Here is a 143328-nt window from a genome sequence, read left to right as displayed (position 1 = left end):
TAAATGCCATTTTTATATATAATATAAAATTTATAAAAACGTGTACTATTTATAAGGGAAAAACAAGACACGTTGAAAATGTCTCTAGAGCCATCAATTCGGACTCCCTTTGGATTCCCTTGGGAATGACATTATGTTCAATTTATTTCAATTGAAACATATTTTTCTTTTTTCGAACACAAGTAAATTATCTTTTCTAAAGCACTGAAAGTAAATAGTAAACCTCCCTTAATTAAATTGTTTCACACCCAAGATATGAGATTTGAATCCTAATCTCTTGTTTAAGTAACAGCCCTTAACACTTATGTCAACTGTAGTTACTTACCTAGAAGACAAAAATGTGAACTCCACCCTAAAAATAATATGATATATAATTTAGTTGTCAACTTGTTATTATAATTTAAAAAAATTAATCATTTGATCTTTATAGTTTTGATTTGATTGTAATTTAATTTTTTAATTTTGACTCGTTATAACTTAGTCCTTAAAATTTTGACTCGATTCTTAAACTTTACCTCTTACAACTTAGTCGTTAGAGTTTCAATATCTTAAATATTGGTTCTTATATTTTTAAAAATAAAATTATAAAGATTAAAAATATTTTAAAATTTATTACTAATATTTTAAATTATTAAACCTTTTTAATTTTTATAAATATTATAAGTTTAAAATATTTTTAATTTTTATAATTTTATTTTTAAAATATAGAAACCAATATTTAAGATGTTGAAACTCCAGGGACTAAATTATAAGAGAAAAAGTTCAAGAACTGATTTATAACTGAGTCAAAACTTTAGAGGTTGAATTATAACGAGTCAAATGATTAATTTTCCTATAATTTATCTCCCTGGTAAAGTAAAGGAAATGAAGTGACAATAAAAAATACAATATATATATAATTTCACCCTAAAAATAGTGATATATAATTTTAACATTTACCGCTCAAATTTTTATATTTATTCTCATTTTACATTAATATTTTAATAGCGTACATTATTATTATTATTATTATTTTTTGCCACAAGGTACTACATCAGTATTCCTTTTGGCAAAATGTACACTAGTGCTCAGTGGCAAATACTCTTAAAAACGTGAATTGAGAAAAATGCATTGTTCGAAGCTTCTTTAATACAGGCCCATTAAACTACAGCCCAAAAGACTATCAGAATAAATGGGCTCAAAGCTAGACAGCCCACAGGTCCAAAAAAGCTAATAAGCCTAGCAGCGGATAGTCGGCTCCCCACAACTCGCCTCTTGCTCATCAATCAATCCCTTGGACCTTATTGTCAAAAAAAAAAAAAAAAAACCCTTCGACCTCCTCAAGCTCAATGACAATGAGAATGATTCTGATTTCTGAACCAGGCCAGGTTTAGTTAGTGATCCTTGCTTCTATGTCAATTAAGAAATTCTCCTTTTTTGCCAGTTACTCCGTGTCTTTGTGGTTTACTTGAGTGTTTCTAAACTGCAGCACACGAGTTCGAACTGGCATCTTCCCAAAAAAAAAAAGAAATTTGTTTTTTTCTGTTTATCCTTTGGGATTGTTGTGGGTGGGCGATGAGTGATGCTCCATTTGACTCCAGGTCATGAACGCAAGCCACATTTGCCTTTCACCTATCATTTGTGACTTGTGAATTAGGTTCTGTTTGATATTACCATAGGGAAGAAAGTAGTTGAACTAGCAAGTTTCAATATCTTGGTTTATACTGTCTCACTGCCTTTATTTTCATCGGAGAGTAATTTTCATAATCTGTTTCAATTGGTTTATACTGTCTCACTCCTTATGTCAGTGGAGTTTACTTGTGCTAAAAAAAAAATTGTTTCAATTGAAATCAAACATATCACTAGCCTTTGATGCTGCGAAAATGTTAGGCGTTTATATTTAGAATCTGAAGCAATTATATCATAGTAACTGATTTTTGTTAGTTGTAAGGCTTATATGAATGTTTGCTCAGATGAAGTAGTTATTTCAGTTGGTATGATATGAGTTTTCGTCTTTTTTCTGTACTCTTCCATTTCGGTTTCCCTTATCCGAGATAAACACGAAAAAAATCTAACCTGGCTTTGGCTTTGGGAAAGATATCCGAAACAACTCATCAAGGAGGTGTTTGTTCTGGAATTTATTTGAATCCTGAAAATGAGCGGAGAAGAATATGAGAGTAGTCATCAAGCTTTTGGCAATTATAGGCAAATCTGACGGGTGACGCTTGGACCCTATAATCTTGGAAGACTGATCTTGTCCTGCCACCCTACCATTTTGATGGTTCTTTATATCTATGGAATGTTTGGGAACAGAGGATGAACGTAATATCTTTAGATAAAAATCATTCTTATTTATAAGATTGATACTATTGGCCTCCTTTTTCTTTTCTACGCCATCTGCCCAGCCCCATATGAGTGGATGGTTTCTGTATTTATAGTATTGATACTATTGGCCTCAGATGATAATCTCACTTAGTTTGTTAAATTTTTTCAATTATGTATCTGTCTCGTTTCCCAGGACAAAATATTTTGTTTGATGAGGAAATTGTTTTGCGGTCAAGAAGGGGAAAAAGGAGTAAAAATGCCTAAAAAACATATGTAGTTGCCAATTTCACGGCGCAAAACCTTCAATACCTATATTTAATTGGTCTGCCCTTGTTTGTCATTTGATATTTGCGATGAATATTTTAAAACATTGTCAGTTTCTCTTGATACTAATTAGAGGTGCTTGCTATGATGCTCTGTCCTTGAAATTTACCTTATATTTTTTATTTGACACGACATCCAACGTCGTAAATGTTGAACTCTTTTTACTGTCTTGTACTGCACTCTCCTTATGCACACAAATTTACCTGAGATTTTATTTGAGATATACAGTGGAATTTTAAACTGTAGAACACTCCTAGCCTTAAGTATTAGTCACATATTTGTCTTTAGCATTTTGATGCAATGTCCAATTCTTTATGTTTCTGTTAGAATCCCTGAGTGAAAGATATGATGTTGTTAAATTGGAATTGGGGCAGTGGGCTTACGGATTGGTAGAAGAATTTGGAAGTCCCAGAATCTCCAAGGCTAGAAACATTTTTCTTCCTCTTTTCTTTTGATTGCTGTTGGAATGCCCTGTTTTCCTATAACTGTAAATCCCTGTAGTTCACTGTTAGGACAGTAGTTTCTTAAAGTTTCATTTGTTATTGTAAACTGTTATAGAGCTCAGGCCTGATTGATTTCATTAGTTGGGGAATATATCCTATGTTTGCCCATGCTTCTTCTCATTGGTACTATTTTTGGTTCAATGGATCTTGTCAGTCTGTTTTGAGCATGGCTTAATAACAACCTGTCAAAATCCTTAATTGAAGAAAAAGGAACAGAAAACATAAGAGGGTTAATTGGAGGAGTGGAAAATGTGATATAGCGACTTGGTTTGGCAAGTTATGGTTCTAATATCTACTGTGGCGGCTTGCTGTGTGTGGCTTAAATTACTGCAAAAAAAGATTTCTATGTCATAGAAGAAGAATATACTTGAACTATGGTTATATGCCGCAAATGATTATCATAGGTAATAGAGATGTTGATAAAGGCACTATTGTAGGGATTTGGGAATAGAGACGAGGCCCTTAATACCACAAGTTTTGAAGATCTCAAGTTTCAAGTAATCTGGAATTGGGTTATTTCAAGCTTTTCTTGAGCAAATTTTAACAAAACTGAAAGAAAAAGGGGAACATTGATAATAAATTCACTAAGGGTGCTACAATAACAAGATAAGAGGTAAGGAGGAACAGGCATCAAACAACATTTATATTTTTAGGATGCTGACTATAATAGAAAAAGAGTTAATGGAAGATGCTGTTGCGTAAACCTGTAGTATTCTGCATAAGCAATGAACCTTTAACCTTGTAATGAAAGTGGAGAGTTATCAAATTAATTATGGATTGAATAATATACTACTGATTCTTTAAAGTTTGATAACTGCAGCAAACATTCGGCACATGGGAGTCATCAGTTACATGGCTGAAAATTAAAATTATAAAAGTGCAAAAAGTTTGTCATAGGTGTGCGTATGTATTGTGAAAATATGTTGAAGAACAGACATTTCTCTTGTCTTCATTCTGGTGTTGCTCGGCTGATCCTGCATTCTTCAACCAATCAACAACTTCTCTCATGCTTGGTCTCTTGAAAGGATTCTGGCTGACACACATGCAGGCGACATCAAGCACCTTCAGCAACTCCTCTTCAAAGCCCTTTCCTCTTAGAAGTGGGTCAAAGACTTGATCTTGTTTTCCATCACTCCTCATTTGTTGCGTCCAAAGAACCAGTCCCATTGACATTTTTGTCTTGCACATGTCAAGAGGCCTCTTCCCAGTGAGCAACTCAAGCATGAAAACCCCAAAGCTATACACATCTCCCTGAAGAGTGGCCCCAGATGCTTGTCCATACTCAGGTGGAATATAACCTAATGTACCTAAAAGTTCAGTTGTAACATGAGTGTGATAAGGAAGTATCAACCGGGATAACCCAAAATCAGCAATGATTGCTTCAAAATTTTCATTAAGGAGGATATTGCTTGACTTTATATTGCCATGTACGATGTGTGGCACACATGTGTGATGCATGTAAGCCAACCCACAACTCACACCCCGTGCTATCTTCACTCGAGTAGGCCAATCAAGTTGAAATGTAGTGTCAGCCTTCTCATGCAACCAATAATCTAGGCTTCCATTTTCCATGTAAGTATACATGAGAAGCCGAAAGCTATCATGCACACAATAACCTTGCAAAGCAACCAGATTCTTGTGTTGGGCTGTTGACAAAGCCTCTACCTCTGCTTTAAATTCCTTTCCCGTAAGCCCCAATTCTCCTATAAGTTTCTTAATGGCTAGTTTATTTCCATCTGGTAAGATCGCTCTATAAACTAAACCAAAATGCTCAGATCCTATAATGTTGGCTAGACTGAAATTTTCAGTGGCTTTCAAGATCTCAGATATAGTAAGATCTTTGATTTCATTTGTTTTATTGGGGAACAATACCACTGGGCTAGCGTTCTTGTCTATTTTAGGATGAAAACCATTGTTATAGTCCGCAAAAGTTGATTCTTGTTCAATCTTATCAGTATCTCCTCTTGGATTGACCCTCCTCTTGAAAAGTATCCAGATTGTGAACACAATGATGATACTAATGGCAGCAAAGCTAACTGCAATGACAATTCCAATTACTTTACCTTTGTTCAAGGTTCTCTTTTTGTTCAAGGTTGTGCTATCACCTGGTGGACTGTGACAAGAGCGTTGAATAGGTGAACCACATAATTTTGGGTTTCCTGCAAAGCTGGAAGGAGGGAAAGTATCAAATTGGCCACCTATTGGTATCTCTCCTTGAAGATCGTTTCTTGCCACAGTGAAAAATGACAAGAAATGAAGGCTTTTGAGTGAAGCAGGAATTTCACCAGATAGTCGGTTCCCTGAGAGGTCTAACTTCTCTAAATTAGTCAGGTTAGAAATTTGAACTGGAATACTGCCAGAGAAGTTGTTATTGCCCAGATCCAGCTGATGCAAGACTTTCATTAGGCCAATCTCCATGGGAATATTCCCGCGGAGACTATTGTTTCTCAGATATATTGCTGGTGGTAGGTTGGAAAGCCGATTATACTGCAGCTGGGAAGCACTCTTTGGCACAATGAAGACAGGTAACTCCATGTAAGACCTTACTATTCTATCATTTGCCTCTTGTGATGTTAATGCTGGAATTCCTGTGAGTTCCCTGGGAAATATTCCTGTAAGGTGGTTATGCGACAAGTCTATGTAGAATAGCTGCGGAAGTGTGCTCAACCAAGGAGGAATTGAACCAGTGATGAGATTATAGGACAGATCAATGACCTCGAGCGTCCTAAGCCTTGCAAGCCAGCCCGGTATTTGACCTGTGAAATTACAACCACCCAAGGCTAGAACTTGGAGTTTTTGAAATTCATCTCGGCCGACTAAGTTCTCATCATATGGGATGGTTTCATTATAAAAATTTTTTGCAAGGACAAGGCTACTAAGGTTCTTGAGGCCGGTGAGTATCTTCATAGCTCCTGTGAAATTTCTTAGGTAGTTGGTAGATATTGATAGGAAAGACAGAGACTCAAGTCCAAGGATGTCTGGGGTGATCTGTCCCGCAAGCTGATTAGATGCCAGCCTTAATGCAGCAAGTGATTTGCATGCATAAAGGGTTGTTGGTAAATTGCCTGTAAAATTATTGTTGCCAAGATCAAGAGTAGTAAGCCGCTGGAATCCTGAGAAATTAAAGTCTGCAAGATTCCCCTCCAAGAGGTTGACCCTTAAATTTAACTGGACAAGATTGACACAGTTCGCCAGAGATGGGGGTAAAGTACCTGTCAAATTATTTGTCTGAAGCAGTAGCTTTTCCAGCTTGGATAGCTTACCAATATCTCGTGGTATGGATCCTCTGAAGTCATTGGAGTAGAGCTCCAGGACTGTGAGGTTAGTAAGGCTACCAATTCCATCATCAATATTTCCAGAGAGTTTATTGAGGGGAAAGGAAATCTTTCTGAGGGAAACAGCATCAAAAAGATCACAAGGAAGAGGCCCAGTGAGAAAATTGAAACCCGCTCGGAAAATCTCGAGTTTGGAACATGCTCCCCAGCCAGATTGAATTGAACCGTTGAAATCATTGTAGGAAAGGTCCAAGAATCTGAGGCTTTCATTAACGCAAAGTTGAGAAGTGGGAATTTGACCTGTGAAGCTATTGTTACTAACATTAAAAGATGTCAAGGTCCCTGCTGCAGCTGCAGCTTCAAGGTACTGAAGGAAAGAAGAAGGGAGTGTTCCTTGAAATAGATTGCTAGACAAATCAAGCTCCTGGATAATACTACTGGTTTTGTTATTATTAAGATCAGATGCTGGCAATTCATCGGAAAGACGATTGTAGCTCAAATCAAGAATCTGCAGGTGATTAAGGAGTGTGAAGAATTGGGTTGGGAGATTACTAGAAAGTCGATTGTGGGAGAGATTGAGCTGAGACAGGCCAGTGAGGTTAGTGAGAGCAGGGGATATAGAACCGGCGAGACCTCTGGATGGAAGCAATAAGCCAATTACTCGCTGATCCCCATTATCCTTATCTCCCTTGTCACAAAGAATGCCTTCCCAAGAGCAGCAATCAACGGAAGCAGACCAATTAAGTGGAGGGTGAGAGGAAAGCGTGGATATATTACTGGAGAAGGCCAAGAGAGACTCGTTATCCAATTGGGTACAGGAGGAGGAGACACTGACAACGAGGCAAGACAGAACTAACGGTACGATGAGAAAGGCCACTAATCTCAGAACCATAATTATGGAAGATGAAAGGGAGGCAGAGAGTCTTCTTGTTGATGATGTTGATGGGGGTGGCATTTGTCTGGGATATCTGTGTGTCATCAGGATAGATTATGTCATGGGGATCTTTTTGCCTTGAAAACGCTGATGAAGGTGATGGGGCAGATAAAGATGGAAAGAATGGGGGATATATGGGGACTGCTATTGATCAGTCTGGTAAGAGCAGTTTGGGGTGTTGGGGACTGTTGCATCGGAGCGCTCCATCCATTGGCCCTGAAACAGGAAGCTAAGCGGGAGAATGGTGGTATCGACTCGACTCGACTCAGAATTCAGTGGATTTCACTTTTTGGTGGGACTTTATGTACGTCTATGGAATTCTTTGTTTTATTTTCTTCTTTTGCTCGAAATTCTATGTTTTATTTTCAAGTCATTTCATGTAATTATGACTCTTGTTTGAACTTGCAACAAGCTGGATAATATAATTTTGCTGCTCGAAAGCAAGCCGTGACCATAGGTGAAACGATTAAAATTTAATTTTGATCGTGTATATATGGTGCATTTTCTATTTTTTATTTTCACCTTGCCTTTCATATAATCAATAACAATGTATCATGTGAAATACAATTACTCAATATATAAAGTGTTTTTAATCAAAATTTACATACTAATAAAAGTTTGTTATTTAATTAAAATTACATTAATTTACAATAATTTTTTAATTTTTTTAATAATTTGAATTAATATTATGGCAGCAACGGGTAAAGTATATAATTAATATCTCTTTTATTTTTTTTAAAACAAAGATAAAATTACTTAATTACTTAAAAATATCATGGCATTTCTTATATTTAGGGGTAAAATAAGTTTTTAAAAAATGCTTTATATATAAAAATTGATGGAGTATTTTTTTACAATTTATTTATTTTTATTGATTATTAATTTGATATTAATAATTTAATATACAATCAAGATATATATATATTTCCGGTAATTTATTAGTCATTGAAGTATTGAATGCATGGATATATATATATATATATTTTTCAGGTCATGTCTGTTTTTCTTTAAAAATTTGAATATTCTCATATAATGTATGAGGAACATTTCTAGTTAATCCTTTAATTTGATCTTATAAGCTGGTTTGTTGATTAGGATAATTACAGTTAGGTTTTAAACATGACAATTAAATACCATTAGGTCTATTAACAATTGAATATAGCAACATGAATAAGTTGTCATCTTTGTATATTCCATTGTGAATAAATCTTGTAATATTTAATTTTATTGTGTAGAACTGGTAAAATTTTCTCAAATTGATCTAAGGAGCTGGTGGTTGAATTCTCCACATCACGTAGTAGAAGCCTTCTTTATTTTTTATTTTTTTTTAAGATTTGGTCATTAGTTTTCTATGTTTTTTTATTACTCACATGTTTTTTATTGAAAACAATTCCACTTAAAATAGAGTTGAATATTAAATATAAATATTTTTTAATAGATATTTTAATTTTGATTCATCACATAGTAAAAAAAATTAAATCTAATCTTTTTGGCTAAACTCAATTTCGTTAATTTCTTACTATATTTATAATATAAATAATTAACTTCGGCCTCAAATTCTTACTTGATACTGCCAATAGGGTGGACTAGGCAAGAAAGTGGGTCCATAGATTCGGTTATCCAACAGGATTGCGCTGTACCTTCAATGAATGTTACTACTATATTTCAATCGCCTCCGGTCTTACGTTGACTTTTAGTTATTCTTCGAACGAGTAGATTAAAAAAATAAAAAAAATGTAATTCCATGAAAAGGGAAGATCCCTGGAAACTGTCCTGAGCGAGTCAAAAATGAATTTTCTGTAAGCATTCTAATATAGTAAAGTAAACAAATGTGATAGAATTTTAGCATTGGCAGACCCGGTAAAAAGGGGACTAGTTAAGCAAGAAAAGGACCCAAAAAAAAAAAAAATCAAAGGCTCAAGATTTGGATACATCAATTTTAAAAGGGAATCAGTTACCTACAGTTCTCCTTGAAAAGTTTTTTTTTTTGGCCGAAAAATATATATTAGAATGCTACCCTATAGTTTTGCCTACTTTTATTTTGCAAGAATTATACATTCCTACTCCATAGATTTTATACTTTGAAATGAGTAATACAAAGAAATGAAATAAAAATATAATAACAAGCGAATTAAAATATGAATTTTTATAATTATTTTATGAAAATAATAATAAAACTCACTAATTACATATTGAAGAATGAAAAATATTTTTAATTTTTAGATATTTAATTTTAAAAAATATTTTATATTTTTTAATGGAGAGAGTTACCTGCTGCATATGCTTTGGAAGGATCACGGATACTTGAGAATAGAAGCAAATGACAGAAGGTCCAACGATGATGATTAGGCCGAAGGCCCTCAATTAAAAGTAGGCGTAAATCTTTAGGCCCAAAACCAGTGGGCCTAACGATTGCGGCCCAAAATAAAGTGGGCCTAAAAAGTGTAGTCCATCAGGTCCAAGGAAATAAAACTAGGCCTTCTGCGCAATTCTGCATGATGCCACTTGCTCTTGGAACGACGAAGCGATGGTCGGTGATGAGAGGGGTTTAACTGAGCTGCAGGAATTCGCCTGCAAGAGGTTGCCTTTGATTGTCCATTCGATAGAGAAAAGCATCGGTTTGTTTCCCCCTCCTATATCGGATACCTAGATTCACTTAGGAGACAGAAAACGATGTCAGCTAGGTTGATTAAGAGGGTCCTGAATGAACAACACCGTCCCCTTGAAGTGAAGGAAGAGGAAGAAGAGAATCAGCTCCAAGGAGAAGATTCGGTGTCCCCAGAATCCGTATCTCGTTCTTCAATCAATCCCTTCGACCTCCTCAATGACGATGATTCTGAACCAGACCAGGTTCACTTATTGAATACTAGCTAGCTTGATGTCAATTGCAAGAGTATTTTGTTTATCTGTTAGGGTTGTGGGGGTAATGATAAGTTCGATTCAAATCCTTGGATGTCTGCAACATTAGTTTATGTAATATCATGTCTGGATTGGATTCTCTTTAATATTATTGGTAAGCAGAAAGTAGTTGGATTAGCAAGTTTCAATATCTTGTGTTTATTTTCTAATTTTCTTCATTTTCAGCTCGAATAGTTTTCACATTCTATTAAACCATATAATCGCACTTCTTTGCCCAGAGAAAAATAAGAAAAATTCTAACTTGGCCTTGGTGTTCTTAAATATGCCGGAAATCACCCGTTAAGGTGATGATTGTTCTATAATTTATTTTCATATCTGACTTAAAGTTTGTTTAACTGGGAGCACTTTGTTGAAGGTAGGGAATGTTCTCATTAGACATCTGAAATCTTTTTCTTCCATCAATTAAATGGTGTTCTTTTCTGCAGGAAAGCGAGCCGACAACTTCCAATGAAAGATTGAGGCGATCTGATGATAAACAGGAGTTGCCTTCATTGAAATATACAGCTGTAGCTTCAACGTCTAATCTAAAATCAAAGAAGAAGAAAAAGAAGAAAAACAAGGATAATTCTTCGTCAAATAAAGGTAGAGGTGAAAAAGAATTGGACCATATTCTGGAGAGTTTATCAATAGATGTCAACTCTTCTACTAAGCAACATGTCTCTACAAAAGACAGAATAGCGAACAGCAAACACCAATATAAAACTGTTAAGCAGCAGTCATTCTCCATATTACAAGTGGATCCTAAATATTTGAATGCTGAAAATGAGCTGAGAAGAATATTTGGTTCCAAGGTAGTAAAATCATTCGAGGGTAGTAATCAAGCTGGCAGTTCTAGGCCAATTCGAGGGGTGAGGCGTGGACACTATAATCTTAGGAAGACTGTTCTCGTCCATCCAGCTGACCATTGGCCCCGGTGGGATGGTTCTTTGTCCATGGAATTTTTGGAAACAAAGGATGGATATAGCTACTTTAGGTAAGGATTATTCTTATTTAGTTTATTGCTGATATTGACCTCCCCTTCATTTTTCTGCACCATCTGCTGGGCAGATCCTGCCCTTCCCGTTTCAGTATATGCCCATGTATGTTTAAGGACTTAATAGAAGCACCCTATAAAATTAACCAATCAAAATGTTGGCTGAACGACTCTAAATTTCTTGTTATTATTTTATTTTATTTTATTTTTGGCTCCCTTTTGTGGGGAATTTTTTCCCTGACAACCCTCTTTGGAAATAGGAGTGGAGGGTGGAATTTAGGTCTAGTTTGTGATTGTGTTCTTTATGTATGCCAGAGTTCCTTTAATCTTTGTAGGTTGATTTCTTGTTCAGTACCTTATTATTAAATTAATGTGTTCGTTCATAAACTACGACAACAATGATAGTCATTTGTCTCTATAGCCCCTCTTAATTTCTATTCAATTTTCTCAATTGTGGTTTGTTCTGTGACGTAGATATGAACACACGTCATCCTATTCTCAAGCTCAGAAGGCATTTGAAGCTGCCAAAGCAATTAATGACTTAAATGGTTTAGCTAGCATATTACTGTACCATCCTTATCATCTAGATTCACTTTTAACAATGGCGGAGTATTTCAAGGTTGTGGGTGAGCAACAGATGTCTGCAGATGCTACTGCCAAGTGTCTATATGCCCTTGAGTGCGCATGGCATCCCATATTCACTCCACTGCAGGGCAATTGTCAATTGAAATTCAGCCATGAAACTAACAAACCGATGTTCACAGCTCTTTTTACTCACATGAAGAATTTGGACAGGCGTGGCTGTCATAGATCTGCTTTAGAGGTCTGTAAGTTGCTGCTTTCACTAGATTCTGATGATCCCATGGGGGCAATTTTCTGCATTGACTACTTTGCTTTGAGAGCTGAGGAGTATGCATGGCTGGAAAAATTTTCCGAAGATTATAAAAGCGATAACTCCATTTGGTTGCTCCCAAATTTCTCTTATTCCCTTGCTGTTTGCCGGTTTTACCTTGAGCAAGAGGCGTTAGAAGATGGTTGTAGGGATGCTAAAAAGGCTTCTTCAACTGATCTCATGAAACAAGCATTGATGCTTCATCCTTCTGTTATAAAGAAGCTAGTGGCAAAAGTACCTTTGAAAGATCGTGTGTGGACAAATGTTCTCAAGCATGCCTTTTTCCGATCAGACCAAATAGGAATTCCATCTCAAGATCACTTGATAAATATATATGTAGAAAGAAATTATCTTATATGGAGGCTTCCAAAACTGCAGAAGTTGCTCAGTGATGCTGCACAACTAGTGCTTGAAACTACAGAAAATAATAGAAGTGAGGTAAAGGATTGGGCTTGTGTCAGAAAAGAAGCATTCTCATCTGAGAAAAATGAGTAAGTGAATTTCGTTTTCTTTGGTAAATTTTCGTGTTTATCTAAAAATTAAAAAAGCGTGAGGTTTTCAATTATCTAAAATTAGGTTTTCAATTATGTTTTCTTATGTTCTGAGGTTGGTTTATTTAGAATAATGACGAGATGTTTGATTAATTGTTATTTGTGAACAAGTACTTGCAGCATTTCAAAGGCGCATCTAAGTCTATACACTGCTTGTCTGAAGTGTATTTCTGTTCTCTTTTAGGCAATAGGAGAACCCTGAATGACGCATGTGCTTTGAAATGAATCTAGTTTACTTGAGGTGTTGCATAGTTAATCTTTGAAACCTGTGCATGTGATTTATAAGTGGTGGAAGAAATGACGGAAATAAACTAATATGTGAAACCTCAAGTTTTTCCCCCAAGCAGCTCAATCAACTTATGTGTTTATGCCAGTAGCAGTTTCCCCATCACTTGGTCTCTTATTAAACTGAAGTCTTCTATTTTGCTAGGTATGGACATTTGTTGGTTTCTGATTTTTCTGACTCGGTGGCTTCCATTCCTCAAGAGAATCTGCAAAATTTTATGGGCGCTCCAAGGATGAGAGAGGTTATGCAGAATGAGAATGAAATGGCTAATTTGCATGGAAATGGCCATGTTCATCGTGATGTTACCAACCGGAGTGCATTGGCTGTCTTGTTTGAGTCAATGCTACCATGGGTTACTTATGGGGATGGGGAGGATGGTGGACCTGATGGGCATCAACAAGACAATCAATAATTCTGGATGCAACTCGGCCATCAAGGGTCTGGAAATGGTGCTTTAAAGAAAATAATAACTCAACACCTACTCTTTTTCTTCATGGTGGGTTTGTTGGTTGGGAGGAGGAATATAGTTAAACTCTACGTGAATGATATCTCTCTGCATAGAGCCATGCCGCCAAATCACAAGCCTTGTGCTTTTGCGTTGATATTCTTAAATCAATCTCTATCTGGGATCTCAAGATGCCTAAAGATGGCATGGTCCACAGAGAGTTTTGTGGTGTCTAATTTTTGAAATGTTAAAGCTATACGTTATTGTTAAGGACGTCTGATCTTTGCGTTGCGAGCACAGTAGGGGTACTGATAATTGGGGGCGTTCTACTAGTGGTACTCTGAATTTGTGCTGCTCTCAATTGTTTAGGCATATACATCATCTTGCTAAAATTTCTGTGTAGATGGCTCTTTTCTGTAATGTGTTGCTGGGTATTTTCTCTATTGGTGCGGTGCCCTTGTACTTCAAGCAACGCGTCCTTACATTATCAGAAACAATTGATTCATCATAAGTTAAAATTGAACCAGAATCTAGTAATGTGGTAGCTAATACAAAAGGTTCCTGTATGTGCCAATCTGCTAACGTATAAATTGTCAATTATTAGTCGTTCATCATGATAGAATCATAGAAACAATTGACATCAACTTGAAAAGTCTCCCCAAATAAAAAAGTCTCCGAGGAGGATTGACATTGCCAGTGCTCTACATTATTTCCTTAAATCCCGCTTTCTTCGGATGCTCACAGCATAGGATGCTCACCCTCATCCTCTCTCTCTCTTTTGGGCAGGCTAGTGAAACAGCTTGCTGGTGGCATTGAACGGAGAGTTGCCCTACAAAAACCAAAAGGTGAATATAGCACCAAAGAGTCACAAGGATTTAATGTCTAACGTGTGATAACAAAAAGTCATTGTTAAATCAATTTTATCTTCTTAAATCAGTTGCCCCTAAAAGTTATTATAGTTGGAAAGTGAGGGCATGTTTCAAGTTCATCCCACAGAAATATAGGGGATATCATACTTTTTTTATATTCCTTCGTGAACATTTATGTGCACTGAAGCCAAAGATCCAAGCCAATGGGAGTTTCTTGTATCGCAAGAACCACGACACATTTTTGATATATGTGTGCGTGCGTGCGTGCGTGCGTGTGTAATTGAGATATTTGCATATGGTAATTTCCATCAACAATAGCATCTCCAGATTCTTGCTCCAGATTTTCTCAAAAGTCACAATAACAAGCAGAACGCAACATCTCCAGATAATTACTCTTTAGAACTTTATATACAGTGAACAATAATCAATTTCTTGAAACGTATAATGCTATGATAACAGATTGTGCAAGCTAAATGCAGAAAAAGCGGCAGAACGAGGCTGTCTAAACCTGGAAGAAGATGGCTAAGAAAATACTGTGGGCAGTGCTTTCTGTCATTGGAGGAGCATGCATAATAGTTTAATGATGGTAAGAGCAGAAAACAGAGTGAGCAGCCATTGATGACAACTATGGTCCCTCTCCAACCCAATACTTTCGTTGGACTTACCATTCTTCTTGCTTTCTTCTCTGTCTGCGGATATTGCGGGGATTTCAAAAGCTCCATGGATGTGGGGGACCAAAGCTAAGAGCATAATTGAGTTGTCATGTGAATTGCTTTTAATCGTTATATTATTACCACATGTACACTCCATTATAGGCTGCAAACATCATTACAATACTATCAGCTTTATCGACCTGCTAGATTATCTCTTCCATGGAGGACAAGTTTTAATTTGTGCCAGAAGTTAACTTTTGATCTCCTAACTCTCTAATTTTATATGAGGTTTAAGTTTGGTTTTTTAATTTTTTAACTATAACGCTAATATTAAATGATAATTTTCTGTATTAATTATTGTCATTTTTTTTAAAAAATAACTTCAATATGTTAATATTTGATAATATTTTATCAAGATTTAAAAGTTTAATTTTGGCATTTTTGTCAATGAAATTAATAATATTAGGATTAAAAGATCAAAAAGACATTTAATAGAATAAAGAGACTAAAATAAAATCTTATATAAAGTTAAAAGATCAAAATGTATTTTTACCTTCATGAAAACCAGGCTCACGAAAAAAAAGAAGAAAAAGAGAGATTTTTAATTTATATTTTTTACTTAAATTTAAAGTTAAGCAGCAGCATGATCTTAGATTCCATGATAACCCAATTTCTTCCATATTTGCAGCCTTAGGAGGTGAGAATACACAATACATAAACTTCAACACTAGTATCTTTTAATTTGAAGGGGAAATCTTGCCAGGTCGACGTGGGCGTGTGAGAAGTGGGAACCACAAGCAGAAAGTGATTTCTATGGATGCCTCTCCATTGACACCTATCATTTGGGGGGTTTCAGGTTTTCACCTTTTTCCCCCCTTTCAAGACGCTATAAAAAGGGGAGAACATAACCTTGAACGCACCAAATCATATGAATTTAGAATCAAGCATCAACCATATGGGTAGGAATCTGAAGAACGCTGCAATAGCATTCCTTGTTCCTCTTCCCTCAATACTCTTCTATCTCTCCTTCCACTACCACTATGACTCTACAATACTTGACACTGATGCTAACGTCTGGACATGGTGCTATCACCACCCCCTCTTGCTTCCCAATGCCCTCTTGTTCCTCAACGTCACTGTCCTCTTCTGGGTCATTGGCCTGATCCAGTGCAGCCATTGGGTACGTTTTCACTCATTCACACTCACACACCATAGATTGAGTAGATAGTTTCTGGGTTTGATTTGAAGGTGAGGTTTTTGTGGACTGTGATTGATGATGCAGATGATTGACCTGTATTGGACGATGATTCCTGTGATGCTTGTACATTACTTTGCAAGTCACCCTTTGGGAGAGTGTGATTGGTGGAGGTCAAGGATTGTGATATTGTTGAGCTGGGTTTGGAGTGTTAGGCTGAGCCATAACTACTTGAGGCGAGAGAACTGGCAATGGGGCGCCAGACAGGATTGGAGGTTCACCAATATGAGCCTTTGCTATGGCAAGCGTTGGTGGTGGATTTCATTCTTCACTGTCTACTTCTCTCAGCAGGTTTGTCTTTATACTTTATTTCAAGCGGATCAGTTCCTATGAAAATTTTTACAGACAGGAAAAAAGTGCAACTTTAACTCAATATTTTCAGTTTCTAGTACAAAGGTTCATCAGCCTAATAATCTTCTCATTATCTTCTCATTTTCTTAACCTTTCAAGAAAAAAGTAATAAAAAGATCCTGTTTCAGTCCTTTTTTAAACCTTAATAATATGTCTCACTTTTTGCAGGTGCTTCTGATTGCACTATCTCTTCCATTCTACGCTATTCACTCAGTGAATCAGCCTCTGAACCTCATGGACTTGGTGGCCACTGTAATGTGTTCATCTGGCATTCTCATAGCATACTTTGCTGATGCACAACTTCATAACTTTGTAACAAGAAACAAAAACCTTAAACATGTTGGAAAACCCTTAGTTCCTATTCTAGACAAGGGCCTATGGTATTACTCAAGGCATCCAAACTACTTTGGGGAACAACTATGGTGGTGGGGCCTAGCTTTATATGCTTGGAGCATAGGATATGGATGGAGCTGCATAGGGACAATAGGTAATACCATGTGTTTGGTTTATGTGACTAAGCTTGTGGAAGATAGAATGATGAACCAAAAGTACAGAGCAGAGGCTTATAGGATGTATCAGAAGACAACCTCAATATGGGTTCCTTGGTTTAAGGCTTCTGATCCTTCAGGCGTAAAAAATAAGAATGCTTGATGTTTTTTTTTTTTTTTTCGGTCCCTTCTTAGTGCTGCACTGCTGTGTGGTTTGTTCATTGTTTGTACAATAAGACAGTATATTGTTGGTATTTTTTTACCCTTTGAATATATGGTTCTGTTTTGTTAATTTGGAGGGATTATTGGTCTGCGCTAGCCATGTATAAATTACCATGGTATTGAAATGAAATTCTTCATGCTTATTTGTGATGGATACTTTTTCTTCTTCTTGTATAAAATTGAAACAATATTTTATGAATTTTTTAAGGATTGTTTTATATTAAAGTCTCATGTGATGATATCTGAACTCTCATGACGCTCTGTAAATTCAAATCACTCTCTCTCTCTCTCTCTCTAAATTATAAGACCAAATGTATGAAGGATTAAACAATTACTACATTAGAAGCTACAAATTAATCTATCTTTGGACATCTTAAAAGTCTTAGCAAAAGGGGATGAAAATGAAAAATAAATCTAATGGAAAGTAAATATATTAAAAATAAATTATTTCATGTTAATTAATGTGCGTATAGTATGTATATTTTTTTAGTATAATGAGACGAGATTTTGGAAGGAATAATTTTAATTTTTAATGAATGATGTAGTTTTTTATTTATTTTTTTCAAAATCTCTTGAAGATTTCACAATCTGATAATTGAAATGTCTTTTTTTTTAATTGTGTTTTAGATAAAATTATTATTGTAAATGTTAATTTGGGCTTTTGCCCCGTTGCTTACCAAACAAAATTGTTAATGTTAATTAATAGCAAAAAAAAAATGTTAATTGTTAATTACCCCCCCGGGGGACCCAACCGGTTGACTCAATGGTCTCCGGCGGGCGGGAATATTCTGTGGCACAGACTTGATATAGATAATCATTTCGGGGGAAGTGAAAGTGGTGTTGATCAGTAACGAGAAACCAACGATCAAAACCTGACCTGCGATTTGTAGTTGATTAGCATCCATATTCAAATTCTGCCCCCAGCTGAACTAGCCAAAATTTCACCCAAATTTTCAAAAGCTGTTATGACTTGGAATAATAGAAATTCCTATGGGGGAAAGAGGGTGAGGAGTGGAAAGGGTTTCAACTTCATGGCGGCGATTATACTCTCTCTAGTTTGTTTACTTCCGATTTGCGTCTCCGCAGTGAATTTGCGGTTCGGAAGTAACGGCGAATTTAGGATATTGCAGGTGGCGGACATGCACTACGCAAATGGTAAAAGCACGCATTGTTTGGATGTGCTTCGTTCTCAGTATGCTTCTTGTTCTGACCTGAATACCACCGCTTTCATTCGAAGGATGATCCTTGCTGAGAAACCCGATCTAATTGTATTTACAGGTATTGATGAGTTATCCTATTTCAGTCTAATCTTGAGAGACAATATTACTGACCATCCATTCCAAGATTATATTCAGGAGGCCAGTAACCTAATCCAAAAGTATTGGTCTGTTAGTTTTAATTTTATTTATAGGGAGGCAATGAATGTGCTAATTTTTTGGCTGGAAATTCTCGTGATCTTGTTTCCTTTCGGACTTTTGATCACCCACCACCTTACTGTTATAAGGTGGTGAAAGTGTTCTTTGTGATATTTTGTTCTTGTCTGTTTGTATTCAACTTCTGTTATTAATATAGATTACCCTCTTTATTAAAAAAAAAATTATTTGGGTTCTTTTTTCCTCGTGTTTCATCTGTATTCTGATCTTCACTTCTTACTTCAAATCACTTTATAAACAGCACCCAAGTTTTATAAGGTGATCCATCCCGCTACGACGTGTTAAACAGGCAATTACTTGTACTTGGGATAAAATATAAAGGGGAAAAAGATGGCAATAAAACGATTTTTGGACTTTATTGCACCTCTGGCGGCCAAGTTTGTTTGGTTAAGCTAACTAATTATGCTCGAATTCTGGTATACAGGGGATAATATCTTTGGAAAAGATGCTGACGATTCGGCTAAATCACTGGATGCTGCATTTGCTCCTGCAATTGAATCTAACATACCTTGGGTTGCTGTTTTGGGAAACCATGACCAGGAAGGATCGCTCTCTAGAGAAGGGGTGATGAAACATATTGTTGGGTTGAAAAACACACTGTCTAAAGTCAATCCACCAGACGTAGACTTCATTGATGGTTTTGGGAATTATAACTTGGAGATCCGTGGGGTTGAGAACTCTGAACTTGGCAACAAGTCAGTTCTTAATCTTTACTTTCTTGACAGTGGAGATTACTCCACTGTCCCTTCTTTAATCTCTGGATATGGTTGGATCAAACCCTCACAACAACTTTGGTTCCAAAGAACGTCCGCAAAGCTTGAGGTGCTGTTCTATCTGGTCCATATATTCTATCCATCCTGTTTCTCTTTCGTTAAATAGCTGCTTACAGATGTGAATTTGTGTGGATTTTCATTTTTTATACTAAGAACTTGACTGATTCAGTTTTTTTTTTTTTTTTTTGCTTGATGAAAACCTCTGACTAATTATTATCTTGGTTCTTCAGAGAGCATACAAGGATGAACCTGTGCCTCAGAAAACAGCTGCTCCTGGTCTTGCATACTTTCACATTCCTTTACCAGAATATGCTAGTTTCCACTCATCAAACTTCACAGGTGTGAAACAGGAGAAGATTGGCTCGGCTTCTGTCAATTCTGGCTTCTTCACAACCTTGGTTGAAACAGGAGATGTCAAGGCAGTCTTCACTGGCCATGATCATGTCAATGACTTCTGTGGTAAACTAAAAGGCATACAGCTCTGTTATGGTGGGGGATTTGGATATCATGCTTATGGAAAGGCTGGATGGTCGAGGAGAGCAAGAGTGGTAGTTGTTCGTTTGGATAAAACAGCGAATAGCAGTTGGGGAGATGTCAAGTCCATCAAAACATGGAAATGCCTTGATGATCAATATCTAACTAAAATTGATTCTCAGGTCTTGTGGAGAAAGAACTTTGGTCACAGGTAAGACAACTCAAGAATAACTGTAACTTTCTGGCTTGTTCTTTTTTTGTGATAAAGCTTAATTGGTCCTTAATCTCTGGAGACATTTATGAAGATAGACCTGCTGAACATGAATTTAATGCTCGTCTGTTTATACTTCATTTTTTGCATTTGACTAAATAAATGACACGAGAAGATCAATACCAGAAGAACTGGTGATTTGTATTCCTTAGGATAAGCCAGGTTGCATGGCAAACTCTATAGAACAAATGAGGAAAAAAGTTAATTACAAAAGTAAGGAATATTTGGTACATCAAATTTGAAAGTTATAATGATTTGGTTCAAGACAAGGGGATAAGGAGATGAACGCTACATCAGTTTGACAACTGCCAAGCTTGCTTTCATACTGGAATAACTGCTGAAGCTGGTAACAATTTACTGTCATACCTGGAAATGCTAAACTGAAGTAAATGTGATGTCTGGTGGACATTTCTAGCCAAATTTTAAGGACTAATGTGATGCTAAATATGAAAACATAAAGTCATTCATGGATTAAACAATAAAGGGGATCATATGCTATTGCCAACAGAGAGCAACTGCCGTAGGTTGGTGTCAATAATTGAGAACACTAGTGATCTTCTATGGAATAGTATATTTTATCTGAGTATATTCGTGTCATACTCAAAGAACGGAACTGATTTCCCTTCTGCTTCGTATTAAAATTTTTGGATAAGAAGCGATTACTAGGTTTCTGATTCTAGCGCTGCTGCCCTATCAAGTTAATAATCAATGTCTGCAAACAAGGATCCAAGGTTCTTTGGTGTTCCAATGTGGATACCGCATTGGCCCCGTCATAACATCAAAACTTCTTTTCATTCTCAACCTTAGGATTTGATAGTCTGCTTTCCGTTCTAGATTCCTAGAGTGTACATGTCACGTTGCATTATTTTTCATGCCATGTTCTGGAACTCAATTGTATATCTTGATTTTCGTTATAACAGGTAATCATAGGAGAAAACAAAGGGGCGGTTCATGGTTCTTTAGAATCGAGACGTTATTTTGGAAGTTGAGAGAGCAACAGCACAAGTTCTCTCTGAAAAATAAATGAAAGGAATGAAGTTCATTAAAATGGTGGGAGTGATTGTATTGCATGCTATGTAATTATAACTTTCCATATATACCTCAATGTAGAAATAGTGTATTTTATTTGAACTTTTGACCAATAGCCTTGGTGGAAACACCGCCTTTAGAATTTTGTGCGTGTTGATGCTTTGAGCAGTGCCTTGAGTGTAATACAACATATCATTGATATTTGAGATAAGCATGTAATGCCCCTGTATACTTATAATTTGCGAAATAAATTTTGAATTATTAAAAATGAAGCGTCCAATATCTTTTCATTTATTTTCAACTAATGTCCATTTATTTCTTCTCTCTCCTTCCTTGACCCTCTCTTTCTCTCTCATCTGTTCCTTCCTCTGCCATTCTTCATTTGGTTTCCGCAACAACAAAAGTGCCAAGAGATTATGAGAATTTACAACGCAACAACAAGATGAACCAACACATGAAGGGTCAATAAGAGATTGAACCAAAACTCACATAAAAAATGTTGGAGGACTCACTAATGATGAAGCATCTCCCCAAAACCAAAAAAAGCTTAAAATAGAGAATCAAAATTTTGAAAAGAAGCGAGATAAAGACATATGGAAAAGAAGTCAGAAAATTCTATTGCCGATGAATCGATCATTTTCTACTTTTCTATTTCTCTTCCTATTCACATTCTTCGCTTAGGGGTTTTCTCAATCTCACCATGGCAGAAGACTCAATATTAGTGCCCTAATCTTTATCTTCCTCATCTGCTCCTCTTTGATCTCCTTAGTCAATAAGTTTCAAGACACCTTCACTTGGGTTAAAAGCTTGTCCACCATCGATCTTCCCTAGGTCGCCATCATTGGGAGCCAGGGTAATGGCAAGTCTAGTGTCCTCAAAGATCTTGTCGACCACAACTTCTTGCCCAAGGGTAATGGTTTTTGCACTAGGAGGACTCTGGTGTTGTGGCTCATGCAAACTACAAGGAAGTTCGATGGCACTAAAGAGGAGTATGAGGAGTTCCTCCACTTGCCTGACAAGAGGTTCTATGATTTTTTTGAGATTTAAAGCGGAAGGCACAGAGAGAAGGTCAAGGAGGGAGAAAGAAGATGTAAATGGCCCCACGGTACAAAATAAACGAATGTTAGTTGAAAATAAACGGGAGATACTTGATGTTTTGTTTTGAATAGTTTAGGATTTATTTCACACCCCCTTATAATATAAGGTATCAATGGTTCTCGAAAAATAGTTCATGATTAAATTTACACTTTTATTTTATATATATATATATATATATATCTCAAAATACAAGCTTGTATACTTAAGGAAGAAAAATTTGGCAATTATACTATGCTTAAAATAGTTTCTTCCAATTAAATTGAGGCATGTTCCTTTTCTATCACCTGATTAACCTTTTTAGTTTTTTTAAATTAAAATTCACTTATTCTTGTTTAATGGAAAAGCGTCGTATTAAAAAAAAAAAAAGACGATATCTCCCTGACTCCATTATATTTGAAACCAAATAAATTGAAAATCAGATTTTTTAACACTTAGTGGAATGTCTTTTCAATCACATAAAGAGAAGTGGCTAGAGGATGACTATGATAATGATATCACTTTGATCATTCAACAAGAATAGAGCAGTCCCCCCCCCGGGGCGGGGTAGTGTTTAGAGGATGGTTCATAAATTCAAAAGTCATGTTATGTGATAAGCAACAAATTACTGATTTTGGACAATAGTAGTTTGAGGATGTACCAAAAAAGAAATCACAAACATCACTGAATCATGGTTCATCTACATTTGTTCAAATAAAAACTACCAACAAATTAAGTCTAAAAAAACCTAGTTGTTGTTGTTGTTTTGTAATTAGAAAAAAATAGAAGAATTGAAAGTATATGTGGGTGCATATGATATAACATTGGCATGTCGTTAGAATTGAAAATACCTGGTAAAAAATTAGAGATTTAAATCCTTTGAAGATGAAATCTATAAATTTCTATGAAGTTTTCTTGTTGTAGTATTTTTTTTTATCATTTTATTACTTTTTATAAAATATAAAATATTTAGCTTAGTGCCATGTAACTTTCTTGTGAGTGAAAAGTCGTGGGTTTAATTTATTTGTAATTTCAAGCCGTTAGTGCCTATCCCTTAAATTCAAGAAAAGATTGGATTATGGTTTTTGCAATAACAAAAGCAAAAAAAAAAAAGCATAGGAATAATATAATTTTTTGAATTTTTCAAATTACAAATGATTATTTTTTCCATTTATTTTGTTAAAAATCATATGAAAATATACCAAGTAGCAAGAAAATACGTAGTGTTTATCTTAAAAATGCTTTCATGTCACAGATAGATAAATGTAAAATAATATATATTTTAAGAAAAATTACATTGCAATCCAATTATTGTGAACATATAATTTTATTATATTTTTATTGAAAAGTATATATTTCTTACACGAAAAATTAATATAGTAAATAAACTATATATTCTCTTCGTTTAAAAATATAAAATATTTTTTGAAGGATTATATGTTAAAAAATATAAGTCATTTTTAATCTTTTGAAGCGTAATCACTGCATTTTTTTAAAGTGTCTTATTAAATAAATTATTTTATATTTATTTTAAAGTGAAATGTCCCATTAAATAGATGTAAATATCAAAAAATAAAGTTAGTTTAAAAATAAATAATTACTTTATTAAAATAAATTTTATTAAAATGATTTAAATTTTTAAAGTAATGGAGTATAAAGTTGGAATTGGATTGAAAATAGTAAAATTTATTTAAATTTGATATTTTAAATCGTTTTTTTTCTGGCCAAAAAAGGCACAATCACTGCAGAGTTCCACATATGAAATGAAAATACAATAAGTCCCACCAATGTTAAAATTTATTTAAAGTCTCAAGTCACTTTAATGCAAATATGTTTTATATTCACTTACTACAATACCTTTATAGGCCTGCCACACCCAAATCAGTGGCTCTCACCCTTGAGCCCACCATGAAGAAGATGCCCACAAGGTTTCGAACTCGGCGAGAGGTAAATTCACTTGAAAATTAAAAAAAAAAAAATTGTAATCTTGGACATTGTCTCACTAGAGAATCGCATCCTTAGAAAGAAAAGTCTATTTGTCCCCTCTTTACATCCGTTCAATACCTAGTCTTACGGAAGAAAGCGAGTTAGAAACATCGCAAATTATTCTAAAAATCAGCAAAAGAAAACACAATAAATCATAAGTTCAAGAAAGAACTCCAGCTTATAGACTCTAGGCAACATCACTAGAAATAGAGGCAGAAATTGTGGCAAAAGTCTCTAGAAGTAATTGTTTACATTCTTAATGATTAATTAGAGTGATCATTAGAAACTCATTAACGTAGAAACATAAATACAAGATTGTGCCAAATTGTCATTACAATATTCAAAGGAAAAAAGCGCCAGAATGAATAAGAGAAATGTTTCACACCACATTCATGCTTCCACTATTGATCTCGAGCTCCATTAAAGGCTAAAGCTTCTCAAACATATGTGGACTTCTATACATTGAGCCTAGGGGAGCGTGCTTGTGTACAAAAACAACCCCATTTTTTGTTCATACTAAAAACATCAAATTCAACAAACCCATGTACAACAACATCCTAGAAATATATACAACAAGGGCGCAAATAAAAGCATGCTTGTCATCTAAAAGCTGCCGACATAAGTCAAATATTGCTTGTGGACAAAGGAGTCAGCTTCGGCACCATCATTCAAAGGCATGACAAGGTTGAGAGGAAAGGGAAATCAAGCAAGCTCAGAGACAAAATGTTAGGTTTGCAATGTGCAAACCCAAAATTGGGAGGGATAAAGGCGTTGATGATGATAGAGTTTTTGAAGTTTTGCACTTCTCATAGAGCTTGAAGCCCAGGAGCAATGTCTTCATCAGCAAGGTCAAGGGTGATTATGATTTGGGTGAGATGGGTGATATAGGGGTATTTTAGTGATTGAATACAAAAATATATTTAGGCCCTGTTTGATATCATGGAATTGGCTTATGAAAAATGGAATTAGGCTTTTAGTGATTTGATATGCATCAATTCTAATTCTATATGAAATCTAATTTTACCAAAAAGCCTAGAATCCAATTCCACCATCATGATGATGGAATTGGACAAATTCTGTAAAATTGCCATCACTATCCTCCCTCATTTTCTTCATTATCTGCAAGTCTCAACCCTTCATTGCCATTGCCTATCCATCGTTGATGATGTCTCGGCCTCTAGAATCCTTCTTCTTGCTATCATGGTGACCATGGCCACCATTAATATTCCTTCCACCTTCGCAATCTCAACCACTGTCAGATTTGGGCCCTTAATGTCATTACTTCATCACCTTTTAACCACCAATATCTCCTCCGCAACTTACTTCCTTGTTTTTCAATTTCATCTTCTCACCTTCAATTCCATCATTCATCAGTGATTCAAGGTCTAGTTCCCACTACCGTTTGCGACAAACACAAACCCCCTTCTTTCCTCCTCTCATATTGTATTACATTTGGTTTTCTATTCTTTTTTCATTTTTGGTGGTTTTTAAGAATGGAGTTCCTAGTTTTGTAAAATTGGTTATTTGGACAAGGTAATCTAGATGGTAGCTATGATGATGGAGTGGTTGACGACGACTTGAAAACTGGAAAGGTTTTGGGTTTAACAGGAAATTTTTAAATTTTGTTAGGAGCATTTTTATCTTTTCATATTATAAATACAATTATAAAATAAAAAATTATACAAGATTCCATGTGATACCAAATACTCCCTCTGGTCCTATTTATAAGTCATTTTACCAACCTCATTAATACCAATACAATAAAAATATAAGGAATAAAAGTAAGTAAAATTTTAAATATACCCCTATATAACAAATCTAAAAAGTAACGTCTTGTTATCTTTTCTCTCTCATGAAGGGTAATTTTGAAAATACTTCTCAAATATTATCTAAAAAGACAAACCATGACTTATAAATAGGACCAAATGAACCTTCTAAAATTGGACTTATAAATGGAACCGGAGGGAGTATACTTTTAAAATTTAATTTTTTTGATTTTGATTTTAATTTTAATTCTAATTTTATTAAAAAAAATTTTATCGCACCAAACGAGACCTTATATTTTAGGGATTTGGAATTTTAAAGATATTTTAACATATGATGGGACTTTCTGGTAAATTCATTCCTTATGTGGGACTTTTGTAATAATTCTCCCAAAAAAACTCGGTTTTCCAAAACCCTAACCTGCAAAATGCCAGTCTGCCACTGCGTTGCCCCCCCCCCCCCTTCCTCCTCTAAGGTTGTCTTCTCATTGTCCTCCTTTCATATGAGCAGAGCTCAGCGAATCTGTGTTGAAGTAAAAGGAACTACATTTTTCGTCCTTTTCCGTTTACCTGCCTATTAATGTTTCTTCCGCCAGTCTGATTCCTAATCGTTTTTTCGCTTTAAGATTTGCTCTTTTTCCCTTTCTTGGGTCGGTAGGTTCGGGTCCACTTGACAGCGTTTCTAGAAATTTTGGCTCCCCCTAAATTGGTAGCAATTTCCGCATCCTAGTGATCGATGGGTGGTAAGAGGAAAAAGAACAACGGGGATAGTGGTGAATCGTCCTTGCCTGATGGCGGCGAAGGGGATAAGAGCAACAAGAAAACAAAGATGGAAGTGCTTCCGTCGATGATCAAGAACAAGGAAAAGAGGTCGGCGGTGCACGCGAAGCTTAAGCACCAAAAGAAACTTGAGAAGCGTAAGAAGGCTAAGGTTCGAGAAGCTGCTGAGAAAAGAGCTCTCGAGCTAGGAGAGGAGGTTCCTTATTCTCTCATAAAGTCTTCTTTTTGTTTGCCCCTTTTTGAAGGTGGCGATTCTAGTATGTCTGGTGTGATTTTCGTTGTTGGTAGTGGGTTTTGACCGTTTTGCTTTATTTGGATTTCTACAGCCTCCGGAGAAGAAGGTGCCTCGTACTATTGAGAACACTAGGGAGGCCGATGAGACTGTTTGTAAGCCTGATGATGAAGAGGTCTTCCTTCTCTCTCTTTTTAACCTAGCGTTACTACTCCTTTCGTCTCGTTGTTATTAACTAATTTCTGCATCCTTTTCTAAATGTCTTTGTCTGATTGAAACTTGTAGTTTTTATTCCAAGTGGACATCTAGATTTTTATATCCACATACTTGGGATTAATGTCAAATTTCCTATTTTTACATCTGTACATTAACAAATGTTGAATCATGTTATCTCCTACCAAAGCGGTTTTCCTTGATCACTTTAGGGGCAGTGGCAGGAAGAACGTTGTTTGCTAGAAAATAGAGTTGACACTTTAAGAAAATTGGGCTTTTTTAAAAAGAATGATGATAGATCAACTTAGGTGTCTCGTTGTTTGAATTTCCAGTTCTATTTAATCAGACACTGGTTGAGAGTTAAGGAGAATAGAATTTGGTTGCTAACTGCAAATTCTGCTTTGCAAGGAAATGAGCTGGGCGTCTGGATTTTGGAATTTTTATCAACACAGGAAAATAAGTCCATGTTTTTCCCTTACACATTTTGTGTTAGAATATCATTGGATGCTTTGAATATGAGTATAATATGTGTTTTAATTGAATAAGGCAATAAGCAAGGAGGAATTGTTTCTAGCGTCCAATTTTTTAAGTATAGAATTGCTTCAAAATTTGTATATCTTGGTTTTAGAATATTTTGTTGCCATGTACTCCCTTTGTCCCAAATTACAGGACACTTTTGAAGGAGTTTCTTTGTCTCAAAATGTAAGACATTTTGGGTAGATTAGGATTTCATTAAATGCACTAATTTTAATATTACCTTTTCTCTCTCTATAATTAATTTATATCTCTTTCTTTTTAATATATTAAATGATGGGTGTTTTTGAAAGCTTATATTTTTGTTTTGAATAGATAAAGTTGTTAAGTGTGTTTAAAGAGGTTTATTGGTATGTGAAATTTTGTCTAAAAGTGTCTTATAATTTGGAATGGATAAAGTATAATTTTTCGCATTCTCCATTTCAAACTGGAAAATGCCACTTGTTTGACTCATTTGGTATTACTGTTCATTTGCTTGCAGCTATTTGCTGGAAATGATTGTGATGAATTCAGTACAGTTTTAAAACGACAACAGACTCCCAAGATATTAATCACCACTTGCCGTTTCAATTCTACGGTATGTTTTCTTTATGCCTTTGTTTAGTATATTGACTGCATGCTCAGCATTCAAAGAATGTAAGAATATACATTTCTTCAATATAAACTTATTCTTAAACTTCTAGGAGCAGCATTTATGTAATGAAATTTTGTATGTGATTTCTTTTTTTTCTTTTTTGCTATCATGTTCTTACTTTAATTAGAATATGGTAATCTGCAGAGGGGGCCGGCTTTTATATCGGATTTACTTTCAGTTATACCAAATGCACATTATTACAAGAGAGGAACCTATGATTTAAAGAAGGTGCTGGTCTCAATTTTCATTGCCAATGAGAAACATGGAGCTTTATGCGTTTGAAAGTTTCTTTTTAATTTTACTTTGAATTGCAGATTGTAGAATATGCAAAGAACAAGGACTTCACATCTATTATAGTTGTTCACACAAATCGCCGGGAACCAGGTATTTGACGTCTTTGCTTTTTTTCTTTTTTTTAGGATTTAGTAACACATTTATCATCATTTATACATTTCTGTATTTTATTTTGGTTTTGAGGATCAAATGACCTCAATAGTAATTCTTGTTATTCTCTGTTTATATGAATTGCAGATGCTCTATTAATCATTGGCATACCTGATGGGCCTACCGCACATTTCAAGCTTTCAAGGCTTGCTTTACGCAAAGATATCAAGGTTTGGTATTTGCTGTTTGTTTAGTAACTCGTACAACATTGTGTCTTTGGAATTCTGGATGATGTTGCTTTACATTTTACTTGTAAGTTATATTAATGAAGAGTAATAAAAATACGGGGCTGAGGGCATAGGAAAATACTTTGACTGGTTGGGTGAAAAGATGCGCATAATGAACTTGGGTTATTTATCTATTTTGTTCTGTGACTTATGTTGCCACTATTGGGTGAATTTGGCTTTACTTGGATAGGATTCCAATATTTATTTTCTTCAACTTACATTGGTACCTTTCATGGTTATATAAATTCACATTATATTAACAGCAAAGCTTGGTAGATGAATATGCTTCTCCTTTTGGATTAACTGGATATGTTGATCAAATGAAAATTTAATCTACATTTGTTATTATTCTCTCTATCATCTGTAAATTCTTTTTCATCTGGAAAAAAAAGTTTAAAGTTTATCTTTTGTAGTAAATGAAATTTTCCTATCCATATTTTTTTTACTTGCAGGGTCATGGAAATCCAACCAGTCACAAGCCTGAGCTAGTTCTAAATAACTTTACAACACGTCTAGGGCATCGAATTGGAAGGTTACCATTTTATCTTATTCTGGGCTCCATGGGTTGCTTGATTGACTCTGTTTCATTCGAACATTGTACACTATGGTTATGCCTGATTTAAAGAAAACTTAATGCTAGTTTTGTTTTCTTTTGTAAGGCACATTATAAAGGAGGGAAGAATAACTAGTAGGCTAGTTTTCCTGTTTTACTGATAATTCCATTGCATTTATTCTTGGCTTTTGCTTTTTCTATAATAAATGATGGCATGAACTGGGGCCTTTCTTTCAACTCATAAGTCGTCAATTCTTTTCTTTGATAGGTTAATACAGTCACTTTTCCCCCAAGATCCAGAATTTAAAGGTAGACGAGTAGTCACTTTCCACAACCAGAGAGACTTCATCTTCTTCCGGCATCATCGGTATGCATCCACAAGACTTGTATACTTTTTATTTTTTAGTTTTTTGACCAACACACAAGACTTGTATACTTAATCTATAATTTTATGCTTCTAATGGGCCCCCTATTACTAGAGGACTGAACTATAATTGGAGGAGTAAGAAAGGGATAAAGGGGTGTGCCTGATCCAATCAAAGGAAATGAGATACTAGTCTGCACTGTGCCCTAAAAGGGGGAATGCAGAGTGCAGATTAAGGAGGGGAAGAGGAATTACATGTTGGAATAACTTACTGTGTCATGTGATGATTGTGTAATGGTGTGCTGCCAGGGATAGAAGGTCGGGTGGATAGACCTTGGAGGCTAGAGGAAGGTTGCATTCATTCCGTGAAGGATTTGTGAGAGAGAATCTAAGCCTCTCAAAAGCCAGGGCCTATATTGATGTTTTTTCATTTTCTTTCTTTCTTTTGATATTACTATCTTGAGCTCTGTTTTACTGTTCTGCTTGTTTTCTGATCTGTACTCTTAATTTTACCTGTATACTCATATTGGTTGGTTTGTCTCTGTTATTTTGGTTAGAGTAACGCCAGAAGAGCATAGTTCTTTATTGTATTAATTTTGTACTGTAGGTACATTTTTGAAAAAAAAGAAGTCAAGAAGGCTGACTCCAAGGCCAACAAGACCAAGGATTCCAAGGGGGAGGATGTTCCTCAAACTAAGACAATTGCCCGCCTTCAGGTTGGTTCCAGCTCTATTCTGTGGCTGGTTTTATACCTCAAACGAATCCACGAAAATTGTTATTTTAAGTGTTTTCATACTATGCAGTTAAATGCTTCTCATTGTTTTCTTAACTCACTGAGGACAAAAACAAAAGTTATCATAGGGACTGTGGTTGATCTGTTTGACTTCTCCTTTCTATGTTTGGACCGGGTATCGCGTCCATAACATAAGAATTAAAATGGCTTACATTACATGTCTATCTTACAAACGAGTTTCAGCAAAGGTTCTTTACACCTCGTAACTGAGTGATGAACTCAACTCATTACTGGAGGGGAGTTGAATGGGAAGAGGGAGAGTTTCCATTTCATTGTTTTCAAGTTGAATGAAAAATGGATGGTAACACACTTCCCATTGTTAGGAAGTGAATGAATATTTTAATGATGATGGGCAAACCAGTAAATAGTAATTGAAAATATAATGGGACCTTATAAGGTCCAACTCCTCCCTTCGTCTTATTCATCTAATTTTTGCATCAATTGTACTCCCTCCAGTCCTATTTATAAGGCAGGGAGAGAGATTTTTTTGGCCCTCTTTAGAAGTCATGTTATTAAATTGTTGCACAAGTTTTCTCTTTTATCCTTCATTAAATGTTGGTGAAAGAAAATATGTATATTTAATGGAGGTAAAGTTGAAAAGTTATTAAATTTTTAGATAGAATTAATGAGTTCTAAAGTTTTTCTTAGTTCTAGTAAAACATGTTAAAAGCGACTTATAAATGGAATCATAGAAATATATCATAAGGTCTCTAAACTTGGCAATAATTTGAATTTAAAACTGCAGGAATGTGGTCCTCGTTTCACATTGAAGTTGATGAGCCTGCAGCATGGAACGTTTTGACAGCAAGGGTGGAGAATACGAGTGGGTTCACAAGGTAATGTACTTGTTAGCCAACTTCACAAGGTAATTTATGTGGCATTATCATCTTTCTAACAGCCCATATTTGCTCTGTTTTCTTTCTCTTTAGCCTGAAATGGACACAAGCCGTAGGAGGTTTTTCTTGTAACTGGATTGGAGCACTGCAATTCACTATTCAGACGTCGTTTTTCTGGGAAGAGGTGTCTTTTTGTTCAAGGGAACTGGTTATCGTGCGCATGGTGTTGCAATCTTTAGAAACAAAAGGGCTAATGCTATCTTAATCTGACATTATTTTTTGCATCAGAGTTCAATTTTGACTGCAGAGCATGTCGTGGGGGCATAGAAAAACTAAATTAGCTGAGAAAAATTCATGTTAGTTGTAATCCATAGCCTATTTAAATTCTTTAAGTTACACCCCTTCTCTATGTTCTTTTGTAGTTTTGTTGTAAAATGGATTATTTGCTGTATTTGTTCACCTGCTCTTACATTTACATGACCAGCAAAAAATAAGAAATATAATTTTTTGACAAATAATATGTAATATTTTTTAAAGCAAGCGAAAAATATCTTGAACATTTTATGAATAGGATTGGAGGGAGTGAACCAAAGAGGAACAACATTTTTATTTTGACAAAAAAAAAAAAAAACAGGAGGAACCTAACCTGGAAAAGTATGGAGATATTCTTGAAGTAGCCGTTAAGAAAGCTAGTGGTGGACGTTAAGAAAGCTTGCTTGAAAGGTACATAGCGATGAGACCCACTTTATGCCAAAAAAAACTTAAATTGGTGACGTGCTTCTACAGGCTCATCATTATCCTCTTGTATCCTTCTGTACACCCCATTGATGTCCTGTTCTTTGGACGCCTAGTGTAGCATCGCATCTACGTATTGTACTAAAGTATTGATATCGGGATTGATCATTAGATTAGTTAAAATACTGGTTTAAAAATCAACGGTAAAAAGTTGTCAAATCTGGTCATGAAAAACAAAATGTTATTGAACCACTTATGGAATTGGTTCAATAGTTCAACCAAACAGGTTGGTCTAGATTTCAATATCATGCATCCATATGGTCTAGATTTCAATATCATGCATGACCTTCCCTTTCCTCACCGCTGTGTGTGTGTGTAATTAATTCGTTTCTTCAGATATCTTGATGTCGCCACTTTGGATTCGATATGGATGGGTTAACTGGAGAAGCATTGAAGAATCTTCAACTTTACTCATTGCATGCGTAAAGCTGGTAATTTTTTTTCTTAAAATTAGAGGCTTAAAATATACTCTTTTAATCCTCTTTATAAGTTATTTTTATTAACATTATCAATACCAATACAAAAAAATATAAAGAATAAAAGTGTATAGAATTTTAGATATGCCTTAATATAATAAATTTAAAAAGTAATGTCATGTTATTTTTTTTATTAAAAATTTTTAAAATACTTTGCAATTATTACTTAAAAAGTTGCACCACAAAATGACTAAATGAGAAGAATGTCGGCAAAAAGTAAATGGAGAGATCCCTCTCCCATTTAGGAAATTAGAAAATAGAAATGTGTGAAATATTTTTATAAAAGAAATCTATGAAGTATTTCTCGAGTCTTCTTTATAAGTTATTTTTACAAACCTCATCAATGTCAATGCAAGAAAAGTATAAGAAATAAAAGTGTATAAAATCTTAAATATGTCCCTATATAAAAATCTAAAAAGTGATGTTATATTACTTTTTTGCTTTTATGAAGGGTAATTTTAAAAATAATTTTTAAATATTACCTAAAAAATTGTATCATGACTTATAAATGAGAGCAGAGGGAGTATTTATTTGAAGGAGATAGACAATAAAAAATTATATATTTGTTGGCCTAAAATATAAGTTATATATATTTTCATTTTAAAAAATTTCCTTTAAATAAAACATTTTAATAGTTTCAAATTCTTTTAAATTTACGCTCAAATTTTTTTTCATCGCAGTTTTATAATCATATTTGGGGGTTATTTTTATTCTGTCAAGAGAGATGAACGTAATTGGGGTCATTGTCTAAATACGAGCAATATTTATATCAAAATTCACACTGCTCCATCTTCAAATATAAGAAAAACAATCATATATTTTTTTTACTATAAGAAAAATTAAAAATTTGAAAAAGTATTAATCACATTTTTCTCAAATTTTGCCTCATAAATGGATAATATTATTAAATTAAAAGGAAAAGGTAAATATTAATTACAGGAATATTTTATTCATGTTAATTTTAAATATAATTATTGTGATTAATTAATTTTTTAAAATTATAAGAGTCGTGATGGAAGATTGGAGGAATTATGGATAGGAGTATAGATAAAAAACATTTTAGGGACAACATTTTTCAATTTTTTTTTATAGCGGGGCCTACGGGCCCAAAGCTAAACGTGGGACCGACCCAGAGAGAAGAAAGAGAGAGATGAAGTGAGAAGTCGGCAGGCAATTGTAGTGGATTGCGTGTGCAAAATGATATTTATTTGTGTTCAGTTCACTGCTAATTCAACGAATAGTGACGCGACACCGACATATCCCACATCAGACCTAATCACATGTCATGTTTATGGATTTTTTTAAAAAATTACATTTAACTAACTTAACCCTTCTATGTAAGAAATGACGCCTCATACGCCTTGTACACGTAGCAGATTTGAAGTCAAAATTTCTTCCCAAAAAAAAAAAAAAAAAAAGAAAGAAAGATAACGTCGTTCCTGGGACAAGTAACAATTATGAACTATGAAAAATGGAGAGTAGAGACCAAATAAGTGAAATTTTTAGAGGAAGGATTCCAAAATCTGCATGCATATGAGCCTTGAGACATCTTCGAGAATCTGTATTGCATTGAATATGGTTCCTGAAGTTTAGTTGTAAATTTGGAATACACCTTCAAAAAACTTTGAATGTTTGGTACTTCATCTGCAAATTTTTCACTGGTTTAGTGCTTAATTATCCCAAAAATGGGAAAAAATTTACTTACTTAACAGTTTTTTTTTAATGACAAAAATTTTTACTAATGATTTATTAAAGAAATTGGCTCGTGACATTGAAAGTGAAAATTATCGTGTAGGAGACGAATTCTAACTAACCAAACCAAATTGGAATTTGGAACACATGAAGCAGAGTTTAACTAACCAAACCAACTTTTGGGCAAGTTCAAACAAATGGCTTGCCAGTGATTGCCTTCCACGCACATGCATGTGCAACGATTTATCCGAATCCCTCTTTTGACTCGTTGATCTATTTTGGACCAATCACAGTTCTTGATTTTTGTCCCCTCTTTACTTGTGATTGTGACTCTTGATGACATTCTTTTTCCACTTCACGTCATGGGATTTGGAATACTTTTCAATTACTACTACGTCCTTAACTAACCTATTAGCCCATTGCCACTCTTTCATTCATTTACTACAGTCAAATTAATATTTACAACCAGGGCCAGTAGGAACTGTGGAGTGTGGACCCCTATGCTATAAAATTTTACTTTATAAGTAGCTCAAATTTTGTTAATGAATAATGTTAAAATTAATTTTAGGCCCCTTACTTTTAGATGAATTTTCAGTTGTGACCCCCTACATGATTATTACTGAATTCATCCCCGTTTACCGTTCTCGTTCACAAGAAGATGGCGTTATCACCAAACCAGCTATTCGTTCCATATCTTTCTTTTACAAGATATACTCCTCAGTTTGAAATTAGAAATGGTAAAATAATAAATTAACCCTTAAATTATAAACACACTATCTAAATTCATTTTCTATGCGACATTTTTCTTTAAGTTTTAGAAATAATATAATTTAATTTTTATCATTAATAAAAGTTAACTTTGACAAATAACTAATTAAAAAATGACATAAAAAAGAACAGGAAAATGACTAAAAAATTATAATAAAATATTTAAAAATATTATAGATAATGGCTCAACAGATTAAAAAAACTAAAAAAATTGATCATTACATCAAATATTTTCTTCAATTATTTTGCATAACATATCAGTAATTGCTTGACCAGAATTCCCATTCCTTCAAGATAAACACAAGTTCGAAATATGAAATTTTTAAATTATCAAACGCCAATTATGAGTGGCACAGCGGTCGTTATCTCCTTCACCCCTTGTCCCTTCTGTTTGTTCACAAAGAATAAATTTATTTTATGCTATTTATGATAAACTAAATACTTCTTTTATATAATTTAAAACGAATTGAAATTTGTATTAATTATAAATAATTTATTTTTTAATCCCCTATACTTTATATTGATTTAAGACTCATTTAACATATTAAATAAATAAAATAAAGATATTTTTCTAATGATAAAAAATATTCTACTTATGATCATCTTTGTAAAAAAATAATAATAATGCGTACTAATATTTGTCCAAATGATAACAAATACTCCCTTCGTTAAAAAATATAAGAGGTTGAATATTAAAAAATATAAGATATTTTTAGTCTTTTAAGATATAATTATTGTCTTTTTTTTAAAAGTGTCTCTATTAAATAAATCAATTCATATTTATTTTAATATGAAATGTCTTATTAAATAAGGATAAATATAAAAAGATAAAATTAGTTTAAAGACAAGTAACTATTTTATTGAAGGTGAGATTTAATTAAAAATATCTTATATTTTTTAACGGAAGGAGTATTGAAAATGAAAATGATGTATTCAAAGAATTGTTGGGAATATTTCATCCTCAATATTTTCAAATGGAGTAAAATTATATTATATATAATAATATTTATGAAACTTAAAGCATAGATGAGTGTAAAGTGAGGGAACTAGTTTTAGTGACAAACATTGAGAACTCATGCCTCTAAACCATTTAAATTTAATTTTATTATATATATTTATATACCCCTTCTGTTAAAAAATATAAAGTATTTTTAATTGAATTTTACCTCCCAACAAAGTAGTTATATATTTTTAAACTAATCCTATCTTTTCATATTTATTCTTATTAAACATCCTATGATAAATATAAAGTTATTATTAATAGGAACACTTTAAAAAAAGATAATGATTACATCTCGAAAGATTAAAATACTTTATATTTTTTAATATCTAACTTTTTAAAAAATATCTTACATTTTTAAATTAAAGGAATAGTTTTTTAATGAGTGTTTTTTAAATAATTTTTTATTCAAATTATATCTAAATGATTTAGATTTTATGTATCCATTAGAATATTTTTTTAATAAAATAAAAATAAAAACTATAAATTTAAACCATCCAAATTATATCTTAATGATTTAGAGCTGATGAGTTAACAGTGTTCGTCTATTAAATAAATTTAAAATTCTATACAGTGAGCAATGATCTGTAAAATGATGTGTATAGATAATGTTAAAGTTTAATCTTTTCAATATAATGAACAACTTATAGTGACAAGCAATATTAAATCCAATAATAAGAAAGGGAGAGCCCGCCACCAACCACATCTTTCAGTCATCATTCTATTCATATTTTATTCTGAATAATATATTACGGAAAGAAGGTCAAATTCATTAACCGTATAATTTGCCATTTTTCTTCCCGTTCAATCTGATTACAATCCTTTGTTAATTAGGTTATCGTTCTGAAGCATGCAATCTCGTTCCTTTTCAGGAACCGTAGGATTATGATTCAGAAATTCAGATCCCCCCCTCCTTAATCGAAAATGGAAATCAATGGCTAGGACAAAAACGAACCTGGTTATTAGAGATTAACTTTTTAAAAAATTCATTTCAATTTTACCGTCATAATTGTTTTCCAAAAAACCACTCATCACAATAAATTCATTCAAAAACGAAATTAGATTCAACCTTTTTTTTTTCAATACATTGTAATTTAGCTATCACATTTAATGATAACATTATCATGTCAATTTGAGGTCGATAGTTTAAACTTGCCATTTTTATTAAGCTAAATCTGAGGGGTTGTTGAAGGTAAAAAAAAAAAAAAATTCCAACTTATTTTGATCGTTTTCATCTTCCAACAAACCCTCATGTTTAGTTTAAGATTCTCCTAATAACACTAAATTAAAATTGTTTTTTTTTTTGTTAATCTTTGAAAAGCGGATCCTTAAAACTTGCTATAAAATTCATCGGTAAAACTCGTTGCAAATCTAGCAAGTTTTCTCTCCACTTTTTTCTGGTCAATGCAAGTCTAAGGAGCTCACGTTTACAATACTGTCCTAGTTAAATTAGCGTGTTTGATTTCCATTGTCGTTGTCCCGAAACTCATGGGAAGATAAATGTCCTAAAATGCGGTTTCTAAAGAATCATCAAAATACAATGATTAGATTCCATTAATCACAGCCTATGCTTCAGCAATACGCTGGAAAACCAGCGGCAGAGGGCCCCTCCTCCTTCTCCCATTGTTTTTATTTCATTCACCCACGCGACACCGCAGAAGCCACTACCCTTCTCTCTCACTCTATTTGTACCACGCAAACGAAAGCCTCGTGACAAGATTCACAGAACCTCACAAAGAAACGAGTTTTAGTCCATTTATTCCGTCCAGGCTCATCAAATCCATGACCCTTTTCCGATCCCTTTAGCAATCACACAAATTCACGCCTCCAGGACATTCTTATCATCGATCAGTCTGTTATCCTTTTTTGACGGTGGCGAGATTTCTGAGAATGGTAGGTGACTCTCTATCTCTCTCCCTCTTCTGGGTTCGATGCGTTTAATTTTGTTAGATTTGTTCGGAAAGAGAGATTTTTTCGAATAGAAGAGTTGACATGAGTGGGATTGGAGCTCAGGTTGTTGCGTCAGGGTCCAAAGCTAAGTTCAATTGGAGAAGAGCGAAGGATCCTGCTCATCTTGTGATTAGTGATGATAGTAATGGAGATCTTTCCAGAACTAGCAGTAGCTGCTTCTCTTCAATGCCGGATATGGCTGAACGAGACCCTTCGTGCGTGTCATGTACCACTTTCAATATTCTTGCTCCTATTTACAAACGACTAGATCCTCAGGTATATATATCGTTCTCTTTCCAAGGAATCTTAACATTCATATTGTTTTTGTTCTACTTAAACGGTGATATGTTTTGGATTAATTGTCCTGGAGGAGTTGACTGATTCTACTATGTCTGCTTCTCGTGGTCTTAAACAGAATCAGTGCCTCAGAGAAAGTGCCTCCAGATCATTATGGTTGACCAGGAACCAAAGGATTCTGGATTGGTTGCTTTTTGAATCATCATCGATTATGTGCCTCCAGGTAGAAATTTCTCTTCTTTTTTCTTTGGTATTAGGAAATGATCTATTCTTTGGCACTGATTTTATGTTTGGTGGATAGGAATTTTGGGTTGGAAATGAAGAGCTTGTTCAGATGTATGAGGAGAGACTTGGGAATGCAGGGTATCTTCTCTTGAAGCTTGCTCGGACCAACAATCGTGGCGATGGTGAGTGAAATTTCTCTCTCTCAAATGTGAATTCACAAGCATTGGATTTATGGAGCATCTGGTGCGAGTTCTAATTCAGTTTGATCAGACTCATGAATGATCTTTCTTACGTTAATTTCTGGTTAGTTGTTGACCATTGTAAACTCAAAGCTGGGCGGTCTACTGCTTAAGCAATCATCTGAGTTATATGTTGAGTATTCTAGGCTGCCCGCTTATTATGATCTGGTAAATTTCTGGTTAATTCATTTTGCTTAATGCCAACGATTTTTTCTTCCTTCCTCCACTTGTTGGTGTGGAATATTGTTGCATGCTCAAATATCTATTTAGCCTAATTGTTTCTTTTAAACTTTACAAAACCTCATTATTGTTCCAAAGAATTCTTGTGATCTTTAGTTCTTTACAATAATGATAAGTTGTCCAGACTGCAAAATAGTAGGTTTTGTTCATGGAGGGCTATCTTTAAACTGTTTGTGGCTGGCAGTTGGAGATTTTTTTCATAATCTGAGATAAAATCTTTTCCAAGTGAATTTGTTGTTCTAATGCTTCAAACTCAAAATTCATATTTCTGTGTATCAGGTCTTCTGACTGCTATACGCAAGGACTATCTTAGAGTTGTGAACTATCGAGAGCTGCTTTTCAACGATTTTGGTGACCGTGTTGCTCAGTTAATACATGTTGAGTCAGTTGTCCCCTCTTCACAGAGTCAGAAGGGATGTTTTCACCAAGAGTTTCTGATTGTCAATACACATTTGTTGTTTCCTCATGATTCAAGTCTGTCTGTAGTGAGATTGCATCAGGTATGAAATTGCTCTGCAATGCCATAAACTTATTTTCTTCATGAATTGGCTTCACAGCTTCCTTGCATTAATTCCCAAACCTCACTTTTTGTTTATTATTAGGTTTACCAAATATTGCAAAATGTTGAATTGTATCAGAAAGAAAACAAGCTTGAACCCATGCCTATTATACTCTGCGGGTGAGTTAATGATTTGATATCCATATTTCCTTTTATGTTGCAAGATGAATCCCCTACATTTAGTATTGAATTGAACTTCCAATCTTCATTGTCTATATTTGTAGTGACTGGAACGGAAGCAAGCGGGGGCATGTGTACAAGTTCCTTAGGTCACAAGGATTTATATCTTCATATGATATTGCTCATCAATATACTGACAGTGATGCAGATGCCCACAAGGTTGATAACTTGCAATTACTGTTTCAATAATCTGCTTTCCAGCATAGAATGCATAACATTAACAGATCCTTTTTTTCCCCGTTGATCTCTGCAGTGGGTTAGCCACAGGAATCATAGGGGAAATATATGTGGTGTTGACTTCATTTGGCTTTGCAATCCTAACAAAGCACGAAAACCCTTGAAGACAAGTTGGGCTGAAGCTCTATTTAGTATAATAAAGGTGATTACAGACCATTATTATATCTTTTATTTGTATTTTAATATCCAATTAACTTGTTTAACTTGAAGACTAGATATTCAACTGAAGCTATCTAGGAAGAACATGTAACAAGTGTTAAATAAGCTTCTTATTATGTTTGTTAGAGGAAGTTTAGTAGAATCTGCTTTCTGGCTTAGAACCCTACGGATAGCTGAAGCATTAAACGAGAGAGTTGATATTCCTCTTCTTTTATCATTGTTATGATAATATGGATATTTGCTACCATATCAACTTTTCATCTAATACTTGGTTTTTTTTCTTCTTTTGGATTTTAGTGCCAATTAAGAAAAGCTTCATTGTCAGAAGATGATGCATTTGCCTTTTTGAAAGGTGACAACTGTAATGATTTTGTCACATTCTGTAGTTTCTCTGATGCTCTTCGTCAGGTATGTTGTTATCTTTTGATAACTGAGCATATAATTTTGTTCAGGCCAATATATATATGTTTTTTTAAAGAAAGAACATGTAATTTTCCAATGAGATAGACTCATACTGTCAAATGTATGATTGCAGGTGAAGTTAATTGGTGTGCCTCATGGATTATGCTTCCAAGAGTTAAAGGATCTATGGGCTGAAGCAGACATTGATGGAAGAGGTGTCCTTGACTTTGAAAAATTCAAGGTATACTGAATCTTATTTTCTGGATTACATCTTGTCTTCATAATATTGAAATTCGTCTGGTCAAAATCTGTGATTTTGCAAGCGTGCTGATCGAAGTAAATATTAGTATCCCAATATGGCAATATATACAGATCCTGCTCAATTTTGCAAACCCACTTGCTTTATTTGTTCTAAAATAACATCAACATGGGATTTAATTGACATTGCAGCAGAAGATTTGGAATTCTACATGGTCAGATAACATGTTGGAAAGTCATAGTAATGGGTGTCTGGAGGATGGAAACACAGAATCTGACGACAAAGCCATGGGCTTCAAGGTGAAGAAAGCTGTTCTGTTTCCCCATGAAGTGGAGAAAGGGTTGTGGCCTGATGACTACTCTCTTTCTGATCACGCCTGTCTTACAGTTGATTTTTCACCGGCAAGAATGCACTGTTCCAGGTTGCAAAACTGAACCTAGCTTCTTGTCTGCGCCACAGATCGTTCAAGAAAACATGTTTGTATGAATGGAAACAGATGTATAGCCTGTAAGAAGACGCTCTCTATGCTGCCCTGCATGCATATTTGTTTGGAGTCAGCTTTGTGCAGAAGATATATATATAGCCAATTTTGTCTTGGTTCATGCCAACTTTTTCAGGCCATGGAAGAACTGTGTATAGGTATTTTTATTTGTAATACAAAATGTATTCACAAGCTGGAATTAGTTCCTGCCTACTTCCTTTGAACTTACTGCAATTGCTCAGCTCAATTATGTGCCTAAAGGTGAAATTCTAAAGTTTCCTTCTAGTTATCTTTAATCTGGAAGAAACGTTAGGCCATATATATATATATATATATATAATCTGGTAGAATAAATCGTAAAATTGGTGCAATTGGAAGTGAGCATAACCCTGGCTGTTGACTAGTGTATAAGAAGTTCCTTCCCCTTGGTCCTTGCTTTGCTTGGTGGAGTTGGGCTTAACAGGCATGGCCTAGCACGTCATTTATCAGTGACAGTGAGTTCTCTCAATACTGCAAGCGTGCCACGCTTCGCGACCTCTCTGCGTTTTATTATTCTTTTTCACAAAAAGATAAAAAATCAATATTTGGGGTGAGAGAGGCTCGAGCTCTCGACCTCAGGATTACTCAACGAAGCTACGAGACTACGAGCTAGCCCACTGCGCCACCGCCTCGCTGTTGAACGTCCACGAATATTTAATATTTAAACAATTTATTTTAGGACAAACATGCTATGTTGATAAGAATATCATATTTGATGAAAAATAAAGTGTACCTCATACACAAACACACATCCTTATTTATTAATGATGTCGATCTCTTAATATTTTTATAGATATTATAATTTTGATATTTTAAATAACATACTACTTTTTTTTCCCTCCCTTTTTTGCTAACAAATAACATACCAACACTTGAATTACAATACAAACGAGCAGGATTCTTTCTCGGGCCATTCTTCTAATCTTATGCCTCCATGATTACAGAAAAATAATGGAACCAGGAAAAGAATGCGCCCTCGAATTTCTTCATTTTGGGTGGCTCTAGAATTTGATTCTTCTCCTCCACTAGGAATAATTTTCTTTTTCCTTTTAAATTAAGAAACAGTTAGATTCTACTCCTGGCCGGCATTAAAAGAAAGAAAAAATAAAATAAAATATTTTCCCTGTACATATACGTACATGTAATCTGCTTTTGTTGTTCTCTACTGACTAGTATATATATAGGAGAATCATTAGCGGTTAGCACGGCTAATAATAAGAATATATTTGTAATTTGTGAGCCCTATATATAATAATAATAATAACTGAAACACACCAGAATCGAGACCCGACTTGGAACAAGGCAGCGAAATAATGTCAAAGGAGCCATTAATAGAGGGCTTCTGGTTCTGCTAAAAAAGAAGCTTCGTGGAGACTACAACATTCTCTAGTTCCTTTCGTATTTAGTGATGATGCAGTTACAAAACAAGGTCATCGATTAATATATTAAATATCAAGGCATGCGACCCAGACACCTAGATCCCTACCTAGTTCCTGCATAGATCCCTAGCTATATAGCTATATATATAGAGTACTTTAGATGCCTGCTTCATGTTAGAATTCAGAGTTCCCTAACTAGGTTTTGGCCTCCCACATGCCAAGGAATATATGCAAACCTAGTTCCAGAGGGAGGCCCAAGCTAAGCTGCGTCAAATTTCTTCACTGAAACGAAATATACATTCGAGTATATATGCGTGTGTCTGTATATGTGAGCCTTGGTGGACCAGTACGAGAGGTTTAGTTCTCTGGTTCATAAGCACGTGCGAGTTAGGTTAGGGTTTTCTTGGGGACGAAGGAGAGAGACATGGGGTTTGTTTTTCTGTATGAAAGAGTGGTGTTGTACTTGTATGTAGGGGATAATATATATGGTCCTTGTTTGGCTGCATGCTGTGAGTATTGGTCCCTGGAGGAGGGATGATAAATGAGGGTGTTGCGATGAATTCAATTTATAAATATTTGTGGTTAGATCTGGCCATCCCCTTAGCCGAACTTCACAGAGTTTCAGTCACTTTTGGGGATCGCTTCCCTTCTCTAGGTCACACACACACACACACACACACACACACACACTCTCTCTCTCTCTCTCTCTCTCTCTGTGGTCCTCCGTGCCTACTTTTGTTTCATTTTCCATATACCCCGTAATCAGTTTTTAATTACTTTACCAAAATTAAGAAATGATAGTTAATTCATTAAATGTGTTTAGAATGATACCTGTATTATTAAAAATAGGAAGAGAGAAATGGACAATATATAATGACCCATAAAATTAATTTATAATAGGAGTAAAATTGAAAAATAATAATAGATGACCCTTCATATATCTTAAATTAAAAATCAAATAAAGATACTCTATAAGGGGCATAGGAGAAAGTATATGCAATATATAGATATGGTCCTCTATATGTTTAAAATATATTTCACGATTCTAGCTAGTTACTTTGTGTTTGTGTGTGAAAATATTAATATATAGAGAAGCAGGGTGGGGGAGAAGAGATGTGGACTCTATAATGAAGAACCTCGATAAACGGTAAATACCCAAAAATTTCAGCTCGCAAAGTTCACATAAATTAGTCAAGTTTTTATATATGTGGTTAGAATTAATGCTTAAATATAAAATTTTGAGATGAGGCTGCTAAGAGAAGCTTCGTACAGAGAAGCTACAACATTCTCTAGTTCCTTTCGTATTTAGTACTGCCGAAGTAACAGGACAGAAAAACGGACAACAAGGATCATTAAACACTAGTAAATATATTCAGACATGCGAGATACCTAGCCACCTACCTACCGACCTTTGTATATACTTTAGATGTTAGAATTCCTTTTTTTTTTTTTTAAACTTAACCAGGCGAAGGGGGGGGGTGTGTGTGTGTAGAACCCTAGGTACAGATGGATTTGTTGACTAAAGCAGATATAACAATGTATGTGTTTCATTCACTTAACGAAATGTAAAGAGTACAACGATCCGTTTCAGAGTGGACCATTACAAGAAGAATACGTCTCTGGAAAAAGCACATGTGAGAAGAGTTGGAAGTAATCATGCGAGTTAGGTTAAGATTTTGTTGGAGACGAAGGAGACGTGAGCTCTGTATTTCTCTTTCTGTAGGGATGGTCCTTCTTTGGCTGCATGCATGCAGTGATGGTCCTGGAGAAGGGACAATAAATGAGCCTCTCTGTGCGTGAATGGATCTCAGAGATGATCCCTTAACCATACTTCACAGAGTTCCAGTCACTTTTGGGATGGCTTCCCTTCTCTAGGGCACCCCCACCTCTCTCTCTGGTCCTGCAATATATATTATATCTCTGTGTGTGTAACCCTATACACTGATATGAGATAAGGTATAGCCTGTGTGTCTGGATGTGTCTGCATGCGTAATAAAACTTTGATCCAAATCCTCAAGTACAGAGACAAGATTAATGGTAAAGATAATGTTCTGTGTGAAGAAAATGAAAGAGTTAGAAGTTGAGGGGCATGGATTGTCAGCAGAAGTGGAAAGTGAAGGGGCAGAATTACATGATTAGAGATAGGAGGTGGGGGACCAATTAATATATCCATAATCATGATTGCAAGTTATGAAATGAAGAAGGTGGTAAAATTAAAAGAGATGAGGTGAAATTGAGTGGTCCATGGAAATAGATATAAATAGAAAAAAATGAGAATGATATGGATGGGTCACTGATGCGCCATAGGCATGCGTTGCGTCCAAAGTTGAACAGTAAATAGGAAGCAAAAAAGTTGAACCCATACATTGTGTTCACACTTTCACGACCAAGTGTGTGTTATTGGTTTTGTTATTATTATGAATTAAATTCAAAAAATGGATGATATTGTATTCATTCAGACTCCGTCCCTATCACCGCTTAATTAGCCCTAACCTCTACTTCGTAGGGTGGGGACTCCACCAGCTTTCATCATTATCCTTTTCTCACGCACATTTATATATATATATATATATATATATCTTTGCCCTAACCACTCAGAAGCAGTAGCCTGTACTAACACGGCATTTAGATTTACGTTTTTTTTTTTAAAAAAAAAGTGGTTCAAATTTTAGAAAGATATGAATTATTTGTGGAATAAAAAACTAAACTGTTTGTTTTATAACATACCTAAATTTTACACCCGGCAAAATGCGGGGAAGTAATACTCAAAAAACGGTATTTCACGTTCTTCAAGATCAATAGGATATGCAAAATAAGTTTTATTCATATTTTATGTATAATGCCCAACATACACCAAACATACATTCTTATGACATTAGCAATAAATGCGGTTTATTATAAATTTTTATATTGTGTTATATTGATTTATTAATAGGACAAGATTATTGGCTCATGCTTCTTCGCATAGCATGCGGTTTAAGATGAAAGCGCAATATATTTTATGACTTGTAAGTAAGATGACAGTGGATTTGAATTTGATAAGTGATTTAAATATATTCGCTCAATGAATATCTCATATAATATAATATCATCAGTATTAAATTTTTGGAGGGATCATCACAAGTAAGGAACATTCTTATCGGTGGCGAAGCTAGGACTTGGAATAAGAGGATGCAAAATATTTTAATTTTAAAATTATAATTTTAAAAGAATTAAATAATTAAAAATAATAATCATACTAGAACTAAAATTGTAATAACATATATAAATAGATCGATCATTATTTTTTTACAAAATTATATTAATCATGTTAATAATATTTATGTAAATATGCTCTTCATATTTATCTTGATCATTAAAATATTATATATCTAATAAATTTTTTAGCTCAAATATTTTTATTTAGTCTAAAGAATGCAAAATATCAAAATAAGGAATGTAAAGTTGTAAAATTACATGCCCTACTTGTAATTTTTTCCAAAATGAAGGGCTGCATTTGCCTGCACTCACTACAATGTGGCTCTGCCATTGATTCTGATCATATTGATTGTTTTGAATTTTTTAAAGAAAATATATCTTGATAACTTTCAAGTATCGATGAAATTCAATAGCTATAAGTGGGACACTGATTAAGTTGTATACGTAAGATGCTAAAGGAATCCAAATCTGATGAAACTTCTTCCACATTATATGTGTGTGAGTGTGAAAAGAGTATTATATATATAATACAGTTACTCTTTAATTATTTATTTCTTTTCCAATGGAAGCAAAATAAGTTCAAGTTACGGATGAATTCTCTCGAGTTTTCTCTCTTTACTCTTCCCTTTCAGGTTTTCCTTACTGCTATACTTTGAAGACACTGCTATTATACGTATCAATAACTATTAATCCTATAAGCTGTAACAAACAAAGCAAACAAATAATTTAATGAATTAGCACCGTACATCAGAGAAGTTAACAAATTAGTTAACTCAAATTAACTTGAGAAATAAATTAGATGAATAAGAAAAGCATCGGAATAAAATAAATTTAATTACAAGCTAGTCTTTTAGCAAGGAAAGTTAATTAGATGTGGATGAAGATTGAATATTATTATAGGTCAATGGTAAAAGAAAAAACAGTAGCTATATTTTTTGGTTTATTTGTGAATTACACAGCAACGATTTCTAAATATAAAAAAAAGGAATCTTCAAGGTTTAATACTACCGAAGAATTCCATCGTGTTAAACATGGTATATTGTTAGATGCTTCTGGAACTTCCAACATTAATTCAATGGAGGGTGGAGAAATTTGTGATGAAAATTCAATAAAATAACTTATAAATAAGATAAAAAAATCTTCTCTCTATGCTGTAAATAGGACCAGAGGGAGTATCTCTCAGCTTCATACGTCTCTTTTTTGAGGCTATTTTTTATCCAACTAATTAAGTTGGCCTGTGAGTGCCTCAGTGTGTGGGGTGGTGTTTGTGTTAGTGTTGTGTGTGTGTGTTCCCTCTCCTTGTAGTGACTTGCAAGTGCATCAGGCAATAAAAATCCCACGTGCTATCAATAATAGTACCAAAACCGTTTGAGAAAATAGAAAAATGGAATTCAAAAGGGCTAGTTATAGGAAGCCTAAGAAAAAAAATTAAGTACTTAGCACAACACACACACATACGCACATCTGTGGCACTTACTTGTTTTCAAATCAAATGTGTATTTTTTTAATTCATTATTTATTCTGTAATTAACTTTTGTTATTAATACTTTTATATTTTAAAAAAATTTAAATACTAATTTAATTGGAAGCAAGTAGTTTAAGGATATAAGACTAATAAGTATTTAAGCTTTCTCCTAAACTTGACTTTTTTTGGAGGCAAAAGTATTTGAGTCAAAATAGGATTTTAATCTTGAAAACAAAGTCACATATAACTTAGCATTTTTAAAGAAGTTAGATGTTAAAAAATATAAGACACTTTTAATGTTTTAATGTGTAATTAATGTGTTTTTATAAATTCTTTTAATAAATAAATTAATTTTATATTTACTTTTAAATGAAAATCCCTATTAAGTAAGGATAAATATGAAAAAATTGTGTTAATTTAAAGATAGTTAACTAATTTATTGAAAAGTAAAATTCAATTAACAATAAATTACATTTTTTAATGGTGGAGTATAATAGGTAAATTTTTTTTTTTTTTAAGTATTTTAACTCATTTTATTATTTCTATAAAATATAAAATCTTCTTTTTCTTTTTTAAAAGGAAAACTTTATAAAAATTTATAAATCTTAACTTTAAAGGATTTATAATTATAAATTATAAATCCTTTAAAGTTAGTTATATTATACGTGAAAGTATATGACAACAACTTGCGTGGCTACAACTTACACACACAATCTCATTCTGTCACCTCCTTCGGGATATATTTTTAGGAGCATTTATGAGAAACAAAATGTCTTAATTTAAGCTGAGAAAGATTAATAACGTGCAACATAAAATACTTACTCTTCAACTGCCGGTGCTATCCATGTGGGAGAGATATTTATTGTATTTTTGCAAGACACTGAAAAAATTTAGTTAGTCAATTAGAACCAAATGATTACGTTTTGATATGTGTTTCTTACAACACGTTAATGCAAGCCAAAAAAATGAACTCCCATTGAGGAAGCAGTATACATCGGGTTATTCATTGAGGAGGAAATTTACGTGTAATATTTTTGTTATTTTAAAGTCAACATTGTCTAATTAAGTTTTTATTTTTATTTTTTTGCATGCCAGAAATTTTTATTAAAAAATTTAATCTAATTACAAAGATATAAAAATTGCAATACAATCAGGTTTTTAATCGAAAAGCAAATACAATGTACAACAGAATAATAAGCTTCATATTGTTAAATTAACTGGCGATCGCTGCTACGTACATATACATAACGTCCGAGTACATCTAATTAAAACGTTTAAATCATGGCAGTAAACGAAGTAGTTTATATGAACATGAACTCGTACCCTAATTTCTATAGTTCTGTCAATGAGGTTGAGGCTCTGTTGAATTAACTGGACATGTAAGATATATAGTTCAACAATATAAATTTCACACACAATTATATGTTTCACAGACTATATATATGTTTAGATTCTAGAACCATGATAGACAATCTTTTCACTGTATCATCAGAACCATTAATCCCAGATTGCATGGCTTATAGTTTTAACATGACACGCGACACATTCGAATTCATCTACAACCTTACAAAAATTAAATCACTCAAACTCCTCCCGCTAACAAATATATGGTTCTTAATTGCCTATATTAGGATCCATGCAAGGTCAACCTTGCTTATAACTAAACTACGTAATTTTCATGCAAAAGATAAACATGGCAGAATATTAATGGAAGCATATCGCTATAGATGATGCATGCATCATGCATGTTCTATAGATGCACACATATTTAATGCAAGATCTACATATATCCAATCCACCTCGATATGATTCAATCTCATTAACCCATGTGCAACTCTGATCAATTAATTAACGAATCGAAATACCACTGAATCATTGTTCATCATATACATATATTGATAGATACTATATCTACAAGTTTGCCATTAATAGGTGGTATCAAACATTTTCCTTGCGGGCCATGGTGATTCAATTAATCAAATATAAAAGACTCGTTTGCTTCAAGATAATCAGCCACTAATAACAGTATACACACACACGTCGTCGTCGTCACTGCTTTAATTTTCTAGCTAGATGTCTATACTGGACCATTATATGCATGTAAAAAAGCAGGTATTTGAGCATATAAACCGTAGTTTCCAACGACATGTTGTGTGTGTGTGTGTGTGTGTGTGTGTAGTAAGCCATGTTTATAGAAATTGTTGACATACGGTTTCAAGGTAGTCATTTAATTTGTATCTTCGTCTTTGAGATTCTTCTAATTAACTTCTTTCTGCAAGTATTATATATGATCACGAGATATATATGAACAAAATGATAATATAAATTAATGCTTGAGAAGGAAAACAACAAATATATTATAATATAGGGATATGGGGGTCAAGATAAATTTTCTGAGTAATTTTGTTCGTTTGTTGTCTGAATGGTTAATTAATTAGGTTTGAATCATTTTATGATCTTAATTTGATCACCTCAAAGAGTGCAGTGTTTTTCCTCTTTTGTGCATTATTTTTTAACCGTATAGTAAGGACTAGCTCGTCCAAAAATGTGAGAAAATAGTATAACAGAAAGCATCAAAATGTAGGAAAAGTGAAAGTGACAATGTATATCTCGTTTTTATTACTGTAGATTGTAGAACCTACCGTCTTCAGCATTGCTTTTGCTTTCCATCGTCACAAGGTCAAACATAAATTTCTGTCTAATCTCTCCTTTTTAGGCCATGAATAGTCCATTTGTTAGCTAGTATTACATGTGATTTTAATATTTTAATATTCAAACGTGAGAGCTAGGGACTTCGATTTTTCGACCATATCTTACACCAAATAACATTGAGTGAATAAATGAAATGATGCTGGTAGTGAAAAAAGTGTATCTTAATTAAAATCTTGAAGCAAATGCAATGAATGTACCGTTAAAGGTAGAGACAACCCTCTTTAGTCTTTACCAAACTCCATATACTAAGACCACTGCACACAATTTCAAAGTACACACTCAATGGTTTGGTTTAATTTTTTTTAACCTAAACGAATCATGCTACGGACCTTATCAGTCCAACAAATGGTCTAAAACCAAAACGATAAATTTTCACAAGAATATATAATATATGTGTGCGGGCGCGCTCTTAAGATCTCTTTAGAGAGACGAAGGATAAGAGAATAAATGAAAATTCCAATCTAAATATATCAAAAGGGAAAAGGGAAAATATGATTGGAAAAAGAAAGGGTTTATGCTTGTCTGCATCGATCTAAATAAAAAACGAAATATATTTTTCCTTCACTTTCTCTCCAGAGACTTATTGATTTCATCAATCCCCATCAGTTCAGGTGATTTCTTACAGGGAGAATCATATTTAAGGACATTTCAAAAAAATTATTTGTAAATAAAAACCAACAATAAGTTACCATTCAAAAAAAAGAAATCTCTGTTGTCATTTAATAATAAACAATTTTAAATTGGTCCTTGTTAACAAATAATTCTTTTAGGAGGTTTTTAGATATAATTCTCCCCTTTTTATATGTGAAATTTTAAATTTGATAGAACATCAGACGAGCTATTTATAATTAAGATAGGATGCAACGTATATTAAAAAATAATATTATATATAACAATAGTTTTACATATTTAAAACAATTTTTTTATGAATAACCCCCCCGGAACATATCTGATTTGTGTCCACTGGATTTGAAATCGACATCAAGTCACGAGATACAAAAGATAACACCAATCACCGATACACACAGACAGATTAATCAACGGGTCATTTAATCTCTTCAATAATTCCAGAGCCAACAGATTTAGCTATGATTATTAGAGTTATACTGTGGCAGATAATAAAAACACATATAGATAATCAATTATTTTCAACTTAAAACTACTGTGAAAAACAGTGATGCAGACTATAATATTGTATTGATCATGACACGTCATGCAATATGGAATCACTAAAATCAAAGGTTGATTTTAACCACTGAGCATATATGGATCACTTATGATGTCGATCAGAGAGACAAAGCATTGAATTTACTGTAATCATGTAATGGAATCATAGTAGCAAAGGATGCTTACCAGTGGAAAAAGGTGACTTTTATTCTACCTAAAACACGTTATTGAGCAGTAATAATCCAGACATGAAGGCGGCTGCAATAGGAGAGAAGAGGGGAAAGTAATGTCAATTCTGGGGTAGAAACTATACCCGTCAATAAATGAAGCATAGGATAGCAGTAAGCCAGTAACTACCAAGTTACAGTAGAATTTACTATTATTATTATTAACTTAACTAAAAAGCAGTAATAATCAAGTCGGTCGGACCAATTTTGGTATGAGAGAAGCCAAAGAAGGGAAAAAAATTCACCTTTTTACAGCTGTACAACTTTCTGCGCTTTATTTTCCTGCAAAGCTAACAATGCCTTACCAAGCAACAGAAGAAGCAGAATCAGAATCAGAAGCAGCAGAAACGACATATCAGCCCAACAAGCTTAACAGAAACATTAGAGGAGAAGAAGAAAAGTAACTAGCTTTCTGTATATCATTTAATGCTCGAAACCAAAAAAGAGATCGAGATGAGAAGAGAAAAATTATATATATATATATATATATCAAACACATTTAAACATCTACTATTACATATATATATATATATATATATATTTCAATATTAACTGTATTATACACAATTGAAAGATTTAAACATAGTTCATATATATATATATCCATTTTCCTCTTGAAAGTTAAACAATCCAAAACCTCCAGCTAAATAAATAATGCACTAATATCCATAATACTAAGCACTAAAATATTAAACAAGGGCAATAAAAAATTAGAATTTATAACAGAAAATGCTGCAAAAGATTTGTGGCCACATCATCATTCTTTTATTGGTTGTTTGATTTGATTCCCAATTTGATCACTGCCTGTAATGCCAAGAGGGATCCAAATCGAAAAGCATCAAAGTTTCCCCTTTCTGATGACTCTGAAACCTTGCTGATGATAACGATGACGACGAAGAAATTGGATCCTCATGGGCTACCCTCAGATACTGATGAAGAGGTGGGGGGATAATAGAAGACGAGGAAATTGATGGATTAGCCATTACTGTCACATTACAGCATCTGGATTCTTCCGCTAATGATGATGAAGAAGACGAAGACGAAGACGAAGAAGCACATTCCATGTTCACCCCAAATAGCCTTAGTCTTTTACCAGCAGTAGTATTATCAGTAGTATTACTATTTTTACCATGGTAATAGCTTTGATGAGAGTGGTAATGATCAACTGGAACAGAATCTATAATCATCGGAACATTTCTTCCTTCTTGTTGCCCTATCAAGTTCGAATACGCCGAACCAGATCTTGAATTCATCGTATTATGATGGACTTGGTACTGCCATGGGTGGTGTCGCTCTTGTTGCTGTTGATGATGATATAAGAGAAACATATTGTTATGATTCAGCTGTCGCGGCGCTGCCGGAGAGGGAAGTGAGAATAATCGACCGCCACATCTAATTGAGTACTGAGAAAACTGCGTCGTCGGCTGATTAGGATGAAGAAGGAAAGGTGTAATTAAGTGGGGATCAGGGCCGCCTGGTCCGTGATCAGGTCTTCTCCTCCAATCTATGTACAACTGGTGCCTATAAGACTCGCTGGCGCCGCGGTGGAACGAAACAATGTCTCCGGCGTCGAGCTTGTTCTCCTTGACGAAGCGGCTCCAGCCTTTGGTCATCACATAGCTCTGGCTGCTGTTCCAGTAGGAGTACCGGAACCGCCATGGCTTGCCGTGCCGGTCCTCGAAATTCAACAGCAGTCCTTTCTCGTTGGAGGAGGAATCCAGAGGGAAGTACTTCTCTGCGTGTTGCTTTGGTATTACGAGGCGGTTGAGCTTGCCTACGTCACTGGGAGTGACGACTTTATCGAACATGTGCTCTTTCTCAACAGAAGCACCAGCACCGTTACTGCGGCTACCTCCTCCATGAAAATTAGCTTCTTCCTGTGCTTCATCGTCCTTGCCGGTACCAATTCCTCCAAGTGACAAGTCCATGAGGTCCAGCTTCCTGTGATTGCGGGCGAAATTGGCGGCGGATGCCGATGTTAACCCTAATCCAGGCGATGAATTGTGAGATTCGATGGCGGGAGCAGCATCTGGAGAGTGATGATCACGGAGCCCCAACCACGAATTTTGATGAGGACTATGGTGATTATGGTGAAGACGGCGACTAGTTTCGTAATTTGCTGATAAAGGAAGGTAACTCTTACTGTTGCTGCTTTCTTCTCTAGCTATCTCTGCTTCTTCTTCGTCGTCGTCGTCCTCCTCTTTATCATCAGAATACATTTTAGCATCTTGCATCAGCAATTCCATGAATCACGAGAGTCGTGACACCCACCTGAAAGTAATTTTCTAACTCTGGATCTCAGAAACCAACGTGATTAATTCATAGATTTTTTGTTAAAAAAAATAAATGAAGAAAATTTTGATTTTTTTGGGGGGGGTGGTGAAGGAGACAAAAGAGAGCTTACCAGGGGAAGAGGATCTGGGGAAAGAAACGAGAATTCAGAAATCACAAGAGTCGGTGGCTGGTCATTGGAGCTTGAAACCCTAAAGAAGAAGAAGAATGAGGGAAAAAGGGATGGAGGATTCAAATTATTGTTGACCTACGCTGCTATAGCATGAGGGGATAGAAATGGAAGGGAAAGGATAGTAGGAACAGGAATTAATGAAGAGGTCATGTGGGGAGGGGCTAAGCTAACGAAAGGTGAAGTTAATTACCCCACTCTCTCTCATCATACGCAGAGGAAGGTTCTTTAATTACAAGTAGGAAAAGAAAAGGCAAAAAAAAAAAAATTGTAGCAAACCCAGTTTTATTCTCCTGAGAGAGGGAAGGGGGAGAGGAGGAGGGTGGGGGGCCGTCCGATGGATAATGTGAGTTTTTGAGGGTCATGTGAGCAACTTGTCGTTTTCATCATATATATATATATATATATATTTGGGGGGATAATAGTCTGAACAATATGTGTGTGTGTGTGCCTCCATTTTGACAAGCCAAAATGTCCCATTTATTCCCCACAATCAATCCCTCCCTGCTTTTGATACCTGTAATAATAATATTATTTTTTATAGCTATATATTTACTGTATAAAATCTTATACATGTAAAATTCATACCTTAAATATATATTTATTTTTTATATGGGAAGGGAGTAATATAGATTGAAATAAAAATAATGATGTAATAGTATTTGAGGGGCGTATTTATATAGGGGTAGCTAGCTATGGTGGGAGTAGAGTGGTGCAGGAGGGTATTGGGGGCACGAGAGAGTTGTATTTAATTTGTTTGGTTACGGGGGGAACTTTTGTGGGGGCATTCATGGGTGGTCCCCACATCCAACATGGAAATTCTGGAAAGGAAACCCAAGCAAAGCAAGACGCCCAAGCCGAATGAAAATACTCGCACGTCTCTCTTCCATTCCTTCCTTCATCTTCACACGCAAAACAACAAATCTTGATATTTAAATTTACAGGTCATTTCGCTTTTATATATATATATATATTATTAAATTCAAGATTTTTTTACATCTAATACAGTGATCCGTTTTCTTGTAAGTGAATTGTAAAATTAATTTAAGTGGAGGGGTATAAGAAAAACAAGAGATCAGTTAAAAAAAAAAAATGAAGCTTATCCTTGTTGATCCCGTAAGGGCGCCGAACTGCATTCATCTCTCTCTGTGCCATGAATTCAGATAATTATCCTAATACTAAAAATTATATATAAAAAAAAATACTATTTCAGTGAATCCCATCGATCAGTTCATTAGGGTCAGATAGGCTGCTACATGAATAGGTTCGTTATCATGGATGTAAATTTGCCTAACAATCCAAACAACTTGATTCAGACCAGAGTTAAACTACAATTCTAGTTCAAAATTTCATAGTTAGATATATAATTCTGAGACAAATTATCAAATGATTACCTGTTTTAACAATGGTTTTTGTTATCGTTTCAGAATCAAACATGCCCTTCCTTCAACCCGAGATTTTCTCCAGAACTTTCACAGTATAACTTTCACAGCAGTAATGGAAATAGAGAGATCATTTGCAATATATAATTGTTGGATCATAATCGAGAATTATTAAAGTGGAAAACGTTGCCCGGCCCCGAGAAATATCGCTGTAATTTTCAAGTTACTACTCAAATCAATTGATCGCCAATTTTTTCCTCGCGTTAATTTCAAAGCAAACAAAAACTACAGAGAGACAAAAACAGAAAAACGTATCAAAATTAGAATCGTCCTTTTTTTTTTTGTGTCATACTAGTACAACTAAAATTACTTCTTTCAACTATTTTTGTTTTCTACCTGCATCGAGATGTTATTTTTATTTTTAAGTTGTTATACTTGTGTCTTTTCTTTGCCTTCCTTGCCCTGCTGGTCTTATTTTTGGAAGTTTTTTTCTTTTTTCCTCTACAAAATTTAAAAAAAATCACAACAGGTATGCGCTAATAATTGAATTACAGCCATATGTACATTATCCAGGTGGGTGATTTTTTTTTTAAATTTTTCTTTGCTGCATTTCTGAGTAAAAGGTTTAACATTAGATCCCATGCAAAATAAGGGGGACCTACAAATAATGGCTTAATGTTTTTTTTAAATATTATATATATATATATATTGTTGCATATAATTAAGAACACAAAAATGATGCATTTTCACGAGACGTGTTTCAATTTTCATCAGATAAATTATAAATTATAAATATTTAAAAACATGGAGGATTAAGAAAAAAGAGAGTTGAAAGTTGGGTGTGGGTGCGTGTAACAAGTTGTATAACTTATCAATATGATATAATTATTATGGTGATTCCTGCACGTGGTTGACCTTTAGGTCTTCAATTTATTCTTTTCTTTTATATTTAAGTGAGTACAATTGGCAGAGTATTTATATTTATATATTGATATATTCAAGCGTAATGCCAGACAATGCCAACCTTTATAGTAGAACATGTTAAAGTAGCCTTCAGGGAAGATTGCAGGTACCTTCAATAATGGTCCCAAGAAACCAAGTGATTAATTCTTAATTGATTTTATGAATCAGATATATATTCTTATTCAAAGCCTAATTTATGAAATCACTCCCATTAAAAAAATAGCAAAAAATCTCATTAATCATGCATATGTACTCCATTTGTATATTTCCTTCAGTCATATTTATAAGATAGAGATAAAAACTTTGTTGATTCTATTTATAAATAGTGTTATTAAATTTTTTATCTCAAGTTTTTTATTTCACACTCATTAATTCTTTAAAAAATACCTTATTCAAATATAATTTAACAGGACAGTTCAAAATTTCTAAAATGTTTAGATTGACTTAATAAATTTTAAGATTTTCTTTAATTTCAGTTAAATATTTTGGAATTGGCTTATGAATAAAATAAAACAGTAAGGAGTAGTACTTTATGGTGCTTTTTTTTAAAAAAAAATCATGAATATTTATATTAGGCTGAATGGAAATTAAATTACTGATAAACAAAGTGGTCATATGGAAGAGTAAGAGTAATTAGTTAATCAATTACTCTGAATATTAATTAAGTTTCTTATATTTCCCACATGACATGTTCTGATCTGAGTAGGTGAAATTGGAATATATATTATTACTATCATTTAGCAAAGTTTAGTCAAACATTGAACACATGAAAGCCAGTCGCTGTCATTCATTATCTTCTGCGAACACCTTGAATGGATCCCGCTTGAACATATTAAAATAATTTTCGAAAAATATTTTAAAAATGATGGTATTGTAATTATTGATAGTCGTCGTTTAATTCGTCAAGCTTTTCTACCTCGTCTGATCCAGTATGTGCATGCACCCACAACCCAAGACCAAGAAGATCATGAGAGAAAAACTATTGATATCTGGAACAAATGATAATCAATTTGGTACCTTAAAATATTGCTCATAATTATCTCATCAGTAGTAAGAAAATATTTTTTAAAATTTTACTCTTTTAAAAATTTTGATGGCATATATACATTTGTTTGTTTTTTAAATTCAAGTATTACACGAGGTTAGTAATTAATAAAAACTTAGTTTCTTAAACTTATATACCTGAAAAATGTTTTTCAGTCAATCAATTAAGGCTGTTCAAAAAATAACTCTCAGTTTAAATTCTGAACTTATTGGAAAAATTTACTAAGCATCTAAGTTATGCACCAAAGTTTTATCCTAATAATTATAATTGTAAACCCTATAGGCAAGTGACACAAAAAGAATTCCAAACATCAAATCGAACTCACGTTTTGTCAAATTAATTAAGAAATAAAGTATATACGAGTTTCAAATTGTTATCAATCCATTTAGTTTGTGTTCATTTTAGCTTCTCACTGTTATTTCTAAAAAAAATTACAGTGTTAGATTGTTTAGACTAAATTTTAACTGTTTATATTAATTAAGTTATTTTTTAAATGTTTTAATATTTTATAAAACTATTAAACTTGGCCTGAATATTCAAATTCGATATTGCATATAATCAAGATGCTCACTGTAGGCGTGTATGAGGTCGCGAGGAGAGTGGTTTGGTTATGCTTGGAAAAGGAATGTAATATGTATGTATGTATGTAACACTCCCTCAATCTCATTTTATTAAATGTTTTTGAGGTAATTTAATATCTCAAAATATAAGATATTTTTAAATAATAAAATTTCATTAATGATTATTATTTTAATATTACCCCTCATTATTTTACTCATTAAACAAAATTGTTTTCCTCTCTGAAAGTTTATAAAAAAATTAAGTTTGAAAACTGTATTTTATAAATTTTATTGAGGACAGCACCAAGTTATTTGAAAAAGCTGAGAGAGCATTACTACTGTTGGGCACAGTGATAGCTGTTGGATTTATCATGCAGAAAAATTAAATCAGCTTAGTTCAATAAAACAAAAGAGTGGGTACAATGGGAGCTAGTGCAGCAAAAAGAAACTAGCAGCTAGCTAGGGCTTTAATTAGATTCACACACTCATGCTTCATCAAATTAAAGTAGAAAGCAAACATGTCTTTGGCTGTTTTGCAGGGCTTAATAAGTATTGCAACTGTGTATTAATGAACCTTGGAGCTAGCTAGCTACATTGATTATAGCTCGTTGTGGCACATGAAAAGTAAGCATCAAGGTGGTCCATCAGTACACGTACTGTAATGCATATATATAATATTATAAAAGAATGTGCCCACTTCTTCGGGTCTGGACATGAGAGAGCCTGGACTATTCTAATCTACGATTGTCATATACTCACAACTCAACTTGTAAAGAGAAACAAGAAGTTGGGTTTAATTTGCCTTGGCAAGAGGAATAGTGTCTAGTCACATGCAGCTTCAAATACACATGTTGTATTCATTTGGCAGTTCTCTCGCATCATATATATTCTCTTCAATCCTATTCATAAATTACTTTAAATAAATTTTACTGTAACTAAAAAAAACTTTAAAATTAATTAGTTTTGTTTAAAATTTTAATAAATTTTTTAATTTTACTCTTATTAAATATAGATAGTTGAACAATGTACTTTCTTTTTCCATCATTTAATAATAGATAAAAAAACTTATGATACAAATTTAATGGGATGACTAATTACAAATAAGATAAAAAAATTATTATCTCTAATTTGTAAATATGATTAGAGAGAATACGTGTATGCGCGCGCGTAGAGAGAAACTAGAGACACACGAATTAGGTGTGTTTGATTCTCTTGAGGGCCTATTTAGTCGTTGAAAATGAATAAAATAAAATGAAATTGGTTGATAAAGAATACAAGAGAGTAATTAAATTGAAGGATCTACATTTATTCCTTCCTGTTACCAGAGTGATGAAAATGAAAGTTTGTCTCTTGTAAAATTGGCAGTAGTTTTCTGGTTTCATTCTACTTTCGCGCAATAATACCTTCCTTCTTAAAACGGGCATGAAACTAATTGAATAGAAAGTGCGATCGAGACCCAAATTTAATTGCAAATCTGGACTCATCCGATGCTAACAAAAGCCAAAAATGTATTTAATAACCATAAAAAGGATATAAAATTGACTAAATTTAATTTGTTACCTAATTACGCGATACGATGAATGGACGCATAGATCCATCCATCCATCAATCAATCTCTGTATACTTTTTTTTTTGTTGCATATTATTGCTCAATAATGAAAACCTAGAGAGAATTGTCCATTTTTTCACCAGCTAGTTTCCTTTTTGTGAGCATGTAGCATAAATCTAATTCCAAGAATTTCCGAGGAAATGTCACAAACATACCCACAAGCCCCCATGTCTAAGGGATACGGCATGCCTATATACAGCAGCAGTGACAAGACTCAGCACAGTCAGGGGTACAACTGTACGAGACAATTTGGTAAAAAAAAATGTTTTTTAAAAAATAATAATTTTAATTTAATTAAAAATAATAACTATGTTAAGAACAAAATTGCAGTAATATAAAAAGATTAATCATCATTATTCATTTTAAAAAATTATATTGAACATGTTCATCATATGATTTCTTATTGTAAATATATATAATCTTCATATCTTACTTAAATACTTAAAATATTATATATTTAATAAATTTTTGAGTCTAAATATTAGTTTAAAGAATGTAAAATATCAAGAGTTGAGGATACAAAGTTGCAAAATTTACATGCCTTATCATTTTTCCCAAACTCAACATAATGGTGGGTCAGCCACTCTCTATATATATGGTTTTAAGTTTAAAATTATAGATAAGTCCTAACTAGTTAAAAAAAACAATTATTATTGTCTCTTGAATTTGACTTATTATAAATAAATATTATGAAAAATTTGTACAAAAATATATAAGATAAATTGTGAATTTTTTGATGTGATTTGTAAAAATCGCAAGATTATACGACACTTGCATAAAGTTTTAATTGAGTTCCCTAAACCACATAATTGTGGGGGACTTGTATAAGTCATCCGGCGATATTTAGGATTCAAATTTAAAATTTTATAACTTATATTGTGTATTTCTTAAAAAAATGTATTTGAGAAAAGTTAAGTTTGGGGAATTTAATAGTAATTAATTTATGTACTTGAGACCTGCACACAATTCTTTTTTATTAATTATCCAAATCCAAAGCTCATAAGTCCACGGTCAAGGCTCGTTAATTTCACTATTTTTTCTTGATGATGATCATTCTCCATTTTGTTGATCTAATAAAAATTGCCTTTTTTGCCAACAAACATTGGTTTGGTTGATAAAAATTTGGCATATAACTTATATATAAAATTATGCGTTTAAATTCACTTATGATATAAAAATTAAACCTTATTGATGGATAATTTATAAATATTTTATAAATGTCTTTTAACTAAGAGGCATATTCTAATCTTGGTGGTTTAACCAACATAATTTTATATATAAGTATTTGTAAATTTTCATAAACAATATTTTTCATGGTCCTATTTTGTAAGTATTTATAATTTGGCTTTCTAATAAAAGGACAACTGGTGACACACACAATAAAAATCCTGGCAAAAAATACTCATACAATAAGATCTATAAAAAAAAGTGTACCGGCATTTACTTACAAGTAGCAAGGTTTTAATTTTTAAATTTGGTATAATATGTTTTTAACATTGTATGAAAAATTGGATTAGACCAACCGAATCAACCCCTGAACCGGCCTCTTCACCATTCTAGTTTTCTATTTAACCTGGTGTGGACATGACTCAGTGTAACTCAAAGTCAATCCGATGTAACCCAGATAACTCGATGAGCTAACTAGGTTGACTAGGTTACTTATTTTAGGGTTCGTAAAAAAATTAAAAAAAAAACTTAAAAATGCACAATTGAACACAATTTTGAAAGTCGAACACTTGTGATCAATCTTAAATTCCCACCAGTCATCCCTAACCCTAGCTTAAGTTGATCATTGCTCTCTTTGGCCTTGATTGATGAATCCTCAACCGTCAGCCGTCAACACTGTTCTCTCTACCGTCGTCACTCTCTTGCTTCAAACTTGTCTTGTTGGCCATCATTCTCCTAGTTCGGACTCTATCTTGTCTTGTTGGCCGTTCATCTCATCACGATGTCGAGTTTTGGTGTTTGTTTCTCTGTTGGTGCCCGTTGCCTTTATCTCATTGCTAGAGCTGGTTCAATTTTTGGGAGAGACATAGAAGAAAAGGACAAGGAGAAGAAGAAAGGAACTGAAACTGGCCAAATATCTCTGTTAATGCACGTTTATCCACTGATGCACGGTTACCCTACTTTTCTCAAATGATGTTATTTTTTAATTTTGATTTTGATATTATCAAATATATGTTGATAAGTATATCTCTATAACAAATCAGAGTTTAATATTATATATTTTACTTAGTGTATCATCATTTATTTTAATATTTTCTATTTTCAATTATATTTTGATGTTTTATCTTTTAGTTCTCCAGATTCCAAATTCATATTTATGTTATCATTATTAATTTTCTTGCTACTATTTATTTGTTGTTATTTTTATTATCATGATTTTTTAAAAATATTATAATTTTACATTAAATTTTTGTTAGGTTATTCAAGATAAACTATTTAACTTATTATTGTAATTATGGCGACATGTATAAGATTTTATGGATAATAGTTCCATTTATATGAGAATTAATGATTTTTATTTAAATATTTATTTTTATATAAAAATATGAATGTTTCTGTATATATAAATTAAATTAAATTATTTTAATTAAGATCAGTTTGAACTCCGGACTGACCTCCAATTGAACCATTAACCTATAACTCACTATTTTGATTGGTTCATTGATCCAATTTTCAGTACCTTAATTTTTAAATTTATTTTGGGTGGATTAACATATATGTGAACAAAACTGGTTGACACCTAATACGGTGGGCGCGTTCCTCAACCAAAAATTATAAGCCGCGTTCACATGTCAATAAAAGATTTCTCATGAAAATATTTATTTTTCTTGTTTAAAAAATAAGATATTTTTTTGAAATTAGATATTAAAAAATATAAGATATTTTTAATATTTTTATTACATAGATATTTTTAATATTTTAATATAGAGTTAATGTGTTTTTTTCCTAAAAATACCCTTAATAATTTAAAGCTTAAATGAATAAAACCCTCTAAACTTTAAAACAATTGCATGTAATCCCTTACCTTTAAACTTTTGAAATTAACTTTCCTAACCTTTAATTTTATTTTTCAAAGCCCCTATTGTTAATTACTCTGTTATATCATTAGCAAAGTTTTCCATGTCAAATTAAAAAAAATCACATAGAAATTTACATGGCATCTTATGTCAATAAATAATAAATATATAAAAAATATATTATTTTTATCATGGTTAAAATGTCATTTATTGATAGCAAAAAAAAAAAAGCATTATCATTGTACATTTTTTATCCTTTTTTTTTATCAATGGTGCATATATAGTTGGGTTAAGATGTATTTTTATTTCTAAATTTTTTTTTTGGAGTGCTAGCTGGACACCTATAGTGATAAGTAGGATAATTTTGTCCCTAAAATATTTGTTTGAGGAGCAAAAAATCTCTTCTATTAATTAACCATTAATTTTTCCTTTTTTGCTGATGTGGGATATGTGTGGGGCACATGTACAATAATAAATAAAACTTTGACCATATCCCATCATGTTAATTTATCTTTAAAGTCTTTTTATATAAGCGCTAGACACCTTAAATTTTTTTTTAAGAGCGCTAACCATCTTCAAATCTTGTTAAAATAAAATTTAATAAATATTATTAAAATTATAAATATTTTAATATTTAATAATTTAAATATTATTATTTATAAATATTCATTCAAAATTTAAACATTAGTTTGTATATGTTAATAGTTTAAACTAGTTATTCATAAATTTATAGATAATTTGTAATATTTTCATATATCAATCACATTTTTAATATTGATTGAGTTTATTAAATTTTCTATGTTATCCTCTATAATTTTCTTATCAACTAATAATTTTCCTTCAAAATATTATACTATCCAACTTAATATTTTAATATTTTTTATATTTTATAATTTTATATAAAAATAAAGGGAATAAACCTTCAAATTTATGGAAGAATTTTTTTCTCTCTTCATCTCTTTATTATTCTCCTGTTAAATAATATTTTTTGTAGCACATTAATGGGATGTGCAATATCTTTCAATAAATATTTTTGTTGACATATTGTTGGTCATATATGTTTCTTATTTAAAAATAATTTATAAATTTTGAATGAATATTTATAAATTATAATATTTAAGTTATTGAATATGAGAATATTTAATATTTTAATAATATTTATTAAATTTTTTTTACAAGACTTTAAGGTATCTATCGCTCCTAAAAAAAACTTTAGAATGCTTAATGATCCTAAAAAAGAGTTCAAAGATAAATTCATACCAAAAGGTATGATCAAAATCTTACCTGTCATCGTGTGTAGGCCTCACACACATGCCACATTAGCAAAAAATGGAAAAATTAACAATTAATTAATAGAAGAGATTTTTTTGCCCTTTGAAAAAATAATTCAAGAAAAAAATTGACAGCCTACTTATTAATACAAGGTGCCCAGTGCTTTTTTAAAAAAAATTCAAGAATAAAAATGCACCTTAACCTTATATAGTTTTATTGTATTAAGGGATAAATTTTTATTTATATAATTTTTATCAATGACAGCTTTTAGATATTATTCTTTTCACTTGTTTAATATAAAAAACTGTTTAAATTGATAAAGAATAATAAAATTATAGTCTTCCTCTTAAATTGTGTGATCAGTGAACAATGAAAACAATGCGTTCAACTATAAAAAAATGAGAGTATTATCGTATGTGTTAAAAGTAAAAATTATACTTCTACCCCTCGTTACATTGTGTTAAAAATAATAAAAAATATTTTTTCTATATCATGTGTCATATGTATTGTATTAATTTGACATGAAAAAATTTGTTAATAACATAGCAAACTTAATTAATGGTGGGGGCTTTAAAAAACAAAATTAAAGTTAAGGAGGTTTAATTTCAAACGTTTAAAGATAACAAGGTCATCTGCAGCTACTTAAAAGTTTAGGATTCTTTCTTTTTTTAAATTTAACTATTTTATATTTATTTTTAAGTGAAACATCCATTAAATTATAAGGGCAAATCACTACTAGAAAAATGTAAATTAGTGAGGAAATTTAGCGAGGGATTGTCTATTCCTCTCTAAAATACCAAATTAGCGAGGAAATTAGCGAGGGATGTTGATTTCGTAGCTTGATTTAAAATTACCAAAAAAATTAGTGAGGGATGTTAATTTCGTAGCTTGATTTAAAATTAGCAAGAAAATTAGTGAGGGACTATCAATCCCTCTCTAAAATAAAAGAATTAGAGAGAAAAATAGTGAGAGACCATCAATCCCTCTCTAAAATAAGAGAATTAGCGAGGAAAATAGCAAAGGACTGTCAATCCCTCTCTAAAATAAGAGAATTAGCAAGAAAAATAGCAAGAGATTGAAAATTTCTCTCTAAAATAAGATAGTTAGCGAGGGATTTTATCCATAGCTAATTACTACAAAAAAAATTAACTTTTGACAATGAATTTTAATTATACATTTAATTATTTTCATTTAAAAATAATAATTAAATTTAAAAATTAACTAAAATATATAATAAAATTATTTAATATTTTCTTTATTTTAAGTTGATTTTCATTAATAAAATAATATTTTATTAAAAATATAATATAAAGAATAATTTAAATAAAATATAAATATTTTTAACATATTAATAATTGAAAATAAAATTTAATATGTATATGTGTGTATTTTTATAATATATTATTTTGATATATTTATATAGTTAAATAATATATATACATATTTAATTTCTCATATCATGATTGCAAGTGCTTTTCAGTTCAACTGGCAAAGAAGAAAGTATAAAATTTGGAAGAATATGAGGTCAAGGGTTCAAACCTTGACCTTTGGCATAAACATGATGAATATATGATATGGTAAGGAGTAAGTAACATGGCGCAAGGTGGACAATGACATGTCATGAGTTGTTGCACATGTAGTGGGTAATAGGGCGCAAGATGGTAGGTGACATGGTGGTTGACAAAGTATGAGGTTGTTGATAACATGTCACAAGTTAACATTACACATGACAGGTGATGTGGCATAGCTATTTTTAAATATAAGTATATTTAGTAAGGGATTAGCGAGGGACTAATTCCTCACTAAAGTTATCAAATTTTAAATAGTATTAGAGAGGGGTTAGCGAGAAATTTAGTCCCTAACTAATTTTAGTGAGGGATTGAATCTCTCACTAAATCCCTCACTAATTAGCGAGGAAAATATATTTCTTGCTAAATTTTGTGAGCCTTTTTTTAGTTACGAATTTAGCGAAAAACAAAATTTCTAACTAAAATATAATTTAGCTATAAAAAATGATATTTAGCTAAATTCTATTTTTCTAGTAGTGAATTTGCAAAACTAGTGTTAGTTGGAGGATACAATTAATTAATTTATTGGAAGTGAGATTACATTTTTCAAGAAATGGAGTGTTGTCTTTCCTTTTTGCACCTTTAGTCTCAATTTATGATGAGTGAAAAAAAGATCATAAATTTATCATAAATACAAGAATTTAAGTTAATAAAAAAGAAACAAAGGAAGACACATATCACGAATATACCATTCAAAACATCTCATCCCCTTTTTAAGTCTCACTTTTTTTAGAAGAAAAATTTGTCATTCATTCTAAAAGTTATCCAAAATGATACTTATTCCATCTAATTTATAAGATGCTTTTTAAATAAAATTACACATATCAATAAAGTTTATTATTTTTATAAATACCATTTATAACCTTATTTTTTCAAGACAAGAATAACAAATTTCATAGATACTTTTTATTTAAACTTCATTTGTGAAAAAATATTAGAAAAAGAGAGTACAATGGGAAAAGTAATATTAAAAAAATATCATTAATAAAAATTTATTTTTATCAAAGTGTCTTGTATCCTGAAACATTAAATTTCTCCCAAAAATGTCTCTTATAAATTAGGATGGAGGAGTATTAATGACTACTCTTGTAATTATACACTTACATTCAACATATTTTTTATATAATTATTTGGGATCTAATGTTAATAAGATATCCAACATCACCGTGTCATATTTGAATATTATCAGGCTTAGTTAGGAATAATTCTTTTAAAAATGTTATTTTTGCGTGCATTCTCATAAATTAAAACTCAAAACATTGTGCCTAATGACTATAACTCCTTATACTAGAACCAATAATAATTGATTTTACTGATTTTAGTTATGGAGTGAGAGAGGTAAGTATGAAAAGACCATATATAATTAAATAACATAAATTTAAGGGTATATTAAAATTTTAAAATTATAATATACTAATTATATTTTTTTTGTATAACTAATTATATCTTTTAATCTGTTGAAATAAAACTGCACATGATCATTAACAATGTGTAGCGAGAGTGAGTGTGAGTATGAAACTCCAAAGCCATAAAAGAGTCACAAATATTACTTATCCCCCTTATAGCGTTTTCCATCTGGTAATTTTGCCTAACATGATATTACACACACACACACACAAACTTATTGCCAATCTTTTGTTAATCCTTTTTGGCCGTTCACCAAATTATAGTTGATACCTTCCGTAACACGTAGATTTTCGGATCTCATATTACTCATTTGTGATTAACAACCATTTTCTCCGGATCTTAGACAATGACATATACAGTATTCAAAGGCAAGTTATTAACTTCTGGGAATATAGATTATGACCACATGGCTCTCAGTTGAATTATAAAATTATTAATTAATTAAATAAAAAAGTATATATCAATCCCAAGCCACCTCTCACAACCTATATATATATATATATATATATTTTTATTGTGAATGATGATTTCTTAACATAAAACAAATGAATAGTAGGTCACGTTCAATAATGCTTTGACAGATATAATACAAGTATTTTATCGTACACAACTCAATTAATGTTACCTGCATTTTCTGTCTCTCTTAGTCAATAATTAATGAAGTACTCTTGGTGGGAGCTAGCCAGGTTAACCAATGAAAGAGGCATATTCTGAATATGTACTATCTCCCCCCCCCCCCTCTATGACGCTCTATGCGCACACCCTAATGAATGGTGATTCTTATAGTTAAATATAGAAACAAAACACGTCTTGTTCCTAAGACCCTCTTCATCATAGAGCTATGTGTGGATCACTTGATACGCGCCACAAATATAATTTAAGACTCAGCTTTCTTAACAATTATATATAGATATACGTTATTAGGATATTGAGTTAAAAATTGGTCTCTTTGTATGAAATTCACTAATATCATATATTGGATTAACATTCATTTTTGCCCTGAACTATACATAGGATCATCCATGTCCTATACTCTTCTTGGATCCAATCAATTCCCTCAACTTTAAAAAAAGAATCATCTAGTATCCTGATATTAAAATGCTACAAACGGATGTTAAGTCAAGTATATGGGCCCTAAAGTTCCAACAACTAGATGTCTAACTCACAATAGGTAGCTAATGTGTAAGTAAAATAATATTTTGATTGGGTAAGATAATATTAAAAAGCATTATGTGTAAGAAAAAGAATACCCTTAATATTTATACTCTCTCCAACTATTCTTTGAAAGGCATATATGTGGCTCGAAGAAGTCAAAGAGGAGATGAGGTGATGAAAGCAAAGAGTAGGGATTATGTTATGAGCAACTTCGATGGAATTAGGTGTTATGTCATTGGGTTTTAGTAGAAAGAGGGTGACATTCATGAGGCAAGGAAACAGAGACACAAATTATGTAAGCGAAGTAAGATACAATCTATGCGAAGAGGTGGCTCCTTATTGGACCTCTTGGACCAACTGTGGCGAAAAGTGTTATGAATGTCCGAACTCTTACTAAGTATTTTCTTAGCATTGTTTGGTTGTTTGAGCCTGATCCTGGATGATTTTTTGGTTATTGATAAGGAGGGGGGTTGTGGGTATTTTGCGTGGCACTATCCTGACATGGGTGAAAGGTCAAAAAAAGTGATTCAAGAGCTTTTGGGAATTATTAAGAGGCTGAGTGACAACAATAAGAGTTCAAGAAGAATACAGAGTGTGGTGGTTCTATCACTGAGTGTGAAGGTCTAGCCATTTGTTGTGATCTTAATGAGTTGAAGAGTAAGCATTGTGCAACCAAACTAGTAAGGGGAAATGAGAAGATCAAAAGAGGAAGCTGAGGATGACTAGTTGTGCTTTAATTTGGTTATGGCTTATGTTTGTTATTCTTAGAGCCATCAATTACGGGCTCGGCCCTTTTAGGCCCAAAAAATTGAAGGTTGGGCTTCTATTTTAGCTTTAAAAAAGTAAATCGGGCTTAAAAGAGCCCTTTTAAGCCCAAAAATAAAAGGACCGGCCCTTTTAGGCCCTTTTATTATTTTTTAAAAAAAGTTATAATATAAAAAAATAAAAGATTAAATACATAACTCAAAGAAATAAACATATTAAATGCATTCATCTATTCCTCATTTATTTATTAAGATTTAATTGATAATATTAACTAAGTTTAATTTTTATTGGTATTCACTTTGATGTTGCTATTTGATATTAGACCTAAATATTTTAGTTTTCTTTATTGTTGTGGTGTAAATTGATTTAAATTTATTTTCTTAAACTTAATTTTATGAATAATAATTTTTTTATGATTATGAATATATTTTTTATAATTTTTAATTGAAAAAATAATTTTAAAAAATAGGACCGAAGCCCTGAGGGCCGGCCCTTTAGCCCTGAAGGCTAAGGTCAGGCCTTATAAAATGGAACCCTGACATGCAATCGGGCTTATTAGGGCCAACCCATTTAGGCCTTAGCCCTTCAAGGGCCGGCCCTTTAGGGCTGAGCTAGCCTTAATTGACAGCTATAGTTATTCTTAAGGTTTTAAAAGTTGTGCAAGGGTGGGGTATCATGTAAAGGGTATTTTGGTTGCATAATGGGTATTAAAAACCCTTGAAACTCATTTTGCCATTATCTAATAGAATAAATGCAAAAGCCTTGCGTTATGGTTTGCACCATTAAGTAAACTATAATGGCATTTGAAATTGTAAAAAGCCACAATGCTACCTAACCATCAATGCTATTTGTTTAAATTGCAAAACAACACAATGTTATCATCCATCTCAAGCGAGTAAACATTGGTGACAACAAAAGAATACATAAATTAATCCTAAGGCTCTTTAATACCCATTTTGCATTCATCCAAAATAAGTTAACATAAGATGATCTACACGAACAGGGGGCAAAGACCTTTAAAATAAGTCAACATTACACAAAAAGTACAAGTCAGAGGAACATGCCTCCTTGCCATCACACAATATCCATTCAAAAGCACAAGTTTCCCTGCTATATCTACATGCCTACACTATGCATTCTTGAATGCCACCCTTGGAAGAATTTCCCTTCTGCAAGTGAGTCCTCTTCTACCTAAGAGCCTCAAGCTGTGTCCTAGTGACATTAGAATGCCTCACCCACCTCAATCTTAGTGGCTTGAAAGGTAAAGGTTGACTAATTTATATGCTATCACCAGTATGTTTGATCTTCCTCAATACATCTTCAGCATTTGTCGTAGTAGCCTTTACCCTTTCAAGCTTAGGCATTTCTAGGTCAGAATGGTGATACATGTATTCTTCAACAGTCCCCTCCTCTAGAGAGGTGTTATTACTTATAAAGACTTAAAATCAATAATACACACAATATGTTAGTATACTGACATTGTATACAGTCCATCCCATGTTTAAATATTTTACTCTAACACCCATGCCAACCTCAGTTCTTGGTTGTTAAATGGTCCTGCTTTCAAGGGATAGGCTTGATTGACTCATTTAAATTGTTGGAGGTGTTGTAGTAGGTGTAGAAGTTGGTTGTGATCTAGTTAGAGGTATAGGCATAGGTTGCTCGATGGTGTCTTGAGTTGGTTGGCTCTTCGTACAAGTGTTTTTGGCTTTCTTTTATCGTTATGCTTCACTAATAGATGGCCTTTACATGCATATAAAACAAAAGTCAATCTTAGGCACAAAAATTATAAAAAATTACACAAGTTAACAAAACAAATGACTTACATCCTTGCATGAGGACTTATTATGTCCATCTTGACAACAGATAGTACACTTCATTTCTAACTCCTTCTTGCTAACTCTTTGAATAATAGGTTGAGGAAGATTAAACGTGGCACTTGCCTATGTTGCGGTGGTTATTTCTTGAGACATTTGCATTGTAATTCCTTTTTTCTTCCTCCTAGTACTCTCATTAATCCTTTTCCATTTCTCCTTTGGTCTTCTTGGTAGTGCTTTAACAAGTAGAGGCTCAATAGGCTTGCATTTGTCTACTTGCTAGAATTACTTGCCCCTAATTAGATTTTGGAATTTAGTCTTGTAGCTATCCAAATATTTCTCTTTATGGAAGAACGAAGATATGCATGATTGTTGCTTGATCTTGGTATGATACATAGCACATATTGCATATGGACATGGGTTGAACATAACTTGCCCTCAAGTCAAATTCGACATTGTCATTGAAATATAGAGATTGATGAGCAACTTTGAATTTTAAAGACTCCATAAACACCTAGAAACTCTACTTTTTTGAATAGGCTGATATGTTGTTGACTAGAGACTTTAGACTAACAAGGCATTGATATGATCATCTTCAACATCTTCAGACACATGGGTAATCTCTAATAATCTTGGGTTTTTAGACCTTATGAGCATGATGTTAATACTTGTTTGACTTGAAACTAACTAAAAGTGGGTATTCAATGGTGGCAGTGGTAAGCTGGCCTTTATAACCTCACTTCTCTAGGTTAAACTCATACCTCCTCATCTCTTAATCACTCTCCATTAGACTTGGGACATTGGTCTAATACCAAACTGGTTTAGGAGCCAAGGAGGGAAAGAGATAATTCTCTCACTTTGATAAAAAAAAATTATATTATTCCTTCATGATTAATGGAATGAGGGCTATTTATGCTAACCTCCAGTAGACAAGAAATTAATGCTAATTGAAAGGTTATAGGAGAGCTTAATTATAAATGGGGGCAAGGTTACAATAGCTTAATGAGAGGTTGGGATACTTAATGAGAGTTTACAGTTACTTAATGAGATTAATGGGATAATAATGGACATTATGGAGGGGGTTATGACATTAGTTAAAGAGGAGTTATGGGATGAAGAATTCAATTCCTTCTTAGAAAATGTGCATTGATAGCTATCAATATCCTACATGTCAACTTATAAAATTAGGATCAAGGTTAATTTGAGGATAAAGAAAAAATTAGCTAATTTATGAGACACATTGTAGTTACATGGATAGATATAGTTAGTTTTAAAGGTTTTCCATGTAATATAATTAGAAGGATATACATGGTATATATATTATCATTGCATCAGGTCATCAAGGTATTCTAAGTGAAACGACATCATTTTAAAATTTGTGAGAGATGATTTGGCATATGATATAATAGCCATCAGATCAAAACAAACATATATATGAGATTTCTTTAACTGGGTTGAAAGAGATATATGAAACATCCAAATCCTTAATTGAGAGGAATATTGAAGATTTAGCCAATAAAAGGGGAAAAAATCAGAGAAGGAAGGAAATAGGGTTTTGTCTTTACAGCAAAGGGCTCTTTTTAGGGCTTATCACATGCCCTAAAGCAGTCTACTAATTAATAGGGCTCTTATAGCTTACTTTGAACAAAACATGCATTTGTACTATATATCCTATATAGTATATATATAGATTCCTCTATACACTTTAATGCATAGCAGCTATACTATAGCTAGAGTCCCTTTTCTATATTACATTCGTTAATATGCGTCATTAATAATGGCCTTTTATCAATTATATTCACTTTTCATTATATATATATACATGTATTATACAAATACATAATGCAGCTTTGATGTAGTACCTTATATTTTGTGACCAGAACCTTTTAAGAAGAATCTGTCTTCAATTTACTCCCCCAACCACTAAAAAAAAAGATCTTATTATTATGCAATAAACAATAACATATTAATATTCTCGATGGATTGATATCTAGCTTATAGATTAAAAAACACAAGCAAAAATATTCAACTGCTAGATTCTTCTGAGTTTGTTTGTGTGTGCACACTCTTCTTATATATAAATTCCATTTGGGTAAGAGGAGATATATATAAAATAGCCTTTGAGCATACAGAGATGCCTGAGAGAGCTATGAAGAGTAAGACTCGGTCCTTGACCAACGTATACAAGAATAAAGAATAGAAAACTAAAAGTAATAGATATATCAGGTTAATCCCAATATGTGTATATTTCACTTTGATCGATCTTGAGTACTAGCTACTTCAATATTCATAGTTTTGACATGAAATAAATAATTTAACCATGTACTGTTGAAGAGAAATTATACATAATACATCTATCAGTTTCTTCTTCTTCTGAACTTTATCTGAAATTAATTCTTGAAATATATTTTTTTTTCAATGCAGTCTCCAACAATAATACACATTTTCTTGACATTGGTCATACTATCAGACAACAAAAGACGCCAAGTGCTTGCCCATGACCCATATGTATATTGTACTGGTAATTCAACATCCACAACGAGAAATTAATTATTTTATATTGATAAATTTCAATCTATATTAAAGAGCCTACAAGTACTCTGATATATACAAAACAAGACATGTTTTTTTCCATACATTAATCTACACAAAATTTGAGACAAAGAAATTAGAGAGAGCTTGCCCCCATGAATATATACAATGATATATTTTCAATAGCATTTTGATTTATAAAAAAAAAATACAGTGTAGAAGAGTAATTCAATATGTCATGCATATTTTACACTGTACTATTTACATTATTGATTAAATAGAATAAACAGGGCACACACGCACACATGCAAATGTATAATATAGGAGGAAGTTAAGGGGTATAGAGAGGGGACAAACGAAGGTGATATGAATGTAAAGGAGGGATATATGAAATAAGGGATGCCACGAAACAAAGGGTGGGACCATAATGTATAACAGAATGGGGACACCTCACAACCTCATTGCTGTTAAAAGCCACTTTATTCACTACTTCCTCTCTTTACCCATTTCATTCCTTTTCTTTCCTATGTACATCCTACTATTCTCACTTCACCATCCCCCTACATTTCTCTACCTCCTTCTTCAACATCCTTTATGTTACTACAATATATTCCTTTCACAACATTATATATATACATATATAGTCATTCATACCAGAGTGCTTACATGTTAACATGTTCTAAAAAAATAGAGGAACAACTTACGGGAACACTTTTCTAAAAATATACTCAGAAGATAGCTAAAGCTAGCTACTGGAACAATTTCTTGTATAAGTGCGATGATATATTTACATTTTTATATCTTTTTTAATTAAAGGACGAATTGAGGTGCTTGTCAACATTAAACCATATGAGAGTGTCTTCCAATATGTTTTTTTTTAATTCTAGGAGCTATCAAAGTATTTTGATAGGTTACATCACCTAGAGAAAGCTCTATGATATGTTTTATTTTATTTTATTTTTTTTCAATTCTATAGAAAAAGCACTCTTGTAGTTATGTTTAGAGGAGTGTTTTTAAAAGCGTTCCTGTACAGGTAGAAACACCTACAAACGAAGCACTGTCTAAACGCTGGTGTCTTTTCTTTTCTTTTTTCTTTTTTGTAGTTTGAATATGGACAAGGTATAAATGGGAACTTGAAGATACCTTAAAGAAAGACAAGTACATGGAAAAGGGTAGAGTAGGAAGAGTGGGTTCTTTTAATTAATTTGTGAAGGTTAGGTCACTTTCCAAGGCCTTGAATAATTGTTAGATTAAAGGCATAGCCTCTTCTCTTATTTGTAGCCTCTCCTGTAGCTTCCTCTCTTTCATTATTCGTTCACACACACACACACACACAGATGACAATAATCATGATCCGATCCTGTACATGTTATCTGCCAAGCTGTAACATTATATTGCTAGCTTCTTTCCTTTATTTATGTATCATGCCCTTTTGCATTCATTTCTTTACTAGATTCTACTTTCTGTTTGCCCATTACTACTCTCCCCCTAAATTGACTTTTGCCATTGCATGTGTGTGTGTGTTTTATCCTAATCAATTGCCTTCGCTCCAAGTATGTATATACATGTGCAACATAGTATATTCTTGGACCACAGAGACGTTTACAATAGGTTTTCTCTGGGATCATTGTATTGAAGCAAAAGGAGGTTATCTTGGCAAAAGATTTATGCTCAGACTTATTAGATGCAGTAGTAAGACCATTGCAAAAGAGGATTATAAGAGCAATATGAAAAATAGAGCAATATGCAGCAAGGAGGTTAGTCTTTGTTGGGATCAATATGATGATAGAGACTATTAACAATATGTGGAAATTAAGTTGATCAGCACAAAAACCTCCCTACTCTCAATTTAGTTAAAGATATAATTGTATGATCAAGCTACGGATAACGTATGGTTATGCTTTTAAAAAAGCTAATAAATATGCTAACTAGTTTAGTACGAGGATAACACACACACACATAAAATTGAGGACCATCATGTTGGAATATAACCACTGAATGCAAAAATATTAGGATGCCTGGTGGTTTGTTTGATATAGAGGATTTTGGGCCTTGTACTTGAAAATAAATTTCCCTATTGATATCGTACTGATTGTTTGTTTCTTCCCCAACTTTATCATAGAGTCAGGATTCAATTATATTATTAGGAGCTATCTTTTCCAATCACTCCACATGTTTGTGGCTTGTTTCTGCCATTGTTTTGCTGGTTGGTTGTTGTTTTTGTACTCTTGCTTCAGGTAAATGGACATTTTGAGGGGCCTCAAAAGAACCGTTGCTTATAAGTATGAGATAATTCATAATGGTTTTGTAATAATCTTTTTGTACTAGTAATCAATTGAAGTTTTATATGCATGTGCATGGTAAAATTAAAATAAATGTTTATAAAGTTGAATGTAATTAGTGAAAAAAGTAGAAAATTAATTATTTGATTTTTGTAGTTTTGATTCAATTATAACTTGGCACCTAAACTTTGGCTCATGGTATCTTAATTCTTATAGTTTTTACTTAATTATAACTTATTTTCTATAATTTAACCATTTAAAATATTTATTCTTATATTTTTATAAAAAAAAAGAATTTTGAAACTTAGGGCTGATATTTTAAATTACTATAACTTTTTAATCTTTATAATTTTATTTTCTAAAATATAAAGATCAATATTTTAAATGATTAAAATTATAAGTTTGAGTTGCATTGAGTTAAAGTTTATGAACGAAAATACAACTAATTTAAAATTATAAAGACTGAATTATGAGGGATTGAAGTTTAAGAATGAATTTTAATTGAGTGAAAACTGAATAAAATAAATGACTAATTTTCAAAAGAAGAAGAATGATCATTCAATTAACATATATATGCAATGTTTTATCGACACATTTATTAATTTAAAGTTAACATCCTGCATGATGTTAGGACAGAAAGAAAATTAACAACACAAGAAGGAAATAAAGAGAACAGTCTTCGAATATCCAGCTCTTTGCATTTCTTTACAAGCCAGTCATTATTACTAGATTTAGATTAGTTTAGATATTTTATAATTTATGATTTTATTTGAAAAATATAATCTTTTAAATTATTCTAGCATTGCTATTAGTGACATTTTTGTTCAAACGCCACAATTCGTGACACTTCAATAACAAATGCTGCCGCTAGTACATTTTTATTTAAAATAGCAAACATGAGCTTTACTGCTGTCGAATGAATTTCATTTTTCCTATATAAACATACATACTCTCTATTTAACTAGGGTTGATACTAATAAAAGAGATTATGACCACTTAATTAAATATTAAATCTTGGGTTCAAATCTATATAAATACAAAAAATCTCTTTGAGAGAGCTATATATTCCAATTAGACAAATTATATAACAATAATACTAATTAATAAATCTGGCTCAATCAGATAGAGCGTGCACATTGTTTTATTATAGAACCCGGATCATCTCAATCGAACTCTTTCCATTGAACTTTACTTGAGGGATGTTGAATGTGAAATGATTCACCACTCTCAAAGCACTATATAAAGCCAAAAGGGGGGGGGGACGCCACCATATTATTACGTTTTCTGGAAGTACTGTTTCACGATCACAATTCACAAGCAGAGAGGGATGATTCCAACAGTGGAATTAGAATGTTAATTTGTTTAGGCCTAGATTACAACATATGAATTGTCAAAGTCATGAATATCCCGTTGTCTTAAAATGTTGCATTGTCCTCGTCCTAAGTAGGACAAAGTATGATTAAAGTAGATTTGTTAGCAAAAGATTTAATTGTGACGGGTCATAAGTATCGGATAAGCGTTAGAAAGTACTACAGGTTATGGAGAAAGAAGGTAACTATGCATACATATACAAGCATCCAATAACCAGATCACTTCTTTGATTCTGGGGCCCTAAGTATTCTTCATTCTTGTGTTCCATGTTTATTATATGCCACATCGTGGTGGTCCAACCATTCTTGTATTGTAATATCACACAAGTGTGTCTTTGTGTCTGTGTGTTGTGACTCCATGGATAGATCAATATCACAAAACTGCGCGCGCGTGGTTCGTGATCTCATGAAAAGGTCAGGGCACCACATAATTTCCTTCTTTCATTTCCCCCGTCAAAGTATTTGAATTATTGATTATCTCAAATACTTAAACATTAACAATTAGTAAGTGAGGTTAAAGTTTTAACATGTAATTGGTCTGTCCAAATTCTTATCAGATATTAATTAAATTCTTTTAGGGGTCTTTTGCTGATATTTTTCCTAAAGTCTCGTTTGGTTATTAAAAGGAAATAGAATTAAAAAAATCAATATAAAATAAACTAATTACCCTTACTCCTCATGATAAACATGATAAAATTCATTAATATATACTACAAATGTGTCAATCATCACATCATTCAAAAATCTCATGAATATAATTATCAATCCGATGAACTAAATCACCCTTCTATTTTTTTATATGATTCATTATTTTTTTTATTATCTCATTTTGACTTTTATTTTTTCAGTCCATCATATTCCATCTCATTTTTAGTAACCAAGGACTTATATTTTATCTGAAATATTTATAAATATACGTAAAACAATTTTTTTGGAAGATCAAAAGGCACAAAGTCAAAGAAAATACGTTCGACGGCATTCACTGCACTACGTGGCACTACTTGATATAGAATTATTTTAAAATTTAGTTAGCATACAAATAAGTATTGGTTCTAGTAAAAAGGATTATAGCTGGTCTTAAATTTGAGTTTATGTAAATGTGGAGAATGCTTCTACAAGAGCTACCTTCAATTAAACCAAACAATACTTAAATATTTAGTTATATAACTTATTAAAAAAAATAATGAGTGCATTTCATCCCGTTAGCCGAGCCCAAGCATATCACAATTGAATTTGGTGACTAATTTTCACGAAGCGTGATTGTGAAAATAGAGGCAGCTTCAACCTTAAGCTATCGTGCTGGTTATGCGAGTAGTTAGGCCAAGCCTTTTGGAAAAAATAATTGGAGGCCCACATTAATTGTGAACCATCAGGCCCATGTTGTGGGCCGAGCCCGCTAAGCTATGAGTTGTATTCTGCCTTTTTTTTTTTTAATAAGTGTACACAATTACATAAGATTACCTGTTATTTTAAACATGTCGATTTCAAAATTATTTATATTCTATGATCGCATTGAAACAGACACTTCTTAATTTGCACTTGTGAGTGATTATTTTATAGGAAAAATGTGTCAGAGGATGTTGATTTGAGATTGTGAAGCCAAGACATTTCTCTCCAATCCTATGTCTATCTTGACATATCATTTTTTAATTAAATAATGAACTAATTAATTATAAAAATATAGACAAAATTTACTGGCATGTTTTAAAAATAACAAATCAATCCCATTATACGTGAAATAGAAATATTTAATTTAATTAATCCTCAAATAAATAAAAAAAATTTACAAATAAAGAGATAAATTAAATTTAAAATTGAGTATTATAATCTAATTCTCAATACAAGATATAAAACCTATAACAAGTCATGCTATTAATAAATTATAAATAACATAATTTAGCCCACGTTTTATGAAATATATCAGGAAACATATATCTTGTTGTTATCTAAAAATATTCACTGTACTGCTGACGTATAAATATTTATCAAAGTATGTAATAAATTATAAATAATATGATTTGTCTATGACACTTTATATAGTAAAAATATATATGATTACAATCAATATATATATATATATATATATAACATCAAGGTTGTACAAAGGATAAGACTTGATTTTAGCCGAATTCAAAATTTAGTTTTTTTCATAAAAAATAGCCCAATTTGGCCTAATTATAACCTGTAAATTAACAGGACCAGATTTAATCAATAAAATTAGGAAACTTGCCCTAATAGTCTAATACAATCACTTAGTTTTTTTCCCCCTTTATGAGAGGCAATAATTTATATTAACATAATAAATTTAATTAAGATAATAAAAATACTCATAATTATGAAGAATCTAGAACAATCTCCGACAACAATAACAATAAATATTTCAATTATAACAAATTATTTAAATTTATAACTTCAACAACAAACAACAACATTTAACAAATTTTAGTAATATGTCTAATTTACATTACAACAACTATATGGTAGCAAATTAAAGTAAAATTATACTAAATAGACAGGTGAAATATGAACGAAGGAAATGTTATGTTCAAATTTCAAACTATTTAAATATATTAAAAATAATTAAAATTATATTAACATAATTTCATAGGATCAAATTAAGTTATTTGAGAGCTTAGTTTCATGTTCAATCCAATCTGATGAGATAGTTTGGCTTTTTCAATCTCTTTAATTCTTTGAATCAAATATTTTTTTTTTCAAACTGGGCTGGATTAAATTTTTTCAGATCACACTAGGTTGGATAAAATAATTGAACTTTTGCACAGTCGTATTAATATTAACATGCAACGCGTCGCAAAAAAGGTAGATGATGCAAGTCGGGTCAGTGGAATCTCCGTTGTGTGTTTGCTGTAAGCTGACCAAAAATGAAAGGTTACTTCCATCTTGTCAACCAAATATTTTCACGCCTCTCCATCGTTGTCGTCCTTTCTTTCTTTTTCCTTCTAAATGCAAATAGAGAGGGGTAAAAAAGCAGCTCTGTTTCCGATTCTTACACATCCATTCTTCAATTATTAATTTTATTGCTATTCGATCACCATTATGACTTCTCTATAATTCATTCTTATTTTCTCAATGATTATGTCAAATCCACGTACTTTTTTTTTTTTATAACAAAACAGAGAAACAAATCTATGCTGGTTTTTTAAAAGCAGAGACACCTTTATTCTGAATTTAAATCACAAAGAATGCACAAGATTGTGGAGTGAGAGTGAAAAATGAATAAGGAAAATATTTGCGTTCATCATTTTTTATGCATGTTTTTCAATAAAACATCACTTGGCTCAGTTTGTTCCGAAAGGAGAGAGCTTTTTACCTGCAACATCCTTATTGTTCATAGATGATGTCCTCTTTATAATTCTCAGTCAAAAAAAGAATTCATAATTTTGTAAGACTTTGTTGGCTTTTATTATATATATATATATTGTCTTATTTATAAATCAGTAATTTAAAAATTGGACAGAATTGGATGGTTAGACTGGTCATGCTAACAGATTGGTCAAGTAAAAAAAATTGTTCGAAAAGTTGAGCCAAATTGGGCTGCTTTAAATAAATGGTTGGATCGAGAACTGGAATCAAGTCAAAAATTGATCCCGGTTTTCAAAAATGAATTGTTCAAAAAATGCCTCTTTTTTTATTTTTTTGACAAATTTTTTAGTAGAAAATAATCAATTTTTTTAATCATTTGATATTATATTATATTATGTGGTTTATTAAATCATGATAAACTTAAAATATTTAATTTTATTTTTAAGTTAAGTAGTAATTTCATATTTATTTCTTATATTTAAATTATTATATAAATATATAATTTTTTAATTTAATTATTACGTTATCGATTTAACCGTTGGTTCAACTTGATTAGATCATACGAACCGTAAATCGCTAACATTTCTGTTCAATATCCAGTCCAGTTCTAAAAATATTGTTATATATTACTTTTAACATGTTTATGCTAAACTAAGAAAACTTTAAAATTAATTTTGTTTAAAAAATTAGTCAGTTCTTAACTTTACCTTTATTAATATATATCCTTTAATAACATAATCCTTCTTGTTTTATTACTAGGTACTTCCTAGAAGAAACTTTTGGTCCTTAATAGTATAAGACACTCTATGGGATCTTGACTATTTTTTTTTCTAATATTACTCATATTTAAATTCATCAACTTTAAAAAATAATATGATGCGAATTTGAAAATTTTTTATTTAAATAGGTGTAAAATTAAAAGTTTATTTTATTTTTAGATAAAATTAATAGTTTAACTATCTCTCCTTAATTCTAATAATATAGTTGGAGGGCATTATAATAAGGATAAGAGAGATTATCTTTTCTCACTAACATTTAATTGATTGTAAAAGAAAAAATTATGATAAAAAATTAATGACATTATTTATAAATAGAATAAAAAAAATTCTTCCATTAAAGATGATGTGAGGGGGTAATTTAGTATTATATAATATTTTTAAATATCTGTCTAAAAATACACCTATTTAATAATTTTCCCACACGGAGGGAGTGACTAAGCTTTGTATGAAAAATAATGATTATTTTTATTAACATGAGAAGAGACTAATTTGCTATAACATAAGCATAACAAACAATCCTATCTAAGAGAGATACCCATGTCCAATCCTAGGCCGTCTCCGGAATAATTTATTTTTAAACTACAATAAATACTTTGTTTTTTTGGCCAACACAATAAGTACTCCCTCCGGTCCCATTTATAAGTCCCATTTTAAAAGGTGTATTTGGTCTCATTTATAAGTCATGGTGCGTTTTTTTAGGTAATATTTGATAGGTATTTCCAAAATTACCCTTCATGAGAGAGAAAAAATAACAGGACATTACTTTTTAGATTTGTTATATAGGGGCATGTTTGAAATTTTACTTACTTTATTCCTTGTACTTTTATTGTATTGGTATTGATGAGGTTGGTAGAAATGACTTATAAATAGGACCGGATGAGTACTAATTAATAGCTTTAGAAGTGGCGCAGAAACAGCGGGACCCACATATCTGAAAAAGAGTAAATATATATGCCCACGCGCCAAAGCTGGCAGGTCATTAAAGCCTCAAAAGTGTAAGGTGATCTACAGAAGAATTCCAAAGATCAATCAAACAATAATTCCATATCTCGATTCTCGAATATTAACCAATTACTATTATTCTCCAATAAGCAAATTGCCTACCATGCCTAAGTCCTAGGGTTCTGAATCTTTCTTCCTTTGACTTCCTAACCCTGCAAAACCCCAAGCCACGTGGATCTGTCGTGTCCGTACCCTAACGCCGTTACTTCACGGGCTCTTTTCAGAGTTCTGACACCGTAACCTACTCATTTTCTTACACTTGCCACGTGTCCAAGAATCCCTGTTCACCTCATTACTGAGTTCCCATTCGTCAGACATTGACCAATAATACGTTGACACGCATGGAGACTGACACGCGGTGATGTTTGATTGCACCTGCTGGGGCATAACCTTAGATGGCAGTTAACTTTTTGAGAGATATTTATCCAGGGTTCTAGAACGACCCGATCGAGACCCAAGTCTGGACCCGTGAAATCATCAATCTAAAGTTTTAAGCCTTTAAGCCCGAAAATCTCGTCCAGTTCAGTGTCTCCAGGCCCCCAGTTTCGCAGTTCCGAGCTCCAGGTTCCGATTACCGAAACATTCAATCCAACCTGTACTCCCAAAAAACCTTAAAAAAGTTCAATTTTTCTTGGGGGCAAAAATTAATTATTAACTAATCAACTTGCAGTCTTCTTGTTTTAGTACAGTAATAATAATAATTCATTTTATATTTTGTGCTGCTATCTCGTTCTTCTGTGACTCCGAGTCTTCTGTCTCTGTCGCTGCGGGTCTATATTCAACCAAAAGAAGCAACAGCGGCGAGAAGAAGAGGCAGAATTCAGATACGGGTAATTGAAAGCTGAAATATAATGAAAGGGGAAGAGAGATAGCGAGGCGGTGTGGAAGAGATTCTGAAACTGTGGTGTTTGTGTGTGCACGCACGTGTAGTCCAGGAAAGGAAAAGGGAAAGAGAGCAGAATAGGCGTTGATAGACCGTGGAATCTTATGGAATCGCACGCAGAATTTGTGATTTTAGGGTCAGGGGTTTTTGCTTTCAGTCTTTTCTTGAGAGACTAATTCCCCCTTTCTGCCCATCACTCTTTTGCGTGCTTCGTACGGTCTATCTACCCTCCACTCTGCTTAAACTTGTATACTCCTTGATCCTTGCTGTAGCTCTCACCCCGAAAGGCTTCGTCCTTTCTATTGGCAATCGCTTTGCCTTTCTCTATCCCTTTTTTTCCCTTTTATTTTTCTGTTTTATTTACTTCTCTTGTTTGTTGTTAGTCAATTCAACCGAGTAATTTAAAGAAATGGAGGATGGGGGTATTAGGGTTTCAGGGGCAATTGAGGATGACCCAGAAGTTACTCGCTCCTCTCCCTCCTATTGGCTGGACGCTTGTGAGGACATTTCCTGCGATCTCATTCACTTCGATGAGGGGTCCCTAGTCTCGGAACAGGTCGATAACAATTTGATACAGGATGGACTGGTTAACGATTTCTTCGGCGGCATTGATAGCATTCTTGACAGTATCAAGAACGGAAGTGGCCTCCCTTTGGCCACTGAGGCTGGAACTGGAAACCAAGACGGTGCGTTGGTACTGCAAGCTGAAATCTTTGATCAGAAAGATAATTTTGTGAAGAATGGGTTGGCTGGTGAAAAACACGGTCGTGCTGTTGAAGCGTGCGAGCGTTCAGAAGCTGAAAGTAATGGGTATAAAGTATCTAATGGCAATGAAGAAGGGAGAACTTTGGGTGATTCTAAGGAAAATGGAGGTGGCGATCTATCTAGGGAGCATCATGTGGATGGTGAAGAAAGATTTGGCAAGAGGGCTCGGCTTGGCAGTTACAAGAGTGAGAGGCTTTATCCTGGCAGAGGGAATTACCACCCCAAGGAAAGGGAGAGGTGTCCTAATAGAAAGAGGCCCCGGGAATGGGATGAGGTTGATAGGAAGGAAAAAGATAGTGTCAGGAGAAGAGAAAATTTTAATGGTTGTGGTAGGAGAGATGTTAGAGACAGGGATTGGAGGGATAGAGAAAGGGGTTACTGGGAGAGGGACAAGTCAGGTTCCAATGACATGGTCTTTCGCTTAGGCACTTGGGAAGCTGATCGAAATCGAGAACTTAAGGTCGCTAATGACACTAAACAGGAATTCAATGGAAAGATTGAGACGAAAACTGAGGAGCCAAAGGAGAGAGTTCCTGAGGAACAAGCTAGAAAGTACCAGTTGGATGTTCTTGAGCAGGCAAAGCAGAGAAATACTATAGCTTTTCTTGAAACTGGGGCAGGAAAGACCCTCATTGCTGTTCTTCTCATTAAAAGTATTCATGAGAGCTTACAAAAGCAGAATAGAAAAATGCTTGCAGTATTTTTGGTTCCCAAAGTACCACTTGTTTATCAGGTAATATAAATTTGGGACATTAAAATTAAAATTTAATTTGTGAAAAGATAAATATTACTGTAGGGATTGGTGTAATTTTGGTAGTCCAATTTCAGCAAGCAGAAGTAATTCGAGAACGAACTGGCTACCAAGTGGGTCACTACTGTGGAGAAATGGGACAGGACTTCTGGGATGCTCGAAGGTGGCAACGTGAATTTGAAACGAAGCAGGTATGCTTTGAAATTCTGTCAGGACTTCTGATACTTTGTATTTTAATTTGGGTTTCTGTCCATTAACCAGGATATCTTTTCATTCAGTTCAGCATAACATTCCACTTAAGCTCCAACTTGCTAATTTTTCCTCAGAGCTGCCTTTAATTATGTACACTCAATTTATCTCTATGGTTGGCTAAAGTTTTTACTGAACATTTTCCTTATGGAAAATAAGTTTGATTTGTGGCCTTTTTATATTGATATGTTTTTCAAATGGCTGGAAAGACTTGCTGATGTAGTAAAATTATATTAAAAAGTAAGTTTGAAGCAAATGCTGCATGGTTACTTCTTTAGAGTTTAGGTATATAACTGGGAATATCATGGAAAAAGATTAGTTGATGCATTTATTAAAACTTTACCTACTTGGTTTCTAATGGAGACCTAGCCAAGCAAGGAGAACCCACGCATGATGCTACACTGGTTTCCAAGTAACATTACCTATTAAATCGTGGAACATGTCTCCAAAATTTGACCAAAACATTTGCCTATTTTTCTCAAATTTTCTTAACTTTTGCCAAGTTGAGTTTGACCTTAAAATTTGGGATATTTTTTTCCTACCAATAATTCACTTTTCAGAATTTATGTTGGCATTTTGATAAATTTGTACCTGAAGCTTTTTTTTCCTTGCTCAACTTCCAAGTCTTGCCTTATTTCCATAGTGCCTTATCCGGTAGATTTTGTCATTATTATTTGTGTTGCTTTGGCTCTGAATTTTATTAAGACAATTTTTTTGGTCATAAGCTTAGCTGGCTATTCAGTTTTATCTTAATTGCTAGTGTTATTCCTGAGCCTCGTGTGTTTATACTTGTACTGCAATGACCCAGTTGGTTATTCTTGCTTTAGGTTCTAGTCATGACAGCTCAAATTCTTTTGAACATTCTGAGGCACAGCATTATAAAAATGGAAACAATCAATCTCCTGATTCTGGATGAATGCCATCATGCTGTGAAGAAACATCCTTATTCACTGGTGATGTCTGAGTTCTATCATACAACACCTAAAGAGAAGAGACCAACTGTATTTGGAATGACTGCTTCTCCTGTTAACTTGAAAGGTACTCTTAACATGGGCTTTCATGCTGTCATTAATTTTTTCTTGCAGTAGAGGGATGGGTTTTTTTTTTTCGTCCATGTTTGGTCTTTTGCCTGTTCGAACCTGCAATCTTGCAGTTTAGTTCATAGCATACCAGCAATCAAGCTGCAAGTCTTCAAGGCTTATCGTCTTTTAGAGAACACAATACTTCCATCTGATTGCTATAGTCATCGTTGCTCTTGATTATGGCATATTCAGGTGTATCCAGCCAAGTGGATTGTGCAATAAAAATTCGAAATCTTGAAAGTAAGCTAGATTCTGTAGTTTGTACTATTAAAGACCGTAAGGAGCTGGAGAAGCATGTACCAATGCCTTCTGAAGTTGTGGTGGAGTATGACAAAGCAGCCAGTTTGTGTTACCTTCATGAGCAGATAAAGCAAATGGAAGTTGAAGTTGAAGAAGCTGCAAAGTCAAGTTCAAGAAGAAGTAAATGGCAGTTTATGGGAGCTAGAGATGCAGGAGCCAAAGAAGAGCTCCGTCAAGTATATGGTGTTTCTGAAAGAACAGAAAGTGATGGAGCTGCAAACCTGATTCAGAAATTGAGAGCTATCAATTATGCACTTGGCGAACTGGGTCAGTGGTGTGCTTATAAGGTGAGTTCTGTTGTAAGGATAATGATTGATCATTGATTTTTCCTGGATTTCTTTATAATTTCTATTTCTTTTACAGGTTGCACATTCTTTTCTCTCAGCTTTGCAAAATGATGAGAGGGCAAACTACCAACTTGATGTCAAGTTTCAGGAGTCCTATCTGAATAAAGTGGTGTCTCTTCTACAATGTCAATTGTCAGAGGGTGCAGCGTCTGACAAGAATGCTGGAGTTTCTGACTCAGAAAGTGGTATGGCACAGGGTGGTTCTGAACCTGATGAGATTGAGGAAGGGGAGCTTCCAGACAGTCATGGTGAGATTGACTGTTGAAACTTTGTAGTGCCTTGGGGCTTCACTATTACGTGGCTATGGTTCATTGTTCAAATTTGTCAATTTTCTTGACAGGCTGAAAGTTTCGAGAAGTTCCTTTTCTTGTTTCTAGAGTGTGTAAACATTTTGATGAAAATGCTGTTGGACTAATCTTTGAGAATGATCGACATAATAAATTATTATGATGGAGAGCCTGAATCTTTGCTGTGGCATTTGTGCTTGAACATTAAGGGGATAGTGTTGCTTATCAGTCTTGCTTTTCATTCAAGAATGTCAAAATGACTTCTAATTATCTAAAATCTCAAATGTGCTCTGTGATTGTTAATGTAACTCAGCAGCATAATGATTCCTCATTAATGTTTTTATCTTGACTTTTGTAATACCTACCACCTATTTGATTATCAATGCATAAGATGGAATATTGTTTGGTGTTTTACTTAAGCTAGTACACTTTCTTGCAGTTGTCTCTGGAGGGGAGCATGTGGATGTCATTATTGGAGCTGCTGTGGCGGATGGCAAAGTGACCCCTAAGGTTCAGGCTCTGATCAAAATACTTCTCCAGTATCAGCATACAGAAGACTTTCGCGCATCATATTTGTTGAGCGTGTTGTGTCTGCTTTAGTTCTACCCAAGGTTAAATAAAATATATACACCACTTTTAGGTTCATTTTGGTATATTCAGTTACTTGATCAAGATCCCACCAGTCCACTGTCTTTGAAACTTGCAGGTATTTGCAGAGCTTCCATCTCTGAGTTTTGTTAGGTGTGCGAGCTTGATTGGACACAACAATAGTCAGGAAATGAGGACCTCACAAATGCAGGATACAATTGCTAGGTTTCGTGATGGACGAGTAAGATCTTTCTTTTAATGAGGACCTCAATCAGTTCCTTGTAAAGGTTAGGATAATTTATTGGTTCTTTCTATCTAATTCTGGCACTTATTTGTAGATTACATTGTTAGTTGCCACTAGTGTTGCTGAAGAAGGACTTGATATACGGCAATGCAATGTTGTCATTCGCTTTGACCTTGCAAAGACTGTTTTAGCATACATTCAATCTAGAGGTCGTGCGAGAAAGCCTGGGTCTGATTATATCTTGATGGTTGAGAGGTATTATTTTTGATCTAATTGACTCTTGGCATTCTCTCTTTTTCAGGGTGTTGATTGACCATGATTTTGTATATTCTAATGAGCCTGATAGAACTGAAAATTCTGTCAGAGAAATTCCTTGTTTTTGGCTTCTGTTGGTTACTTTCCTCCCTCAAATTATTATTGTTACTGCTTGTCTCTTCGTTTTTAAACCAATGAGCTGCCAATGGAATAGCATTTGCTTTAATAATAAAATTGAAGGTTCAATTCTTTGCTGCAACCGCTGTAGCTGGTAAGAGGTTACAACTCATCTTGATCGTGGAAAGAAACATCTTTTGCCTTCTTTTTCTTTTTCTTTTTCTTTTTTGGTACATTTGCTTTAATGATGTAACTGCTCTCAATCCTTTTGTTTTTTTTTCTTTCTTTCCCATATGCAGGGGAAACTTGTCTCATGAAGCATTTCTAAAGAATGCGAGGGATAGTGAGGAGACGTTGCGGAGAGAAGCAATAGAGAGAACAGACCTAAGTCATCTTGCGGACACTTCAAGGTTGATTTCAGTAGATACAAGACCAGGAACTGTTTACCAGGTGGAGTCAACCGGTGCAGTTGTGAGCTTAAATTCCGCTGTTGGTCTTATTCACTTCTACTGCTCGCAATTACCTAGTGACAGGTGCTGCCATTCTGCTTGATATTGATTATTTGCATTAGTAGATATTTTTGTGCTCAACTAGGGTTGTTTCTTAATGTCAATTTTGAATCCTGGTGCACCTGGACAGATATTCAATTCTTCGTCCTGAGTTTATTATGGAGAAGCATGAAAAACCGGGAGGTCCCACTGAATATTCTTGCAAGCTTCAATTGCCATGTAATGCACCATTTGAAAATCTTGATGGCCCTATATGCAGCTCAATGCGCCTTGCTCAACAGGTTTGACATCATTTCATCATAATTGGAATTCATTATAGTCATCTTTACACAAGAAGCAATGGTTATCACTCCCTTGTTTTGCAGGCTGTTTGTCTAGCTGCTTGCAAGAAGCTGCACGAGATGGGAGCATTCACTGATATGCTATTGCCAGACAAAGGAAGTGGAGAAGAAAGGGAAAAGGCTGAGCAAAATGATGAAGGAGATCCACTTCCAGGGACTGCTAGACATAGAGAGTTTTATCCTGAAGGTGTGGCAGACATACTAAAGGTTTGTTTGCTCTACAAATCACATAGTCTATGCTGTTATTTTGTAAACCTGGATATATGCTGGATGGCATCAGAGAATATGTACAAGCCACCTCAAATACAAATGCCAGTCCAGTATAAAAAGAAGAATCATTATTTATCTTTGGAAAGGCACATCTGGGTGCACTTACCAAATATTCCTGCCTTGTGTTTCTGCTCTTTTTCTCTGCTCTTTCTACCTGTTAGACAGTCGCACATCTATGTGAAAAGGTAGGTTTTTGTACTGAGTCCATGAAAAATAGTACGTTATTGTGGTAGTTCAGGAAAGTTGTGAGTGTCTGTTAGGATTTTCTGGGGGCAATATTTCTGGTGGGCTGTGACTGAAAGGAAGTTACAAATTTCAGGTTGGTGTTTGGGTATTTTGTGATTTAATAACCCTACATAAGTAGCTCTTGGAGTAGTTCATACTACTCAATTGGAATTTAGGCACCACATACTGATTTGGTCCCTTTCAGATGTCTAAGGTCAGATTTTTACTGGGTGCCAACTTTCCAGGGAGGGTTGTGTAGTGTTGAGCATTATTGATGAGACTAATCGTGGGACTTCTAACAGCTCAAGCTGTTCAGATAAAGTAATCCTTGACATGATATTAGACCTTCCTTAACTAAACAGCTGGGAGTTCAACCTTTGCCCTTGTCCTAACAACTTAATCTTTTCAGATGAAGTGGTCCTTGAGTTTATTGCTCTTCTTCCCAAATTTATTCTTGCTTATCTCCATCTGGATTTTCAGGGAGAATGGATCTTATCTGGAAAAGATACTTGCAGGAATTCCGCATTGCTTCATCTTTATATGTATGCTGTTAAGAGTGAAAACATAGGCCATTCAAAGGATCCGTTCTTGACTCAAGTTTCGGATTTTGCAGTACTTTTTGGCAGTGAGCTGGATGCAGAGGTAGTAATTCTTGTTTGCTTGTAAAAGTCCTGTCCATATATAATTATTTTAAAATGCTTTAACTCCCTCTGATCCTATCTTGTTTTTTGCAGGTGTTATCGATGTCGATGGATCTATTTATCGCACGGACCATGACTACAAAGGCATCCCTTGTCTTTAGAGGGTCAATAGACATTACCGAGAGTCAGGTTTGTAGATTAACTATTATGTATGGTTGTATTAGATGTCTTCAACTGTTAGAATTATTGTTGCTGATGACAAATTGTTGCCTTTTCTTTTTGGCATGCAGCTGGCATCCTTGAAAAGTTTTCATGTAAGATTAATGAGCATTGTCCTGGATGTGGATGTTGAACCTTCCACTACTCCTTGGGATTCTGCAAAAGCATATTTGTTTGTTCCAATGGTTAGCGATAAGTTTGTAGATCCTATGAACCAAATTGACTGGCATCTGGTTGAGACAGTGACTGAAACAGATGCATGGAAAAATCCACTTCAGAAGGCTCGACCAGATGTTTATCTTGGCACAAATGAGAGAACTTTAGGTGGAGATAGAAGGGAATATGGATTCGGGAAATTGCGTCATGGCATGGCTTTTGGGCAAAAATCACACCCAACCTATGGAATCAGAGGAGCTGTTGCACAGTTTGATGTAGTAAAAGCTTCAGGATTGGTTCCTAATAGACAAGCCACGCAAATGCAAAAGCATGGTAATAAGACTGCTCAAGGGAAATTGATGATGGCAGATACCTGTGCTAATGCAGAGGATCTGGTAGGGAGGATAGTTACAGCTGCTCACTCGGGAAAGAGGTTTTATGTTGATTCAATCCGCTATGATATGACCGCAGAGAACTCTTTTCCTAGGAAAGAAGGCTATCTTGGTCCTCTGGAGTACAGCTCATATGCTGACTACTACAAACAAAAGTATGATGTGTATTCTCCTTTAGGTGGCATTATTTTCTTCTAGTTTTCTTCTTTGTTTAAAGGTTTTGTCACTTTGTCCCCCAGCCCAACCTCCTACTAATTTTCTTTCCCCTTTTTTCTGTCTTGAAATTGGTTAACCATGACTTGTCAGCCATGTTTGACCTTCGACATTGTGCATGAAGAACAGGAAACTACTCTTAATTGGTGAAGGAATATGCTATTTTCACCTTCAAAGTGAGGGTGTTGCCAATAATGTCTGGCATTAGGCGACAATAACTTGTTAATCCTTCCACATTAGAGGAGCTTTTTGTATCTTCTTGCGCAATGGAGGGTGCATATGGTAACTGATCCTCTTTTTATTGCTATATGTAGGTATGGTGTTGATTTAATTTACAAGCAGCAACCTCTTATAAGAGGACGGGGTGTATCATACTGCAAGAATCTTTTGTCCCCTCGATTTGAGCACAGTGAAAGTATGCTCTCCTTATTCATATACTGAACTCGTATTTTCCTGGCAAGTCTCTGATTTCTTGTATTTATCATATCTTGCCTTTGTAGCACATGAAGTTGAATCTGAAGAGGCTCATGACAAAACTTATTATGTCTTCCTTCCTCCTGAGCTATGCCTTCTACACCCCCTGCCTGGATCACTCGTTCGTGGGGCCCAGAGGCTGCCTTCAATAATGAGGAGGGTTGAAAGTATGCTTCTGGCAATTCAACTCAAGAACATGATAAATTATCCAGTCCAGTCTTCCAAGGTAATGTTTCTGCTCAATGTAGTCAATTTGTCATGGCTCTAGTTTTTGCAGTTAATCCATGCCTTCTCAATGAACAGATATTGGAGGCCTTGACTGCTGCCTCCTGCCAGGAGACATTCTGCTATGAAAGGGCTGAGCTTCTAGGAGACGCATATCTCAAATGGGTTGTTAGTAGATTTCTTTTCCTAAAATACCCACAGAAACATGAAGGCCAGCTTACTAGGATGAGGCAACAAATGGTCAGTAACATGATATTATATCAGTATGCATTGAGTAAAGGACTTCAATCATATATCCAAGCAGATCGCTTTGCTCCATCCAGATGGGCTGCTCCAGGGGTGCTGCCTGTCTTTGATGAGGATACCAGGGATGGAGAGTCATCTTTATTTGATCAAGAGGGATTGACTTCAAAGACGGAGAAGATGAGTCAACTTTCTGATGGATTTGAGGATGATGAAATGGAAGATGGTGAGCTTGAGAGCGATTCAAGTTCTTACAGAGTTCTATCCAGCAAGACACTTGCAGATGTTGTAGAAGCTCTGATTGGGGTGTATTATGTTGAAGGTGGGAAAAATGCTGCGAATCATCTTATGAAATGGATTGGCATTCAGATAGAGTTTGATCCTGACAAGATGGAGTGTACGAGGAAACCAAATACTGTTCCTGAGAGCATACTTAGGAGTGTTGACTTTGATGCTTTGGAAGGTGGTTTGAATATCGTGTTTAGAGACAAGGGGCTTCTTGTAGAAGCAATAACTCATGCATCAAGACCATCTTCTGGAGTATCCTGTTATCAGCGGTTGGAGTTTGTTGGTGATGCTGTCTTGGATCATCTCATTACTAGGCACTTGTTTTTCACTTACACAGATTTGCCACCAGGACGTCTGACTGACCTTCGAGCTGCTGCTGTAAACAATGAAAACTTTGCACGTGTTGCGGTTAAACACAATCTTCATGTCCATCTTCGACATGGGTCTAGTGCCCTAGAAAAACAGGTTTCATACTGACTTCCTGGTTCTAAGTCATATTATATCTAATTGCCTGGAGCTTGTTGAGAACTTTTCTTGGGGCCATTCTAATGACGTGCTTTTGGTTATATGTCTGCAGATTACGGAATTTGTAAAGGAAGTTCAAGAAGAATTGTCAAAGCCAGGGTTTAACTCCTTTGGCTTGGGAGACTGCAAAGCACCCAAGGTCCTTGGTGACATTGTTGAATCTATTGCTGGTGCCATTTTTCTTGACAGCAGACGAGATACTTCTGTTGTTTGGAAGGTGAGTGCCTGCTCTTTGAAACTGCGTCTTTCTTCCTATTCATTTTACTTAAATAGATAAAATGATTTCGATTCTTGCAATTTTATCAGGTTTTTCAGCCTCTTTTGCATCCTATGGTGACCCCTGAGACTCTGCCTATGCATCCTGTGCGGGAGCTACAAGAACGATGCCAGCAGCAGGCAGAAGGCTTAGAATATAGAGCCTGTCGAATTGGAAATTTGGCTACTGTTGAAGTGTTCATCGATGGTGTGCAAGTTGGGGCTGCTCAAAATCCTCAAAAGAAAATGGCCCAGAAATTAGCTGCCAGAAATGCCCTTGCAGCTTTGAAAGAGAAGGAGGTAGCAAAAACTAAGGAAAAGGATAATGAAAATGGTAAGAAGAAGAATGGAAACCAGACATTCACCAGACAAACATTAAATGACATTTGTTTGCGGAGAAATTGGCCTATGCCATTCTACCGGTATGAACTGAAATGACTTGCTTTGCTTTCAATCACATAATTTGATTAGAGGCTGAAGTGTGATATTTTACTTACTGTTATTTGCTACACAAATCTCGTAGGTGTGTGAATGAGGGTGGTCCAGCACATGCAAAGAGGTTTACATTTGCAGTTCGTGTCAATACTACTGATAGAGGATGGACAGATGAATGTGTTGGAGAGCCAATGCCAAGTGTGAAGAAAGCGAAGGATTCTGCTGCTGTTCTTCTCTTAGAATTGCTAAATAAATTGTACTCATAAATGATACATTGATTGTCATCTGCAAACTACTTCCTTAGAACATCAACCCTGTACCTTAGGCACTGAGCCTAAAATTGTAGCCTTATTCAAATCCAAATATACCAAATAAGTATTACAGTTGAACTTGAGCATTGAGTAAATAGAAATGACCAAAAGATGTGCTTATTAACCAATGTGCCGAAGTATTTTCCTTGAGAAATTTGTTGAGTTCATTTGGGGACTATCAGATGCACATTTTTGCACTTGGGGACTGGTTCTGCAACGATCTCATAGAAGTTCATTACAATGAGTGTGTTTGTTAGATATTTGCTGAGTTGGTGCATTCTATGCAGCTAAGAAACATGTTCTCGGGGCAATGTATCCGTGATGATAAATTGATAATTTGCTGGTTTATTACCTGCTTTATCAAAAATGAAATTGCAAGGCCGACGTATTTGCTGAAAAAGGAAAAAAGGTTCTGCTTAATAAATAAGCACTTGCTCATGGGACGCGTTTGCTTATTTTTCTGTCTGCTTGTCAGTCTGGGACCTATTATTTTTGAGCAATTCCCTTGAAGATTAAAATTAATTTTTTTGGGGGCCCCACTGGAGAGATAAATTTATGTTGTACTATCTCTTCAATGCTGATGTTTAAGCTGCGTTTGGTTTCTTCACTTTTTATATTCAAAAAGCTACTTTTCATTTTGAAAAAGTTAAATGTTGTTTAGGGAGCATTTATGATGCAAAACTGACTTCTCAAATGTGCTTTTTGAATGGGCTAAAACAGCAAAATTTGAAAAGCTGATCTGAGTAGCTTTCTGAAAGTCAGTTGAAGGAAAATGCAATAATAATGATATCTATTATTTTAAAATGATCATGATACCCCTCCCCTCATGTTTGTCTTTTCCTCCTGCTCGACCTCATGTGCGCGTTTCAGAACCCATCTTCATTCTCTCTTCTCTGTGTGTCTCTCGCCTCGTCCGCCTTGCTTCGCCGTCAGTCCATCGACTCTCCTCCATATCTCCTGTGACTCTCGTCCTTCTCTCCTTCGTCTCTCCCTCGCCATCTAGTCACAGATCTGACTCAGTCCATTCTTCCTTTGCCGAGCCGCCTGCAAATGCAAGCACCGTCTTCCTTACAGGTGAATCGGTTGTGTGATTGGAAAGTGGCGATCCCCCTATTATCGCCTCTCACCTCGTCGCCGCCTCCCGCTAAACTCGTTGCGCCAGCGACGGAAAGGGAAGAAGCTCGGCAGGTGGATTTGAGCCGACAGCAGCAACGCTAACAAGGGTCGAAGTCGGAGAAGGTGGTGTTTAAAAAGTGGCAGCATCCAGCGGCTCTGTTCTGTTACGAACCATCCTCGGTGGCGCCTCCTTTCTTTCGCTGTGTATAGATATTAGTTATAACGGTCGTAGGATGATCGGATGGTTCAGAACTGGACAGGAGAAGATCTAAGGGTGCATGTTATGGCAGAAGGATTCTAATCTTGGGTCCAGTCGATATTACTGATTGTATATTGTGGGGTCTGACCATTGTAGGATGAAATCTATTTTAATGAATGTTTAAGTATTTATTACATAATTTTTTTAAATTAAATTTTATATTTTTTTATTATTGACATTTTAAATTTTATATTATTTTAAATTTATTTCATATTTTTTAAACATTGTTAATATATTATATTTGTATAATAAAAATTATAAATTATCATAAATTAATGTTCTTTTTGTCATTACATATTAAAAAGTACATTTCAAAAGTATAATTTTTTATTAATTCAAATAATTTTCAGTTTGCCAAATTGACTTTTAAAAAAATGTATTCAAACACAAATTTCGTCACAACAATTGACTTTCATTAAACTGACTTTTACCAAATGAACTTTTATTAAACTGACTTTTGACAAATTGAAAACCAAACATACACTAAGTCTTGATCACTACTTTTTTTTTGGGGGGGGGGGGAGGGGGTGGTGGTGGGAGAAGGGGTGGGTTTGAAATGAAAAACGAAAAATTCATTCCATGGTTGAAAAATTGTTTACGTATATTATATGAATGGACACTTTTTTCATGTTTTCGCACAGTTTGAGATAAGTTATACTTTAAATACCTTGGGCAAAAAAAAAAAAAAGGCTGTGATTACTGAATAGTAGTATAGCTTATTGTAGGTTTGATATCACGCTTTTAAATTATAAAAATATTTTTAAATAACATTACACTTATTAATAAAGTTCATTAAATATGTTTTATAACTTTATTTTTTAAAAATAAAAATATAAAATTTTAAAAATGTTCTTTATTTAATACTCTATTTATGAAAGAATATTAAAGAGAGAGATTATAATGAGAAGAGTAATATTGGAGAAATATCATTAATGAAACTTTATTTTTATCAAAATGTTTCATATTTTGGGATGTCAAATTTCTTCTAAAAGTGCCTTATAATTTGAAATCGAGTAAAAGTTAGGGTTAAAGGTCCTTGTTTCCTTTTAACTTTACTCGAAAGGTCACTTGACACCCTGAACTTAATTATAGGTTAATTTTGTTGTTTAACATTAAAGATTCCTTCTTTTATTACCCTATCATTAACTTATCTTTATTGGGCCTCACATTACATTTTTTTAATATTTTATTTTATTTAAGATTATGGTGCCCACTAACCCTTTGGGTAAAGTTAAGGGATGAAAGTAACTCTTGATGCAATATTTTATAATAAAAAATATTTAAAAATGCAGTGTGAGGCTCACTAGTAGTAAAGAAAATGACAAGTTAACAGCTGACAAGGAAGAGAATATTTAATATTAAAGAATTGAATTAATCCATAATTAAATTAAAGATGCCCGGTGACTTTTCAAATAAAGTAGAGAGAGCAAAAATAACATATACCCTACACATTAATATTCTTAATATAAAAAGTTGAAGTGATATCAACAGATTGCATCTAAATTAATGCATTAGTCGTTACCAATGTCAAATATATCAATTATTACCACATCTTAGGATTTCAAAAAGTTATCTCCAAATTGATTACCGTTGAATAGGTTGAAAGATTCAAACCGTGGTCGAAACAATTTACTTATTTACTTGCATTATGTTTTGAGATAAAAGTTACAACTATGCAAGTAATCAAAATTGATATAAGTTGGAAAAAATTAAAAATTGATAAAATACCAGACCATGCACTGAATAAACTCATGACATTGTCAGTCCAAAAAAAAAAAAAAACTCATGACATTGAATTATATTTCAATCAACAGGAACTTCACATGATACATTTCCACAAAAGTTGATGGTCGTTCCTTGTCTTTATCACCTAAACAACTGGTGTCATTCTAATCAATACAAAGAAACAATTTCAACAAAACATAATCAACAACGATCTCCCATAATATATTATCTGGGGAGAGATTCAGTATCGGATAAAACCCAATAACACCTCTAACTGTTGTCTGTAGTGTATACTAAAAAGTCAAAAATAAAAAACCTTCTGTAAATGAGGCTTACGATAATTTATGGTTGATAGCATTATAGTCTATTGCCTCAAACTGCGCAGAATATACTCTGCATAAAGATCCCTGAACCAAATCAAAGAGAATAACTTAAAACGGTGAAGCAAAATAGTACCATTTTTCCTGTTATATTGACATGGGAGAGGAATGATTGGAGATAATTTAATTAGTGTTTATTTCATATTAGAGGTTAAAAAGAAAAAAGAAAAGAAAACATATCTCAAGATACACTAACATTGAGTACTGGATGGCTTCAATGGCAGTAGAAGGAGGCAAAAAGTCATTGACGGCTACCTCCTTATTCTCATTCTTCTTGTCTGATCAATTTGTCAGGAAACATATATTAAGCTTATGGAAGCTTAGGCAACAAGTTCCTGAATTAAAGGTTCAATAAAATGTCTTTTACAAACGTTTTGTGTCAGTCACCTTAGAGTATAATATTCATTCAACTCCATTAAAGTGATACTAAAAATATGTGAACTATCAAATTGGCAGTGACACCATTTTTAAGGTTGTTAAGGATACAATCTTCAAAGAAGCGTCGTATCTCAGAGAGACGATGGGGAGGAAGTTCTTTGAAGTCGTTATAGTGCTTGTACTCTGGATCATCAGCGCATACTGCAATAATCTTATCATCAGTCTCCCCCTGCATCAATAGCATCACTTTAGTTATTACAAGAATCGGTGGAAAGGAAGAAAGTTCATTTTTGTACTTGCTATGGACTTTCCCCATAAAGAAATCACCTGTGGAGAAATTTTTTTTTTAGAGATTTTATTAAGAACACTTGAAAACTGCATGCAGGTTTTGTTAAGGCTAAAATGGAAAAATGATACCTGGTCAATCATAGGCATCAGACCAATGGCCCTGGCTCTCAGGAAACAACCAGGAAGAACTGGCTCCTATACACATGAAATATTGAGAAAGTCGCTTAGGATTTCCACATTGATGTCAAGTTCAAATATAGGTCCTTCATTCATGTAAATCATTGCTTAAGTCGCTTAGGATTTCCACATTGATGTCAAGTTCAAATATAGGTCCTTCATTCATGTAAATCATTGCTTATGAATCATATATTTATCTTTCTAAAGAAGTTGAGAGTAACACAGACTATGAGAATCATCAGATGTAACTTTATATTTACTGATAGCAATGAGATAATAGTGTGAAAAGAATAGGCATTGGTTTAAAATTAAAACTACTCATTGGAAATAATGAACAAGAGTAAATGACTCTTGTGTAAGACACATGAATTCCAAATGGTATGAAAGTTACCTGCATAAGGATCAATACATCAAGTGGATCATTATCTTCACAAAGAGTACGAGGAATGAAGCCGTAGTTATGAGGATAAACAACTGATGAATACAAAATGCGATCAACCTAAGCAGTAAGAAGGAAATAGAGAGTTAATAACTTGTGTTGTTTTCATTGTTTACTCATGGTTATTGTATGTGTCAATTGGTTCAAACCTTGATCATTCCTGTCTTTTTGTCAAGTTCATATTTAACCTTGCTTCCCTTAGTGATCTCCACAACCTGCAGGCAGAAACTAACCATTCAACATGTAGAAACACCAAAACTTTCCTCGGGAGAAAATCAGATATTCAGGATTTCAAAATGTGGAAAATGACATTTAACGGTCGTTTGGAAGATTGCAAATAATGGCATACTCTAGAGAAATTGAACCCGAAACGATAAGAGATGACACTTTCTTAGTAACTTAGCTAGCTCTCTGGGGTTGTATTTGGTATCCATTTCCTACTATGCCCAATAATGGAGTCATTTTACAATATTTGCAGAAAAAGTAAGTGTAGTTAGGCGACTACTATTTATTCCTCAAGAAGATGAAGACTTACACAATTGAAAACATTGGGAGCTTCAGGTCCTGCAATAGACAATCAAAATAATTTGAACCATCAAGTTAAGTGTCAATACAAAAGACGACTATGGATGAGCAGTATGGTCAACATTAGTACCAATTTCAAGATCATGCCAAGGGTGAGCAGCAACTGATCTTCTTGACAAAGATGAAAGAATCCTTTGATTTAAACGGGGACGGTTATCTGTAGGCTCAGCAGTTTGTTCTGGCTGACTCATCTTAAGACATGACATACAAGGAAAAGAAAATTTTAAGACATTGTTTTCAATGACAGTGAGAGAAAAATTGGTCTGAACTACAAACAATATTGTAAACAGAGAACAACCATTCCTAGAATCAACATTTTTGAAGTTTCATGAGCGATGTCTCAGCTGGAACATTGTTTCGGTTCATCATCCAGGAAAAAATCCCAACGCTTGAACAATAATCAGGCTGTTAACCCATTTAAACTAATGCAGCTTAATCTCACCAACTGATTTAATCTTTTGATTAATTCAAAAGTATGCCTTTTGTTTCTTAACCTTGCTTATTAGTTTTCGCCAAATGAATTGTCCCCAAAAGGGAATGACATTTTGTTGTTGTTCACATCAGTCTTAATGGAAATCTCAAAAATAGACCACTTGGTGATGCCTGATGAAATGAAAAGTTGAAAAAGATGGTAGCTTGGTACATTTAACAATCACCCTTTGTGTAATGAATAAAGGAAAAGCCAGAAAGGATATGATTGAGGCTTTGATTGATAAGATTCAAAAGAAAAGGATAATCAGTACCTTGACAAAGAGTAAGTATGAAGGGAGAGAGAAATGATTTGAACAATGAAGGGAGAGATTGAAATTGAAGTAATTATTGTGGATATCAATAGCATATTTATATATCAAAGTGGAGAAATGGTCAATTCTGTAGATCACGTGGTGTGTGTGCAATGAAGGAGGGAAGTAAGGTTGACCATTCCCGTCTTTTGTTGAACTTCTAAAGTTGCTCATTTCCATTCGTTCAGCTTGGAGCCGCCCCAAAAAGAAATCATCTTTTTGCTAATTTTAAACTATATTTATCTTTAATTTCATAATTAATGTTTGTTTTAAAACATTTTCAGTTTTTTCATGATATTGTTAAATTAAAGTGACTAACAAAAATTATGCATTTTTATCAATTAAATTAAACAAAATTATTTGTTTAGAAAGATTATTATTATATTAAAAATTTAGGTGAATTAGATTTCACGCATTTGTTAAAGTCAAAAAATGAAAGAAAGATAGAAAGAATTAACCTCAAGATTAAAATAGAGCTTAATCCTATAGAAATGTTAAAAATTATTATTTTTTATTCTAGAAGTTGATTATTAGTTCCCAACCATTTGATGATTTTTCAGAAAAAATTAACTGAGGCAATATTATTAATTATTAAAAAACAATTTGTGCCATGCACTTGAATAATGGCAGAGTCTTAGTATGAATTTGTTCATCAAGTAACTATTCATGATCGTTTCTACTAGTTATATATAAAAAAAAATTATATGTAGGTTCTAAATAAAAAAAAATTAATTATCCATAAGTCGTGGCTACTTGTAAATACGAAACTTTTACATGTAGATGCAGAAGTTTGACTCGTTAATGAGATTGAATAATTAATTTTCTTATCTAGAACTTATTTGTAATTCTCCCTTATATATATTGATTAACTGCCTACTTCATTTATTTATAATACAATTAGTGAACGAGGTTAAACAACTTATCTAAGTTTCATTTCAAAATATATTCACATTTTTTATACAAAAATATATTTAAATTATTCAAATAATTGAATTTTCTCGTGTTCTTGAATTAAAGTGGATTTTAGCAAAAATGAGAACAATTTTAGCTTGAGTAAACAATGTCAAATCATTACAAATTGTGTTAACATACCGAGGGGATTATAAAACATGGCTAAGGGCAAAAAGAAATAACTTTTAATCCTTATAAGATTTTTTTTTTATTATGAAAATCATAAGACTTAGTAGGGAAAATATAAATAGCTTTACATGTGAAAGAGAGATTAAAATATAAAATAGTAAAAAAATAAATTCGAATGACCCAAAACACTAAAGTTTGGAGAAAACATAACTTTAGGTTACCTCTCTATACTTTTTTTTCGGTGTTTTAAATTCCTACACTTTTATCTTTCAGTGTCAAAAGACAAAAATATAGGGATCTAGAACATCGAAAAAAAAAAGTGCAAAAATTTATAGCAAAACTTGAGTAAAGTCTAAAGACCCAAAGTTATGTTTTTCTAATTCAAATCTATAGAAGTTGAATCCCAGAAATTACAAGAACTAATGTTCCGATAAAAGGCTACTAATGATTCATGTAGAAATTGATTCTCTTACATGCATAAAATGATATCTGATCTGATGCTAATTATAAAGAGATATAAACCATATATACACTTTGCTCAGAGAGCTAAGTGAAGTACATGCATGCTAGAACCAGCTTATTCAATCCATTCCCCAATTTACAATGGCTGGGAATCTCTCATCCATACTAAAACATACAATGGTGAGTGCTTTTTCTTTTCTGTTTCTGGCACTGCCCACAAAACTGAAACCGACCATTGATATCATCAGAAGAAGTTCAAGGTACATGCATAGAATCAGGAGACATTGATATCATCTGAAGAAGGCTAGAATTTGAGAATGTCTCTTCCAAAGCAGGTCCTCTGGTGATTCCTCCATCCACGCCAACACCGACACCCTCTTTTGTTATGTGTGTCAATTCCCTCGCAACATCAATCATCCCCATTTTTCCATCAGCACCAAACAACAAACATCTTGTTGCAAGGTCTGCTATTATCTGTATCTGTTCTTGGCAGCAACGAGGTTGTTCGTGGTAGTAAAGGAGCGGATCGATGATTTCTTCGAGCTTCCCTGACCTAATCTTTTGAAGCGCTTGAGTTGGTGAGTTCAAGTGATTATTTGAGCCTGAAATGATCTCAAGGAGCAACACGCCCATGTCATAAACATCATTCTTGCAGAAGTGCAAGCCTTCTTTGTTGTTATCATAGCGATAGTTGAATTTGGCATTGACTAGCCTGAATCCTGCAATCTTGACAGAAAAATCATCATCTAGGAAGATGCAGCCAGGTTTAAGGTTGTGGTGGAATATGGGAGGAGAGTTATCATACTGTAAGAATGCAAGAACACAAGCAGTTTCTGCAGCAATAGTCAATCTCTTGTTCCAGTCCAAACACATATGGCCCATTCTTTGATGTAAATGGTCCTTCAAGGTACCGTTTGCAGGATACTCATACACAACCAAAGAAGGATAGCCAGAGTCTATACAGCATCCGAGAAGGCGGGCCAAATTCTTATGAACAATAGCAGAAAGAACCTCAATTTGCGCTAAGACTTGAATAAGGTCTTTCTCAGTATCATATTGCAACTTGTGGACAGCTGCATGTGATCCATCCCCAAGAACTCCAGAGAAAATTGTGCCATTGTTGCTGCTGTGCATGAGTTTTTGATCCTCAGAGAAACCTTCGGTCGCTTCCTCTAGCTCATGGAGGCTGAACAACTGAGTTCTACATGACTTTTGAAAGGAGGTGTTGCGATAGTAAGCCTGATCTGTGTCAAACGTGCCTGGTTTTTGTGGTCTTTTAAGTACGTAAAATAGTGCTGACAAGGAGGCAACAATAAGGACTGGACCAAGGATTCCTGCATGTGAACAATGCCATGACAGTGAATCATGGATGAAATATAAGAGGACATGTTAATAGACCCTCGTTCTAATTGCCTTTTCATTTTGCTGAGTATTTGAAAGACATAAAAACGAGTATAGTGTCATTGCTCACCAGCGATGATGACAAATTTTCTTTGATCTTTTCTTCTGATACAGCAGTCGCTGCCATATGCTTCCTGTCCATTCTTGACACAGGCTGCAATTAATGAATGCATCAAGCCAAAGCCAATGTCAAATATGAATTGAGTAAGTTCCAAAAGTTCATGAAACTTTTAAAAAACGTAACCCTGTTCAGAAACACGTTCACAAAAATTTGGCAGTAGAAATCATTGATATTTTTATATCCACTGTGTCTCATAGATAACCTAAATTCAGTTAGCTTTCTCATATGTATACTATCGGGTCTCGAGTAAGAAAACATGCCCCTTTCAATAGATGCAAACCTGAGCTGAGGTTTCTACAATATTCAATCACTTATTAGCTTATGGTTACATAGAGAACAGCAGCCAAGATGAAAGTGAAAGAATTATAATATCATTTCCAGCTCCTTGACTCCTCAAGAAAGTAGCAAATTTCTAATATTATTCAAGGCCGCCAGCTCAAGGTTTCATTTGGATAGGGGAAAAATAGAGGGAAGAGAATACTAAGAAGGAAAACTTCCATAAATAGTAATTTTTTTACAATGTTTGGAAGTTTTTTCCTCTTTGCATTCTTTCCCCTCTATTTTCTTGTAAAGGTCTAAGTAAAGAAGAAAAAGGGCAGCAGAGGCTTGCTTCTATATGCCAAGGACAAGAATCTCCCTGATCTTACAGTGACAATTTTCCCCATCATGGTCGTTTCTTCATACTTTCTTTGCTACACGATCTGGAAGCAACTAAGCATGATACTAACACGGACATGAAAAATCTGAAGAGTTGTCACGTTTAATGCCAGCATTTTAGATTATGTGCTTAAAATGAAATCCATCAGAACAAGAGAACAGTAAAATATAATATCAACAAAGCAAAAGCATCCAGCTCAACTACGACTCACCCTGCAAGCATCCAGTTCCATTTGCAAATCCATCACCAACATACCCATCTTGACACACACACCTTGCTCCACCTTCAACTGATGTAGCATTCACCAATTCAGCATTGCTTGAGCAAACTTCCTTGGATGTGTTCTTAGGAATAGCCCATTCCAATTTGACCCCACGCTTTCCTGAATTTGACCCTCTCAGAACGGCCCAACTAGAAAATCCCCTGCATCCATACTTAGAAAACACTGAAAATCCTTCCCCTACATGCCATATGCTACGGTCTGAAAGTGGATAGCAACACCCAAGTGACCCACCTCCACCATCACCGTTCCCATCACAACCTGGCAAATCAACTGTTTCACAATCTGCTTTACAGAGAGAAGAATCCTCACAGTCATAGAGACCAATGACATTATCCACTGAGACCCCAAAGTGCTCATTCCTCACAAAACTTTTGCCAAACGAGTTCAGGTCATTATACTGACGACACGATAATGTGCCTGGGAAGTCCACCAGTACACCATCAGGGAAGAATTCAATCACTGGGTAGTTCTCTGAGCCGATTCTGAGCAATAGGGAAGAGGAATTTGCGCAAGAGAGATTGAAAGCATGAGAAATTGACACACAAGACGAGTTCACGTAGAATGGAAAAGGAACACGGTGTTTCCCACATGTTTCGTTGCAGGAATTGGAAGGCAAATTAGTAGATGATGATTGGAGCACCTTTTCTTGGTTCTGAAAGGAATCACAAGAAAAAGGCAAGCACGCAAGAAGTACTCCTAAAAGAACAGGAGCTAACATTGAAAGAGGTTTTGAAGATGAACAACTGGTGAAGTGAGTGAAGAAGTTGTTCACTTCAACAAATTAAGCCATGCTTTCATGAGCCTCCCTTTTATTGCTCAAATACCTAACGCGGTCTTAAAAAAATGAGACCTGGATAATGGCGCATTTATCAAACTCACAGATGACAGATACCCAGATGGGAATAGCATGTCTCTGATCATCAAAACACTGTCAGTGAAAGAAACTCACAGGATATTTGAAAAAGTAGTATTGACAAATAGTAACAAAAATAGATATTAAATTGAAGTTCAGAGATATTGAACGGGAGAAAGGGAAGGGCATTGAAATTGAGGAAGACGAAAACCCAAAAAGGACAGGTGGCAGGATGAGGGACGTACTGGGTAATGAGGAAGACATAGAAGTTGAGATGGAGGAGACGATTGGTCTGAGGAATGGGCTACAGTTCGTATCAAAAAGAAATAAATATGGAAGAGCGTGAGCGTGGGACGATATTGTTGTGAGTATTTCAATCAAAAGTTGAAATCCACAGCGTGGGGGTGAATTACGTAGTAAGAGATACTATTATAGAAATAATAAACTTGCATGGGTTTCTATATTTCGAGGAATGTAAACAATTCAATCAAGAAATATTTAGTTTGAGAATTACGGAATGTCAGATCTGTCCAACAACGCAAGGATGCGTATTGCGTACCTTGCAAAAAGAAAATAGCCAAAGTCATCTTATATATATATATAATCCAGAAAACGATGCCGCGACTTATAAAGCCTCAATATGCGCTAACCTAATTCACTACTTCTACGTTTCATCCACATTAATTAAATTATATTTTTCACGTGAACATTTTAAATTCTTAAGTCTAACTTAAATATATTTGTATTAAATGCAACTACATAAAAAGGCAAAAGAAAGAAAAAAAGAAGTCAATACTACTAATTAGTCCAATCTTAGGAGCTGTTTGAAACTATTTTTATTTTATTGTTCTGAGAACTGGTGTTCTGTAAAACATTTTCTGAGAATAAAAAAATAATAAAAACAAGTGTTTTTCTTATTTTTTCTTATTCTTCAGGGCAATAATCACAGAACATTTAAAAATTATTTTTATTTTTCTATTCTCCCAAATAATATTTTATTTTTTTGTTCTTTTATTCTGAAGAACAGAAAACTGTTCCCAAAACAGGTTTCCAAACAGGCCCTTAATTTCTATACTGATGTGCCGAGTAAGACTTCTTCATCTTTTTCTCCTTTTTGGATATCCAAGGAGTAAGACTCCATCTAATTTGCATAAATCATTTACACATAAACGTTATACTACTTTTGTTTCAAATAAACGCATTTAAAAAAAAATATAATGATCTAAATGTAATTAATATATTTTTAATAGGTGTATGTTAAGTAAAAATATCTTATATTTGAAATGAAAGGAGTATAAGAAATACAAATCTATAACCTTCTTATAAATATGAGAGATTAAATAATTTATATTCTGAGAGCTTAAGGGGAATAATAAAAATTGTCTATAAATAAATCTCTTAAAAATTTGAATATACCAATAGAATTGAGTAGCAATGAATATCAATCCAATAATTTTAGGGAGAATGATAAAAAGATTTCAAAAGAATCAATTAATTTAAAATAGGTCTTGAGTGTTAAATTTTAGATATTTGCAACTTAATCTCTTAACTTTACAATTTTAATGTAATGAATTTGTAACTTGTATTTCAAATTTTAATAGAAATTTTTTTATTTTTAAACCATATTAAAATTTAAAAAATAAGTTATAAATTCATCATAACGCAGTTACAAAATCAAAAAATTAAGTTGTAAATTTTTAAAATTTAACATTTAGGACCTAACTTAAATTAATTGAGCTTTTTGGGACTGCTTTGTCATTCTCTCATAATTTTAAAATCATAATTAAGCATAATAATTACGTGAATCTATTTGCAAATATCCTACGTATGTATGTACGTACGTATAAAATGCAATTTTTTGACAATATTTACTGAAGCATTATATATGTATATATATTTTCAAACTTGTTTATATGGAGTCATTTTTTGTCTTTGGAGAGCGCAGTAGCTGCGGGTGTTAGCTTGAAACTCGAGTTTTATTTACTCAATGCACGTGAAAAGGATAAATTGCCGGTTCAGTGTACAAATTTTTTTTTTGGTGAAACAGTGTACGAATTTTGTCTTTTTTTAAAGTTTCATTTTTCAACGTTAGTTTTGAGTTTTTATTTCCATTTATATGTAATTAAAAGATGCAATTATTAATTAAAATTAATGTGAATAGTAAGGACTCACATCACTTGAGTAAGTGGTTAAAATTTCAAATTCTAATCCTTAAATATGTAGTTATTTAGTTGAGAGAAATTTATTTTTATCTTTCATATTTTGGGAGAGATACACAAAATTCACTTCTTATATTATATGAAAAAAAAAAATGTAATAGTGAGTTACTACAACATGAGGAAGATAAATTATTTAGGACAAGGAATATTCTCTTCCTTATTATACAAAAGTAAACTCAAATTGATATTGCATGATCATGGCCAAAAGCTTGATATTGCATGATATGGTGATAACTTACAAGTTTTTTCATAACAATATTAAAATTTATTGTATTTTTATTTACTTTTTATAATTTTATAAGAAATTCGTGTCGCCAACATTCAGAAAATAAACATACAGCACTTCGAAAAATAAATAAATAAATAGTAGTATGCATACAAAAAAATCAACTTATGGAACAATCACATTCAATTTTTTGAATCATATATATGAAAGGAAATTAAACTTAAGTATAAGACATGCATGCTATTCTACTTGGAGTTGGTCACTTTTTAATTCATTTTTTTCTGGTTGATTTCTTTTCATTATAATTTTCTCAGAGTGTTCATTTATCTTTTATTTAAACCCATCACATAGACTAAATCATCCCATTGTTGTAACTTACTTAATAATTATTTATAATTTTAAATAAGAAAATCCAATTGAAGAAAACACTCACACACACATATTAAGATCTTAATTATAACAACCATCAAAATTAAAAGATAATAGAAATTATCTGAAATTTCAACTTATTAAATAATTAATAGCCCTTTGCATTACATAAAATTTAGGAATTCAAAAACACTTAAAGTGTGAATAGTTCAGTTTCTCATCATAATTTTTTTTTATTGATCAGCAAAGATATTGTTTTGGGAATCTTACAATTAAAAATACAATATTCTGATCAATTTCTCATAAATTACACTAACTGGAAATAAGCTCTCCCATCCTTCTTGCTCATACCCTCAACGACAATAGATACCTTTCTTGTTTTGAAAAGTACACTTAACTTCTATATAATTATTTTCTGTCAATAAATTAAATTAACCTTTTTATGCAATCTTATTTTTAAAAAATGATAAATCAATTAAATTAAATTAATGGCATATTCTATTAATGAAATCGCAAACTTATGTTTAAACTTGACGTCGATATTTCTATTAGCATTTTAAGGGTAAAAAAAGGGTTACAATGCAAAAGTACCTACCAGGTAGTCACCCAGGAGTATCTAGTAATCTAAAGTGAAAAAAAATAAAAAAAAACTCATAATGTTATTAAAATTAATGTAAAAATGATCAATCTATTACATTCCTTAAATCTTAATTGTTTAGTTAACATTTAAGCAGAAGTTAATCATTTTTTCACTGATATGGATAAAAAATATTATCAAGTGAGATTCTATGGAGGTTGATTGGTTATCATATAAATATGATGTGGGAAAATATCATTTTAATCAAATATTAAGTTAAATTGCCCATTTCTTTGCAATAGTGATCAAAACAATTTGAGAATTTTAAATTTATCATGAATGAAATTGCTTAAAATTGTAATAATGTTCTTAAAGTAGGCGGTGTAGGGGGTATACTTAATCTTGATCTTTGATTGTGTATAACCTCTCTCATTGTGTTGAATCTCAAGTTTTACAAACAAAAAAAAAATGAGTGGAGAGGGAGAAAGGAAGGGGGGTGGAATACATTAGCAAAAAAATGAGATTGATGGGATACATCATTGATCAACCTCTTTAGAAATTAATCATGAAATATTTTTTGATTACGTCAACAAAAAAATAGTCAACTTTTATTTAGATATCAGTTAAATAGTCAATATTTAAGAAATTTGATGAATTGGTCATTTTTGCACCAATTTCAATAATGTTATGGATATTTTTGCCTTTTCTCTCACTTAAGGCTACTAAATGCTCTTGCCCAATAATTTTGTAAGTATTTTTGTCCCTTTTTTAGTTCGCATCAGCAAAGACTAACATTAGCAAGCACAGTCAACATTAAACATCGGAAACTGATGGTGTTATGACAAAGTTAATGATTTAATTACTTTTGTACCAACTCTGATAATATTAAGTATTTTTATCTTTTTTTTTTTTACTTTAGGCTATTGGATGTTTCTGACTAGCCACTTGATAGGTATTTTTATATCTTAATCCAAAAAAAAAATTTGTACTGTTGTAGTCTGATAAAAAGTCTGCTATACATATAAAAACATGGGGAAAATATATGTCTTATATGATTCAATAAAAACTTCAAAATACTAATGAAATCTAATGTGTAAAACTAAGATAATATGTTATTACATGCAAGCACTACTACAAAATTATGTGTATTTTTTTTTTCCTGAGCAAAAGAATATATGTAAATTAACCCAACAACCTGGGTATTCTACGTCAATAAAATTCAAAACCGACGGCAAAAATGGTGGCAATTTTCGTAGTTAACCAGAAAGTTTTTTCCAAATCTAGTTTTTACCAATATAAAAGTTCACTTTTCACGACTCTTAATTTTACATCCCTCACAAAGGTGACGTAAAAAAATCTACTATGACTAATGTGTGCGTGTGTATTAAGTCATTCATATAGAAGTGAAGACGAATGTGTAAATAGTAATAAAAACAAAGTATTGTTGAGAGGAGTAATTGCAAGGTGTTTTTGGAGTGCTGTATGATTTAAAATCTTTCATAAAAATAATGGAAACCAAGTGCTGCAAGGTTTTTTTTTTTTTTGGAGTGCTGTATTTTCATACAGTGGACGTGGAATTTTTTTTAAAAAAAAATTGTTGTGTGAAGCTTTTTGACCATGAAATAGTTGAGTGAAACTGAAAAAGGTGAAATTAAGGTATTAATTAATGTTTCGTTAGATGCGTTTGGTGAAACACAGTTGGGATGATATGAGGATAAGAGTAATTGACAAATTAACCAAAAAAAAGTATTAAACTACAAAAAGCAGAAAAGGATTCTAAACTTTAAATTCTCAATTTCTCACACTGCATTGAGACATTATACCTCGAGGGTTATTCCCACGTCATATGATGTTCTGGAAATATTTAGGTGAGTCTCTTGTGTAATTTATAAATGGTAGAGCTTTATATAAATTTTATATAATTAAATGATAATTAAAATATCGCTTATAGAATCAGCCATACTTAAGCAGGAATTTACCTAACTATACCATTCAACCAACTTTTGAGGGCCAAGAGATCTCTCGGAGAAATAATGCTCCTGAAATGAGATTTTAGATTCAGACTCATATTTATGAGTAATAAGAGTGTTTTTCTCTAAATATTTATGGGAATATGCGTTTGTGAATAGTTGAAGAACACAATTATTTTTAACCCAAACTTTCAGTTCTGTGCATTATTACCTTTTCGTCCCAATGTTTCCTTAATAACCAACACCCTAATTATGTGCAAGAAAGCTACGCATTGGTCCACTGTTTGCCCGTGATTTTCACCTTTCTTATGATTCAAACCTTTCTCCTTTCTTTCTGAAAAAAAGCAATCAACCTTATCCTAAATTGTTTATCTTAATTTGATTTTTCAAGAAAAGAAAAGCAGAGAGTTGCAAATATATATATATATATATATACACACACACACACATAAACTATTTTAGCTGAAGAAATTTCGTCATGGGTTTTAATTAATCTAGCGAATCTGAAATAATATTTATTGCACATCCTTCAATCCCCTAGTTCTTCCCCATGCATTGTAGTAATATCATGAATAAGGGTCAATCAATGTGAATTTTAATATTTAATATTAAAAATATTAAATTTTATAACAAATCACACCATTTTATGAGTCATAACTTTATTTTTTTGATCGAGATTTAAACTCAAGCCCTATATGGTACAAGATAATATATTTTTACTTTTTATATATGGATATGAGAATAGCATTTTATCGTGATCAGTGATTCATTGGCTCGCAAAAACAAAAACAAAAACAAAAACGTTCCATTTTCAACAGTATACTATATATCATTTCATTTTGAGCAATAATTTTCACTTCTTTCAAATTTATCGATTTTCTGTTTTGATTTTCCAAATATATAAATCCTACTTGATGTTTTGATTCTCTGTTTTCTAGAAACTCGACTCACAGATAGCAGTAGGTCAGGTTCAACATTTTCTAAACAACAGCTTTCTTAAAACCAAACTTATCCGATCATTTTGTAATTGTCATTAAATCAAAATTAAGCATACAATCTTTAAGCAATTTGAAAATTCAACTATTGCATGTATTTTAAGTGGTGAATGGTGATGGCTTGAAACGCTGTGAGACGGAGCTGGATGGCCTATCACCATAACTACTACTATTTCCATAACTCTCCTACACATAAGTTATAATAAGTGTTTAATTTTTATAAGCTCCTAATAAATTTTTTTTAATGAATACTTTTAATTTCCACAGCCTTCGATTTAGAATAAAGTTTTTTCATAAACTCTCCATTAACATTAATTTCTTATCTATTTGAAGCTAGTATAAATGACCCTCATATTATAGCGAATCATGAAGGAGTGATATAATTTTTTATTGTTCTCTTTTTTTCCGTTGGCTCCTACGCTACACTAAGATCTCAATGAACAATATTTTTATCACTCACTAAATTACATGATAACTTCTTCAACACACCTCTCACTCACACTTGCTGCCACCCAACACCACATATCCACGACACACGCATGCTACAAATAATTCTCCAAAATCGGTGGCTTCATTCCAGATTTCCCTTACCTTCTTGTAATTATGCCATTCGCGGCCATGCATTTGTTTCCCCATTACCCTAGAGTTTTCTATAGTTTGTAAATTATCAATGAAAAAGAGTCAAGAAATATGAAATAAATCTAGCCATCTAGGATAAATACGTAGTATGAGGGGGAAGAATCCAGAAAGAAAGAGTGGGGGAGCCGGTGTTATCTGAGCACTTTCAATATCCCAAGAGAAAGAGAAACAAATATTCTGGTTCAGGTGTAAAATAAATTAATGAATTACGTCACAGAGTGAAATCCTAATGAGAATTATATAAAATGAAAAGGCCCATTAGATTGAGAATCATACCTAGAACTCATTCATGCAAACTGCAAAGCACTTGCACTTCATTACACCAAATATTATTTCTCGGCTACTACAAACGACTTACAAGCAGCGAGTCATGTCTTGGAGAATTGCATCACCTGGGCAGAGATTTTTTTCAAGTAAACTATTTCACAGACGTTAGACAACAACATGTAGTATTAGCTGAATGATAACTCATAAATTACTTAATGGTGAAGTCTCAATGTATCTTATCTAAGGTTATTTAGCGGAGTTCTTAGCTGCAGTAACATCAGTTCAGGATAGTAAACAAGTGCATGTAGAAATTTAATATAGTACACACATCTACACGACGAGTTTCGTGAGCAGCATAATTGGTAATAAACAACATGAATATACACGTGGGTGAGCTAGAAATAGCATGGAAAGCCAAGGTTTCCTCCATGTGTTTCCATGCAATATCACGTGTCAAGTTGAAGCCTCCGCTTCCAAGCGTATTTTCTTGGCACCTTTCTCTTCACCATGGTTGCCAGTAGTTCCAACCCTGTTTTCCTTGACTTCCATTGAACATCTCTTGTAAGGTTTAAACCCTGTTCGACTAGCCTTCAGCTTTCCTTGTCCAAGCCCTATGGTTAGCAGTATCTCCTCCTCATTGTGTTTTTCAATGAATGACAGATTTTTCTCCGCTCCTCTACAGTCAGAACTGCGTTTCTTGCTGTTGTCTAGTTTATCATCCGTATTATGCTTGTTATCCTCAATTTTCCCCATCTGATGATCCGGATTTGTCAAGTCATGTTGGGGGAGAAAAGCTCTGTGGCAACACCTCCCTTGAGAAGAGAGCCTGAAAGGCCAGCCTTCCCTGATAATAACGGTGATACAATGATATGAGAATGGAAAGCAAGAAATGAATTTATTGCATTAAAACTTCTTGGGGATCAGAAACCACAATACCTCTTCAGAGACCTCCTTCCAAGAATCAGGAAGGCAGCTGGCACTTCTAGCACGACGATTTCTGGAATCAATAGCTAATCGGTTTGCATCAGGTTCTTTGTTTTCCTCTTTCCCTTTCTCATCCTTCTCTAGCGCGTCTGTCTCAACCTCGCTGCTAGAGGTGGTATTAGAACCACATGAGGAACGGTCAACCTGTTTTCTGCCTTTCAGTTTGTTAGGGTCAAGGTGCTCAGAATTTGCTTTGCTCTTCTCATGATCAGTAGGCTTTGATGAAGCATTCATCTTAGCATCTCCCCTTTCCTCTGGCTCTGATGAAGAAATTGCTGGTGACTTAGAAGCTGAATGTTGAGCTTGAAGAGCATCTGCATATTCTGGATCCTGATTTTGCAGGGGAGTCCGAACAGTAGTTTCACCACCTTGCTCTGTTTTGGCTGCCGGTATTTCACCATTGTCCATTGATGGAACTACTGCAGCTGATGCGGACGGACAAGGAAAGGCAGAATGGAAAGGGGCACACAAAGGAAGAAGTCCATGGGCTGCCCACCATGCAGTTGCAGCAGCCACAGTAGCAGCTGCAATAGCTGCCATATTTGGAGGAGAGCCAATTTGCCTAGATGGAAAGGCTCCTTGCAAGCATGCTGGAGAATCTGCAGAAGCTTCTATATTTGCATAGGGCCAAAATGTAGCAGCAAAACTTGCTGCAGCATGTGCTGCAGGGTTTTGAAGCAGGGTGGAGACAATAAGGCTTGAAAATGTGGAGGACATTTGAAGAAATGATTGGTAGTGATCTTGATTCTGGTGAATTTGTGGGAATGGGGGAGGATAAGCAGGAAATGATTGATGAATTGAAGATTGTGTTGAGTTATTTTGACTTCCACTTGCATTTGATGCAGCTGCATTTGCGAAAATATTAGGTTGCCCGTTAACCCCACCCATGGGCTGAAACATGGATTCTGGAAACAACATACCCTGGGAAGGATTTTGAGTACCTGTTCCAATTTTCCCATCAAGAACGTGCACATGGACATGTCTAGGGTAGTTATGATTTCCTTGCATCCCTTCTATTGTCAAAGCACAATTGAGATAATCTGTTTTCTTACTCTGAACCGATTTTGCATGTGAAGCATCAGAATCTTCCAACTTAGAAGCTTTACCTGTGCCATTACTCTGTTCTGTGCGTTTCCCTTCAGCACCTATTTCCAACTTCTGATTTTCTTTTAGCTCAGTGGTGACAAAAGATTCATCTGTTTCATCCCGGCTTATCAATTCTTTTGCTGAGGGTATGAACTCCCTTAAGGTGCATGGACTTCTCAGTGGCACTGACATTGAATTCTTGTCTGCTGATGTAACTAAGGAACAGGGTGCCTCCTGGCAAATGGCAAATATTTTAGAGCACTTATCGTCCTTATTTTCTTTTACAGTGATTTGACTTATATATACAGTATGTTTCTAATAAAACAGGAACAATTATTTATTGTTCTGAAAGGTAAAATCATCAGAGATCGAGAAAGATTAAAAAGAAATATTAACCTCTGGATGTGGTTCCTTCTCCAGGTCCAGTGCTGGTTTACAGTGTGAAGATGAAACTGGCACAAGTTTTCCATTCTTTCCTCCACCATGTGATGTCTGGGCACAAGCACTAGTCTTCCGAGGATAAGGATTGTTTGGTTTTCTTTTGGGGCGTGGAGGAGGTATGTCTATGTCAATAGATTGTCTGATTGGAACACCTTTTACAAGGGCCTCTTTCTCCAACTGGAAGTGAAAATAAATAGTAATAGTATTCTCAGCAAATGAAATTTCAAAAGCACTAATAGGACCGTTTGTGCATTAGCTGTTATGTGTGTTTTAAAATGACTTCTTTTGAATTATAAATAGTCAGATTAACACTGACATTTCAATGCATTCTTTAGCTGAATGGACGATAAACTAGGTATACGGTTTTTTTAATCAAAAACTACCTTACATGAAAGTCAAACGAATGAAAACATTTTGAAACTTCTCCACTCAAGTTTGGAAAAAAATCAACTGATTTGTAGTCAAGGATCATCCATACGAGTTGGAGGACTGAAAACTGATAGATGTTTAATGAAAAAAGTTGCACAACAATGTTGCTGTAGACTACAATGAGTAGGAAGCTATTGCCGTCAAGTTATTAATGCCAGAAGCTACATTGAATAATCACTATAAAAGAGTAGGGGTCAAAGAACAGTCCCCAGAACTTCATCATTCATGACCATATGATCTAACAAGGTTTGCAGAAACTGCTTGCCACTGTTGAGACAGCATAGAAATTGCTAAGAGATTTGAGAGGAATCTAACTTGTACACAAGTTTGTACATCTTAGAAAGTAAGCATAAATATCTACTGAATCTTGACCTTTTCACAGAAACTATTATTGCAAGTTTAAGAATTTACTCAGTTTTCTGATCAGGAAAAAAAAAAAAATATATATATATATATTCTTGCTATCCTTATTAGATCATACCAAGTTGCTGTGAATTTATGTTCTCTCTGTACTTTAAGCTAAAACAGTTTTCATGCAAAGGGACGTGTTTATGAGATATATATATAGAGAGAGAGAGAGAGAACAATTCCAAGACCTTCTAAAATCTTAAACCTTTGAGACAGTCAGTTGTAAAATATATCTGATTACATGTCACAGCCCAAGATGAACCGCTATAGAAATACTATCTCCTTCTGATGTTCCTTATTGCATTTCAATCTAATGCATCCTTCTTTCACATGCTTAACTTGAAGACCAATATAGAAAGTAACTACCTAAAAGACTGTTCTGGCGAGCCCCGCAGTCAACTCATCAAAATTATTTTTATTTACAAGTTCTATCATTTTCATTCAGCCATTTCTCTCTTATGTAACCCAATGCTGCATACTTCCGTGTAAAGGTCTGATTCTATTGTGCAGAATATGTGGACTATAGCAATTCCTCCCTGCTAAACTTCAATTCATCCCCGATCCAATTAATTCATTATATAAGATGAATTGACTCTTCATTTTCTCCCTTTCCCTTCATTTTCTCCCTATAAACATGCAACAATGACTCTTCTTCTTCTTCTTCTTCTTTTTCCCTTGGGGTGAGGGTTAAAATGACAAGTTGACAAAAAGTACCAAAACAGGCACACTTCATTTATATAAGATGAATTCCATATAGTCAGCTCGCAGTTTTCTTTGAGGTGACACATTCAGAGACAGTATCCAGATACTAGAAATTTCCCTCACATCAGAATCCCATAACTTCAATATGAGACTCAAATCTCATACTTAGCATCTGGGATCTAACAAATCTGCAGCAACATTTCGCCACATTACAGGTTTTATGCATGATTAATTCTTTCAGACATTTTTCACATATAACTTTCAATAAAAAAGTTTACAAAGATTCCTTTTGTGGATGGATTTTATAGATTCTAGACCTGATATATTTCTACCATTGATTATAACCTCAACTTTATTTAATCAATGCAATAAAGAAGTTAACAAAGATTCCTGTTTTGTGAATGGATTTCATAGATTCTAGACTTGATACATCTCTGTTATTGATTATTACATCAACTCTACATGTTCAATGCCAGCAACAGATTATTCTGTTGAATAGAAATTTAAGGAAAGTTGAATATGCTTTACTTTCAACTCCTCTGTTCTCAAGCAATGAAACAAATCCAAAAGTCCTTCAATGACTTCATTTATTTTGTCAGGAAAAAATCCCAACTTTCTAAATCACTCGTGATTCTTCAAATGGAAGTGATAGAGGAAAGTTGCATATCAGCCGGAGCCATTCACACAAAAAATAACTAGATGGCCTCTTCTTTTAGCAGTATAAACCCTGGTTTTAATGTTTTTCATGGGTGACAGGTAAGCCCATTAGAATCATAACTTATTTATCAGGCTCCAAGCTGACCTATTAAAATTCCTATTAGGCTGTTTGCATATCAATTCCATTTGATCTCATGTAAGATCAACCATGAAAGGCCGCATTAAGAGTTGCAATGGTGCATCACAAGTGTATACACAGACCTCTACACTCATCAGAATTATGGTAAAAATGGATTTAAATTTTTTTTTCCTACCTATTATAGCTTTGGCACACAGTAAGATTCTACAGATCCAAGATGGCATGTATACGAGCACCACCAAACAAAAAATGGGGGGCTGGTTTGACCAAGCAATCAAATAGACTACTTGGCCAAACCAGCCCCCCTTGATTAAAGTGGGAAAATTATTAAAGCATTTTGCCACTTGTTCAGCTTTAACTGGCAATAAACTTTATACATTTAACTTAAAGCTCCTTAATCCTGTTATAAAGAATCTACATTCTTCCATAATTAAATTTCAGTATCTGTCAATATGGAGAATGAGAGTAAACATTAACTTATTTGCTCCCGTATTCTTAATAACAGAAGCCTTCTCAGCATTCAAATTTCAGCAACAAGTGAAATGACTTCCTTGAATGCTTTAATGTCTTTCTGTATGCTTCAATTCTGCCAAAGCAACTAGCCTAACTGTTATATTTATTAATTTAGTACTATGATTAATCTTTTTATTTTAACATCAATTAAGGTTACTTGTAGAAAGAGGGGATGGGATTATGATCTCAAGGCCTACTCTGAGAGGAGATGAGGGTGAACTGAATTAATGAAATTCTGTTTGCACTTTTTGCTTCTCATAAAACAATGTTTGTTTCTGAACATCTTGATCACAACTGTGGATTCAATTTAAGCAATCGACCCTAACTTTTTTCAAAACTGAAGACGCCTAAATAACAGTTAATTCAACACATTTTTAACCCTAGATTGATCCCCAATTCTATATAGTTAAAGCCTTAAGCATAACACATAAACCATATGTCAAAAAATGTAGGGCCTGTGGCTGAGATCTATTGTTACATAAGCTAATAAGGTGAAGCCCGCTTTAGTAGTCTCAGTAGTTGACTTGCTGAATGTGAGCCACAATTGCAGCATCAACAAGAATCTCAGTCTATTAACAAATTAGTCTACTTAACAAGTGCTCCAATTCGGTCATTCAAACTTCTGTTTGTTTCATTTACTCATCATAACCCTTATAGTAATCAAGCAGCAAAGTAATCAGAGCCTGATCCTCTTCATCTAAGCCAACAACATACACATATGGACGAGTCAGTGCTCTTTTGTTTCTCATTGTATTTAATAACAGTAAGATCTGAGTTAATATGGTTATGTGCTTGACTAAAGGCTTATGATACAATTCCACTCTCTTCATTTGACAGGTTTATCTTCCATTAGTGGTCATTTGATTCTGGACAGTGATCAAATCACAGCTAGCGAACAATCCTCTAAACTCCTTAATTAGACTTCAAATTATTTTATTCAACCTAATCCTGCTGCCTGGCATGCCAGCATCCAAGTCCCTGAACTACAACCATCCTTTTGGGTGCCAAAGATTATCTTTCATGACCATAAGTCAATATTCAGACCATATGACTTAGGAGCCTCAAAGCCTTGGAAGATATCCAAAATCACTTCTACTTCAAATTCCAATAGTCATTTATTATTTTTTTTTTAATGTGAATTGATAAACTTTCATTCAAAATATGAACAAAATACAACTAAAAAGAAATCAGAATAAGCAAGAAACTTTCATCAATCACTGCCTTCCAAAATAGTGGGGGGTGGTCATTTATTAATTTGGAAGCCAACCATATTTCTCACTAATCTAACTGTCACTCTCCTGATGTGTCACTGGATTTCAATGTAGGGAAATTTCTTCTAGTTCACTTGAAGCATGGTCAAATTACAAAAACCTCCCATGACATCACAATGCTGTTAAGTCTTGTTAAAGAGTTACTGGAACTTTGCATCAGGTTCTCTAGTTTGAAACATTTTATTAAAAAAAGAATAATTTAGGTATTTACACAGATTAGATATTTTTTTATTTTTACTATTATACTATCCTTCAGGGTGTGTTATGTTTTGAGGGGAAATATATTGTACAGTAAAATTAACAGCATTATATGGAAGGAAAGTTTCTATAATGCAACAACAACAAGAAGAAGCCTTATCCTACTAGGTGGGATTGACTACATGGATTATATGACACTATTATATTCTATCATTTATTAAGCATTTAGAAATATTGTTAATTAAAAGGTCTCGCTCAACAATTTTCAAAAGTGTTCTCTTTAGCTTTCCTCTACCCTTCTTGACAAGACTCAAAATTATCTGTCCCACTCTTCTCACAGGTGCCTCCTTTGATCTTCTTTATATATGTCCAAACCATCTTAAACAATTTTCTACCATTTTTCCTTCAATAGGTGCGACATCCAATTTTTTCAGTATTCACTCATTTTAAATTTGTCTTTACATGTATATCTGCACATCTATCTCAACATTCTCATCTTTGCTACTCCAACTTTATTCTCTTACTATCCCATTAAAGCCTAACATTTACTACCATATCATATTGCTGCTCTTATAGCAGTTTGATAAAACAAGGGAAGTTTCTATAATGTGGCAACAAATTAAGGGAGCCAAATTTAACTGTATAATCAAATGAGGATGCTACTACTACAACAAACCTTATCTCACTAGGTGAGGTCGGTTACATGGATTGCATGATGCCATTATGCTCTATCATTTACCAGTCTTTTAGGAGTGTTATTAACTACTAACATGTACCATATGTCTTGGCAATAAATGCTCTCAAATTGGGTGACTAAAATCATCTTTAACTACCACTACATAATATAGAGACCTCGTTACATATTTGCCTTAACTGCTTTCTTGCCCTCAAAAATTGACCTAGAAGGGATCAAACAAAGTGTAGAAGTCTTCAATTATTGTTCCAATCATCTCACATGACAACTAAATGAAATACATGCGAGAGAAATGTTACTTGCACTACCTTCTCTCAAAAATTTCCAACAACTTCCAAGTAAGTCTATTTTGCTAGTTTTCCTAGAAAGATGGAAAGTTGATATTTTAAAATCCCACATTATATTTCCTCCATGTTAAGTAGTAATCTTTCTAGAAACTACAAAAATCGATCCCAAAGTTTCAGAGCTTAATTTGGCCAACACAACGTGCATCTCCATGGATGGACAAAATAGTTATCATCCTTACAGTGATGGGACCCAATCTACCTTTTTTCAAATAGTATACATGTCGCATGCCACTGACCTCTATTAGACCTATAAATGATGGCACCACAATTGGACACGGATTTTAATTAACTTTCAAAGGTGATTCTTGTAGATCTATGAGAATATATCTGAGCAAACGACCATTTTAAATCACAAATACTGAATTATTACAATAAATCCCATAGCTGCTAAAAACTCAGAGACAAACCCATCTATGCTTCTATCACTAATTAGAATGACACAAGATTTTGATATCACCTTGGACATGTGCTAGAACCAAAACCCTACAGTCCTCATTAGTCCTTACACCAAAACTATCACTGGACAAACTCTGCAGTTTGATGTTTTCAAAGCTAGCAAAAACCCTCATTTAATTACTTAACCAACATGAAATCAGAGATATGAGCATCTATCAAGCAGATCCTAGTAATAAAAGATTTATCTTCACAAGAGAAGGACTGGTTTTAAAATTGATATATAGTACCACTAAATGATTCCTAATTCAGGTTATTCTGATTATATCTGTAAATTGGCAGCTTTGATTATAAATTATGCCAACGGTACATTGTTATCTGAATCATAATAGCAACAGAACGGAGGAAAACAAGGGAAGATGAATAATCACCAAATTACTATTGAGATACACTCAAATGCAATGACTGAAAACCTCTGACAGATACTAAGCTTTGTGTAGGTGACTAAAACAGCCCTAATCCCACTGGCATGAGTAGTCCAATTTTAGGACTCAAGATATCATCCTTCAAGTAGGAAAAAGAGAAACATAGTTCAACGATTTATAAAATTTTCCAAGAGCCAAATACCTAAACCCTAAATTCCCAGAGAAGTCAAAATTAAATCTACATCTAAAATTACAAATACACCAATACATAATACAATAGTTACAAAAACTTTTCATTCGTTTATCTTCATCAACTAACACCAGAATATAAAAATAAAATAAAAAAGTTGTCTATCTCTCCATTTCTTTCTGTTTTCTAAGTTGCATTTATCAAGGTCAACTAGTAAAAGTTTAACGCTCCCAGCCTGTTGCTTGAAGTATCATCATCTAACAATCTAGCAAGCCTCTTTAATAAGTTTCCGTGATTTTCTCAAAAGAAGATTCAAGGTTTTACTTTAGAAGTGCCACTGCTTCCACAGCAATTGAATTTCAACAATACAGATCTCCATTTTGTTAGAATTATTTATATCTGAATTTTGAGATTTCACTGTAGTTTCAAGCCGACCGATCCAGATACATTTTTATTTTTGGTACAGCTCAATGGACACTTCCATTGGTTGAAGTGAATCAAATAATTCAACAGTAGATAAGGAGAAAGCATAAGATCGATCAAGGAACCCAAACTTTTAACATATTAGCCAAGATGAGGAAGTACGCATTGACCTTTGAAAAGAACTTCTGTGCATGGCTCCTGATTTGCACAGCAGTCTTTGTTCCTATATGCTCTGCACAGCAAAAAGTATTACACCAAAAAGGGAGGAAGGGGGAATACAATTTAAATTAAGAGTACATAAAGAAAGATAAAATTTCCCGACAGAAGATTTCAAAGGAACAAATCAGTACAACGTATAAGTCGACAGCTCTAATCAAATTTCTCCATATGAAGAAACAAACAAAAGGATAAATATGCATAATGTTACCTTCTATGCGCTGCCATGCTCTTCCATAGAGCTTTAGCGCTTCTAGGAACTTATCATGCTCCTCCTCTGTCCATCGTTCTCTTTGCTTTGTGATTGTATATGGTTTTCTTGTCTGCAAGCGCCAGCAATCTACTTAGACAGTATCATAATTTTCTAATCCTCTAGCAGCAAATTATTGCAGCTTCCGAATGTATTAAACTCACTCCATCTATAAGAATTATCAAGAACTATTTATCCCAATTAATGTATAACTCTAAATATCCTTACCTTAACGACCACTTCTTCTCCAGAAGAAGTATTAAACTCGCTCCATCTATAAGAATTGTCAAGAACTATTTATCCCAATCATCGATGTATATCTCTAAATAACCTTACCTTAACGACAACTTCTTCTCCAGAAGAGTATGCGTCCATTACAGGACCTGTGCAGCTGGCGCTGCTTCAGATCTTCCCTGACCAGCAGTGGATAAAAGGAACACCTCCTTTCTTCTTTTGTGACATGGAACACAGTAAATAGTAAAGCCGTGGTGAATGTAATAAGAAGCTGATAAGGCGATGCTACTGCAAAAGAAACAAAGGAAGAAGAATAGGTAGAGATCCGTCTCTGTTTCGTATCAGAAGCAATAAGCATTCAAGTTCACATGCACCCAGGAAAAAGATACATATTATGTAAATAATCAGAAAATATTAAAATTTTAAGAATCCACCGCAATAAGAAGACGCTTGTCCGAAAGAATAAAAGAAAGTTCTTTAATCAGAATCCTCACCAAAACGAACTCGACAGCGCCAAAACCTTTAAAACCCGGAAAACAAAGAGAGGTGAAACACAATTAGTATCCAACAACTATCTTTGTCCTCACTTCATAATACTGTCACCGTAAATAATTATATGGTGACTAGAATATCAGCCCTCGTGTTTGGTTGCCGAGAAAATGTAACCACAAAGCAACTCAAAACAAATCATTCAAATTTGAACGCAACTCTACTCATCCGGAAGAATCCTTCTCCTCAGTTGAATTGAGTAAATGATATATTTCTTTACTAAATCCAGGTTACAGTGAATAATAAGGACAAAATTGTTGAAACAAAATAGTTATGCAGCTTCTTTCTCGGGAACCAAAAGGGAGGTAAAAAGGGCGAATGAAGGAGGACAAAGAGGGAAAATAAGAGAAAAAGGAAAGTTACCTTTAAACAAAGCCATGGTGATTAAGAGGACTATGAGTCTGGGTGATGAGTACGATCATACATATGAATTCAGCCGGACACTGGCCGGGGAACCCATTTCAGGCAATGGCGAATCAGAATCTGACGGCGACTTCGGATCGGAGAAAGATAGCAGTAGCAGAATCAGGAGAAGCAGGAGAAGAGTTCCGAGTAAAGGAGCTGAACCAAACCAGAAACCAGAAACAAACTCCAAACCAAACAGGCAAACAAGCAGCTTCCGAGAGTGCGGAGAAATCTCAGCCACTATAATTTCTTGTGGATTTATTTTTATATTTTGGTGTCATAAATATTAGGGGCTGTTCTTCGTTGAGGCAACCAAGGCTCCTGAGATGGTGCCAGGTGGCGATAATTTAGTGGCTGGGATGGTAGCGCCTACCTTTGCACTTTTCCCTTATTTTTTTCCAGCACTTTCTTTTTTTTTAATTCAATAATTTTTTTAAAATTTATTTTATCTTCAAATCTCATCCACAAGCTGGGCAAACGAGGGCAGAGTCCGTAAAAGCGTCGCCAGCTGTAAGAGGGTGGGCCCCCCCGATTACGTGGCGAAACGGCACCGCCTGTATCCGGTCAGCTAGCGCCCTCAGCCTGGGAGTTAGTGGTCTAAGATTTGGCCACCTCGGCGACAGGCACTCGGGAGACCGGCACGTAGCGTTATGTTTGAAGGTACTGGGCGCACCGCACGGGGCCCTTTATTAGGGGCTTTCTCCATATAATTTATATATTTTTTAATTAAAACAATTTCAAGAAGTAACAACACAATTCTCCAAAAAGTAGGGTCTAATTCAAAATCTGTCTCGAGAATAGTTTTTTATTTTTTAAAATAAGAGAATAAAAAAATTTGTTTCATAACGTACTTTTAAAAAATTTTTAAAAAATAAAAAAATAAAATATTATTTTGAAAAATAGAAAAATGAAAATAACTTTTAGATGTTCTATAATTATTATTCTGGAGGACAAGTAAGAATAAAAAAACACATATTTTTATTATTTTTATTTTTAAAATATGTTTTATAAAACACCAATTCTCAAAATAATAAAATAAAAACAGCTTCAAACAGCCCCATAGTTTTTCTCGAATAAGCTTTCTTATGGGTTGTATTAATTACTCCGTTTTCCTTGTAATTCAAAAAAAAAAGTAATCTTTCAAAATATTTTATATATTTATTAAGTATTTTATATAAGTGTCTTAATAATCTTTCAAAATATTTTATATATTTATTAAGTATTTTATATAAGTGTCTTAATAATCTTTCAAATATTTTATATATTTATTAAGTATTTTATATAAGTGTCTTAATAATTTTAATATATTTTTAAAAAATATTAAATAAAATATAAGTATAGTTAAGAAATGATTATAAAAACTGCTCAATATTTTATATTTTGATTAAATATAGTTTTTAAGAGATGTTATATATCATGATTTAAATAAAATATATATATATAATAAAAAATAATATTCATAATTTATTAAAGGTTCAAGACTTAGCTAAAACTGGAGGCACAAGAAAATTATTGTTTTCAATTATTCCTACAGTAGGTAGGACTTATTAAATGTTAACATTCGAAAAATCTGTATCTAGGAAAATAGGCCAACAAGTAGATTGAAAAATGCCTTCCTCTAAACGAGTTATCATTTTGCCGACCCAACATGTCATATTTTAATGAGTTGGGCCCGTTGGTGCAACCTATATTATCACCTTTTTAGATTTAGAGAAATTCAACATCTTTCAATCTGATTCTAATCTAACCACCTATCATTGACATGATAAAATAATAGATTGGCCTCTAGCCTCTATGTTTTATATTTCTTTAGTTATTGGGTTTGTATGCGTGCTCATCATTTAGATTTATTGTACTTCTTTCCCCTCTAAACTTATAGTTTATGTTTGGTATAAAGGAATGAGATAGTGGGATTGAAATTATGATTAAATAATCCTATTTTTTAATGTTTGGTATGAAGTAACGTACAATCCAATGTTAGTACCAATCCCACCTTTTATAGAATTACCTAATATCACTTCCCTCATGATATTGCAAAATCAATCCAAAGATTATTTTTTTCAAGATAAAAATGACCTCCGACTGTAACAGTACGGAGCCACCCCTTGGGCCTCGACTCGGTACTGGACTCTGGCCCATCACTGGACCAAAGCCGACTTTCCCACAGGTGGTACTGTGGTTATTCCTCACCACTGCCTCTCCAGGGTCTTTTGGAACCTCCCCAGACTCGAACCTCCAACCTCTACCACCTTAATGAAGTTATATATATATATATATATATATTGTTTGTTAAATAGTAAAAATAATTTTTTTAATAACATTATATATAATTTTATTGTCATTCTCATCTATGCTCCTGCAGCCATGTCAAAACAAGTCATTATCATTATCTTTTTTTACTATTTATATTTATATTTTCTTCTTTATATTTCTTTATGAATATTTTTGCTTTCAGTGATTTTAATTGTTTTTGCATTGATTGAAACGTGTTTGAAAATTCAATGGAAATTGTCACCGTCACTTTACTTTTATTCTATCATCTATTTTTCATCAATATTTATTGTCTACTTTCCATTAACATTAAATGGATCGCTATGATAAACTCCTTTTAGTTTTATTTATAACAGTAACATTTAAAACTTATTAAATTTTAGAAAGTTAATGAATTTTAAATTTTTTTGATTATAATGAAACATGTTAAAAATAAATTATAAATAGAATTAAAAGTAGTATATTTTATTTCTTAAATGGATCAAAACAAATTTAATATTATTATGTGCAATTTTATCAATATTTTCATTTTCAGACTCATGTCACTTATTGTAATTTAGACATTTAAATTAACTATGACTAAAATATTTAAATATATCTAATTATGTTAAAATTAATTTTAAAAAATAATATCCATGTTATAATATAATTACTTATATTGATTAATTTTTATAATTAATTATACTGAACATGAAATCCAAACGGGGTTGAGCACATTCATTCTCTTCCACGTACGCACGCATTTTGTGAGCATGAGAAGGAAAGTGATGGACGCATGGCACAAAGTTGACGAAGAAAGCGCCACTTGTCTTTATGCTATGAAAAATAAAAAGTAGAAAGCGGTGTCGCAAAACCAAAAGAATATTTTGACCTGCCTCACTCTCCAAAACCATTTACAAGTCACTTTATATCTTCTGTTGTTTGCGCGTCATCTTGGCTTTGAGCTTTTCTTCATCAAAGTTCAACAATCACTAGCTTCCGGATGTATAAATTACTACCTCTCACCTTGTTAGGTGTCCATGAAAATTGTTATTTGTTACGTTCTCATTTGTCATTTTTTAATTGAAAGCCCTCGATCAAGATCTATAATTTTCATATAATAATATAACACGTGTATGCATGTGTTTTTTGCATGACAAGCATTTAGTTTTTTTTTATTGAATTATATATTTATCATATATCATATTCTTCGGGAAATAAATATTTGCATTATGTTTATGTTGAGAGTATTTTTTTTCAATTAGTATGTGTCTTACTGTGATCTTAAATTGTTAGAAATATTTCCTTCCTCCACTCCTTTTATCACTGCGAAAAAAATGAGTTCAAAGAGTAATTGATTATTAATTATCCAGTCGCCACAAATTTGCACATTAAACTATACTTGTTTCATTTTTTCAAAATAAATGATACCAATAAAAAGAGGAATAATATGCACCATATCCTGAAAACACCAAAAACATGCAAGATTGTGTGTTTTGTGTGAGAGGAGAGACAAGAGCAAAAAGTAGTGGATCAGGAATGGGATTCGTAAGAAAAGAAAAAAAGCTGATATGATTGGCGATTGGTATGAGAGCTTATGGCTCAATCTTCTCACTTCTGGTTCTGGCTTTTCACTGCACCACTTGTATAATAATTTTGAACTTCACTTTTAGTTCTTCAAATGCATGTGATCTTGTAGTATAATTATTAACATTATTATTATTGCTGGGCTTGCATATTCGAGTTATTAATTAAGAAGCAAACGCAAACGAAAAATAGTGCCAGATAATAAGTTGCTATCGATATAACATGAGGGGGGAAAAAAATCTCAAAACATTAGGGATCCAACCCAACCTAGAGGCCCAAATCAACACCCCACCAACCCCTAACCATGGGTCTATGAAGCCGGCCCAACTTCCCAAGGAATCCAACCGGGATGATCTCGGGTTCAGCCCTGTCATAGTATACGCTCTCATATTAAAATAATTTAATTATATGCTTAATAGAATACATATAGATATATATATATATATATAGGTGGGAATAATATATATATATATATATATATAGAATTGTATTAAGAATAATATTATTAGGATGGTCAGAAATAATGATGATAATAATTATTATTATTATATATTGTTGTTGTTATCATCATCACCATCACCCATTGGACGTACCAAAAAAAAAAAAATTGATGGTGACAATGCTGTGGAATTTGGAAACCAGTTTCTATTCTGGTCGATGACCGGCCTAGAAATAAAATAATGAGATTTTAAGGGCCAGGACTTTTAACGAAGTTAGCGAATTTGTTAAAAGTTCTATTAAATAAACGATGATATGATCAATGGTCTTAATATAGTAGGGTGTGTATTACCCTGTAATAATGTCTTTGTAACGTTGGAACCCAATATATAAACTCGAGAATATCACCTGAGCCTTGAATCACACCACTATTAGGTAAAAAACACTCTTAATAGCAATTCTACAGCTGTTATTGTTTTAGGTGATGTTAAAAGTATGTGATTTTAATAACGGTTAATAAATTTTGAATAACTAGTTTATGTTCACTGTTGAAAGTTGCTTGTAGAATTTTTTTGTTAAAAAGTGAGACTTTTAATAACAGTTAAAGTCATAACTGCGGTTAAAAGTGATTTTTTAAAAAAATTAATTCTTTTTTAATTTATTTTTCAATTCTTGCAAATTAAAATGTTTTATATGATTTATTGCCAGGCAATCACTTTTAGTATATATAAATAATTCAAATTTTAATACTAAATTTTATAGATATTATACAAAATTCGAATGATCTTATATAATTTTCTAAAAAAAAACTATCTAAACCTCACATATCATTCATAAAATATTGTGCCCAACTTGTGAGGATGTCATTAACTTCTTTCTCAAAAAATGAATTCGCATGTCAAATATATAAATTAAAGTATAAAATTACAATTAAAATATTGACTAACTAGTTCAAGTAACAATAAAATTAGCTTTTTAAAAAATATAATTACCTCATTTATAAATTTAATCATTTTCAATGCGATAATGTTGAGTGTGTGCCTCATCACATATACACTGTTGTATGTGTGTCAAAAGTGTGTGTGTGTCAAAGTCCCACATTGACTAAAGGAAGGAATCTCCTAGTGTATATATACTAAGGAAGGAAGTGGGCTAGTAAAATGAGCTTGGAGGAAAAGTGGCCTCACGCACATGAGACAGGTCAACTCAGGGCAATCGCAGTTGAAATCAGCAGATTCGCCCCCCCTGCGCGCGAGTTCTGTAACATCCTGATTTTTATATAATAAAGAAATTGTGGAATTTAGGTTTTGAGGAAAAAAAATGATAATAATAGGAATTTATATTATTTGAGGTTATTTAGAAATAATATTATGATTAGGTATTTAATTATGAATTTAAAAATTTAAATTTTAAACCACATAAGCAATATTTAGTTAAGATATAATACATAAATAATTTTTTTTATGTGTGTGTTAAAAAAAAAAGAGAAGGTAAAAGGAACAAAAAAAAGGGGGGGTGGAAGGTTGTTGTTTCTAAGTCCCACATTGGTTAGATGAGGGAAGAGAAGAGGTGCCTTCATGTATAAAAAGGAGGGGGTGTGTGCATTAGGAAGCATGAGAGGCTAAGATGCAATTTAGAGAAAATTGCAACTTTGGGCCCAAAGGTTTGAATAATTAAATTCAAACCTATAGTTTTTTTTAATATAATTTTGGGACTCACAATCCCATTTTTATATTATTTTTCTCTCTTCCTCTCACGTTGCTCGGCGTTTTCTCGCAAGGGGGGATTATTTTCTTTTTTCTTCAGGTATGTTCTAACTTTCCTGTTTAGATTAGCATTTAAAAATTTATTTAATTACAAAATTAATTTTATAGTTATTTTCTAAATAATATTAGCTTTCTAGTGATATGATTATTTTGTAGGATAGAGTAAATATTTTGATTAGGATTTTTCTATAGGATAGTTAATCTGATGATATGATGGATTAAAAATATAGGTTAAAATTCTTAGGGATATAGTAAATATTATAGAATATTTTCTTAAGGTTGAAACTCATGTTTAAGAATTTTTGAGTTAAAATCTAGATCTATATGGTTGAATTTATGTGGAATCTGAGATGTAGGGATAAATCTATGATTATTAAATATTTATTTAAGTATGAATAGGTATTTTTGAGGTTATAGAAAGGTGATTTGAGGCTTCAGGATAATTCTAAAATTTTTAATTTATTTTTGGATGAATTTTTAGAATGTAGAAGGATGAAATTGTGATACTAGAAGTGAATTGAGGATAAAAAAAAATAGTTCATTAGGGTACGAGAATTTTAGAAAAGAATTTGGGAAGTTAAATCAGGCATAAATCTTAAATTAGTGTTAATATGGACTATAGATTTAAGACTTTCTAACTCTTTAAATTAGAGTTATTTATTTTAATATAAAATTAATATATAGTATTGTGAAATAATTATGTAGATTATATTGACAAAGATAGTGGTGAAAAAGGAGTTGTGAAGGGGAACTTGTTATTCAAGACACAAGGTAACCATTATTAATGTGTTGTGATGAGTGTGTTTGTGAATGGTTATGTGTTGTTTTGTTGTTTGGAAAAATTATGAATTATTGAAAATAAATACTGTATATACTTGTTTGAAATTATTGCCAAGTGGGTTAAAAATTTATTTTTGTTTATCATGATAAGATATTATTGTTCGGATATATTCCTGTTTGGATATTTGAATGATGCATGACTTGTCAGGGTATTTTAATGTATGGTGTTAATGGGAATTTCTGTTCGGTTAATTATTACCACGTGGTAAGCCCTCATTGGACCCAATGAGTGGCGTGTCGCTTGGTCCAACTCACCTTTGGCCGGGTGATTTGGCGTCCGAGCATGGTGGAAGGAGGATATAAGGTGCAGTCATGCAATTAAATACTTGTTCGGTTTGTTTGAAAATATTGTTCGGTTAAATGTTTTGTGTGCCCACTTGGCAATCGCATGATTAGTTACATCCGCATGCATCATTACATATTAATTTTTGGTTACTGAGACTTTTAAGTCTCATTCCCCGTGGTTAATATTTTTACAGGAGCGAATCCGGCCGAGAAAGCACCAGAGGTGTAATTATGGTGTATGAGACACCATCTTTTACGTTGCCTCTTATTTTGGATTATACAATGTATCTTGTGCCAACTTAGGACATATCTTGTCTATGGAGCATGTAAACTCTAATCCTTTTTATTAAATGCATTTATATGTCCAAGAGGATTATGTCTGTCCCTTTTGATTCATGACCTAATTTAAATAACATGCTATGAGGATCATGTCTGTCCCTCATGGTTCTAATTGCTTTTTGAGATATTTTAAGACCTGTGGTATATTGTCTTGGATGTATCATGGTAGAAATTTTTCTACCATGATAAGGGTATGATAAGGGTTCAAAAAAAAATGATTTCTTGAATTAATAACTTGTGAAAAATCGGTTTGTAAATTTGAGGGTGTTACACCGACCTCACCAGTCATTCATCAGTCATCCCCCTCTCTTTTGATAAGCATCGGTCATGCCCTCTTGATGTGCCATTCCCTTCTTCGTTCTTACCATGCCTCCATCTTCTTCTATCTCTGGTTTAATGTCTTGGTCAAATCTTTAAGCCTTCTTAAACTCCATTTCCCTGTCTTCATCTTCAAACCCAAGTCAACGGTGCCAACGGGAGTTCAAGAGTCGACCAAATTCCATCATTATTTTCCTTAGTTTGAAAGTTGGCAGATTCCATTATCATCTTGCTCAATTTGATTCAGATTAATTTGAATCATGTCTTAGAACATCAGGTGGTCTGATTTAAAAATAACCACCCTCTTGGTCAAATCTTCAAGCCTTCTTGAACTCTATTTCCTTGTCTTCATCTTCGAACCCAAGCCAACAATATTAGCGTTGGCAAGAGTTTGAGAGTTGGCCAAATTCAATCATCATCTTCCTCAATTAGAAAGCCCATATTTGATTTGAGTTTGTTATGTTTAAGAGTCCAGATCTCATGGCCGCTGAAGAACTAGGTCTACTCCATCGCTTCCAAGTCGTTAGACAACTTCCAAGTCATCTTCAAACCCAAGTTTTCTCCGTCAATTCTAAGTCATCAGATAACTTGCATTGTTTTCTTCATCAAGATTGACACCAGTGAGATGCAGACAAAGCAAGAGCGAGGAAGGTGATCGTGGGGGGGATGGGCATCTCGCTATGTAGAACATGGGCTTTCAAGCTACAAATTTTTTTTTAATTATAAGGGTGTTATAGTCTTTTAATAATGTATGTTTAATCGTAAGATAAGTATTACATGCAATTATTACTTTATACCAAACATAATTTTAAAGCATCAACCCCAATCTCAATCCCTCTAATTTCAAGTGCTTATACTAAATAGGGCCATAAAATTACCAATAATTTCTTCATCAACACTAATTTCTGGCCTCCTGGTCAAGAATTTTATTTTTAGCTTAAAACTCCTTTTCTTTATTTATAAGTTTGATTTTTTTCAAGAAAAAATCGTACTCATTGTTTTGTCATATGTATAATACTTCCTCTTATCCTTTTTACAGGGCAGAGAGAAAAGGATTTTTTTTGTTATATTTATAAGTCATATAATTAAATTTTTATCACAAATTACCTCTTTTACCCTCCATTAAATATTGAAGAGAAAAAATATATTATTAAAATATATATATATATATATATATATTTAATAGGAGCAAAGTTGATGACTTGTTAAATTTTAAAATAGAGTTAATAAATTTTAATTTTTTTTCTTGGTATTAGTGAAATATGTTAAAAATAATTTATAAATATAATTAGAAGAGTACTAGTACATACTTGATGTGTGGTTTTTCAAAAAAAAAAAATTGAACCTTTTTTTGTTTTTTGAAGCGCTGTTGGCTGGGCACTTGGGTTTTTGTGTGAAGTATTTGTTTCTTGAGGTGTTAAGGAACAGATGTTTGTCAGAGTACCGCTATAATTGTTAGGGCGCATGGTTTGTTGTTGTGCGGTGAAGTTTTGCTGGCTCAGGTAATTTGTAAAATACCACTTGATGTTGATGAGGCCAATTAGTATTTAGTTGCAGAGCGCACTTGATGAGGTATGAAATGCCACTTGCGTGTACTGAATCTCGTCATTTATATCTACGTCCACGTTGATAGAGATTTGATCCTCTTTGTGTGGTTTACCAGCAGAAGAGAAAGGGACAAAAAGATGAAGGTTCCAACTATTCATAAATACTAAATTTTGACATTTAATATTAAAATTTAATTGTTTTTTATTCCGTCACTTATCAAAACTAATTTAAATCTCCATTGTATGAAAATGTGATTGTGTATCTTAAGACTTAAATTTAATATCTTAAACTAAATTAATTTAACTCATTTAATCAGTTGAAACAAACGTTCATTGATATTAAAATTTGACTTTTAAATAAGTTTTGAAAATATTTAATATTTTTATTTAAAACCCAGTTGTAATTTCTTTTTTTAAAAAAATATTCTCGTAGGTAAGTAGAGTATTCTTTTTCTAAGTTTACCTTAGTAGCTTTTTTAAAAGAATCACGTGCCTTTTCTTTTTTGTTTTTCTTTTTTGGTTACAATTTGATCCTTCACATTCTTGCTGATTGAAAATAGTCAATTTGTAATATTCACAAGGTTGAATTGTAGCCGATGAAACAGTAAAAGGTCATTTCAAGGTCTTTTTTAAAATTTTTGGCATTTGGGTTGACCAATTTCTGTCTGCTGTTATTTTTTTAAAACAAATTGATTTCGGTGCTGTGAATATTTTCCAAGGCCCGTCACAAGGTCTGCTGGCTATAGCATTCCAGCCCATGGGCTTGTAAAGTTCAATCTCAGCAAGTGATGTTGTGTTGTGAGGCCCATTAATATGCCATAGTCCATAAATTTACTTTTTGTTTTTGTGCGACAACGATGGATGAACGTCTATTCATCGATAGGTTGGTATGGCGGCCTGGCACCCTAATATTAGGTGAATCAGGGAGAGGAAGGGCTTCATAAACCGATTGTTGATATTGAAAAATAAAAATAAAAAATTTAAAATATTAAAAAAATATAAAGATAAAAAATAAACACGAAGTATATAAATTAAAAGTTATGTTTACCCAATTATAATTAATAAGACTTTTTAATTGATAAATAAAAGTACATATAGAAAGGATGTGCATTTTTAGAGACAATTATTATAATTTTAATAGAATACTAGTTTTATAGTAATATTCTTTTGGTTCTATTTACAATAAATATAAAATATTAATTTTGATTTTATTTATAAAGTATTTCATTATTTTTTACATTCAGCTTTACGTTCTTGTCCTTGTCATGGATTAAAGATGAAAATTTATTAAATTTTAAAATAAAATTAATAAAATTTAAGATTTTTTTTTTGATAAAATATATTTTAATTGAGTTATAAAAAATTAAATAAGATAAGAGGGAGTATGTCGTTTGATGAAATAAATAACATGGGATCAAACTATGGTATGTGCACAGTAGAATAATCATTAGTCACACCGAACATGTACGACTATAGTGGCCAAGATTTCGTTAATTTGGCTACGCGTGCATCTAGAAAACGCGTTTTGCTTTTTAGCTCTTTTGGAAAGCAAGGTCAAGTGATGCCGGCCATATATATGTTCCTTTTTCCGAGAGAGTAGAAAACAACATTCCACTTACTTCTTGTATTGATTCTTAATTTGTTTTCAAGGAACAATTGAATTTGACATCGACATTTTATTACATATGTAGTCTTTTAGCAAAGTATTTCCATTATTTCGTCAAATTTAAAATGTAGTCAGAAATACAGGAATCTTTCCTTTTCAATTTTTTCTCTTATCTCTGTTACGTTTTTTTTTTTTTGTGCCGTGTACGTAATTTCCTCACAATTTCTCAAATTCTTCCTCCACTTCAGACTCTTACTGGTGAGCTCTTCATTTTTTGAATTTTGAGTAGTGTGTGAATAATTTTTGTCAGCTTTAAAATTTAACAACAACCCACTCTTGATACTAAAATTCAATGTCTAAATCTGCAGATACGGCATATTGATGATAAATTTCTTAAACTTTCTCTTTTTTTTTGTATTAATAATTGTTTTGAATTTGAACTGCTTCATGTTCCATAAGTAAAAAGAAAAACTAATTAAAGATACTGAGACATAACTAAGAAATGATAAACTAATATTAGCTGAATATATATGGAAAACTTATACAAGGAGCATTATGTACATATTTGTACAGATTAATAATTGAGGGTTACAATTTTAGGGGAAAAAACACAAAAATTGGAATATTTATTGGATCAAAACAGCGTCGACCTTTCAAAATGGGAAAAAATGAACTATTAATAAAGTCGAGAGATATGAAATGCAAATTCCATGAATGTGGAGTCAAACATAATAATAGAGTCATGCTCATTTGGTCTGAGACGTTCGGTTCAGCTTTCCCCCACTCTCTTTCTCTCCTACTCCCTAAATTAAATTGTCTTTATTTTCCGCCAAACCACCGCCGATCTTTTGCCTTTTTAATTTTTTTCATGATTATTTATTACTGTGCCCAGAGCTAAATAACTCATTTATAGACATTAAAAGTTGATTTAATTTTTTATTAAAAAATGTATATTAATTTTTCTAAAATACCCGCATGAATCATTTGCATTGGAGATTACCGCACAGAAACCTCCTCCTTTAATATGTACAATCAATATGAATGACGCACACATATATATACATATATAATTTTTCATTAAACAATATAATTTTTGAAAACAAAGTGAATTAAGGGAAGCCACCAAAAAATGAAAAGGAGAAGGGGCGAGCGTAGTGGGTGACCACATAGTGAGTGAGAGAAGGCGGCAAGGCGCAACCTACACCCACTCTCCTTACACAAAAGTAAGTACGTACTAAATTTGAAAACTCTTTATTGCTTGATTTTTTTTTTTAATTAACAAAACATCGCTATAAAATGCATGTCGTTGTCCCATCTTCTTCGTCAACCACCCAAACATACTCTGTATGATCACTGTTTCTCTTCTCTTTCCATTACTTTGAAAGCAAAATCCCAAATGGCTCCTCCCTTGAAGTCCGATTCCATCCTTACCAATGGCGAGTCCAACCATCTCAAGCAACCACACGCAGGGTACGTGCAAGAGGATGAAGAAAGCTTTGTCTCCGCCATGCAACTCGTGACTTCCTCTGTTCTCTCCATGTCCCTGCAAGCAGCCTTTGAGCTCGGCGTCTTTGACGCCATCGCCGGAGCCGGTGAGGACGCAAAGCTCTCCGTAAAGGACATCGCCGCTGTGGTATCCTGCACGAACCCAGAAGCCCCATCGATGCTTGATCGTCTCCTCAGTCTCCTGGCCAGCCACTCCGTGCTTCATTGCTCCATCGCCGACAATCAACAAGGAACAAAACAGAGGATTTACAGTCTTTCCCCTGTTTCTAAATACTTCGTGTCAGATGCTAATGGTGTCTCTCTAAGACATCTTATGTCCTTGGTCCAAGACAAAGTCTTCCTTGAAAGCTGGTAATTAATAAGGTTTTGATCTTTGATATCATTATGAATTATAATTAGTGGGTGATTAAGAGAATAATGATGAGATTAAAATGACAGGAGGGAGCTGAAGGGAGCGATTAAGGAAGGAGGGATAGCATTCAACAGGGTGTATGGGATGCATGCTTTTGAGTATCCGAGTAAGGATGCTAGGTTCAACGATGCTTTCAACAAGGGAATGCATGATTCGACCATCCTGATAATGAGCAACATTCTTAAATTCTACGATGGATTTGAAGGACTCGACACGGTCGTAGATGTTGGAGGTGGTCTTGGGATCAACCTGAGTTTGATCACTTCCAAGTACCCTCATATTCAGGGCATCAATTTTGATCTGCCTCATGTCGTCCAGAATGCCCCCACCTACCCTCGTATGTTATAATTTGTTAACTATCTTTTAAAGTATGTTACGAGTTAAAAAAGAAAAGAAGATTAATTTTAAAAGACCAACCGGTTGCTTGTTAGAAAGGAAGCTTTTCATGCTTATAAAACTCCACTTATTTTGTGAGGCTCTAATATAAAACTCGTATGTTTATTTTGTGAGGCTCTAATATAAAACTCGTATGTTTTCCTTTATTTTTGATTAATATGTTTCGAATGTTGTTCTAGGTGTGGAACATGTAGGGGGAGATATGTTTGAGAGTGTTCCTCAAGGACATGCCATTTTTATGAAGGTGAGTTCGAGCTTTTCTCAAGGAACTATCATTCCAAGTGAATTCTCGTCTTCATGCTTCAGATATCAGACTTGGACAACAAAACCATCTTTGCTTCTTTCACAAATAACTTTAGAAAATTAAAAATCAAGCCATAACTTCAGCTCACACACCTTAAATGTGGATTAAAATCCCCTTTTTCTAACTCTTGTCGGAAAGAAATTTAGAAAATTTTAAACTAAATAGTTGTGAAGAGATTTTATACATAATTGTTATCATTTTAATATTATTTTTTGTAAATTTTATTTTAATTATATTTTCTCAATTAGCAGCTAAATTATCATTTTATGAAATGTAATAAAAAAAATAACACAAAAATTAGAATATGTTCATCTTTAAATGATGGTGATTTTGCTGAAAAACAAATTATCTATTTTTTTTTTGTTTGATGCCAAAATATCTAAATTTGATTTGATGGGTACTTTAACGTGAGCAGATAACTTGCAACCCGTTGAACCCACTTACGTCAAGACTAAATGGGCGGGCTAAAACCTACTCATTAATTAAAAAAAAAAAAGACGTAGGATGATTTTACTGGCCAGCCTGTTTTTAATGTAAACAGATAGGATGGGTTACAAGTTACCCCTCGAGCCACCCATCCTAGCCCATTCTCTCTCATACACTGCGTATCACTGCTCTATTAAAAAATCATCTCTCGCTTCAAGTCCTGACCTGATTATTGATAACTCTCATTTCTCAACCTCGTCACTCACTCATTCACTTTGTATCTCTGCTTCTGCTTCTTCAATCCTCAATGAAAACCCTCGTCGCCTCTTGTCTCGTGAGTGGAAGTTGTTGTCGCTGTTTCTTATTCACTCACACATGACCTCCGACTCACTTCCCATGTTGACTCATCATCATTACAGGTTCGTGCACGGCCCATCGTTGCCTCTGAATCGCTTATTCACCTCCCCTCTTCTCTTTTCATCTCATCTTAAGCTTGTAGATCTGATTTGCTTTAGATCTGGTGCTCGTTACTAGTGGTCGGATGCCATTTGTTCTAATGATATAGGGTTTGATTTAATGTTGATGGATGAAATTGATAGATTTGGAGGGCTTGATTTAATTCCCCATTTACCACAGTTTTTTCGGTTGTAAATGTACAATATATGTTTTGATGGGAGTGAAGACGACGATTATTTTCACTACAAGTTATTCACAATAATTTTTTTTAATGGATTTCTCATTAGATGAAAATAAAGTATTTTGAATTTCCCCTCTAGTGCCAACTTAACGTGAATGGTGAGAGATGATGAAAGAGATAATAAGTCATGTCCCATAAGGTTTTGTGCACACTGCACACCTTCATTTGATAGACGCATTATAAAGAATTTTAAGCCTGACTGATTTGTTGGCAAACACCATTGTAGTGGATACTGCATGATTGGAGCGATGAACATTGCGCGAAGCTGTTGAAGACTTGCTACAAGGCCATTCCAGAAGATGGGAAAGTGATTATTGTGGACGCGATTCTACCATATGAACCAAACACTAGCATTGCTGTCAAAACTGCTCTTCAAGGCGACGTCCTCATGATGACCCAAAATCCTGGAGGCAAAGAACGAACCCAACACGAGTTCCTGCACTTGGCTGCCAAATCCGGGTTTGCTGGGATCCGATTTGTCTGTCGGGTTTGCGGCTTTTGGGTCATGGAACTCCGCAAGTAAATAACATGTTGCTCGAGAAAATAATGTATCCATTCAACGTACTGTCACTTCTCTTATTACTTACATGTAAGGCTTCTTCTTCTTCTTCTTCTTCTTCTTCTTTTTTGGGTGCTATTGCGTTAGTGGAAAATGAAGCCAAAATGTTGAAAGGCGTTAGGTTAATGGTTTACCTTTTGAATTTTCTTCCGACTGAGCAGTGTGTTTCATGAATTACTACTTGTTGCTCCAAGAAGTCAATAAATTAATTATACGTGTCTTCAATTTAAATTATTCAAAAAATTCATCATTTTCATTTTCATTAATGAGACAAAAAATGAATGAATCTTTATTTCAATCAACAATGATGTTTTAGTCTGTATTTTTTATTTTTAGATATAATTATTATAATTAATCAATTTTTTTTACAGTTATTTTCTTTTATGAATGAAATCGGAGGGGGTACCAAAAAAAAAAAAGCTGCAGTTATTTTTATTATACAAATTACATTACAGAAACCTAATTATGATGACAAAATGAAGCACATGGTTATGCATTGATCTCAACAAGTTAACCACGTTAATTTTAGTGGAATACTTACACGTCTAGCTGCTGCTCCCAATTATTTCATAATACGTTTCTTTTATCTTTTGTAGCAAAGCTTCCCTGCAATACCATGTACTCAACAGGTTTAATTAGTGGCATAACTAATATAATAATATTCAAATATGGTAACATGCTTTTAAACGTTGATATATTAATGAAAATTTCATGTGCATTTTGATTGAACCACAATGTGATGGATTATTGATCAAGATATAACTCGTGATTACCTGTCTGGCTTGTAAATTAGGTTCTTATAGGCAAACCACTGTAATCGGTACAGATAGGAAAGCTGAAGTTAGATTTCAAGAGACAAAATTACAATAACTTGTATAGAAAAAAAAAAATCTATGGAATAATTTTATCGATCAAAGAAAAAAAAAGGAAATAAACGTGTGGCCTTTTTTTTTATTTTCTTGTAATTTATCTCGTGTTTTAGTTACATTTTTTAAATCTAGTTTAATTTGATTTCAATTTTCTAGTCTCTACCAGGTTTCATTATATTTGCATATATATATATATATATATATTTTTAAATTGTATTCATCTCTAATTTATTCTCCTGACTTTATCTCAAGTTTTTCCCTGATACCTAGCTACTTTTTTTTTTTTGAATTTGTTTTGGATTGAGCTTAATATTTTTTTAAAAAAAAACTTGTCTATTTTTTCTCCTTTCATTTTTTGTTATATTTTCATTTGTATATGGGCAAGTGACTTGGAACAAGAATTATTTAAAGTTTTGATTCCACATGTCTCATTCTTCCATAAACTACATTAATTATTACACAATATAAACGTATTTTTTTTCATTTTTTTCTTTCTTTGGTGCTTCTCTGCCTAGCTATATATTTGTTGTCCAGTAATCATGTCTCTTAACTTATACGAAATCTAAATGTTTAAAATCTTTTCAATTTGGTGGTGTCAGGTAAAAATATATCGGACTATCTTTTTAAATTTTCTGAGCAATTTTTTTTTTTTAAAAAGTACAATCTTTCAAAAACCGACATATTATTGATCTTTCCTACCCCAGTGTAGCCGATGCCAGCGATCTCAAGAACCCCAGGAATCAAAGGAAGCCTGTCAATTGCCTGCAATTATATTCAAGTGAAAGAATTTGTGCCCAGTTACTACTAATAAAAGCTAATTAATAAGTTATATAATTAGTTTGATGATAACTTTATATCAAATATAACAGCCATGAGTAGAGCGAACCTACTGAGATCACACCAGTTGAGCCCCACAGTACAACCACAACAGCCACACCCAGCGTACTCACTGCATATTTATCTTCGATCTTCTCCCACTATTCATTCATCATTGACTAACTCAAATATATCACATTATGTATGTTAGGAAGGGGACGGAAAGAATACAAATACATCATGTCTTGACTCAAAATCCACATGCATGTACCACGTCACTTCAAATTTCACATTAATGTCAAACTCTTACAGTTTCTTGAACCGTCTTCAAAAATTCTGGCGGCTCAGTCGTGGCCACGTCGGAAGCCTCTCCCGTGGCCGTCGCCATAACATTCCGAGCAAGTTTGTGACCTGTAATCATCATCAAGGATCAGAAACACTATGTTTCATCAGTTCAAATTCTTGATCAGTGTCACGTAAATAGAAGTGTTGTGGGGTCGATGGAGTTATAATTACGGTAAGCAGTGGGCTTCCATGAACGGTTCTGATGAGAAGGAAGTGAGCTTGGAGGAGAAGGAGGAGCGGGGAGGCTCACGCATTGTGGAGAAGAAGGAGCTGAGCGTCTGGGAGTTTTGAGATCAACAATGGTGGTCGAAGAAGATAATAAAGCGAGACTGGGTGAGGAGGTTGAAGCCATTATTGCTGAGGTTATGATTTTACAGTGATGTACTAGCTAGGACACGACTATTTATGGCAGCTTTTCAGTTTTGGATTTTTTGATCATTATATTGATGATATAGTTCATGTGTCTCTTAATTTTTCAGGGTTTATTATTATTAGGTGGAAGTGGGGTGTGAATGGGATAATTTGAAAATTGGAATTTGGAGATTACAGCCACTCATTTCTGAGCTGACAAGGGCACAAAGCTACGCGACAAGGCTTACATGGTATCTTCTTGGATAAAATGTGCAGCTTTCATCACCATATAAAATAGGAACCATAACAGTTAAGTCTCAAAATATTAAATTAATGACAGTAAAATCTCTAACAATTTTTTTAAAAAATTAAGTTGAAAATATCTATCTAAAAAATTATAAATTCAAAAATTTTAATTATAAATAAGTATTTAAATATTAAATGTAACTCTTAAATTATAAAAATAATTTTTGTTTGTAACTATTTAAATTAATATTTATAATGTATTTAAAAAAAATTGTTGGGAACTTGACTATCATTCTCCCTATAAAATACACGCTCTTTTCCCAGAATCACCTTAACATATGTGCATATAATCTTTTCCAATCTTTTTATTTTTGGGATTGACATAAAATTATTGATTGCCCATAAGTATGTTTCTAATTGGAAGCAATTATATTTGAGACATATTCAAATATTAAATATGTGCACCTCTTTTAGTGAGAATTCAAATCTTAATTCATCATGTTGTGAGAGACTAACACCGTTGCTAGGCTCAACCCCCTATTGATTGGATTAACATAAATTAAAATTAGTGTGAGATATTGGATTAGTAGGACTCACCAAGCCAAAAAAACATTTACAGATATTTTAGATCTTTCACTAGCAAAGTTTTTTAATTGATGTCAAAATTCGATCCCAAAATCTTCTAGAGAATATCACATTTTCTAACACTCCGTCTTGGTTTTCATCATGGCAATATGAGGTAAAAGGTGACGTAATATGTAAAATTAAATGAAGAAAGAAACAATGATTTTATAAAGGAACAGTATGTTTTAATTGTGTCTTTAGATTTTAATAAAGATATTGAAAATGTATATATTTAAAACAAAAAAATTTACAATGTGGATAAAAAGCATTAAAAAAATACTCTTCTGGTCCTATTTATAGGGCAAAAAAAGAATGTTTATTTTAGTCATATTTATAAGGCACATCAATCATTATTATATTTATCTTTATCTTTGCCCTATTAAATGCAAGAAAATTTATTAAACATTAGAGGATTTTATTTTAAAGTAGGTATATTTAATAAGGATAAAGTTAAAAACTTGTTAAATTTTTAGACAGAGTTAATGAGGTTTAATATTTTTCTTGATTCCAGTGAAAATGCTAGAAATGATTTATAAATAGAATCAAAGGGAGTATCCATTAATGGATAAATGGATGATTTTTAGATAACATATATATGTTTTTTTTAACCAGTATAACATATATATGTTTGAAGAGAAATATTTTAATCTGACATATGTGACCTAATGATCAACTATTGAATAGATATAGGTAAAATCTTAAAACTAAAAGGGAGGTGTGTGTTTTATAATTATTGATTATAGAAGAGGTTCATATAAATTTTAAAAAGAGGAGAGTGGTGTCTATGATTGAAGTAAAACAGAGGAGAGATGTGAATGTATTTTACTCTTCAAAAAATATTGAGAATGTATAAACTAACATAACTTCGTATGTTTTGCCCCAGAAGAAACCATGTTTTTTGGGGGGTGGGGCGAGAGGGGGAGATTGTTTTAAACAGGTTAATGATAAATAATAACAGGTTGACGTTACTGTTTTTGTAGCGGAACGTTTTGGTGATCTCACAACCAGAAGATGACAAATAATTTAAGATATATATGAATCTGAAGCATAACATTAACCAACAAATTTGAAGTCATAAGGGTTGGGATGAGGATAATCCATTGAGTCATGAAGATGACATTAGTACGGAAGTCTTTGGGCCAAGACAATTGGATGACAGTTTTTTCCGCCCAAACAACAAGCCCATGGCAAGATGAAAGATGACAAACTAAAATAACCAAATAAAGGCTCAAATTTTGACCTTCGCTTCACATACAACTTTTTTACCCCGGTTGAATTTAAGTGATTTTAATATTTATATTATATTATATTATATTTTAAAGCTGGTCGTGTTGTTGGTGTTGGGGGGATCCTGTAGAGAAAGTTAGGAATTAGGATAAAGAGGAGAGTGATTTAAAAAATAAATAAAAGTAGAGCAAATTATATTTTAAATAAAGGTGTATTTTTATTTTTGAAGTATTTTTGGAAAAACACCCAACATCACATTTTTGTTAAAATAATTTTGTCCCGAAAGTTATTAAAAATGAAGCATTTTTGCCCATTCCATCAAATTTTCTAACAGTTAATATTTGAAGTCAGTGTTAAAATTTTAATGAAAAGGGTAAAAATGCTCCATTTTAATAATTTTAAAGGTAAAATTGTTTAAATAAAAATATTACAGTGTTGGGTACTTCTCAAAAAATACTTTAAAGATAAAAATGCATCTTAATTCTTATATTTTTGTGCATGTATGACGCACTAAGCTAGAATATGTTTCACTTTTTATGTCCCTGGCTTTGGTACGCTTCAGCAAGAAAGCATTTATCTTTCGTGTAAATGGGCAAGGATATTCAGATTCAAAATGTTATATTTGAAGTAAATACTACTTATCTTTATATATATATATATTC

General features: G+C 33.3%; 14 protein-coding genes and 1 long non-coding RNA gene across 21 annotated transcripts; 8 read left to right on the top strand and 7 right to left on the bottom strand.

Annotated features, from left to right (window-relative positions):
- Positions 1–3889: 3889 nt before the first annotated feature.
- Positions 3890–7589, bottom strand: LOC129290856 (tyrosine-sulfated glycopeptide receptor 1-like). 2 transcript variants are annotated; one of them, XM_054927913.1, is made up of 2 exons: positions 6344–7589; positions 3890–6196 (listed from the first exon to the last, which is right to left on the bottom strand). In XM_054927913.1, the coding sequence occupies exons 1-2, from the start codon at positions 7383–7385 to the stop codon at positions 4023–4025; spliced, it is 3216 nt and encodes a 1071-aa protein (XP_054783888.1). In that variant the 5' UTR covers positions 7386–7589; the 3' UTR covers positions 3890–4022. The 2 variants fall into 2 exon arrangements, with proteins under 2 accessions (XP_054783888.1, XP_054783887.1); XM_054927912.1 differs by having other exon boundaries at positions 3890–7589.
- Positions 7590–9843: 2254 nt separating this feature from the next.
- On the top strand, positions 9844–13849 carry LOC129290998 (uncharacterized). Its single transcript, XM_054928075.1, has 4 exons — positions 9844–10190; positions 10685–11232; positions 11707–12615; positions 13106–13849. The coding sequence occupies exons 1-4, from the start codon at positions 10014–10016 to the stop codon at positions 13371–13373; spliced, it is 1902 nt and encodes a 633-aa protein (XP_054784050.1). The 5' UTR covers positions 9844–10013; the 3' UTR covers positions 13374–13849.
- A 104-nt stretch (positions 13850–13953) lies between these two features.
- LOC129291000 (uncharacterized) lies at positions 13954–15019 on the bottom strand. The gene is made up of 2 exons (XM_054928077.1): positions 14784–15019; positions 13954–14235 (listed from the first exon to the last, which is right to left on the bottom strand). The coding sequence occupies exons 1-2, from the start codon at positions 14995–14997 to the stop codon at positions 14108–14110; spliced, it is 342 nt and encodes a 113-aa protein (XP_054784052.1). The 5' UTR covers positions 14998–15019; the 3' UTR covers positions 13954–14107.
- On the top strand, positions 15014–17392 carry LOC129290999 (uncharacterized protein C594.04c). The gene is made up of 3 exons (XM_054928076.1): positions 15014–16108; positions 16211–16474; positions 16703–17392. Exons 1-3 carry the CDS (start codon positions 15857–15859, stop codon positions 17183–17185), a joined length of 999 nt encoding a protein of 332 aa, XP_054784051.1. The 5' UTR covers positions 15014–15856; the 3' UTR covers positions 17186–17392.
- A 611-nt stretch (positions 17393–18003) lies between these two features.
- LOC129291329 (probable inactive purple acid phosphatase 29) lies at positions 18004–21331 on the top strand. Its single transcript, XM_054928620.1, has 4 exons — positions 18004–18522; positions 19102–19499; positions 19681–20135; positions 21116–21331. The coding sequence occupies exons 1-4, from the start codon at positions 18210–18212 to the stop codon at positions 21117–21119; spliced, it is 1170 nt and encodes a 389-aa protein (XP_054784595.1). The 5' UTR covers positions 18004–18209; the 3' UTR covers positions 21120–21331.
- Positions 21332–26531: 5200 nt separating this feature from the next.
- Positions 26532–32132, top strand: LOC129291198 (uncharacterized). Its single transcript, XM_054928439.1, is given in 12 exon segments — positions 26532–27023; positions 27154–27234; positions 28288–28383; positions 28585–28668; positions 28755–28824; positions 28972–29054; positions 29564–29643; positions 29933–30031; positions 30636–30744; positions 31567–31617; positions 31619–31657; positions 31751–32132. Coding segments are annotated over 12 exon segments (1071 nt in total). The 5' UTR covers positions 26532–26783; the 3' UTR covers positions 31790–32132.
- A 5841-nt stretch (positions 32133–37973) lies between these two features.
- LOC129290287 (uncharacterized calcium-binding protein At1g02270-like) lies at positions 37974–41905 on the top strand. 3 transcript variants are annotated; one of them, XM_054927016.1, is made up of 11 exons: positions 37974–38281; positions 38402–38614; positions 38754–38858; positions 38937–39042; positions 39619–39839; positions 39942–40018; positions 40123–40237; positions 40332–40457; positions 40772–40882; positions 41010–41117; positions 41330–41905. In XM_054927016.1, exons 1-11 carry the CDS (start codon positions 38279–38281, stop codon positions 41567–41569), a joined length of 1425 nt encoding a protein of 474 aa, XP_054782991.1. In that variant the 5' UTR covers positions 37974–38278; the 3' UTR covers positions 41570–41905. The 3 variants fall into 3 exon arrangements, with proteins under 3 accessions (XP_054782991.1, XP_054782990.1, XP_054782992.1); XM_054927015.1 differs by having other exon boundaries at positions 37978–38281; positions 41327–41905; XM_054927017.1 differs by having other exon boundaries at positions 37978–38281; positions 38397–38614; positions 41327–41905.
- A 10434-nt stretch (positions 41906–52339) lies between these two features.
- On the bottom strand, positions 52340–54561 carry LOC129291164 (B3 domain-containing protein Os03g0120900-like). 3 transcript variants are annotated; one of them, XM_054928383.1, is made up of 2 exons: positions 54208–54561; positions 52340–54094 (listed from the first exon to the last, which is right to left on the bottom strand). In XM_054928383.1, exon 2 carries the CDS (start codon positions 54047–54049, stop codon positions 52601–52603), a length of 1449 nt encoding a protein of 482 aa, XP_054784358.1. In that variant the 5' UTR covers positions 54050–54094; positions 54208–54561; the 3' UTR covers positions 52340–52600. The 3 variants fall into 3 exon arrangements, with proteins under 3 accessions (XP_054784358.1, XP_054784357.1, XP_054784356.1); XM_054928382.1 differs by having other exon boundaries at positions 52340–54088; XM_054928381.1 differs by having other exon boundaries at positions 52340–54074; positions 54208–54560.
- A 28184-nt stretch (positions 54562–82745) lies between these two features.
- On the top strand, positions 82746–93837 carry LOC129290596 (endoribonuclease Dicer homolog 1). The gene is given in 21 exon segments (XM_054927406.1): positions 82746–84500; positions 84596–84709; positions 85595–85805; positions 86042–86436; positions 86513–86744; positions 87223–87345; positions 87348–87394; positions 87490–87612; positions 87710–87870; positions 88287–88520; positions 88627–88777; positions 88862–89044; positions 89813–89974; positions 90067–90162; positions 90264–90895; positions 91268–91368; positions 91454–91653; positions 91731–92648; positions 92761–92925; positions 93015–93385; positions 93487–93837. Coding segments are annotated over 21 exon segments (5886 nt in total). The 5' UTR covers positions 82746–83411; the 3' UTR covers positions 93665–93837.
- Positions 93838–96870: 3033 nt separating this feature from the next.
- On the bottom strand, positions 96871–99850 carry LOC129291773 (soluble inorganic pyrophosphatase PPA1). 2 transcript variants are annotated; one of them, XM_054929299.1, is made up of 9 exons: positions 99800–99850; positions 99127–99247; positions 99007–99035; positions 98621–98686; positions 98424–98531; positions 97985–98050; positions 97676–97796; positions 97386–97467; positions 96871–97216 (listed from the first exon to the last, which is right to left on the bottom strand). In XM_054929299.1, the coding sequence occupies exons 2-9, from the start codon at positions 99245–99247 to the stop codon at positions 97174–97176; spliced, it is 636 nt and encodes a 211-aa protein (XP_054785274.1). In that variant the 5' UTR covers positions 99800–99850; the 3' UTR covers positions 96871–97173. The 2 variants fall into 2 exon arrangements, with proteins under 2 accessions (XP_054785274.1, XP_054785273.1); XM_054929298.1 differs by lacking the exon at positions 99800–99850 and having other exon boundaries at positions 99127–99262.
- A 1493-nt stretch (positions 99851–101343) lies between these two features.
- Positions 101344–105219, bottom strand: LOC129290259 (probably inactive receptor-like protein kinase At2g46850). The gene is made up of 3 exons (XM_054926982.1): positions 103772–105219; positions 102852–102935; positions 101344–102714 (listed from the first exon to the last, which is right to left on the bottom strand). Exons 1-3 carry the CDS (start codon positions 104559–104561, stop codon positions 101636–101638), a joined length of 1953 nt encoding a protein of 650 aa, XP_054782957.1. The 5' UTR covers positions 104562–105219; the 3' UTR covers positions 101344–101635.
- A 6924-nt stretch (positions 105220–112143) lies between these two features.
- On the bottom strand, positions 112144–123160 carry LOC129290564 (protein LATE ELONGATED HYPOCOTYL-like). Its single transcript, XM_054927359.1, is given in 9 exon segments — positions 112144–112738; positions 112740–112802; positions 112895–114262; positions 114425–114646; positions 121429–121490; positions 121686–121797; positions 122061–122246; positions 122453–122478; positions 122871–123160. Coding segments are annotated over 7 exon segments (2193 nt in total). The 5' UTR covers positions 122100–122246; positions 122453–122478; positions 122871–123160; the 3' UTR covers positions 112144–112411.
- Positions 123161–128755: 5595 nt separating this feature from the next.
- Positions 128756–130400, top strand: LOC129290441 (uncharacterized). Its single transcript, XR_008588382.1, has 3 exons — positions 128756–128993; positions 129659–129724; positions 130273–130400. It is a non-coding gene; the product is annotated as an uncharacterized LOC129290441 (long non-coding RNA).
- Positions 130401–135229: 4829 nt separating this feature from the next.
- Positions 135230–138413, top strand: LOC129290577 (caffeic acid 3-O-methyltransferase-like). The gene is made up of 4 exons (XM_054927382.1): positions 135230–135745; positions 135833–136143; positions 136382–136446; positions 137856–138413. The coding sequence occupies exons 1-4, from the start codon at positions 135285–135287 to the stop codon at positions 138150–138152; spliced, it is 1134 nt and encodes a 377-aa protein (XP_054783357.1). The 5' UTR covers positions 135230–135284; the 3' UTR covers positions 138153–138413.
- A 181-nt stretch (positions 138414–138594) lies between these two features.
- On the bottom strand, positions 138595–140611 carry LOC129290579 (protein CURVATURE THYLAKOID 1B, chloroplastic-like). The gene is made up of 6 exons (XM_054927383.1): positions 140390–140611; positions 140184–140284; positions 139948–140034; positions 139757–139819; positions 138962–138999; positions 138595–138794 (listed from the first exon to the last, which is right to left on the bottom strand). The coding sequence occupies exons 1-6, from the start codon at positions 140568–140570 to the stop codon at positions 138734–138736; spliced, it is 531 nt and encodes a 176-aa protein (XP_054783358.1). The 5' UTR covers positions 140571–140611; the 3' UTR covers positions 138595–138733.
- Between the last annotated feature and the right edge of the window lie 2717 nt (positions 140612–143328).

This window comes from Prosopis cineraria, unplaced genomic scaffold (assembly GCF_029017545.1).
Source record: "Prosopis cineraria cultivar Desert tree isolate PC_DT_omini unplaced genomic scaffold, ASM2901754v1 PC13, whole genome shotgun sequence".
NCBI classification, from domain to species: domain Eukaryota; kingdom Viridiplantae; phylum Streptophyta; class Magnoliopsida; order Fabales; family Fabaceae; genus Prosopis; species Prosopis cineraria.
Note: the sequence above shows the minus strand (reverse complement) of the source record. Positions and strands in the feature narration are given on the sequence as shown.

Excerpts from the sequence above, each read along its gene's own strand:
- LOC129290856 (XM_054927912.1), bottom strand. The coding sequence starts at position 7,385 with ATGACACACAGATATCCCAGACAAATGCCACCCCCATCAACATCATCA.
- LOC129290998 (XM_054928075.1), top strand. The coding sequence starts at position 10,014 with ATGTCAGCTAGGTTGATTAAGAGGGTCCTGAATGAACAACACCGTCCC. Across the intron at positions 11,233-11,706 it reads GATGGATATAGCTACTTTAG|ATATGAACACACGTCATCCT; the intron begins GTAAGGATTATT and ends TCTGTGACGTAG. Across the intron at positions 12,616-13,105 it reads TTCTCATCTGAGAAAAATGA|GTATGGACATTTGTTGGTTT; the intron begins GTAAGTGAATTT and ends CTATTTTGCTAG.
- LOC129291000 (XM_054928077.1), bottom strand. The coding sequence starts at position 14,997 with ATGGAGCTTTTGAAATCCCCGCAATATCCGCAGACAGAGAAGAAAGCA. Across the intron at positions 14,236-14,783 it reads TCTTAGCCATCTTCTTCCAG|GGCAACTCTCCGTTCAATGC; the intron begins GTTTAGACAGCC and ends TGGTTTTTGTAG.
- LOC129290999 (XM_054928076.1), top strand. The coding sequence starts at position 15,857 with ATGAATTTAGAATCAAGCATCAACCATATGGGTAGGAATCTGAAGAAC. Across the intron at positions 16,109-16,210 it reads TGATCCAGTGCAGCCATTGG|ATGATTGACCTGTATTGGAC; the intron begins GTACGTTTTCAC and ends TTGATGATGCAG. Across the intron at positions 16,475-16,702 it reads CTGTCTACTTCTCTCAGCAG|GTGCTTCTGATTGCACTATC; the intron begins GTTTGTCTTTAT and ends CACTTTTTGCAG.
- LOC129291329 (XM_054928620.1), top strand. The coding sequence starts at position 18,210 with ATGACTTGGAATAATAGAAATTCCTATGGGGGAAAGAGGGTGAGGAGT. Across the intron at positions 18,523-19,101 it reads CGATCTAATTGTATTTACAG|GGGATAATATCTTTGGAAAA; the intron begins GTATTGATGAGT and ends TCTGGTATACAG. Across the intron at positions 19,500-19,680 it reads GAACGTCCGCAAAGCTTGAG|AGAGCATACAAGGATGAACC; the intron begins GTGCTGTTCTAT and ends TTGGTTCTTCAG.
- LOC129290287 (XM_054927015.1), top strand. Across the intron at positions 38,615-38,753 it reads ACAAACGACTAGATCCTCAG|AATCAGTGCCTCAGAGAAAG; the intron begins GTATATATATCG and ends GGTCTTAAACAG. Across the intron at positions 40,019-40,122 it reads ATGCCTATTATACTCTGCGG|TGACTGGAACGGAAGCAAGC; the intron begins GTGAGTTAATGA and ends CTATATTTGTAG.
- LOC129291164 (XM_054928383.1), bottom strand. The coding sequence starts at position 54,049 with ATGGAATTGCTGATGCAAGATGCTAAAATGTATTCTGATGATAAAGAG.
- LOC129291773 (XM_054929298.1), bottom strand. The coding sequence starts at position 99,262 with ATGTCATGTCTTAAGATGAGTCAGCCAGAACAAACTGCTGAGCCTACA. Across the intron at positions 98,532-98,620 it reads AAAAGACAGGAATGATCAAG|GTTGATCGCATTTTGTATTC; the intron begins GTTTGAACCAAT and ends CTTACTGCTTAG. Across the intron at positions 97,217-97,385 it reads GAAGCCATCCAGTACTCAAT|GGATCTTTATGCAGAGTATA; the intron begins GTTAGTGTATCT and ends GATTTGGTTCAG.
- LOC129290259 (XM_054926982.1), bottom strand. The coding sequence starts at position 104,561 with ATGTTAGCTCCTGTTCTTTTAGGAGTACTTCTTGCGTGCTTGCCTTTT. Across the intron at positions 102,936-103,771 it reads TGGAACTGGATGCTTGCAGG|CCTGTGTCAAGAATGGACAG; the intron begins GTGAGTCGTAGT and ends CATTAATTGCAG. Across the intron at positions 102,715-102,851 it reads AAAATTTGTCATCATCGCTG|GAATCCTTGGTCCAGTCCTT; the intron begins GTGAGCAATGAC and ends GTTCACATGCAG.
- LOC129290577 (XM_054927382.1), top strand. The coding sequence starts at position 135,285 with ATGGCTCCTCCCTTGAAGTCCGATTCCATCCTTACCAATGGCGAGTCC. Across the intron at positions 135,746-135,832 it reads AAAGTCTTCCTTGAAAGCTG|GAGGGAGCTGAAGGGAGCGA; the intron begins GTAATTAATAAG and ends TTAAAATGACAG. Across the intron at positions 136,144-136,381 it reads GAATGCCCCCACCTACCCTC|GTGTGGAACATGTAGGGGGA; the intron begins GTATGTTATAAT and ends ATGTTGTTCTAG.
- LOC129290579 (XM_054927383.1), bottom strand. The coding sequence starts at position 140,570 with ATGGCTTCAACCTCCTCACCCAGTCTCGCTTTATTATCTTCTTCGACC. Across the intron at positions 139,000-139,756 it reads CTGGCATCGGCTACACTGGG|TGGTTTGCCTATAAGAACCT; the intron begins GTAGGAAAGATC and ends TACCGATTACAG. Across the intron at positions 138,795-138,961 it reads CTAATTTACAAGCCAGACAG|GGAAGCTTTGCTACAAAAGA; the intron begins GTAATCACGAGT and ends ATGGTATTGCAG.